General features: G+C 44.8%; 2 protein-coding genes across 8 annotated transcripts; one reads left to right on the forward strand and one right to left on the reverse strand.

Annotated features, from left to right (window-relative positions):
• Window positions 1–2173: 2173 nt before the first annotated feature.
• HSF2BP (heat shock transcription factor 2 binding protein) lies at window positions 2174–83934 on the reverse strand. Of its 2 annotated transcripts, none has more exons than XM_059686653.1 (8): window positions 83662–83934; window positions 80913–81063; window positions 66753–66856; window positions 60178–60327; window positions 58643–58775; window positions 54369–54486; window positions 40136–40239; window positions 2174–3015 (listed from the first exon to the last, which is right to left on the reverse strand). In XM_059686653.1, exons 2-8 carry the CDS (start codon window positions 81058–81060, stop codon window positions 2807–2809), a joined length of 966 nt encoding a protein of 321 aa, XP_059542636.1. In that variant the 5' UTR covers window positions 81061–81063; window positions 83662–83934; the 3' UTR covers window positions 2174–2806. The 2 variants fall into 2 exon arrangements, with proteins under 2 accessions (XP_059542636.1, XP_059542635.1); XM_059686652.1 differs by lacking the exon at window positions 83662–83934 and adding an exon at window positions 83028–83138.
• RRP1B (ribosomal RNA processing 1B) lies at window positions 83184–112718 on the forward strand. Of its 6 annotated transcripts, none has more exons than XM_059686625.1 (16): window positions 83184–83434; window positions 92486–92568; window positions 94292–94349; window positions 95549–95634; window positions 96001–96062; window positions 96427–96556; window positions 97460–97524; window positions 98006–98187; window positions 100016–100110; window positions 101037–101134; window positions 102621–102640; window positions 103370–103501; window positions 104061–104806; window positions 107564–107713; window positions 109207–109270; window positions 110097–112718. In XM_059686625.1, the coding sequence occupies exons 1-16, from the start codon at window positions 83317–83319 to the stop codon at window positions 110288–110290; spliced, it is 2283 nt and encodes a 760-aa protein (XP_059542608.1). In that variant the 5' UTR covers window positions 83184–83316; the 3' UTR covers window positions 110291–112718. The 6 variants fall into 6 exon arrangements, with proteins under 6 accessions (XP_059542608.1, XP_059542609.1, XP_059542611.1 ...); XM_059686626.1 differs by having other exon boundaries at window positions 103373–103501; XM_059686631.1 differs by lacking the exon at window positions 92486–92568 and having other exon boundaries at window positions 83375–83434.
• The last annotated feature ends 1742 nt before the right edge of the window (window positions 112719–114460 follow it).

Raw genomic sequence — 114460 nt, forward strand, 5'->3', positions numbered from 1 at the left:
TGGGCGGTTTTCTGGCAACACTCCCAACAGGAGATTGGATCTGCCCTGAAGTCCCAGTAGCCCAGCCCTGCTAAGCTCAGTTCTCTCCTCTGTTGCCTAGAGATGCTTTTTTGTCATGCCCAGGTACCAGCTTGAAAGGGTTGTCAGTTACAAAACTGAAGTTTGGTCCAACAACAGAGACATTTTTTTCTGTGAACAACTTGAAAAGAACTGAATTGTTTGAGATGGGAAACATTCGAGGAACAAGGTTTGACGGTATGACCCAAAGAGAGAACAAGAGAAATCCCCAGAAAAAGAATTAAATGAAATGGAAGCAACCAAGATACCAGATGCAGTGTTTAAAACAATGGTTATAAGAATGCCCAAGGGCCTTAGGAAGAGAACTGATGATCTTGTACTGAACCCTTCCTTAACCATGATCTGACTTCCAGCCTCGGGCGCCAATTTCCTCAGGTCCCAGACTTGTGGTGCTTGGTTGGTACTCCAATTTCAAAGTGCCAAGTGAAATAAGTGAAAACACAGGGCTATATAAATATCTGGATGAGAACTCCTTACAACATTAGGCTTCTCCCAATTCATGCCATGAGCAGACAGAACCAGAGCCATCCACGAGGGTCCACTCCTTCCAGACCCCACAGGTAACAACTTCGATTGGGAACAAGAGGCCTGCTCAGACCACCTGTGAGGGGCAGGGCATGGGAGGAGTCGTCTCACTGCAGGCCTGGCAGGTTTCACACCTTTGTACAAAAGCTGACCGCACCACAGAGAGAAGAGTTCCTTAACTTAAATATAAGAGCAATTTTAAAAAAATTAAATTTTAAAAATACATGTACCATTGTACTGCTTTTGTTTATGGTTTTAAAATTCATCAGAGACCTCAAACACTGTCAAGCACCTGCACATACTTTTTAAACTGCATTTCTTTAAATCTCTGGATGCAAAAAAATTTAAAGAACCCATGTTTTCTCCTTGACCCTCACACGAAAACAGAATTATTAGAAAGGCTAGTGCCCTGACTGGTTTGGCTCAGTGGATAGAGCGTCAGCCTGCAGACCAAAGGGTCTGGGGTTTGATCCCGGTCAAGGGCATGTACCTTGATTGCAGGAACCTCCCCAGTAAGGGGTGTGCAGGAGGCAGCTGATCGATGTTTCTCGCTCATCGATGTTTCTAACTCTCTATTTCTCTCTGTAAAAAATCAATAAAATATATTTTAAAAAAAAAGAAAGAAAAGAAAGGCTAGTCACTCTTTGAAACTGACCTTAAGTACTTTTCTTGAGATATACATTCAAAATATGTATTTGTCATGTTCCTTCATGTAGGAGTTTTCAGTAAGAACTCTTGCTATCCTTAGCACTTCCTTCTTAATCTCATCTATCTATTAACTAGCTAAACTACAAACATTCACAGGTTGGGCCCAGTATCATTTCTCTCCATACGCCACTGACCCCACTTCAGCAAGAAAAAATCCTGTGTCTAGAGGCAGCACAAACTAATTACATTAGTTAGCTCCCATTACCTTATCAAACAACCAAAAAAGAAATGATACCATGCTAGAAAACATACAAAAACAAATCCTCAATTTTATTCACCAATAATCAGGCCCATGCAGCACAGATGGACCAATTTCTGCCTCCATGAATTTTAAATTGCTTTTTACAACTTTTCTCTGGCTCTGATGAGCTAATGTTTCACAATATGCTGGCTCGTGAAATTCAAGCAACTGTGCCTTCCCTTAAGCTCCTTCATTCAGCCTCAGCCATAAACCACACATTGCCTACAAAAGTCTACTTAAAAGAAAAATGAAATTATCCTAAAATGCCACACAGTAGAAACTGCTTATAAACGTATCTGAGGCTGCCACGGTAAGGGACACCTGCATGGGTTTTTGCTCACACAGGACACCCGGAGCCCACAGCCGCAGCGTCATGCTGAAGGCAGCAGCACCACAAGAGAGGTGTGAACGCGTTCCCTGACGTGACCTTAAGGAGTGATACAGATGCACTCCCACTCTCACACGTGGTGGTGTCTATGGGAAGTGAAGTGCATCCTCCTTTGTTCTTGCCAGTGGCCTAGATGCAGACAAGAAGGAAACCTGTGGTGCGGGGACTCTGGTACACACTAGTGTACATCATTACACGGCATGCGTTTCAATCCAGGAGGCCCTTTTCATGGTATTTGTTATATGAAACAGTGGACTCTATTCTGAGTTTATAAAGGACCCAGAACAATGTAAGGAGAGTTCTCCTACCAATCATTGTCAGATACAGCTTCCCAATTCAAGTTTGTAATATTTCAAAAAACAATAGTTGGAGCACATCAATGATTCTTCTGACTTTCTTTATTCAAAAATAAAAGAGGCACAAAAATATAGAACTAAAATGTCCAATGGCATGTGAACTAGCAAGTCACCAAAAGTTTAAAGGTAAACTTGCATTTGGGGCATTAGTTATAATTACTAGAGAAAGAATGAACTGTTTTTCAATTAAATGTATCTCAGGGCTGGTGGTTACTTCATCTCCCATTTTGGGGGGACTCACAGGTCTCAGAAAGTCCCCTGAGCAGCAGGAGCCCTCTAAGAAGCCAGCACAGCTGACATGGCTGCTGCGACAGGATGGGTTCTTTCTCGGGCTCCCCTTGGCAAGGTTAACTCACCACCCACAAGTACCTTCACTTCCAGGGGGAGGTGTGTGGATACATATTCATTCACGTCCATCTCTAGTCAAGAACATCTGGCCATCTCTAACACATGGCCCTCAGTGATGGTTCAGAACACCAAGTTGGGACCTGGGAAGGAGGAGGGACATGCCTACGCATCACACTCCAGAGCTCGGAGGTCGTCCAGGAGCTCCTGGGCCACGGCCTGCAGGCGGGGGTTGCGGCTCTTGGACATGGCCAGGATGCGCTGCAGGGGCAGGGAGCTCCGGAGCTCAGAGGCTAACTTGGAGAAGACTTCCGGCTCCAGAACCACTGACTGGACAAGTCGCAAAACATGAAGACACACCTCTGCGTCTGGATCTAGGGGCAAGAGGTAACACTCTGGTTAGAATGAAACTCCTAATCTTGAGGTAGAATCTAACCCTCAAGGGTTCTTGAATTCTCTGAATGACAGATTTGACAGTTTTGAAAATTATGAGCTGAACTAGAAATTGCATCAATTCTTGATGTAAAAACTTAGCTCATAAGAGCAGCATGAAAAACCTCGATCGTCATCTATTTAGTAATATCCCGTCTTCAAATATTACAACCACATAACTTTAAAATGCTGAAAAATATGAGGGCTTTTCATGTTGTTGACGGTAATTCTATCCACTTGCAACACTGTTTTCAAAGGTATTATTACACTTTCACTGCAACAAATCCCTCAGAAACCACATATGGATGTGGCGTCTGTGCAGGACACTGAGTTCCAGAGTCACAGGCCACAGCACTCACATTGTATTCCACTTTTCCCACATGAAGTACAGAACCGAGCAGCCCTGCATATATTGTAGCAACCATTTAAAAAGCTAGACTGAAACAACAGTCCAACACAAAGTTTTACCCTTAGCCAGGTGGGCCCAGCTCTCCTTATCATTTCTCCCTACCTGGAGTCTTTACTCTTGATTGGATACTGTAACTGGAACCGGGCTCAAAATCAGTACCTCTTTCTTAGCACTGTTCTTAAAAAGCCTTTTAAGTATGTGAATGGAAAGAGTGGACTGAGCAAACCTTCACTGGGACCTGCCACAATACCAAGTCCCACCCAGAGCTTTCCCTATTGAATCAGAGCCCTTGGGGCATCGTAAGGACTGCTGGGCTAGGGCAGGAGAAAAGAGAGCCCTACTGCACCCTGGGCAGGGCAGGGATGTCCAGTTTCAACTCCAATAGGTAAAGAGCTTGGAAACTGTCACCCCACCCATATAACAAGAAAAGAGGAATAAACTGAGAATCAAAGGCTTTTCTTGAAATGAGGTTGCAGGGTAATGACAGCCAACATCAGTTTTCCTAGAACAGAAACCACTGGAGCCTAAACGGATAGGAACATGTAAATGATCATTTTGACAAACTGCTGGAAGCTGGGTGTGGAATACCACGATAGTAAGAAACTTCTGGGGGTGTGGCAATCTTAGGGGGGCCTCCACATTCTTGTGGGTTTGATCTCCAAGAACCCCAAAAGGTTCTCACATGGTCTGGCAGAGGGCAATGAGGAGTAATCGTTCTGAAATACATCTAGGTTGCTTCCCATGACAAACTTTTTTTTTTCCCAGAAGAGACTAAAGTCTCTTCACACAACAAGAACTACAGGAATTACAAAAACAAAGGATAATAGCTGGGAGACTGAAAGACACAGACTCTATCTAAGGAGGAATTCTTAGGGAAACCCAAAGGAAACAGGGGAAATGGTGAGAACAACTGGAATATGAAGCCCCTGGAGCCTCCATAGAACACAGCCCAACCCCTAGCCAGATTAACATAAAACCGCACACGGAAGTCCTATTTACCCAGTAAATAATGTCTATCCTTCAACCAAAAATTACAAGGCACACTCAAAGGAAAAAGCACAGTCTAAAGAGACAAACCAGGCATCAGAACCACACTCAGATAAGACAGAGATTTTGGAATAATCAGACAGGGAATTTAAAATAACTACTAGAGGCCCAGTGCACAAAATTCGTGTACTCAAGGGGGGGGGCAGGTTCCCTCAGCTCAGCCTGTGCCCTCTTGCAGTGCGGGAGCCCTTGGGGGCTGTCTGACTGCCACGGAGGCGGGAGAGGCTCCTGCCATCATCGCTGCGCTCGTCAACCATGAGCCCGGCTCAGGGCTTCTGGCTGAGCTGCACTCCCCCTGTGGGAGCACACTGACCACCAGGGGCAGCTCCTGCATTGAGTGTCTTCCCCCTGGTGGTCAGTGTGCATCATAGCGACCAGTCGTTCTGCCGTTCAGTCAATTTGCATATTAGCCTTTTATTATATAGGATGATTTGGCCTGGCCAGCGTGGCTCAGTGATTGGGAGTCAACCTATGAACCAGGAGGTCACAGTTCAATTCCTGGTCAGGGCATATCCTCAGATTGAGGGCTTGATCCCCAGTGTGGGGCATGCAGGAGGCAGCTGATCAATGATTCTCACTCATCACTGATGTTTCTGTCTCTCCCTCTCCCTCCCTCTCTAAAATCAATAAAAATATATTTAAAAATAAAATAAATATAATTAGGATGCTTAGGGCTCTGTATTAATCAGCTGCCAAAACAAAATAGTACAGACAAGGTGGCTTACACAATAGAAATATATTTTCTCACAATTCTGAAGGCTGATAGTTCAAGATCAAGGTGTCAGCAAGGTGGGTTTCCCTAAGGCCTTGTCCTACAGATGGCCTTTTCTCTGTCCTCACACATGCTTGGTGTCTCTCCTATGTCCTAATCTCTTCTCGTAAGAACACCTATCAGATTGGATTAGGATCCACTGTAAAGGCATCATTTTAACTTAATTGCTTTTTTAGAGGCCCTAGTTCCAAATACAATCAGAGATACTAGGTAGGTTAGGGCTTTAGCATATGAATTTTCAACCATTCAGCCCATAACAGGCTCTAATGCAAGAACAGAAGAACAACGTAAACAGAGAGATGGAAACTACAAAAAAAAGAATCAATTTCAGCTTAAATATTCTCTCTTCAGAGAGTCATTCCCTTACCACCAATGAAATTACCCTGTCACCCATCACCCTGTCTTAATTCTCTGAATACCAATTATTCTATGGAGTTATCTTCTCTCCTCCCCCCACTGAAAAGCTACAGGAAAGCAAAGACCTGTCTGTCTTGCCCATCACTCTATCTCCAATACAACAAATATCTGCTGAATGAATGAGATTGTATTTTATGTGGTCAAGGCTGATGTAATATAAATGAGAAGGAAATTTCTGAACAAATAAAATAATTAGGCAAGCTGCAGAGACAGCAGTGTAGCCCTTTAAAAAGGGCCAAGTAAAACAAGCCACTGGAGGTCATAAATGAGACACACGCAGTCAAGGGTGCAGCCCTACAGGAACAACTTCACGGTGACATCATCATAAGGAAACAGTTCAGTGACAGCACTGGAAGGAAACACAGACTAAAGGAAAGGGCAAATGGCTTATAATATAAGCACCCAAACTGTACAGGGGGAGAATAACATGGAACTCAGGTTCATTTGGGCCACGGACTAACAAATACTGAGTTATAATGATACAATTTCTCTTTTAAAACAGCCATGGAAAACCTAATTAATTGAGACTGAGAACATCCCCACAGATGGCTCAATTTTGGGTTTAGAAATGGGTAAAGCAACTTGACTGAGAAAGGCATTCACCAACACAGACATGACACAGATATCAGGATTACTTGACAGGAGTTTTCAGGAGCCTCCACAAAAATTCTTAACATGCTGGAAACAGATGAAAAAAAATAGAAAGTCTCAGCAAAGAAATAGAAGACATAAAGAACAAAATGGAAACATTATAACTTAAAAATACAATAACTGAAATTAAAAACTTGATGGAGACAGAATGGAGGAGCCCAGAGAAAAGAATCAGTGAACTGGAAGATGGGACAATAGAAATTACCCAATCTGAATGACAGGGAAAAACAGAGCCTCTGTGTCCAGTGAGACTATGACAAAAATCGAACACTCATGTCTTTGCAATTCTGGAAAGAGAGGGAAAGTCAGCAAGGCTGGAAAATACTCCAAGAAATAATGGCTGAGATTTTACTCTATTTGGCAACAGTTACAAACCTACAGATCCAATAAGCTGAGCAAACGCCAAACAGGATAGACCTTAAGAAATATGTGCCAAGACACATCACAGCCAAACTTCTGAAAACTAAAGACAAAGTCTTGAAAGCAGCAAGAGAGAAATGACACCTCATTTTAAAAAATATATTTTATTGATTTTTTACAAGGGGAAGGGGAGGGATAGAGAGTTAGAAACATCGATGAGAGAGAAACATCAATCAGCTGCCTCCTGCACATTCCCTACTGGGGACATGCCCGCAACCAAGGTACATGCCCTTGACTGGAATCAAACCTGGGACCCTTGAGTCCACAGGCCGACGTTCTATCCACAGAGCCAAACCAGTCAGGGCATGACACCTCATTTATGGGAGAAAAACAATTTAATGATACTAGGTTTCTCATCAGAAACCAAGGAGGTCAGAAGCAAGTGACTCAATATTTTCCAGGTGTTGAAGCAAAAGAATTGTCAACTCAGAATTCTTTACTTAGGGAAAATGTACTTCAGAAATGAAGGGGAATTCAAGACATTCTCTGTTGAAGAAAAATTAAGAGAAGCTGCTGCAGACCTACTGTAAAAGAATGGTGGGTCACACAGAAACTCATACAGGAATGTTCATAGACGCATTTATCAGTAACAGCCTGTTGAGAGTGTAGCTCAGCTATTCCGTGGTATTACTGCCTCACCTTCCCTTTTGTTTGGCCCAGCGGGGCCCTAAACTAACACTGGCCCTCATGCAAGGTATGTCCTAGATAACAGCTCAGAAAGTCACAAACGAACATATGTCCTGATACAATTTCTCCAGTATCTTAAGACCAACAGTCTCCCCTGCCTCCCAGCGGCTTCCCCTACGTGCCCCTTAGATAAGACCTTTGTGGGGCTTACCCAAACCCCACTCTTTTGGTTGGAATTGATGAATCCAGTCTTAGTCTAGGAACCTCAAAGCACTCCACCCTCAGGCCCTAATAAAGGCATGAATGAGCCCCAGGTCCTGCTCTGTGTGTGCACTCTGCCCTGACCTCCTGGTGTGGCCCCTCCAGGTGTGTAGGGTACCTCCTCCAGGACCTGTGACTAATAAACTCTTTTTCAATTCCCCTTGCGATCCATTGTTGAACCACAGCTCACCATCCAGCAACCTGCATTTACCAAGTTTTAACTTGACAATTTACCCAGTCTAAAAGTGGAAACAACACAAGTGTCTAAGTGATGAATGGATAAACAAAATGCGGTACATCTATACAATGGAATACTATTCAGTAATGAGAAGGAATGGATAATCCTTGAATACATGCTAAATGAAAGAAGCCAAACATAAAAAGCTACATATTATAAAATTCAATTTTATGAATTGCCCCAAATAGGTAAATCCATAGAGACAGAAAACAGATTAATGGTTTCTAAAGGCTGGGTGGAAAAAATAATGGGGAGTGATGGCTAAGGGGTATGGGGGTTTCCATGGTAGTGATGAAAACATTCTTAAATTAGATGACGGTGATGATGGTTGCACAACTCTGTGATTACCCTAAAAACTAATGAATCATGCACTGTAAGTGGTTGAATGTTATGGTATGTGCACAAATCTTATGTACAATTCAAAAAGTTCTGACAGATGTACACATCCATGAAAAAAACCATCCCAACAAGATCGAGAACACTTTGGCACCGCAAAGCTCCCTCACGGCCTTCCCTTCCAGCCAGTCCTTACCTACCAGCAACTGATGTCCTGATTTCTATCACCACCGCTTAGTTTTGCCTGTTCTTGAAAAACGTACATAGAACCACACATTTTTTCAAAAAGCACTATTTCATTATTAAAGCTCAGGCAAATCAAACCAAATAAAATAATGTTCTGCTTGTTGTTTTCCTCTATTTTTTATGAATTTAGTCCCCTCTTGACATTGGAGTATTCTCACAAAGCGTCCTACTAACATTCTGGCTGGACACGGAATCAATGCATCATGTACGTCTCTTCCCAACAGTGCGTGGACAGGTTTCTTTGTGAATGTCTGTATTAGATTTAGTCCTTTGGGAGTGGGGAGAAGAGGTGAGGGGAGGAGAAGCTATGCTAACAGGGCACCAACAATTATAAACCAGTAATGCAATTTTAACAAGCTGATCAAAGAACTCCTCTGGGTGACATCCTCCTCAGCTCTGCACTCTCAGTGACTGGTGGCTGTCCCAGACCCCCTCGCCCACCACCCCTCATGCCCCTTCCTATTCTCCAGACACACACTCATCACCACTGACTTAGCTCTATGGGTCCCAAACTGGGGTTTTAGACACGAGTTCCCTAGATGGTGACAGGTGCTTCCGTCTACCCCACACCACCCCCACTGGGGAGGAAAACATGGGACAGGAAAAAAGGCACTCTGGGAATTAAGCTGTGGCTAACTAAGGACTAGAAGACAAGGAGATGGCACTGTGATAGCTCTTGTCACAGGCACTGACTCCACATGCCACATTTCTCAAAAGGCACTCACTGACACAAAGAAAACCTGACCAAGCTCAGGATTTCCTGACAGCTGACCTGGCTCCCTAAGGCACAGCTCAGACACACTGTCACACATGCTCACAGGGCCTTTCTGTTCTCAATCATTCTTAAAATTAAAACAAACGGTCTACCTTTACTTATCAAGGTAACCATCCTTGTTTTCTAAATTACCGCATTAAATGCATAAACTGAAATATGAAGTGAGCTGCGAGTTCATCTCCATGACAAGGTATCTCACAGGGGTGAAGTATGTAACCTGACATCTCCCCACCGTCACTTAGCAAAGCCAGCCTTTGTTTTCTCATGTGTAGACTGAATGTTTAATCGTCTACATGGTTACTGTAGAGACTGAATAAGGAGACACATCAAAGTGTCTATCGAGACGCTGCGCACATAGCTGCATTCCATAAATAGCATTTCCAAACTACACAGAACAAACCTTCACCCCCGCTCTCCACCAGCAGCCCATTCTCATCACACAGGCCTCTGCTGCTCTTCCAACAGAGCAGCGCCACCCCCACCTCGGAACTCTCGCACTGCCCATCCCCCTGGGCAACATACTTTCCTAGAAACCCTGGAGCCAATGTCCCACTGCCTTCAGGTCTTTGTGTGGAAGTCAGCTGCTCAGTAGCCTTCAGTGAACACCTTAAAATAAAACCAAGAGCAAACAATGCCTCCTATTCCCCTTCCCTGCCTTTTTTTCTCAGTAGCATTAAAAATCATAAAACACACTGTATGTTTTCTAATTTATTTTCTCTACTGTCTCTCTTCACTCACCCGCTCCATGAAGACAAGGGCTTGAAACTGTTTGGCTCGCTGCTGTATCCCCAGTGCCAGGAACCGTGCCTGCACATAGTAGGGGCAAATCATAAAGATCTTTTGAGTGGATTAAGAGTGTCCAGTGTCAGAGAACAAAGGAATTACAGAATTCAAAAGAAGAAAACACTGCTGCTAGGAGAAAATCTAATGAAGATGACAGTCAAGATCTCTATGCAGAAAACAATATACTAGTGAGAGAAAGTTCTAATCAGTGAAGAGATATATCATGTCACGTACTAAAGTCTCAACACTGTAAAGATTTCAGTTTTTGAAACTAATCTACAGATGCAATTTCAATCAAAATCAAAACAGCTTCCTTTGTGGAGTTTTACATACAGATTCTAAAAATTACATGGAAAGGAGCCAACAATAGCAAAGGCATCCTTGAAGAAAATTAAGAGAAAGTGCCTGTATGTCTCTAAAAGAGATGATGTGATAATGCAAAGTGATGGGCTGGAATGGAGAGCCCAAGCACGTGAGGAATGCTATTAAAGGACAAAGGCCACTCTGAGGAGCCTGGGGAAAGGACAATCCTGCCCACAAATGAGCTAGCCTGCAGATATCCATATGGAAAGAAAATTAAACTTGACCCCTACCACACAGCAGACCACGTGTCAGGGAGATATGGCCACTAAATGCGAAAAGCAGAAAGAGAAGGCTACCGGATGACAGAGAACTTCTGACTTATCAAAAGTCACCACTAAGAGAAATAAAGCAAGACACGGAGTGGTAAAATATATGTGCAACTTTTACAAAACCAACTGAGACCCTATTCCAGAATGTAAAAATTAATAAGTCAGAAACCTAACAGAAAAGTAGTAGAAGAGTAGAACAGGACTTGACAAAAGAGGGTATCCAAAAGGCCAAGCATACACAGAACTCATCAGAAAAATAACGTTAAACCACAATGAGGGAACATCTACCCCCGCCGACTGGCTGAGGACGGAGGCCTACAACAGCAGGCATTCATGCTGCTGGTAAAATTGACACCTGGTACAACCACTCTGGGAACAGCCCAGCATAAGCTACTAGAGTTTGAAGACATACACTTCCATTGATCCTAAACTTCCATTTCTAATTGGTGCCCCCAAACAGGAAAATATGCATGTTTACCACAGGCAGGTTCCAGAATTTTGGAGCAGCATTTATTTGTAAGACAGAAGCAACCCAAATGTGCAATCAGAATGACAAGTGGCCCAGCTGATATAAAGGAATCCTGCACAGCAGTGAGTCTCAGCTGCGGGTGGGCACTGTACCCTCCAGGGGATATTCTGAATGTCAGTTTTGGTTGTCATAACTGGGAAGTGCTACTAGCAATAGTGAGTAGAGGCCAGGGCTGCTGCTTACCATCCTGCAATGCACGTTGACGGCCCCACCACAGAGAATGATGCTGCCTGTATGTCCACAGTGCTGAGACAGCCTGCAGTGCGACAATGACTGTGTCTCCAGGGACTGGCAGCCTGTGAGGAGCCTTGCAAACAAAATGTGAATGAAAAGCCAACACAAAAGCATGATTCCACTTAGATAACATTCAAAAATGGGAAACAGGCAGAAGAAAGAGTGACTAGGAGGGTGCAAAGGGTTTTCAGGGTGCTGGCAACTCATCATTTCTCAGTCTGGGTGGCGTTAAAAAATGTTCCTTTGTGATAATTCTCTCAGCTTCACTTTGATGTTTTATATATTTTTCTCTAAGTATTTGCACTTACTAATTTTGATAACAGAAGGACGGGCAAAAGGAAGAAAGGGGAGAAAGCAGGGAGGGGACAGAAAGAAAAATAACAATTTGCCAAAGTCCTTCCAGAGAAGCCCTTCCCACACCTCCGGGCCAACAGACCTCCTGCTGTCTCCCAAACCTGACAGACTGGCATGGGGGTCAGCCCTCCCAGCCCACCCACTGGGGTCCACACTAACATCTCTTCTCCTGGATCCCTCCCTTGCTCTATCAGGGCCCCATTGCCAGGTTCAGGGTCCAGCTCCACCACTTGATCCCTGGTGGCAAGAGTAGTGGCCTCACAGGGCTGGTGAAGGAATTATGTGAGTTAAACACATGTAACATGCTCAGGATAAGGCCCAGCACAGAGCAACACTGAGAAATGCTAGTTATCATCATCTCATAAAGTATTCTATACTGTCTCAAACTAGTTCGTTTAAGTACTGCCTTCTATGATGGTTGATTTCATGTGTCAACTGAACTGGGTTAAGTACAGAGCTGGAAAACATGGTTTCTGGGTGTGTCTGTGAAGGTGAATCCACAGACTGAGTAACGATCACTCTCACCAGTATGGATGACATCATCCAATCCTTAGAGCCCTGAACAGAACAAGAAGGCAGAGGAAGGGCAAATTCACTTTCTCTGCATGAGTGCAATGTCAGCTCCTGCCTCCAGACATCAGATCTCCTGGTCCCAGGCATTAGACTGAATGACACGCCTGGCTTTCCTGCCCCTCCATTTTGCAGAAGGCAGACCTGGGAACTTCTTGGCCTTCATAATCACATGAGCCAATTCCTGTTATATCTCCTCTTATGTATGGATGGATGGACGGACGGACAAACAGATAGACACACAGATCCTATTGGTTCTATTTCTCTGGAGAATCCTGATTAATATATCTTCTCTGCAAATTTCAAGTTCTTTAACACAGACTACAAGGCAGTAACTCTGAGACCCAGATCCAGCGCCGTGCACTCCTGATGCTCACGTCTTTGCAGACTGGCTGACCCTGCACCTGCGTCACAGGGAGTCCCACTGCACACAATGTGCATCTGCTTTCCAGGCAGGCAGGAGGGCTGCTGCTCACATCCGGCAGCAGGAACCTCTGCTCCGGGGGGTGTCGGCCTCAGCTGACTGTCTATTAGACTAAAGTCTGAGTGTGACCATGGACAAATTCTGGAAATAAATAACACCTAACATGCTTTTAAAATAAGCTACACATCACAGCAGCAGCTCACCCAGCCATGAAATGAATTATTTATTTGGTTTTTCCTTTGTTGCCTGCAGGTCTTTTTCTTTAGGTTAAAGAAATAGGTGCCTTGCCTTAGCCAGTTTGGCTCAGTGGATAGAGCGTCGGCCTGTGGACTAAAGGGTCCCGTGTTCGATTTCAGTCAAGGGTACATGCCCAGGTTGTGGGCTTGATCCCCAGTAGGGTGCGAGCAGGAGGCAAGTGATCAATGATTCTCTCTCATCCCTCTCCCTTCCTCTCTGAAATCAATAAAAATATATATTTTTTTAAAAAGGTGCCTCGAACATCAAACTGTAATGTAAAAATATCTCTAAAGCCACAGAGTGCCCTCAATTAAAATCTAAGTAATCCAACTCATGTCATGTACACTACTTGTTCCAAGTGACAATCAAGCATTTAGAAAATCTCTTACTCTGCCATGTTCTTTATGAATCTCTTTAGCTATCAATACATGTTTCCCAGGTGACAACTGTTCTTGCCCCTACAATGACATCTGATTATTTCAGGTAATTACCATACCAACCAGCCCCTATGTATAAATGAAGATGCATGTTACTCCCGACAGAAACAACACAAAGGATTTCTCTGCAATTACTTCTCTATGATGGAGGAAAAATTAATTGGATCCAAAAAATCCCATTAAAATAAGAACAAAATCCATTTTCACAAATCAACCAAAACTGTTGTTCTAAGTCTCTAACCAGAATACAGTTACTGAGCCGTAAGCATGAAGACAGATGAGATTCGCGGTGTTATATTGCCACAGGAGCCCCCTGTGAGAGCAGCAGTTTGAGTTAATTTAGCACTCTACTACGGGAACAGTGAGCAAATACTTCTGAGTGCTCCCTGCAGTGCTCTTGTTGTCACAGGCTGACACTAGCGGATGGGCTCTGTAGAGTCCAACACTGTGCCCTGTCCTCTCAGAGCGCATGTTCTCTCTGCCTCTCTCTGAATGTGGAACAGGGGTCTCAGACTTTACATTCACCAAAGCAAACTCCATCTCCCTACCGCTCCTCCCCAGTACTCCCAACAGCACCAACCGCTGACCCCAAAACCTAAGTGCCACCCTGGACTTCCCTCCACATGCCTCGCCCTTCAAAGTGTACCTTAAATCTGGTCACCTTGATCATCGTCGCTGCTACCATCCTGGTCACACTGCCACCACCTCCTCAGCTAACCTCTTACAACTGCCTTTAACTCCTTTTGGCCTTCCCAACAGCACCATAATGAGCTTAGTAAACAGTCCATCAGCCCATGGCCTGCCCTGCTCAAAGATCTGTCCAAAGTCTTCTCAGCTGTACACTGACCGTAAGGGATCCAGGCCCAACTCTGACTCCTCTCCTGCCATTGGCAGCGTCCTCTACAGCCACACTGGCTTTTCCCACTCCGATACTCTCACTGCCCATGGCTGCTGCAGGGCCCTCAGCTGCCTGTCCTTGGCCCATGATGCTCTGCTCCCAGATCTCTGCATGCTTGTCCTTCACTTAAGTCTCCACTCAAATACCTAAAGAGCAGACCCTAGAGCAGTGGTTCTCAACCTTCCTACTGCCGCAACCCTTTAATACAGTTCCTCATGTTGTGGTGACCCCCAATTTCATTGTTACAAATTGAACATAATTAAAGCATCGTGATTAATCACAAAAACAATATGTAATTATATATGTGTTTTCCGATGGTCTTAGGTGACCCCCGTGAAAGGGTCTTTCGACCCCCAAAGGGGTCTCGACCCACAGGTTGAGAACCGCTGCCCTAAAGCATGGTCACTCTTGAGTCCTCATGCTACTTCACAAATCTAACAAAACTGTGTTCTAAGTCTCTAACCAGGAGACAGTTACTAAGCCGTAAGCATAAAGATAGATCAGATCTTTATTTGTATTATGTGATACACACCATTCTACCTGTTCATTGTCAAGTCTCTCCACCCGAATAAAAGTTCCACAAGGGAAGGACTCTGTCTTGTTCACTTTCGAACCTAGTTCCTAGAACAGGGCTTAGTGCTCAACAAATACTTGTGATAAATGAGTTGCCGAGTGGACTCCAAGCCACAGCACACCCTAACCAATGCACCAGCTGCCTGAGGGACAGGTGAAGCCCCCACAACTACAAAGTCAGGTAGGGTCTCCTACCACCAAGGGGCGGGGGTCAGATAGAACCCACCACTGCAATGAGGGCAGGTAGAGCCCTCAGCTCAGCAACAGAATCTGTGCAGGGGATGTTGAGCCCCTGCAAGCGTATTTTGTGGGCATCAAAAGAAATACAACATCTAGTCTCTAGTCTCTTACCTAGAGATTAAAAAAAAAAAAAAAAAAAAAAAAAAAAAGCTCCAGGCCATTAACAAGCAACAGATCAGAAAGTGCAAATATGAGTTTGTTTGGAACATTCACCATGGGGCTCTGAAAAAGGAATGATCAGACTTGGGGACAGGATGTCTAGAAAGGCTCCTAGAGAGTGGTTTCAAGTTGGATTCTGAAGGTCTGGGAATAGAATGCATCTTTCCTTAGATGACTGGGAGATGGACTAGAGAAACTTTACAGAGCAGTCTATTTTCTGTTTCTAATTTTTTCTTTCCAAAATCAAAAGAGAAGTTATTACTCCAACTATTACAAATTGAAACTCCCTCATCTTGGCTTCTTGGATTAGCTCGTCTGTTTCTGAATTACACTCTAGCAACAGATTCCTCACTTGCCTTCTTCCAAAATCACTTCTCAACTTTTCAACACGATACTTTAGACAACAGATCACACACAGAGGGAAATGGAAAAGGTGTTATTTAGCCCAATGAGGAATTTACTCCTTTTCTAAAATACACTCGTGTGGCAGATGGGTCAGCTCTGATATATATGCAGAGCCTGAATCACAACCAAATTAGTCCCACTTCAACACATGTCAAAATACATTAAAATAAGCAGATGTCAGTAACCGTAACAGAAATACCACTGGCAAACACAGAATCCTCAGGAGGGTGTATCATGTATTAAATGGAAGCAACAAAGAACTTTTACATTTCAAATTAAATGTAGTTTAATTTATAAATTTAGCACGGCCTAGGAGAAAACACACAAGCTCAGGTGGAGGGCCACGATATGAACACCAAATACAGTGCTTCTAATGAACTGGCCTTAACAAGTATGGTGTCCATGTTCTCTGAGGCTGTTTCCTCATCATAAGCGGCAAGTACATCCATCTCAGAGACTCATAGCACACTAGGTGACACATGTAAGCTTGTGCCAGGTAGAGCTGATACTCAGTAAGTATAGCTATTAGGACTCTGGCTGTTGTGCCTCCTTCAGCCACAAGGATTATCACATACCTATAACCTGACAATTTAGGCATCTTATCTGGAAGATCTTTCTAAGAATTACCTTTTGGTTTGGGTTTCCAGTATGAGAGCTTGTGCCAGCAAACATGTTTTTATTTTCTGTGATGGGACAATGTAGGGAGAGGCAGGGGAAGGGTGTGAAGAAGGTGATGAGCACATACAGCCTGCTCCTAAATGCTTTCTGAGGAGGAGGAGGGCCAGAACCCCAAGGAACGCATGAAACTATCAAGTCAACCCATTCCACAATTTTCTTCACTGGACTTTTGCCCTCACATGAACAGGAAAAAAGACTGAAAGAAAAGCAAAAAGCACCAGTAACCTGTAGGATAATATCAAGCATATCAATGGAGTCCCAGAAGGAGAGGGGAGAAAACATAAATTCTGAAGAAGAAATGGGCATAAATGAGTGAATCCATTATTGAGTGAATGGAAGAGAAAAAATGCCCACCAGAAGTCACCTGTCCCATCCTTGCATGACTGAGCAAAGCAGGGTTTGATCCCAGCTCCCCCGTTTTTTAGCACGACTCCAGAAAAACCATTTTCTGAGAGTCGCTGCCCAACATAACGGATGGCATGAACGCAGCAAACTTCAGCATGTGCTGGAAGGATGAGCCCCACATATGTGCAGTGGCCCAGGACAGTGTGCAGTCCAGGGGTTGGGTTCCCCCGGGAACTTGTAAATAACACCCCTTCTCTGAGTGAGATAAAGAAAACCCCATACTTAGAATGATAAATTAGGAACCTGAAAATATGAGCCGAGTGTTGTAGACCAGCTGCAATCTCCAGAGACCAGATCAAAGTTCTTTCATTCATCAGATGAATGCTGATGGAACAGATAAGCCTCAAACCCCAGGTCTCAGCTGAGTTTAACAGGACTCGGTGTCTGCCCTTATAGGGCACGGACAGTGTGACTGTAATGGTGAGCACCCTGGTGGGCAGATCATGCAAAAATGGAGAAGCTGGTCAGGCTCAAGCATGGTATAAGGTCGCACGCAGAGAGGCAGTGCTGGGGAGGCTGCTGAGGACTGTGCAGAACATGGCCCAGGGGTGGGCAAACTTTCTGACTCGAGGGCCACAATGGGTTCTTAAACTGGACCGGAGGGCCGGAACAAAAGCATGGATGGAGTGTTTGTGTGAACTAATATAAATTCAAAGTAAACATCATTACATAAAAGGGTACGGTCTTTTTTTTCAATAGTTTTATTCATTTCAAACGGGCCGGATCTGGCCCGCGGGCCATATTTTGCCCACGGCTGACATGGCCTGTCACTGGAGCCAAGCTCCACGCTAAGAGTCTGGGGTGACTCCCAGGCTTCCGGGCTCACCTGCCTCCATGCTCTGCACATCCTTCCCATGCTCTGGGGGCAACTCTGTGACAGGTAGTTTGGCTCGCTAAGGAGTCAGAAACTAGGAAGAAGGTGCTCTGGATAGGGATGAGAGCAATCACCAGCAATGACCTTTCCGGGGTCCACTACTCCATTAGCGTCTTGCTCTATAAGCCTCAGTTTCTCTGAGTGAGCGTGACGTGAAGCAGCTTTTCATTATCCAGATCATTCTGGGGTCCTGAACGAGGAAAAAGGCCCTGACCATGATCCCTCAGGTCTCTTGGCAGACTGCCACAATCAAGCCTTCCACTGGAAATCATCAGTCACTTTATCATGCCCTTTCGAACTACAGATGATTCTATTTGGCACTTAAATTTGACAAAAACAATCCACTGACCTCTTATCAGTCGGTTGCCACACACTGGCTGGCACCTCTGAAAATACCCAGCGAATCTATGAGCTGGGTGTTTACCTTGGGAGCAATGGTTCGCCCACCTTTTTTGGGCTAAAAAATGTATATATTAAAATTCTGATAAAAGCTACACCCAACCCCCTCGAAGTTGCCAGAGTTGCATTCTGGCTGGGAGGGTAATGCAGCCTCGAGGAGGAAGCCTGCACCTGCTGGGTTAATCTTGGTCTCCCCCTGGGAAATGCCTTCCTGGCTTCCCACAGCCCTCCAGGCACTGCTGGAACATGGCTAAATGGAGCAGCTTTCCTGCTGAGGGTGGCTAAGGAGGGCCAGCAAGACCAGCCAGCAACTGTAGCCCAGACTGACAGAGCCCTGGGCAGGAGGCCTTCCCTCCCCTTCTCACTGCTAATGGACTTCCCACTATGCTTTCAAAATACCCTGTTCATATTTCCTTTCTGATTTAAGAACTGGAACTAAAAATCTTTGGACCTCTAGGGTTTGGTATTTTTCAAAGATTATAATGTATTCGTATCATAATCCTGGTAACTGGCAGTTGGTCAGCTACAAAGGTCAGAGCCTCGTTCAGATTCATGAGCACCTAGTCGTTCTAGAACAGGGGTGGGCAAACTTTTTGACTCGAGGGCCACAATGGGTTCTTAAACTGGACCGGAGGGCCGGAACAAAAGCATGGATGGAGTGTTTGTGTGAACTAATATGAATTCAAAGTCAACATCATTACATAAAAGGGTACGGTCTTTTTTTTTTTAGTTTTATTCATTTCAAACGGGCCGGATCCGGCCCGCGAGCCGTAGTTTGCCCACGGCTGTTCTAGAACCTAGAATCTAGGTGCTGCAGTACCATCTCTTCACACTAAAAATAAAAGCAACTTATTTCAAAGACTTCACATTTCCACAGAGAAGTCATAAACCTGCTTTGAGAGCTATACCCTTCACCTGGTCCTCAGACTCCCCCCTCCACCTGGTCCTCAGACTCCCCTCTACCTGGTCCTCAGACTCCCCTCCACCTGGTCCTCACTCCCCTCCACCTGGTCCTCAGACTCCCCTCCACCTGGTCCTCAGACTCCCCCCTCCAACTGGTCCTCAGACCCCCCTCCACCTGGTCCTCAGACTCCCCTCCACCTGGTCCTCAGACTCCCCCCTCCACCTGGTCCTCAGACTCCCCCCTCCACCTGGTCCTCACTCCCCTCCACCTGGTCCTCAGACCCCCCCCCCTCTACCTACCTGGTCCTCAGACTCCCCCCTCCACCTGGTCCTCAGACTCCCCCCTCCACCTGGTCGTCAGACTCCCCCCTCCACCTGGTCCTCAGACCCCCCTCCACCTGGTCCTCAGACTCCCCTCCACCTGGTCCTCAGAATTCCCCCTCCACCTGGTCCTCACTCCCCTCCACCTGGTCCTCAGACCCCCCCCCTCTACCTACGTGGTCCTCAGACTCCCCCCTCCACCTGGTCCTCAGACCCCCCTCCACCTGGTCCTCAGACTCCCCTCCACCTGGTCCTCAGACTCCCCCCTCCACCTGGTCCTCAGACCCCCCTCCACCTGGTCCTCAGACTCCCCTCCACCTGGTCCTCAGACTCCCCCCTCCACCTGGTCCTCAGACTCCCCCCTCTACCTGGTCCTCACTCCCCTCCACCTGGTCCTCAGAATCCCCCCCCCCCTCTACCTACCTGGTCCTCAGACTCCCCCCTCCACCTGGTCCTCAGACTCCCCCCTCCACCTGGTCCTCAGACTCCCCCCTCCACCTGGTCCTCACTCCCCTCTACCTGGTCCTCAGACCCCCCCCCCTCTATCTACCTGGTCCTCAGACTCCCCCCTCCACCTGGTCCTCAGACTCCCCCCTCCACCTGGTCCTCAGACTCCCCCCTCTACCTGGTCCTCAGACTCCCCCCTCTACCTGGTCCTCAGAATCCCCCCTCCACCTGGTCCTCAGACTCCCCCCTCCACCTGGTCCTCAGACTCCCCCCTCTACCTGGTCCTCAGAATCCCCCCTCCACCTGGTCCTCAGACCCCCCTCTACCTGGTCCTCAGACTCCCCCCTCTACCTGGTCCTCAGACTCCCCCCTCCACCTGGTCCTCAGACTCCCCCCTCCACCTGGTCCTCAGACTCCCCCCTCTACCTGGTCCTCAGACTCCCCTCCACCGGGCACACAGACTCCCTTTAGGAACTCTAAGAAAATATATCTTTCCCGCTGCAAGACTGGGGAGCTGATGTCCAACTACTGAAAGACAAACTGCAGTACTGGCTACCCTTTGACAGCCTGATTCTTTCCAGAAGGAAATGATGGTAAAAATACCTTACATTTGACTAGCAAGTTGCCACTTAAAAAGTACTTTCACACACAGCACTGCGTTTCTACTTTGGGGGAAAATCTCTTCAGGCCAAAAGGAATGTAAATACTCTGCTGTGGAGTGACCCTGTTCCCTCACTGACTCAGGAGGATGGGGCGGACTGTTAGGATCCTGCCATGGAATAAGAAAATCCCTAAAGACACCTCTCCTCCTATCCGTAAAGCCACGAGTAGGACAAACTGGAGACAGTGGTAGGTCTTAAGGATATTTAAATCATAACTTGGAAGACATTTTCACATTCCCATGTCCAACGATGTGTAATGATATCAACATATGAAGTGGGACAATCCTAGGCATGGACCTCAGTGGCCTCAATATCTAGGCAGAAAAGAAGTTGGAGTTGGCCATCTGTTCAACGCCTTCTTGATTGTTCAAAGCATTAAATTAGCCTACAACCGTATATTTAAATCAGGCTTCTAAAGCACCGCACTGCCTAGTCGTGTGGCCTTGAAGAACTCTAGTATCTTCATGGTTTTATACATACCAGCTGTAAAGACTAAACACAATGCAGTAAATAAAGGCTTTAGTCCAGTCATCACACACTCAGTGCAGAGTACATGTGCTATATTCTCATTCGCTCCTGTAGTTCAGTACAGAAATGTGACATGGTCACTAGGGGTTAAAAATAAGCCAATCATGTCTCTTCCACAAAATATTACGTTGAAGTTAACCCCCTACTATCACATCGCATGGATGAAAGCCTTGCCTTGGTGATACGAAACCTTTTAAAAAATAACACAATTATTATCTGTATTCCTAAGAATTAAGCATCTGTGCATAGTCTTAAAAATTAAACGTGTACATTATGTTTAACTGAGGTTTTAAATCATACAAAGTGAAAGATGTCTAATTCTGTTTAAAAAACAAACTTTCACTGAACATTATATGAAGCCAAAACAATGCTTTTAATTATCCTGATCATATTCCTAGTACCCAATTTTCACTTATTGATATGAACAGCTACTATTAGAGAAATTGTACAGCTATACCATGTGAAATTGTCATTTTTATAGATCTAAAATGGACAAATAGTGGCAATTTCATGTGGCTCAACCTAGCCCTATGCCCAGGCACTGTGCTGGGAGCCTGTGTCGATGGACTAATTAGATTCTGTACCCGCTCTGCAGCATATGTCACTGACACCATTTACAGATGAAGAGTGGGAGCTGGTCAACAAACTTCTCAAGACCAACAACTAACATGTAAGATCTGCACTCCTTTTGTGCCCCTCCACATCTTAACCACCGGCAAAGGGTTCTGTTAGCTTCTCTATTTGCATTTGTACCTTCATATTTTTTTAAAAAAATATATTTTATTGATTTTTTACAGAGAGGAAGGGAGAGAGACAGAGAGCCAGAAACATCGATGAGAGAGAAACATCGATCAGCCGCCTCCTGCACATCCCCCACTGGGGATATGCCCGCAACCCAGGTACATGCCCCTGACCGGAACCGAACCTGGGACCCTTCAGTCCGCAGGCCGACGCTCCATCCACTGAGCCAAACCGGTTTCGGCTGTACCTTCATATTTTGTCAAGAAGACCACATCAGGTAAGTTGATGCTGGAAGGATGTGTTTTCAGCAAATGCAGATGTTACCTCCAACTACTGTACTTTATAACCCTTCATTCTGCATATCAAGAAACTTGAAACTGATTTCGGAGATTTTGTTGTATTTACTATAGAAACAGTGAATCAGAATACCTCAACTAAAAGTACAAAACTCCAAGTCAAACTGGCTTAAGCAGTAATAACATGTATCACTCATATCAAGTCCAGAAACAGGGCTTCATTCAATGGCTTATGCCATCAAAGAACTGGGTCCATTCTCTCCGCTGCCCTCCACAGCATCACCTGTGAAGCTGACTCAACTCACTCACAGTGAGATGCAACCAGCATTCGGGGCTGCGCACATCCTCGTTCACATCCAACAAGGGAGAAGCCTCCCCACCATCTGTGGAGTTTGGATGAACCCACTCAGCTCAGGTGTCCACCTCCAGACCATGACTGTGGGCAGAAGAATGCCATGCACTGACTGGCTTAAGCCTTGACCCCAAGACTAGCCACTGGCAGAATGATAGGATTGTCATGACTGCCTCGACCCTGTTTTATACATGAGAGTCACCTGTAGAGGTGTGACAACCCTGATGCCTCGGTCCCACTCCCAATCAATTAGATTACAAGCTCTAGAGATGGGGGCCCACGCTGGACTATCCGGGCACGGGTGTGTGTGTGTGTGTGTGTGTGTGTGTGTGTGTGTGTGTGTGTGTGTGTTTTCTTTCTTTTTGCTTTTTTTTCCTTCACAAAAGTCCCCATTGGATTAGGATCTCTTTCCCAAAGGCATATAGTCCATTAAAGGGAACGTGAACCCCTGAATAGTTAGATACAAGGAAGAGATACAGGGGCACCACAGTATCCAATATACACAGATACAACCAAGGAAGTCATGGAGGAAAGGCAGTGTGGTTCCTAATTCAAGCTGCAACAGGCTTAGGAACTGTATTACCCTCAGCACTGTCTCTAGTGCACAGTTTTGTGTCGTGTAAAACAGAGATAGCAATGGTAGAGTGCTGTGATCTGATACCACTGTAACATGACTTTGAAAAATCCTGTACACCGCACATAACTAAGCAAAACTCTAATGCGCACCTTCCCAGATTAAATGGGGTGGGAAGGAGACACTCCCTGGCCTTCTGCGCTGCTTCTGGATTGAAGTCATTGTGGCCACCTGGTACTTTGGCAATGTCTCTACTCTGCATAAATCTCTGTGGCTGGGGGTGGTGGGGGCATTCTGGCTGGGAGGGTGATGCAGGCAGGATCAGAAGGGGCTTGGCTGTGTACCTTCTAGTTCCAGCCAGGACCTCTTCTAGAACCATATGACCTTGGGACATTGAAAGTTTTTCTTTACAATTTTAGCACTTAAAATACTATATTTGTGTCCAAGAAATATAACAACAAATATTTAATAAATGCTAACTTCCCAATTTTCACCTTCTAATGAGTTTCTTTTGACTTCTGAATAAAATGGCTTCGAAGATGTTGCATAACTAATGTCATCAGTAGAATGTGTTCACAGCTGGAAGGCTTACAAATCACATGGGAAATTTCATTAGCTGAGGTTAAATAACTGTATAAAGAACAATAATCTTGATATTGGGGGAGAACCAAGATGGCGGCATAGGTTAACGCCGGAGTTTGCTGCTTTGAACAACTACTTCAAAGGTGAAACCAAAAAACGGAAGGGACATCACCCAGAACCACAGGAACGCTGGCTGAGTGGAAGTCCTACAACTAGGAGGAAAGAGAAACGCATACGGACACTCAGAGGAGGCGCAGTGCTGAAGTCAAATTCTGAGGTGCGGAGTGCGCGGAGCGGGCTGGCGGTGGAGGGCACGGTTGTTGTTTTCAATCGGGAGGGAGTCGCAGACTCTGAGCTCCAGATCCGGGCGAGTCTCTAGGGACCCAGACTCAAACGGGAGAAGCGGGACTGTCTGGCTTCGGTCAGAGCGAGGGCAGCTTTCTCTCCGAGCTTTGCAGCGGGTGCTGGGACTCAGAGAGGCAGAGCCCCTTGGGACAGGACTGAGAGCCGCCATAACTGCTCTCTCCGGCCCACCCTGTTGATCCTGTGCGACCCGCCCCGCCCAAGCCCTGCACAGAGGCATTTGCCAGATAGCCTCAGGCAAAGGCTAGATTAGCACCTCCCTAGAGGACAGAAGTTCTCTCACTGCTGACACAGCTGATTCTCATAGCCACTTGGCCTGGAGGTCAAACCCTCCCTGGAATTAGCTACAACAATCAAGATTTATCTATAAGACTGCGAACAAAGACCACTAGGGGGTGCACCAAGGAAGCATAACAAAATGCGGAGACAAAGAAACAGGACAAAATTGTCAATGGAAGAAATAGAGTTCAGAACCACACTTTTAAGGTCTCTCAAGAACTGTTTAGAAGCTGCCGATAAACTTAATGAGATCTACACGAAAACTAATAAGACCCTCGATCTTATATTGGGGAACCAACTAGAAATTAAGCACACACGGACTGAAATAACGAATATTATACAGACGCCCGACAGCAGACCAGAGGAGCGCAAGAATCAAGTCAATGATTTGAAATGCGAGGAAGCAAAAAACATCCAACCGGAAAAGCAAAATGAAAAAAGAATCCAAAAATGCGAGGATAGTGTAAGGAGCCTCTGGGACAGCTTCAAGCGTACCAACATCAGAATTATAGGGGTGCCAGAAGATGAGAGAGAGCAAGATATTGAAAACCTATTTGAAGAAATAATGACAGAAAACTTCCCCCACCTGGTGAAAGAAATGGACTTACAGGTCCAAGAAGCGCGGAGAACCCCAAACAAAAGGAATCCAAAGAGGACCACACCAAGACACATCATAATTAAAATGCCAAGAGCAAAAGATAAAGAGAGAATCTTAAAAACAGCAAGAGAAAGAAACTCAGTTACCTACAAGGGAATACCCATACGACTGTCAGCTGATTTCTCAACAGAAACTTTGCAGGCCAGAAGGGAGTGGCAAGAAATATTCAAAGTGATGAATACCAAGAACCTACAACCAAGATTACTTTATCCAGCAAAGCTATCATTCAGAATTGAAGGTCAGATAAAGAGCTTCACAGATAAGGAAAAGCTAAAGGAGTTCATCACCACCAAACCAGGATTATATGAAATGCTGAAAGGTATCCTTTAAGAAGAGGAAGAGGAAGAAAAAGGTAAAGATACAAATTATGAACAACAAATATGCATCTATCAACAAGTGAATCTAAGAATCAAGTGAATAAATAATCTGATGAACAGAATGAACTGTTGATTATAATAGAATCAGGGACATAGAAAGGGAATGGACTGACTATTCTTGGGGGGGAAAGGGGTGTGGGAGATGTGGGAAGAGACTGGACAAAAATCGTGCACCTATGGATGAGGACAGTGGGTGGGGAGTGAGGGCGGAGGGTGGGGCGGGAACTGGGAGGAGGGGAGTTATGGGGGGGAGGGGGGAAGGAACAAATGTAATAATCTGAACAATAAAGATTTAATTAAAAAAAAAAAAAAGAACAATAATCTTAAACCCTGCATCTTCCATTAGTGAGTTAATGAAAAACACTATCCTTTAAAAAAAAATAATGCAGAATTTGTAGAATTATTATAACAATTATTTTAATATTAGTGGCCTATATTTAAACAAATCACCAAAAATAAAGCAAATATCACATTTTAGTAACTTACTTTTAAGCCAGAAAAGAAGTCACCATTTAAAGATGAACTAGAGGAGAAAATAACTCCTAGTCCAAAAAAAATGTTAAGGTCCCAGTGTATTTTGAAGTAAGATATATTCTTATTTTTAATTATCTCATTTTTACCTGAAATTGAAAACCTTAAAATTAGAATCTCATTAGTTTTAAATACACACAAAACGTTCACTAAAACCCCATCCAGGCAGCACTACCCTCACTACCACTCCTCTCCCATTCCCTCCTGAAACCCCTCTTGTTAATTCTGTACTTCCCCCAAAGTCTTCTCAAAGATCACTGATGATTCTGTCAAAGCCTCTTCTCCATTCCTGTTTTCTGATCAAGTTCTATCTGACGCTTAGACTCTCTTCTTCTCAAAGAACTATTTTTTCTCGTGGTTTTTTTTCTTTTAATTTATAAAGCACTTCCATTTACCGCTCTATTCAATTCTCACGGCCTTCATGGTATTTCTATTTCTATTGAGAAACAGTATTTGTATTTCTATTTCGTGGATGACAAGCCCAAGAATCACAGAATTTAAGGGACTCAGACAGAGCCACAAACTAGGAAACTGCAGGAGATGGACCTGCCTCTTGAACTCTGAGCTTCCAGAGACCCCTCCTCCTCTGCTCAGGCCTCTGCCTCTGGCCCCAGGCAAGCTAGCCTCAGCTGAGCTGCCATTCTCCACGTTTCCATATTCCGATGTTCCATTAGTCACTCAGCTTTGTCACTTCTTTAAGAATGAGTCCCAGCCCTGACCGGTTTGGCTCAGTGGATAGAGCGTCGGCCTGCAAACTCAAGGGTCCCGGGTTCGATTCCAGTCAAGGGCATGTACCTTGGTTGCGGGCACATCCCCAGTGGGGAGTGTGCAGGAGGCAGCTGATCAATGTTTCTCTCATTGATGTTTCTAACTCCCTATCCCTCTCCCTTCCTCTCTGTAAAAAATCAGTAAAATATATTAAAAAAAAAAAAAAAAAAGAATGAGTCCCAAACGCATGCCTCTGGACTGTCATGTGAACTCCAAGTTTCCCATCTCCAATGGGCTTTTTGGATAGTTCTGTGTGTGTGTGTGTGTGTGTGTGTGTGTGTATTTTTTTTTTTAATCTTACAAACACTGACCATGTCCCACATCAAACTTGTGACTATGAGTTAATTATACCTGGATTATACCTGGATCAGACTACAGTAAATTTTAGATTGTTGGGTTTGACATACGTAAACCAAATGTTTCCTGACATCTTTTAAGATATAATTGGTTGTCTGACCACTCAATTATATCAACAGCTTTAAGAACTTCCTTTCCTGTAAAGAAGGCCTGCTAGCAATAACATCTCTAAGTCTTTGTTTATCCAGGAATATATTTCGCCTACATTGTTGAAGAACAGTGTAACTGGACATAGAATTCTTGGTAGGCAGCTTCTTTCAGAACTTCGAAAACATCATCCCTCTGCTTTATGACCACGGTTTCTTTATGAGCACCGAGCTGTTAATCTTGTGGTTCCAGCACACACTTTTCTCTTGCTGATTTCAAGATATTCTCTTTGTCTTAAGTTTTAACAGTTTAACTATAATATGTCTAAATGTAAATCTCTTTGGGTTTATCTTACTAAGAGAACACTATTTTTTAAATGCATAGACTGTTTCCCACTAAAATTAGGAGTTTTAGGACATTTTAATCAAACATTTTTCTGTTCCTTTCTCGTATTTTCTTTATAGGCTCTTATTATGCATATATTGGTATGCTAGATAATATCCCACAGGTCTCTGAGCACTCATCATTTTTCTTCATTCTTTGCTTCTGTCCTTGAGACTGGGCAATCCTATCTAGCTTTAAATTTGCTGAATCTCCCTACTGATGGCTCAAATCTGCTCCTAAACCTGTCTAGTGAAATCTATTTATTTATACTTTTTTCTTTATTATTTTCTTCCTTAAACTTTCTTTGGATTTTTTCACTTTTTTTAAAGTTCTTATAGTAAATCTTTGTTTTCTGCTTTCTTCTTTTTTTAATATACACATTTAAACTAATAAACTTTCCACTAAATATTGATTTAGATGTATTTCACTATTTTATTTGTAACACTTTTATTATTCTGTTCGAAATATCTGATTTTGTTAGGGGCAAAAATAGAATACTGGGGACTAGTTATGGTTAAGGGAAATATTAATCATGCTCTGTTAACCATGCTTGCCTTGTTCTGGTTAAAGAAAGGACATTCCAACCTGGCTGGGGGCTGAAGTCAAAGAATCCGCCAAAAGGAATATGCATTGTTCTTTAAGTGGGGACCACCCAGGTGGTCTAAATTAAGGCTTCAAAGCTGCATGAAAACCAGTCTACAGGATTGGTTCTCAGAGATTTTTCCTACACCCTGCTCAGGTCAAAACAGGCGATTTTCCTGCAGCTGCCAAGGGATGGTAAATACCTTTCAAAGCCCCCTACTAGGCTATTCAGCTGGGGTGGATCCTGGGCTTTGCTTCCTGTCCCCAACACCTGCAAGGCCATGGAAACTGAAGGTCAAGTCTGACAAATGCCCTCAAAGCAGGGATTAGCTCAATCCATTGTTGTCCTCTCTGGCATCCCATTTTCACTTAGCTTTTGTCATTAGGCTACTTTTTTCCTAACTCAGAGGAACATTTCTTTAGATCTCACCCAGCATGTGCAATGGAGTAGAAACTCTGTTGCTTCAACAAGATCCTTTTTATCCTTCCACTCCTTTCCTTAATCACTAAGCCCTAAGGATTTCAGATTCAGGTCAGCATCAAACTGTCCAAGCCTCAGGCCTGCTGACCACAGAAACAAAGTTTAGGTCAAACTGAAGATAGCATCTTGACCTTAATTGTGTTTCAGCCCCAGGCCTATGAAAGCAGAATAACCCTACAGACCACATTCTCATGAAATTAGACAGAATGATGCCACAGTTGACATTAGGACCTGAAATACTGATCAACTACTCCAGTGATGGCAAACCTTTTGAGCTCAGCTGCCGGGAGCCGGTCAATCCTTGCTGTTTCAAGGGACCTGGCATATATGGCATACGGTTCCTAATATGTTTGCTCACCTTCTTGGCGCTGTGTTTTAACCAAGGTCACCTCTCCGAGAAAGGTTGAATCCCCAGGTAGGGATTTTCCCCTGAAGTTAGGGAGGGAATAAAACCCCTCAACTAAGTGCCAGGCAGGTAATTAATCACTTTAACTATGAACAATCATGCTTAAGCTACATAATCTTTACTCCCTGGAATGGAGATAAGAAACGCCCTAACCTTTGGAATAGAGATTGATAGGATTGGATCAACTGGTATAAATACAGATGTAACAAGACAGCAAGACACAGAAGTTAGAAGTCAGAACTCAGAATACAGAACCTACACAGAACCTACAGACAGAAGAACTTCGCTGGAGAGAACATGGCAAAAGATCCTGGACTGAACCTGACTACAGAAATTGGCAAGAGAACCTGACTAGAACCTGGTGACTGAACCTGGCTGGAGAACCTGGACAGAACCTGGCTGGAGAACCTAGCGAGGGAACATGGCCACAGAACCTGGCTGGAGATCCGAACCAGAACCTCTCTGGAGATTCAGACCAGAACTTGGCTGGAGATCCTGGCTGGAGATCCTGGCTAGGCTGCTGATCAACTGAACACTGTCTCCGTGTCCTTCCTTCTTCGCCGACTCCGTCCACACCTTTGGGGACCCCTGGACCTGCTGGGGCTGGACCCTGGCACTCAGTGTGTCAGCATTTTGAAAAACCCTAACTTAACTCTGGTGCCGTGTCACATATAGAAATTTTTTGATATTTGCAACCATAGTAAAACAAAGATTTATATTTTTTATATTTATTTTATATATTTAAATGCCATTTAACAAAGGAAAATCAACCAAAAAAATGAGTTCGTGAGTCACCTCTGACACGCATGTCATAGGTTCGCCATCACTGAACTACTCCCTACCCTGGCCTCAACTAATCAATAGAGCCCACAACTCCATCTTCCTTAATCACCATGATTAATAATTTTTCCTGTATATACTCTGTCCCTGTTCAGGCCCTTCAGGAAGCCAGGTTTTAAATTCTAGTTCACCTGTGCCTCCAGTTTAGTGTCATTTCCTTTGCTACAAACTTCTGTTCTGTGTTATTGAGCTTTGATGTGTGCAGGGAAATGGACCCAGAGTCCAGTAACACATGTTGGCTGTTTTCAGTAAGGAGAGCTGGTCTGGGATCTATCCCATCATACCCCTGACTCTCAATTCCTGGCCTGCAAGGGTGGACTATGGCTGAGCTGTGAAGGCTCTAAAGTTCTCTGAAAAAAAAAAGATAATGGATGGCTCAAAACCAGGCAGTAATGGTCGATGATTGTCAGATTCTGGATATAACTTACAATAGAACTGTCAGGATTTTCCAACAGGTTGGATGTGAGTGTGAGAGAAAAAGGAGACAAGAATCACTCCAATGTTTTTAAAGGCCTGAAAAATTAGAAAAAATAGAGTTAATGCCGGAGGCCAAAGCATAACAAGCATTTGCATGAAAGTGCAAAAGGGACATTGGAAGGTCAATGGATCTTGAATCCAGCAGGGCTGACATCAACACAAGATTGCTCCTGCTGTGACTGTGATGGCTTGAGGCGATTTCCTGACCTGATAGTCCTTAAAATTTTAGCAAACTTTTACCTTTGATCTGCCTGTATGCATTGCTAAAGGGCAAATGCGTATTCAAAGTGAATAAAAAGTGGTCAGGACCTGGACTTGATGTTCCTCTTCATGCAGGAGGCTTCCACCTGGCCCCCCAATGCCTTCAAAATTCATATCGCTTGTATAGTGTACTCATTGTGTGTCTCAGCCCTCCTGCCAGTCATCCTGAACCCGCCATGCAGGTCGCAGCAAATGGCGCCTGAACAGGGGCTTGAGGAGAAGGTTTGCCTGAGGGAAAATGAAGTGGAAGTGGAAGTCGGCCGAACGCACAAGCCCGTGCCAGCTGTGGAGTTGTGACGGTAAGTGGACGGGGACTTTTCTGAAATCAGCCAGGTTATAATGGGGCAGAATTTGAGTAAAAGGCAAAAACATTACTACAGACTTTTGGCTTGCATGTTCAAGGATAAAAAAGTACTCTCCTACAGTTTTTGCTTATTATCACAGAATATAATCCTTGGTTCCCTGATTATAGAACATTAGACCTTGATCTCTGGGAACAAGTAGGTAGGAATTTAAGGAGAAATCAGGCTCAAGGAAAATGAGTGCCTTTGTCATCTTTAACTATGTGGGCTCTTGTTCAAGCTGCACTATGCCCACTTTATATTGAGGGTCAAAATAATACAGAATGCCATGAGGATTTGCCACTGCCCCCTCTTCCTGAGGTAGAGCCTGTAAAGCCTGTAATACCTCAGGGCCCCATCCTCTGCCTCCAGTCTGGGAAGGCTCATCAACTAGAGAAAATGGGGCTGACAGTCCGTTTACAAAAGGACTCCTTAATGCTTTGTCTGAAAATTACCATATGACACCCTGGGACTGGCAGTTTTTAGCTAAAATGACTTTATACACCAGTCAATGCTATGGGGAGAATATGATAAGACCTGTAAACAACAGGCTGTTTGTGGGTGTTCACTGGGACCCCACCTGGGAACCCTCTGGGCGGCATTCTGGCTGTAAGTCCCAGGCACTTTAAAACATCTGAAAGAACCATGAACAGAACTCTGATTTATTAAGTCTTGTCTATGTGTTATACGTGGTTATAAATATAGTATATATGAGTGTCTGTTGATTATTGTTTTATCTGTCTTTGTTGTTTGGTTTGTTTATTGTTAGTCTATTCAAAAAAATGTATTCCAGCCGAAACCGGTTTGGCTCAGTGGATAGAGCGTCGGCCTGTGGACTCAAGGGTCCCGGGTTCGATTCCGGTCAAGGGCCTGTACCTGGGTTGCGGGCAAATCCCCAGTGGGAGATGTGCAGGAGGCGGCTGATCGATGTTTCTCTCTCATCGATGTTTCTAACTTTCTCTCTCCCTTCCTCTCTGTGAAAAATCAATAAAATATATTTTTTAAAAAAAATGTATTCCAAAAAAGATGGAAATTACTAAGAAATTTTAGAGACTGTCTCAGAACTATTCTAAAGCTAATATATGCCTACACTCCATTCCACACACCTCCTCCCCCTCCCCCGCTCCCTGTAGGAAGCATACCTCTGATTTATCTTCATAGAAAAGTGCCGGGAGCCGGTCCATCCTTGCTGTTTCAAGGGACCTGGCATATATGGCATACAGTTCTTTTTTTTTTTTTTTTTTTTAAATATATTTTATTGATTTTTTACAGAGAGGAAGGGAGAGGGATAGAGAGTTAGAAACATCGATCAGCTGCCTCTTGCACACTTCCCACTGGGGATGTGCCCGCAACCAAGGTACATGCCCTTGGCTGGAATCAAACCTGGGACCTTTCAGTTCGCAGGCTGACGCTTTATCCACTGAGCCAAACCGGTTAGGGCGGCATACAGTTCTTAATGTTTGCTCACCTTCTTGGCGCTGTGTTTTAACCAAGGTCACCTCTCCGAGAAAGGTTGAATCCCCAGGTAGGGATTTTCCCCTGAAGTTAGGGAGGGAATAAAACCCCTCAACTAAGTGCCAGGCAGGTAATTAATCACTTTAACTATGAACAATCATGCTTAAGCTACATAATCTTTACTCCCTGGAATGGAGATAAGAAACGCCCTAACCTTTGGAATAGAGATTGATAGGATTGGATCAACTGGTATAAATACAGATGTAACAAGACAGCAAGACACAGAAGTTAGAAGTCAGAACTCAGAATACAGAACCTACACAGAACCTACAGACAGAAGAACTTCGCTGGAGAGAACATGGCAAAAGATCCTGGACTGAACCTGACTACAGAAATTGGCAAGAGAACCTGACTAGAACCTGGTGACTGAACCTGGCTGGAGAACCTGGACAGAACCTGGCTGGAGAACCTAGCGAGGGAACATGGCCACAGAACCTGGCTGGAGATCCGAACCAGAACTTCTCTGGAGATCCAGACCAGAACTTGGCTGGAGATCCTGGCTAGAGATCCTGGCTAGGCTGCTGATCAATTGAACGCTGTCTCCGTGTCATTCCTTCTTCGCCGACTCCGTCCACACCTTTGGGGACCCCTGGACCTGCTGGGGCTGGACCCCGGCAGAAAAGAAATAGTAGGTGGCCAGGCCATTACTGAATTTTCCCAGAGCAAACAGGATGTGGGGGTGGGGAGAGAAAATATGAGCGGTACACGTGGCTGATAACACAAGTCCTAGGAAGATTCCCCTAGACCAGTGGTTGGCAAATTGCGGCTCGCGAGCGACATGCGGCTCTTTGGCCCCTTGAGTGTGGCTCTTCCACAAAATACCACAAGCGGGCACACACGTACTCTGCGATTGAAACTTTGTGGCCCATGCGCAGAAGTCGGTTTTCGGCCTGGGCAAGTCTATTTTGAAGAAGTACTGTTGATATTTGGTTCTGTTGACTAATGAGTTTGCCGACCACTGAGATAGACGAAACAAGTATACAAGACGAGTGTGGATGGGAGAGTTGGAGGGGTCGACCTCAGCGAACATACCTCAATCAGATTGAGGACATTTTTAGCAAAGGCCAGCTTAGGAGTACCCTAATTAAGATAGTAACAATGTACCTACCTATATAGTTTAAGTTTAAAAAATTTGGCTCTCAAAAGAAATTTCAATCGTTGTACTGTTGATATTTGGCTCTGCTGACTAATGAGTTTGCTGACCACTGACCTAGACCAGTGGTTCTCAACCTTCCTAATGCTACGACCCTTTAATACAGTTCCTCATGTTGTGGTGACCCGCAATTTCATTGTTACAAATTGAACACAACTAAAGCATAGTGATTAATCACAAAAACAATATGTAATTATATATGTGTTTTCTGATGGTCTTAGGTGACCCCTGTGAAAGGGTCATTCGACCCCCAAAGGGGTCGTGACCCACAGGTTGAGAACCGCTGCCCTAGACAAAGGGAGGTAGAGGTAACTAAAAAAGGCCCCAGCCCATTAATTACTAGGTCTCTTGCCTATTGCCTTTATTGGGATCCTGTAAAATGGGCGCCTGCTCTCAGGAGTGTTATTAAAAGTCTCGTTTTCGCTTCCTAGTCTATCATTTGAAATTTGTACAAGTGAGCCATTTCTCACAATTTGGGGATGCGTCCGTAACTTCTATACCCATGAAGAGAGAAAGGCTAGTTTAAGGGGAGGCGCGTCCCACCCGATTTTGGGTGGCCTCTTGGCCTAAGCCCCATCTCTTCATAGACGCTACAGAATAGGCCCAAGACTATTTTGGAAGATGGTGAAAATGACACAAGGAAAATATACAGGCTGGGTTTGGGCAACAAGGTTAATATTTCCATGATAATGGGCAGTTCTTGAATAATAATGGACCAGATTCCAAGGTTGACTCCCAGGTCCCAGGGGCACTCATGTTTTTTTATAAAGAAAAATAAAATAGTACTTTAACATTAAAGCCACTGAAAGCCAGTGAGTTATCTCTGTTACAGAACTTGCCAAGGAAAATGCCTTGGGTAATAATAATTGGCTTTAAAATCTCAAATTTGTTAAGGCAAAATATATATAACTAAAATGAAGGGTATATGGTAAATCTTTTTCAGTGGTAATTATATATGCCTAAGCATAGTTTTCCAAAGTCTTTGGTAACTTAAAACTTTGGAGTTTGCTGAATTAAATAGTAAAGATTATTAAACATCTAAATATTTTGAAATAACAGGATACTGAAATATTAATCTGAGTTTGCCTCATATGAAGAATCTAGGGAATAAATTTAATTCTATTAATTGAATGTTTTGTATTTTATTTGAAATATATCCTTAAAAATGTGATTACTATCTGAAAATGCTAAGTATTTAACTTGCCACCAAAAATTTGAGGCTTCTAAAAGTTCAAAGTTCAAACTAAGTTGGGACAAATTATATGGTTGTGATAACAGAATGCATGAAGTATGGAAATTCATTTTTGAGGAAAATAATTCTTGTGTTTTCTCTGGAAAAATTGGTAGTTCAAAATATGTTATAGTCTTTATGTGTATGTGTGTCTGTGTACTACGTGTGGTAAAATTTCAACCTAGGATATAGTATTTTATTGGCCTGATTGAAAAAGAGAATTAATTCTATGGTCTGAACCAAATTTTTAATATTAAAACTGGTTTAAATTTAATTGATGTCTTTTAGAATAATTACAAAAAGTGCATAATACAATCTTTGGGTTATGTATATTTGATAGTCTTTCCAAGTTAAATTTCAAGACTTTAACCAAGAGATAGCTTTGGAACATTTCAAGGGCCCTGGAATGACTTAAGAATTTATTCTCTCTTCTGAAAAGAAATTAGTTCTAAGACTAACTATTTACAAAAGTTGTAAAAGAGTCATAAAAGTCCCACGGAAATTTAAACAAAGGCATGACCACTAGCTAATTTATAGCCTACCTGTAACTAAAAATCCCTTATCTCCCCCCTCCTCACCCCTCGCCAAGGACAGAGCAAATGGTTAATACAGAAAGGGAGGGGGAGACGGGGAAAGAAAAGAGAGAAAAAGGAGGGCCGTTTTACTCTGAGCAAGAAAGCCCGAGGTTTCAGCCTCTAAGCTTGGGAGGCAGCAGCGGAATTTTAAGACAGGAGCATACATAATGCCTCAGACCCCCACCAAGCCAGCTCTTCAGATTGGCTGGGGGGGAGGGGGGGACGCATCGGGGAGGGGAGCATCTGTACTTCAATGGATCAAATGTATAAATTTGCTTACTTTGCTTTTTCAATAAAGGTGCATACTTTAATTACTTAATAAGCTAGTTTTTCACAATATAATCAAGGTCTCATGTAAACTCATTTATATGAGAAGCCAACATTTTATGAGCGACTAGTTCTAATAAAGTCCAAAGTAAAATTTGCTTATATATGCAAATAAGCACTAGCCAAAAAGAATGCTGTTTAGAAGTAAATTTAAGCTTAAAAAGGAGAAATTTAAAAATCTCTTCCACTACTGTTTACAAAGTAAACTAAAAGTTATTATTCAAGCATTAAATCTCACCATTAATGAGACATTACTTTTACTTGAGATATACTCATTGCAGCATTGGCCAGCAGCAATGGTCAATGGTGGTCAGATTCTGGATATAGCTTACAATAGAACTGTCAGGATTTCCCAACAGATTAGATGTGAGTGAGAGAAAAAGAAGAATTACTCCAAGGTTTTTAAAGGCCTGAAAAATTAGAAAAAATAGAGTTACTATCAACTGAGGGTGGGAAAGCCATAGGTAGTTTAGTGTGGGGGAAGATTAGGAATTTAGTCTAAACACATTGAGTTTGAAGGCCCATTAGACCCCCATGTGGAGAGTCAAGTAGATAGTTGAATATTAGTCTGGAGCTCAGGAGAGATGTAAATTTGGCAGAACTGATCAGTGTTTCATATTACTTAGACAAGCCAAATAAATGTAAGATGGGATGCAAATGCCTCTAAGCCTAGTCAACACTGTAAATGTGGGTAGGAAATGCATCACTACTGTTACAAGAGTCATCATAACACTGGTTTGCATTAACAGTTACACAACATGTGGTCGTCAGCCCAATACACTCTGTCTTCATCAGTTATTTGCTAGAATTCTTTGCCAGACCTGTGGCTTAAAAGGAATGTGAAGAATTTGGAGAACGCCTGGAAAAGAGCCAGCCACCTAGCTGAATAAAGAGAAGGAAAATGATATCCAGTAAAAGTAAAAAGAAATGAGACCATTTAGTAAAAAAATTAGTAATAGCAAAGAAGTCCGGATGCTTCATTGAAAGCAACTTGCCACCTTTAAATAAAATAAAAGGAAATGAGCATTTATTTTGGCATAAAAGACTCAGATTGGAAATAAAAAGGGAAACTAAGACCTATTTAACAACTACTATATGAGGTGTTGGCCCAGGCACTATTGCACTTTAATCAACATGAAGACCCTTGAGATAGAAATCCCCACTTACTTACAGATCAAAAAAGAGGGGACCCTAAGTGGTTAGGTAAGTCTCAAGTAGAAGAGCTGCAGTTTCAGTCTGGGTCTAATAAATCCAAAGTCCAAGCTCTTTAAAATACATCAAATTTCCAAACAGGAAAACTGATAAAAGTAGAAGCTGATTACTGAGAGAATAAAATAGTTTTTCCTAGATCTTTTTAAATGAGAAGAGAATCTTATTTGTCTAGAATAAATCAGTTTTCAAATTCTCTCCTCGTCCTAAACAATTATTAGAATCTAGAATCTGAAGAAATCACACCACCAGCAGCAAGCAGCACATAATATTATCAGGGAACTAGTCTAATCCTATTTTTCTCTTCTATAGTAAAATACATATTCATCTTCCTAAAACATACACCAAATTCTATAACAAATTTCAAATTTTAAGTTAAGGTAATTCCATACACAATTAAGGGGTCAAACATCCTGGGCTTGATAGACCTTGTTTTGTTTGACTGTGATAATAAGTAACTCTAAAGATATCAAGTAAGATATAGAAAAAGACTTATGAGGGTTTGAGCTGTGCCCATTATGTAAAACACACACACACACACACACACACACACACACACACACACACAGTAATTGTCTTCATGGACAAGAAAGCCTGATGCCCCAGTTGCAATAGCAGTACCACCCCCTACTGCACATGACCAAGGTTTAAGCAGAAACAATCCAGCTGGTCAAAGAGCACCAGATTCTGTGTGAGCAACACTCTTGTGAGCTTGCTCCTTAGGAAGCTGCACATATTACACGGAAACTCCTAAGAATTTTCACTTAGCCCAGGAAAATTTCTAGAGTACAAGAACTAGAAGGAGCCCTAGAGAACATTTAGCCTAAAGCTTTGTTTTTTATTTTATTTTTTTTACTTTATTTTTATTGTTGACATTATTACATTTCCCTCAGTTTGCCCACCTCCACCCAGCCTCAGTCCCAGTCCCAGTCCCAGTCCCAGCCCCAGCCCCAGCCCCAGCCCCCACTTCCCTCTAGCCATTACCGCACTGTTGTCTGTGTCTATGGATTATGAATATATGTTTTTTGGCTAAGGTCCTCCTTTTATGAGAAAGTAAACAATGTGCAAAAGGTGCTGAGGATTACTGGCTGCAAGCTAGCTGAAACAGAGTGGGGGATATGTGTGTGTGTATACACACATATATATATTTTTTAAATACGTTTTTATTGATTTCAGAGAGAAAGGGAGAGGGAGAGAGAGGTAGAAACATCAATGATGAGACAGAATCATTGATCGGCTATGTCCTGCACGTCCCACACTGGGGATCAAGCCCGCAACCCAGACATATGCCCTGACTGGGAATCAAACCATTACCTCCTGGTTCATATGTCGATGCTCAACCACTGAACCACATTGGCCAGGCTAAAATTATTAAAAAAAAAAAAAAAAAAAAAAAAGAATAAATCTCATTTTAAAAAATTTTATCTAATTAGAAAAAAAATGAGCCAATTAATTTGCACACTTGAGTGAAATATGTACTTACTAAATACATAGTGCTAAAAATTATGATGAACAGATTGGTACAAAAAATTAGGTTAATTAGTGGTAAAGGAGAAGAGGAAGAGAGAGGCAGCAGGAATAGCTTTTATTTTTAAGGAAACAAAAAGAACACATATACATTATATATAATTATATATATTACTAGAGGCCCAATGCACGAAATTCATGCAACGGGCTCGGCCCTCGCAGCCCCAAATTTGTCCAGAAGGTCGTCCAGAAGGTAGTTTAGCTGTCCAGTCTAATTAGCATATTACGCTTTTATTATTATAGATACTATATACACTGAGTGGCCAGATTATTATGACCACCTGACATTTGTAGGCAAATTAGCTATAATTTCGTGCTGAAGTTGCTAGAGGGCCAGACCATTATAAATAGGGAAGCAGGTTGTTTACCATGACAATAGAAGTGATTTTTTTCTGAAGATATGGTAAACAACGTGATTTAACAGCCTTTGAACTTGGGATATATTTGAACATGAGTGGCCAGATTATATGACCACCTGATGTTTGTAGGCAAATTAGCCATACACTGCATTGTATGGGATATGGAAGCCGAAGGCCAGTTCGAACACCTTTTCTGTCTGCAATTACCAAGATAGAACATCTCCAATTTGCACAGGAACACAAGGATTGGACAGGTGAGCATTGGAAAAAAGTCATGCGGTCCGATGAATCACGTTTCCAGTTGCACCATGCAGATGGCAGAGTGAGAATTTGGCAGAAACAGCATGAAAGCATGCACCCCACATGCATGAGTACAACCCTTCAAGCTAGTGGGGGCAGTGTTATGGTTTGGGGCATTTTTCCTGGCATGATTTGGGCCCTTTAATTTGTGTGGAACAACGTCTGAATAGCAAAACATACCTAAGTATCGTTGCTGATCAAGTTCATCCTATCATGTTGATGGCATATCCCAATGGAGATGGCTTCTTCCAACAAGACAATGCACCATGCCACAGTGCTAGTACTGTGCAGGAGTGGTTTCAAGAACATGAGAGAGACTTTACCTTGCTTAGGTGGCCCCCACAATCACCAGATCTCAATCCAATTGAGCATTTGTGGGATGAAGTTAAAAGAGCCATCAAGCAGCTGGTTCCACAACCATCAAATCTCACAGAACTGGACAGTGCTATTCATCAGGCATGGTGTCAGTTCCTCACATCACCTTTCAACATCTCGTGGAGTCAATGACAAGAAGAATCGCCACAGTATTGAAGGCAAAAGGTGGCCCAACAAAGTATTGATGGGGTGGTCATAATAATCTGGCCACTCAGTGTGTGTGTGTGTGTGTATCCCACGTTCAAAGGCTGTTAAATCACATTGTTTACCCATATCTTCAGAAAAAAATCACTTCTATTGTCATGGTAAACAACCTGCTTCCTTATTTATAATGGTCTGGCCCTCTAGCAACTTCAGCAAGAAATTATAGCTAATTTGCCTACAAACGTCAGATGGTCATAATAATCTGGCCACTCAGTGTGTGTGTGTGTGTGTGTGTGTGTGTGTGTGTGTGTGTGTGTGTGTGTAGAACACCTTCAGAGTTGTAGTATCTCTCAGATTTCCTCTTCCTCACATTCCTTTTCACACTAGGACTTCTCCTTTACTTCATATTCAGAGCCACAGACACCTATAGTGCTGGACTGTTCTCAGAGGAAGGAACAGGTCAATGACATCTACCAACTGCTTCATAATTTTTCTTTGTGTCACAGAATCATAACTAAATTGAAAGCAATACTTCAGAAACAGAACTAAAAATAGCTTGGCACACCACTGAGTTTTCCATCATTTGAAATCTTCTTTTCAAGAAATGATAACACCTTGGGACAGTCGATCCTAATTTCTAATATGTGACAACCTCCCTCAGCTACAGAGGAAAAGTATGTAAGCTGTATGGGAAGACATCCAGGTCACCCCCTCCTTACCACTCAGAAGCCACCACAGCAAAGGGATGAACCCTGGGCTCTCACTGATGTACTTCAAGCCTTTCAAATTGATGCTCACGTTGTACAGGGACATCAGCATTAGCCTGAAATGCAAACAGAAGGTGGTGAAGTACTGGCCCCTCCACACTGCACTTCACCATAAATCCAGCTGCTGGTTAAGAGGACCTGAGCATACTTACACATCAGATGTCCAATTCTAAAATCTGGATGATAGCAAGAGTAAGGAGAAGGTATGTGAGATAATATTTGTCTCTATGAGGCTACAGGAAAATAGGAAATTTTAGCAACAGCACCATAATATCAGCTCTTACAGGCTCACAGAATCAAGAGACACAAATGCAGAGAGGATCTCGTTACCAATACTGCATTTACATACAGGTAACCTTCAGATTAACCAAAGATCTTACCTATGGACACAGACAGTAGGGTGGCGAGGCCTGGGGAGGGGCGGGAACCAGGTGGAAGGAGGTAATGGGGGGCCGGGGGGGAGCACATCTGTAATACTCTCAACAATAAATATTTTTAAAATACATATATATATAATATATAATATATGTTACATATATAATATATATAATAAATATCCCTCAATTCATAAATACACTGTACTCTGAAAGTTCAATTTAACTGTTTAAAATTTAGTCCTATCTTTCCATCCAGTAAACGCTATCCATGACGTCTGGGCAGCTAGGTCAGGCCATACACGCCTGTTTAATCCACAGCCTGAGGGATGAAAAACACCATAACCCCAACCATTCCAACCAACCAACCAAGCAGCATGCGGAGTTAAATAGGATTTTATAAGCGGTCTTGGGAACTGACCTCAACTGGTAATATAGAGTCTAATGCAAATTGGAAAACTACAGGACTGGTTTCTGACACTACTGCAAAATACAGACATCCCCAAAACTTCACACTGCAAATCCGTAATAAAGGCTACACAAATGTTTCACAAACCCTTAAAAGAATGGATGAGATTTCAAGAAATGAAGAGGGAAAACCTCTCTGATCAGGAACTACGTAAGTGAAAACACAAATTCAGGGAGGTAAGTGCTAAAGATGATAGATTTCAGAATTGCAGAGCTTAAGTATTAGTGGCTTCATGCAGACAGGCAGCCTCAGACCAACACAAGACAGATTCAGATCACAGGCCCCTGCAGAAAGCCAGGAGAAAGTTAACTTTCAAGCGTGACCTATGGCCATACTTTTGTACGGTCTGAAAATCCACAGCCAATAACTTTAACACAAAGAGACCAGGGATAGGAGCTCCTTCGACTGCCTGGCCAAAGTAAACAAACATTCTCTTAAAGGGCCCTCAACCTGGTCTTCAAATAATTCCCCAAAAAACAATACTAACAAATGTGAGTTCGAAATAAAAATAAAAACATCCCCTGGCCAGCTTGGCTCAGTTGGTTGAGCATCATCCCATGCAACAACAACAAAAGGGTGCTGGTTAGATTCCGGGTCAGGACATGTGCCTGGTTTGAGGCCTCCATCCCCAGTAGGGAACATGCAGGAGGCAGCTGATGGATGTTTCTCTCTCACATCAATGTTTCTCTCTCTCCTCTCCCTTCCTCTTTCTCTAAAAATCAATAAAAACATTTTTAAAAAATAAAAATAAAATAATGAAAAATGATATTATAAGTAACAGCACAAAGAACCAATGAGAGCCAGAATTTTTATTTTCACTTCTAGTAAAAGGTCATATATTAGAGGTATCAAGTGCAGTATAGAAAAAACGATTATGTTTAATAGGTATAAATAATTTTTTTAAAAAAATTAAAGCCCTAACCGGTTTGGCTCAGTGGATAGAGCATCGGCCTGCGGACTGAAGGGTCCCAAGTTCGATTCCGGTCAAGGGCATGTATCTTGGCTGCAGGCACATCCCCAGTGGTGGGTGTGCAGGAGGTGGCTGATCGATGTTTCTCGCTCATCGATGTTCCTAACTATTGCTCTCCCTTCCTCTCTGCAAAAAAAATCAGTAAAATATATTTTTTAAAAAAATTAAAAACATGATCAAAGATATACTAAGTATTAGAAATGACCAGTTGTAAATAAAGTCAGAATTGGGTGAGAAAAAAAAAAAAGAAATGACCAGGCACTTCAAAAAAGAATCCAGTAGAACTTACAAAAATGCAAACTATAATAATCAAACTGTAAAACTCCAGAGCAACTGACACATGGGAAAAGAGAAATACTACACAGAAAATAGAGCTAAAGAAATGGCAGCAAATAGCGAAGCTAGGAAGGAGGAAGCCCCGCAAGGCCAATCCCAGAACAAGGGAAGCACAAAACACAAAACCGGCCCAGGTCATGGCTAACTTCGAACTGCACCAGTAGGAGACTAACACCAGGCGCCAGGGGAGAGGACAGCTGGCACCCCACAATGAGGTGTGGGGTTTGGTTGGTGACCACCTCAGGAGAGCCAGAGTTGAGTCAGGTAAAGCTAACTACCTGCGATGACAAACATCAATTCTTTTCAGGAAAAGACACCAGAGTCCAGAGTCCACAATGTATCTTCTGCAATGTCCAACGTACAATCGAATATTTAACTAGCAAGGCCACATGAGGTGAGCAGAGTAAGGCACTTGTTTGGGGCGCAAATTTAAGGAGTGCCAAAATGCTCAGTAATCAAGATTTGCAAATAATACTGCAATGCAAAAAAAAAAATTTTTTAACCCTCATTCGAGGATATTTTTCCACTGATATTTACATAGAGAAAAAGGAGGAGGAGAGACACAGAAAGAGAAACATCAATTTGAGAGAGACACATTGATTGGCTGTCTCCTGCATGCAACTGAGGTAAATGCCCTTGACCGGGAATCGAACCTGGGATCCTTCAGTCTGTAGGCCAACACTCTATCCACTGAGCCAAACTGCTAGTGCTACAATGCAAAATTTTAAAAAATCAAATCTACTGCAAGGAACTCCAAATTAGCAATATATCAACATTTTAGATAAAGATGGGACAGTCACAGTGCCATGCCATGACATAATGCTGCCCTCAGCAAAAGGAAAATCAGTAATTGTGACTGAATCCATTAAAATGGGACGGACAATAAACGACAGGGCATGCATATACACGTGCCAGGAAACATGCTTTCCAGTTTTCTGTTGAAACAACTGTTTCCCCCTAAACTTTGTTTATCAAAAGCCAGCCCCATGGCTTGTTCATCTTTACAGCCATATGGGCTGGCACCAACTGGGGACACAGTGAGTGCTCAGTGTAAACGTGGAAAGTGAGTGATTCCCAAAGGCCTGGAGCTGCAGCAGGCAAACACATAGCAATCGCTCCCCTTGTGCTCCCATGGCATTTTCAAAGTGCAGGCAGGGCTGACATCCAGGCAGACACCACCACCAGCACCTCGAGGGAATAGCGCCCAGTTCTCATTATGATCCTCACTCTCCTCATAGGCCACAACATGAGCCAAAATGGCAATCCTTTCAAGTTTTCCTGACAATTTTTACACATAAGCAAAATCTATTCACTACTAATCTAGTTATTAAGGGCTATTCAAATGTCATATTCATGAGGAAAATTCAGCACCTCCACTAAAATTTTCTGAGGTCTCTAATCCAATATCCCAAGAGAAAAGTTCCTACTTTAGATCACCAACACATGGCTGGAATTCTTTAAAATTAAGTGTATTGTCTATGCTGCTTTCACACCACAAGAGCAGGAATGAGTCATCACAACAGAGATCCTTTGGCCCACAGAGCCTAAAATATTCTCTATCTGGCTCTCTTCCGAAAAAGTTTGCGAACCCCTGCTTTAGAACATGAAAATACCACAAGACAGTCTTCTCTAAATCTTAACTGGCAAAGTTAACATCTGAGTGATAACATCTGGAGCAAACTCCAGAAAATGTGTCCACTTGAAAGTCTCCAATGACTCGATTTAATTTTAAGATGTTAAAAATGACCCACACCCTAGCTGGCTGGCTCAGTGGATAGAGGGTCGGCCGAAGGGTCCCAGATTCGATTCCGGTCAAGGGCATGTACTTTGGTTGCAGTCTTCTCCCCAGCCCGGGCCCTGGTTGGGGCACATGCAGGAGGCAACCAATCAATGTGCTTCTCTCACATCAATATTTCTCTCCATCTTTCCCTCTTTCTTCCACTCTCTCTAAAAATCAGTGGAAAAATACCCTCAGGTGAGGATTTAAAATAATAATCCTATATAATAAAAGGCAAATAGACCAAATGGTGGAACCGAACAATGGCCGCTATGACATGCGCTGACCACCAGGGAGAGCACGCGGAACATGGCAGGCATCGGCCACGGCAGGATGGTGGAGCAGGTAAGCAGGGGCGCCAGGCCAAGGCAGAGTGCCGGATGCTGTCATAAGGGCGAGTCTCTGGTGCTTACTGAAAATTCTTTGCTCCCGCGCGCGCCATGGTCCCACCCAGCATGCGCACCCGCTGCCGGCGCAGGAGCTGCCGCTTGCACCCGCTGCTGGCGCTGGGCGCAGGCCCCAATCGCCCCTGAAGGCTCCTCCACCTCCCAATGCTCCTGAGGGGCGATCAGGGCAGCAGCCACCGCTCGCACCCGCTGAGGCACTGGCCCCACTCACACCGGCTGCTGGTGCTGGCCCCAATGGCTCCGCGCCATCAGTGAGTGGGAGCAGTGGCAGTGGGAGCAGGGCTGCTGGCTTACAGAGAACCAGAGGGGCTGCGCCGGGAGGGGCTGGGCGAGGGTGCGGAGGATGGGCCAAGACCCACCCCTGTGCCCACTGCAGCCTCGCAGCCCACAGTTCCTTTCAAGGTGCATGAATTTGTGCACTGGGCCCCTAGTAAAAAAATAAAAATTACTCACAAATTGAATATCTTTAAAATTTCGCATTTGGTCAAAGTCAGCCCTCCTTAAGGAGTCAAGATGGAGCAAATGTAATTGTGATGACCATGGTGCCATGTGAGACCCCACGTCACTGCGAGGCTGTATCTCACAGAAGACCAGAGACTTCTCCAAGGTCACATAAGACTTAGTAAACAACAAATCCAGAATGAGTTTTCCTTGCATGTGCTTCTCTTCCAACATTTCTATTCCAACCAAAAGTATTTTATAAATATCAAGTGTCCAATTGCCAAGTCAAAAGAGACTGGCCACTCAATTCCCTCTTCTAGCACTGAGATACTAAAGGCAAATGTCATTTCCAAAGTACTAGGAGTCAGATTTCCCTTCCAGTGACAGAAAAGACAGGCAAACCCTGCTTCCTTCCTACCACAAGCCTATACGCAGATCAACGGGTTCCAAATGAACAACTTCCCAGGCTCTGCAGTCTTGAGAATTTTAGAGACACCTGACATTGATTATAAAATAACTGAAAACAAGGCTAAAATAAAGCCGGGAACTGCAGCAGGGCAAACACACGGAGACAGACTCCCATCATGTGCCCGAGGCATTTTCAAAGTGCAGGCAGGGCTAGAGCCCAAAATCAAAATAAAGAAATTGGCAAACCTAAAATGCTACAGAAGCATCACAAGTAACTCTCCTTCAGTAAAAGGACACTCCCTTCCCCTGGATACACCAGGCCTGGGACAGAACAGGTTCTCCCAGCAAGAAACCAGAAAGCCCTGCTGACAGTCTGACTACAAGGCTGAGTCACTAAAAGTAAAAGTGACTCAACTGAACTGCCTAATTCTTCTTAAAAGAAATTAAAACAAAGAATAAACACATCCAGTACTTCAAAACACACCAGCAATAAACAAAAGGGCACGATTGTGCTGCCCCCTCCACCAGAAACAAAAACTACACATCAGAGCCAAATTAGCACCATCAAGTAATTCTAAGGAACAACAAGCAATAAAATCCTTACAGAAAACTGCAGATGTTATGAGATAGAGAAGCAACTGGCAGAGCAATCAGACACTTCAGACCACATGACAGACAGAAATCTGCAGCTGGAGGCCTACCGATTTTGAAAGAGCAGCACAGTTATTAACTATTTACCATGTTGTTTTAGATTCTGTGCCCCTGCCCCAACCAAATTAGAACCTAAAAATCTATGATGTCAATGCCATATGTAATTCTAAACAAATACCCATAGATTTTTTTCTACTATGTAACACTGAAGGCACACAGGTATAAAGAACAACACATACTTACCTCCCTGGTTAAGAAAAAAATATCTTATCACCATAGTCAAATCCCCTTTGTGAACTCTGAACACCTACTTCAGGGATGTGGGTACCACTATCACCATTTGATATGGAAAACAGTCATGCATTTCCATGAACTTTCACAAAACATGTACAGAACCTGACATGTATCAGCAGCAGCATACTGAACGTAATTTCCCATACCACAGTGAGATGTTTTCCACGTTCATTTGTACAGTTCTAACGTATTTTCACTGATGTGTCCTACCATATTAACTGTTCACAATCTATCTATTCTCCAGCTGGTAGAGGTATAGATAAGTTCCCGGTGAGAACTATCACCAGCACGGCTGCTGCCATGGTCCTGCACAAGCATCCTGGTGTTTGTGGGTAAAACCGGTTTGGCTCAGTGGATAGAGCATCAGCCTGCGGACTCAAGGGTCCTGGGTTCGATTCCGGTCAAGGGCATGTACCTTGGTTGCGGGCACATCCCCAGTGGGGAGTGTGCAGGAGGCAGCTGATCGATGTTTCTCTCTCATTGATGTTTCTGGCTCTCTATCTCTCTCCCTTCCTCTCTGTAAAAAATCAATAAAGTATATTTAAAAAAAAAAAAACTTCCACTAGAATGCACACACGGATGTGGATCACCTGTCCCAAACATGGGTGTGTTCAACTGCAACAGATGCTGCTCACCTGCCTCCATCTCCCTCCCACCAGCAAGCGGACAGGATAAGCTCTACCTAGCCTCACACCCTCTCCAAAGCTCAAAACTGTCACATCTGATTTTTTGTCAGTGAGATGGAATAAAAAGGTATCTGATTATGGTTATAATCTGCATTACAACTGAGGCTGAGATTCTTTTCTGTATTTATGAAGTTCCAGTGTTTCTTTTGTGAATTGCCTGATTAACTCTTCCGCCCATATTTATATTAGGTTATTTGCCATTTTCTTGTTGAAAAAGTTAAATATAGACTTTTGTGGGGTTTTTAAAAATGAACATAGAATGATCAAACTAGTTAGGTTGAAACCCTAAAGATGCCTTTCAGAAGAATTGAGGTTACATTCACAGCACCAATTACCAATTTATAACTCAGTACTAGACCAATTCAGTGGATGTTAAACATTTTGTGGATAAAAGCTCTACTGCCTGGAAAGTAATATGTATTAGTTCCCAGATGCCAAGTGTTACAAACGTTTTAGAAGGTTGGTTGACCATTTTTAATATCTGGAAATGCTGACAACTCTAAATTAAGGAATTTCAACATTATCTAAGATTTGTCTTTAAAATGTACTTCCCTCACCTGGCTGGTGCAGCTCAATGGTTGAGTATCAGCCTACAAACCAGGAGGTCACAAATCGATTCCCAGTCTGGGCATGCACCGGTTGTGTGTTCAGTACCTGGTCAGGGTGCCTATGGGAGGCAAACAATCAATGTTTCTCTCTAACATAGATGTTTCTCTCTCTCTCTCTCTCTCTCTCTCTCTCTCAAAAAAAAAAAATCAATAAAAATATATTTTTTTAGAAACCATATCCTCCAGTGAGGATTTAAAAAAAAAAAAAAAAGATACCACTACACACCTATTAGAATAGCCACAATCCAGAACACTGACACCACCAAATGCTGGTAGGGATGTGAAGCAACAGGAACGCCCATTCACTGCTGGTGGGAATGCAAAATAATACAGCCATTTGGAAGACAGTTTGACAGTTTCTCACAAAACCAAACATACTCTTGCCATACAATCAAGCAGTCATGCTTCTCGGTATTTCCCCAAAGGAATTGAAATCTTATTTCCACATAAAAACCTATATACAATGTTATAGCAGCTTTATGCATAATTGCCCAATCTTGGAAGCAACCAAGATGTCCTTCAGTGGGTGAGTGAGTAAACTATGGTGCTTCCAGACAATGGAATGTTATTCAGTGCTAAAAAGAAATGATCTATATCAAGCCATGAAAAAATATGAAGGAACCTTAAATGCATATTACTAAGTGAAAGAAGCCAATCTAAGAAGACTACAGACTCTGTGATTCCAACTATATGATGTTCTGGAAAAGGCAAAATTATGGCCTGTATGGGGTATGGGTACAGGGGAAATCTCTATCTTCCTCTCAATTTTGTTGTCAAACTAAAACCGCTCCAAAAAAAAAAAAATGAAACAGCTAAGTCTTTTTTTAATTTTAATTTTATTTTTTTAGTATATTTTTACTGATTTCAGAGAAGAAAGGAAAAGGAGAGATAGAAACACCAATGATGAGAGAAAATCATTGACTGGCTGCCTCCTGCACACCCCACACTGGGGATCGAACCCACAACCCAGGCATGTGTCCTGACCTACTGGTTCATAGGTTGACCGACACTCAGGCACTGAGCCACACCAGCCAGGCTAAGTCTTTTTTTTTTTAAGCCCATCTCTGGGTCTGAGGCACCCAAGCTACTGAAATGAGTAGCCTTTGATTATGGAGGCGGCAAAAAAAGCAAAATCCCCAGGAAAGAGGCAAGTTACAGCCAAGGAATAAAGAGGCCAAAAAAAAAGAACATTTTACTTATAGTACAAGAAAGGTCCTGGTTCCAGGGAACTTAAGGTTAGGAGTGAACAGTGAAGAAGAAAGCGAACAAATGGCATGCCTATTAGAAGGCAGCCAAAGATTGTAAAGTGAGTAGACCCGCTTCAGTCTGGTGCACACTGAGATCCCAAGTGGGTTTGAGGCTAACATCTGGGCATGGGCTCTGCTCAGTGGTCAGGTGGAAGACTGCCAAGAAGTAAGCAAATCTCTCTGAGGGCAATTCTCCTCATCTCCCAATGCAATGGACAAGAGCTCATTAGGACACAAAGACACAGAGCTCCATACAGTGGAACAGAGAGGCCAGAAGAAACCAGCCTTCACACAGCTTCGCTTGGAAGTTGGAGGAGGAGGTTAGCTGGACCCATAACACTGACCTTGTACAGACCACAGAAGCAAAAGAGACAATGGTTTAGTATCCAGAAGACATAAGGAACAACAGCATATCACAAAGAAAACTATAACCCATTAGCAAATGATCAACAGACATGAACAGATAAATCACAGAAAAAAACCCTGAAATGTTTGAACATGAGAAAAGAGTCTCGACATCACTGGTAATCTAAAGACACACAGACAGACAGATATCGATAGGAGGTTGTACGAAGTACAGAACACTAAACATGTACCATATGCTTCGGTGAGCAACTTGCCAGTATCTCATAAAACTGAAAATGTGCATGTCCGACTTCTCAAATACAGGCAGTCCACATCGTTTTGTGGTTACGTCACCATCTCCCATTTATTTATTAAAAAAAAAAAGTTCCATCATTTTGATGTATGCACATATGTGCTTTATGTTTTTTATTATTTATTTACCACAAGTAAAGGTCAGGAATTGTTACCTTTCTTTTAAATTTTTTTTACTGTTTCACTTCATTACTGCTGTGTATGTGCTCCATGTGAGTGATGTAGGTGCTTACGTAGGTGGGTTCTGACTTACAGCGAAAATCGCGTTACGTGGCGCCATAGGAACAAATCTCCAATGTAACCCAAGGACCTACTGTATTCCCCTTCTGGGAAAACTAGGGGAAATCTTACCCAGGCTAGCAGGAGATGTTTGTCAAAGATGTTTACTGCAGCCTTATTTTCACAGACTCAAATCTGAAAACAACCTGAATGTCCACCAGTCAGGGGTAAAAGGTAACCCAGGTCCCATCTTCTTTAGCCCAAGATATTTAAAAATAATTAACTACATCCATAAACAACTTGTAAAGTCTATATAAAACTATATACTCATGTTACACTGTGTTATATGTATTGCTCGTGGACACATATTTGTTAGTACAAACTCCAAAATGGACTAGAAAGTCTGGTTCCAGATAAGATGTAGTGAACACACCCACTCTCTGGCTTCCACCGAACATAGCTTGAAACACTGAAAAGAGTACATGGAGCTGCCATGAGAGGCCCCCGAAAGTAACAGCAGCAGGCAGACTGGGAAGAAGGCCAGAAGTGTGAGAACCACCGACCAGCAGTGAGTCTGCAACTCAGCACCCCCAAACCCAGGAGTGGCACCGATCCGCACAGAGAAGAGTACCCAAAGACTGTAGTTCAGACTCACAGAGTAGAAAAGGGGTCTCCTTGCAATGACCATGCTGGCAGTGGGGGCCCTCAGGCAACTCAAACTCCCTGGGAAGAAAATCATCCTCACCACTGGGAGGACTGTGATCCTCTGAACTCCTGCTGCTTGGCCCTGGACGTGCACAGCAAGACATACAAAACCCCAGCATGCCAGCTGGATGAAAAGGTGAGCCCTGAGGAACCAACAAGTACCAGGGATATGTGAAGAGTTAAAGCTCAGGAAAGTGACCCCACAGGGTTATTAATTCCTGGCCTCACCCCAAGCTATGCATGCATTCATCTGATCATAAACAGTATATCCAACATTCTGAGAAGTAAAATATCAACTATTATCCAGGTCTCACACTGGCCACAGGTGGTACATAAGAGGGCCAGACGCAATAGCATTGTAAAAGCTTTTGAAAATGGAACTGACATTGAAAACACAACACAGAGAAGGCTAGTCAGAACTTACAACCAGAACCCAACCAGGTTGACTGCCTGGTAAAACAAAACATCAACATTTCCCATAGGATTTATTTATTTTTAATATATTTTAATTAATTTCAGAGAGGAAGGAAGAGGAAGAGAGAGACGGAAACATCAATGATGAGAGAGAGTCACTGATTAGCTGTCTTCTGCACACCCTACACTGGGGATCGAGCTCACAACCCAGGCATATGCCCTGACCAGGAATCAAACCATGACTTCCTGGTTCATAGGTCAACGCTCAACCACTGAGCCATGCTGGCTGGGCAACATTTTTCATAGGATTTAAATTTTAAAACTCCAGTTCTTTTTTTTTTTTTTAATATTTTATTGAATTTTTACAGAGAGGAAGAGAGAGAGATAGACAGTTAGAAACATCGATGAGAGAGAAACATCGATCAGCCGCCTCCTGCACATCCCCTACCGGGGATGTGCCCACAACCCAGGCACATGCCCTTGACCGGAATCGAACCTGGGACCCTTCAGTCTGCAAGCCGACGCTCTATCCACCGAGCCAAACCGGTTTCGGCAAAACCCCAGTTCTTAAAACATAATATTCAAATATCCAGGAGGCAACCCAAAATTACTCAGCATATTAAGAAAAGGAAAAATACCAACTCATGCTGCAAAAAACAACCAAGAGACATCAAGTCCAAACAAATAGAATAATATACCATGCTCATGGATTGGTAGAATCAACATCATTAAAATGTCCATACTACCCAAAGCAATCTATAGATTCAATGCAATCCCCATTAAGATACCAACATCATGCCGAAACCGGTTTGGCTCAGTGGATAGAGCGTCGGCCTGCGGACTGAAAGGTCCCGGGTTCGATTCCGGTCAGGGGCATGTACCTGGGTTGCGGGCACGTCCCCAGTGGGAGATGTGCAGGAGGCAGCTGATCGATGTTTCTCTCTCATCGATGTTTCTAACTCTCTATCTCTCTCCCTTCCTCTCTGTAAAAAATCAATAAAATATCTTTAAAAAAAAAAAAGATACCAACATCATATTTCACAGACCTAGAACAAACTCACCAAAAATTCATATGGAATAAAAAAAAAGACCCCAAATAGCCGCAGCAATCCTAAGAAAGAAGAACAAAGTTGGTGGGATCACAATACCAAATATCAAGCTATATTACAAAGAAACTGTTCTCAAAACTGCCTGGTACTGGCACAAAAACAGACATATAGACCAATGGAACAGAACAGAGAACCCAAAAATCAACCCAAGCCATTATGCTCAAAGGAGTCAAGACAGTCTCTTCAGTAAATGGTGTTGGGAAAATTGTACAGATACATGCAAAAAAAAAAAAATGAAACTAGACCACCAACTTACACCATACACAAAAATATACTCAAAATGGATAAAGGACTTAAACATAAGACAGGAAACCATAAAAGTCTTAGAAGAACCCACAGGCAGCAAAATATCAGATATTTGTCATAGCAATACCTTTACCGATACAGCTCCTAGGACAATGGAAACTAAGGAGAAAATAAACAAATGGAACTACATCAAAATAAAAAGCTTCTGCACAGCAAAAGAAACCATCAACAAAACCAGAGAGCCCACTGCGTGGAAGAACATATTTGCCAATGTTATATCCGATAAGGGTTTAACCTCCAAAATTTATAGGGAACTCATACAACTTAACAAAAGGAAGATAAACAATCCAATCGTAAAAGGGCCTATATAGACACTTTTCGAAAGAGGACATACAAAAGGCCAAGAGACATATGAAAACATGCTCAAAGTTACTAATCATCCGAGAGATGCAAATCAAAACGACAATGAAGTACCATCTCACACCTGTCATCAACAAATCAACAAACGACAAGTGCTGGAGAGGATGCTGAGAAAAAGGAACCCTCCTGCACTGCTGGTAGGAATGCAGACTGGTGCAGCCACAGGGGAAAACAATATGGAGTTTCCTCCAAAAAGTAAAAATGGAACTCCCATTTGACCCAGTAATCCCACTTCTAGATATATCACAAGAAATCAGAAATACCAATCAGAAAGCATATATGCACCCCTATGTTCATAGCAGCACAATTTACAATAACTAAGATCTGGAAACAGCCTAAGTGCCCATCAGCAGATGAGTGGATTAAAAAACAGTGGTACATCTACACAATGGAATACTACGCTGCTGTAAAAAAGAAGGAACTCTTACCATTTGCAACAGCATGGATGGACCTGGAGAGCATTATGCTAAGTGGAATAAGCCAGTTGGAGAAAGATAAATATCATATGATCTCACGCCTTTGTGGAATATAATGAACAACATAAACTGATGAACAAAAATAGATCCAGAATTATCGAACAGACCGTCCAACCTCAGAGGGAAGGCAGGGGGTGAGAGATCAACCAAAAGACTTGTATACACGCATATAAGCATAACCCATGGACACAGACAGTAGGAGAGGGGGTGAGGGCATGTGCTGGGGGGTGGGAATGGCTGGGGAGAGGTCAATGGGGGAAAAAGGAAACATATGTAATACTTTAAACAATAAATAACTTAAATTTTAAAAAAAGATAGAGACATCAAGGCTAAGATGACACAGATGTTGGAAATCATTGACAAAGACTTTAAAGAAGCTATCATAAAAAATGCTCCAAGAAGAAAAGCAACACTAGAAATGAATGGTGTGAACAGCAGTCCACAATTTCCTGCCCTAATTGCAGGGACTATGCACAGAATATCACACCTTGGTAAGTTACAGGGCAGAGAGAGACTGCAGATATAATTAAATTACTAACCAGCAGACTCTGAATTAATCAAAGGGAGTCTACCCAGTTATGCCTAATCTAAACCCATCAAAATCTAAGAGGGATTCAGTGAGCTACTGCAACTTGAAGGTAGGGTGGGGTCATGTGATAAGGAAATCTGCCAGCCCTGAAAGCTGAAAGTGACCCCCAAGGACCTCAGTTCTACAAAGGCAAGGAACTGGATTCCGCCAGCAATCTGAATGCACCTGGAAGCATCTTGCCCTGAGCCTCTAGAAAAAAGCCCGGCCCAGACAATGCCTTTACTTTGGCCCTGTGAGGCCCTAGCTGGAGAACCAGTCAAGCCCACTCAGACTTCTGATTTACAGAACTGTGAAGGAGATATTGTTTTAGCCCCTAAGTTGGTGGTATTTTGTTACACAACAGTAGTAAATAAAGACTGATTTTGGTAGTTGGAAGTGAAATGCTGCCATAACAAACACTTATTTAAGTTCATTTTGAGGTCATTAATATAACCCTCAAGTATCACATGATTGCATTTGGGACTCACTGATTGCTCTAAAGTGAGAACATTCCTTTTGTTTATATTATTTTTCTAAAATAGTATTGAATAGACTGCATCCCTGAATTCTGCAGGCATTTGTTCCTTCTATTTTTTCTAGAGCCACTGTCAAATTAATTGTGTTTATATGAAAAGGAGGGCCAAACAGCAAATTCTGACTAATCTGTAAACAAGCATTAACTCTTTAATACTGTCCACCGTACACTTTGAGTTTGGTGCACTGTCCTGGCTTCAAGTCTCCCAGAAGTTGCAGTATGGTGTCCAAGAGCACCCGGCTGGAGTTAACCAGGAATTCACGACCACACGCTATGGCAGCAACATCTGCAACAGAAAGACAAAGCCAAGTTCAAAATCTCTGTAACTTCAGACTCTAGAAAAGTTTCTCAATGACAGAGTATTCCTTGCTGTCTTTCTCCTAACAAAATAGCCAGTGAGGCATAAAAAAATGGTGTTGTCCACAGAGTGACAACCCAGAAAGAACTGACAACCACAACAGTTACTCAGTGAGTAATGCGCTTTGTGAATAGCAAACACCTTGATAGTGGAACAGAGCACTGGAATCTAAATATGACTGCAGCCAACCACAGGACAGCAAGTGGATGCCATGCTCCAGAACCCTGATTGACAGCTGTGGGCAGTCAGGGTCCAAACAGAAGATGGGGCAATGGAGAACCAAGTTGGTGGCGTAGATAAATGCTGGTACTCACTGCCTCCAACAAACACATCAAAATTCCAACTAAAATACAGAACAACTATCATTCAGAACCGCCTGAAATCTGGCTGAATAGAAGTCCTACAACTAGAGAAGTAAAGAAGAAAGTACATTGAGACTAGTAGGGGGGGGCGAAGGCACAGAACCGGTTGGTGTGGTGTGTTTTTTTTTTTTTTCAATCTGGAGGGATATCTGGCTGTAGAGGCCTCCTGTGAGGAGCAAGGGGTCCCAGCCCCACACCAGACCCCACCAGCCCAGAACTGGGAAGAGAATTCCACATAACTTTGGCTGTAAAAACCAGAGGGGATTGTGGCTGAGTAACAGGGAGATTGCTACAGTCCCAGGCAGTTCCTCTTAAAGGGCCAGCACAAGAACTTACACAGTCCTGCTTCCTCTGAGCTCCAGCACTGGGTGGTGGCTTTGAGGGATTCAGGGACATACAGGGAGGAAGTGGATTGTCTGGCATTGGGGCAGGAACTTGGGCCGACTTTCTCCAAGATGGGGGTGCTCACATGGGTCACTGTTCCTGTGCTGGGACCTTCCCCATTGCAAAACTGAGATTCCATCAACGTGGCCCACACTGTTTACTCCATCCTGCCCCATCAATTTTCAGCCCAACCCAAGCTGTTTGCAGGGGCTTTTCCATATGCATGGCCTGTTCCAGCTCAGGCTTCAGACCTTTATAAAATCTCTCAAACAAGCAACTGGCATCAGTGTGGCACAAACATATCAATAAGAAGCCCAAGACCCAGCACCAGCACCAGCCCACCTTGCTTCACAACTGGGCCTTGCCTGGGCACTTCCAAGCCTAATACAAGTAGCAGGAATCTGCAGATCACTCTTTAGCTGCTATGGTTGGCCCAGACAGTGGCTGACTTTGCACTTTCCAGGGAGCCCCAGAGCCAATGCACACAGTGGACAGCGTCAGACCACACCAGATTACAACTCTACACATCCACGAGCAACACACTCAAGGGGCAGACTCGGTGAGCACCAAAGCCCCACTGAAGCAAGTCTTGCTCCACAGGGGTGTCTTGCACCACAGCTATTCCACTGTAGTTGCAAATGTTCCTCACAGGAATGATGATCATTGACATGAGGGTACTCTATTGACTTTGTGGAACAATTATATCCATGAAAGATAAGCTGGATCTTACTCATGCCCATAAATTATCAACAGTCAAAAAATAATTTGTATTCTGAAATCACTATCTAATATTGTTTGAATGAATAAACCCAGAAAAAAAGGCAAGGAGTGTAATTATAACTTGCAAGTAAACAAAAAGCAAAAGAAACAATTAGAAAAATAAGTTTTCTGCCAGCTGGTGTGACTCAGTGGTTGAGTGTCAACCCATGAACAAGGAGGTCACAGTTCAATTCCTGGTCAGGGCATATGCCTACATTGCGAGCTCAATCCCCAGTAGGGGGCTTGCATGAGGCAGTCAATCAAAAATTCTTTCTCATCCTTGATGTTTCTATCTCTCTCTCCCTCTGCCTCTCCCTTCCTCTCTCTGAAATAAATTTAAATTTTTTTTTAAATATAACTTTTCCACTTGCATGGTAAGCAAGTTAATCTTTGCAGGACTCTGACAATTTACCATCTTCTTTTACATTCTTCATTTGTCCCCTTACACAAGTTATTGAAAAGAATCACATGCTTATGTTGAAGAGCAGCTTGGTTTACAATGTGCTATCACCTCCATGTGATAGCATGTAAGGTCATTAGAGCAGGTACTACTATTGCACATCAGATGAGGAACAGAAAACCAGAGCATTGATAACCTGGGAAGTGGACTAGCTGTGCCTGAAAATCCAGACCCTTCACTATACTAACCTATTACTAAGGACAGTGACTGTGGATGAGTAAGAAATCTAACAACTTCAATAAATCCTTGACTTCCAGTTTTTGCTTTAGGATACATTAAATTGGGAAGAGCTACACCTTGATTCTTTAAAAGGCAGGGGCAGTCATTTGCAAAATCACAACTTTTCTTGAATACATCAGAGCTAAGGTCAGAGATCAACCAACTAACATGAGAAATAGGAAAAGGCAGGGGCTCATGAAGGGATATGAGGCAGACACTTGCTTACCTGGGGCAGATGCTGGACACCAGACAAACCAGGAAGAAAAATCCAGCTAAAAGTTTTAACAAAGTGCCAGATCAGCAGTTGCCTGTGGCTGATGTAGACAGAGTGGTTGACTACAAAAGGAAAATGTGGGGAGATATTGAGGAGATATGTTGGAAGTTATAGAACTATTCCACATCTCACCTGTGGTGGTCACATGACTATATACATTTGTCAAAACTTAGGAACTGCAAAAAGGTGAGGGGAAAAGTGTAAAGGTAAGTTTATTGCATGTAAGTTTTTAAAAAGAATCCTTGTTTTAGAAGGCAGAGGATCTGTGTGACAGCTAACCAAGGTCTCTGCTGTACTGCCTACTCCCCAAGAAGAGGGGATGTTGGAGCTGCATAAGCCACCAAAACGCACTTTAATAAAACCACCATAGTATGTAATACTCGAGTAAAATTCATCAGTGAGGAAGCAAAAAAACATACGTGTCCACTTTCCAACTCTTTATGACAGCTCCTGTGAGTCACTCCAAGCAGGGAGAAACAAAGCCAAATTGAACTCGTATGCTGGGCAACAGGCTGGCTCTGCCCACTGGCCAACTGTCTCACCACTACACACCAGCTGCAGTTCAAGCCGCTCAAATTCACAACTCAGCAGAATGACAAATCACATATGTCATAGACCTTTGGCGTTACTTGCAAATAGCAAAAACTCTAGTCATCAAATTTACAAATGCCTTCTGTTAAAAAAAACAACAAAAAACAGAAACAAAAAACCTTAAAAGACTTTGAAAAAGGTACAGCAATGCAAGCCTCATCCAGCAGAAGATGTGAGGATGAGAGTGCACGATGCCTGCTGTCCTGCAGAGAAGATGCTGGATAAACCAGGGCTGGCCTGAAGACCACAAGTCTCAACATCTCCCCAGAAGAAGGATCATAAGGAATTATGAAGGGACAATGACTACACAGGACCTGCCTCATTAGTATTTAGTAGGTGAAGGATATTGCCATGAAGAAAAGTAAAATGTCCTCTCTCTCTTTAATGGCAAAGAATTACCCTAAGATACACAGCAGAGATGAAAGAGCAACACAAAAAAATAAATCGTAGCATCTATTTAACTATTTCACTGACTTTGGAGCAAAAAACCTTGGTCCTCACTAGTACATACTACTCCTACTATATACTAAGAGATCAGTGATTGTTTGGCTTTATCTGTACAGCAGTTTTGCCACAGAATTCTATCATAACTGTATAATTTTGGGGAGAAATTTACTAAAGAGACAGTTTAGGTTTTGGAATTCCTTAATTATTGTACCACAACAACTGCAATAGTTTAGGCTTTTACTTGACTAGACATTAATAAAGCGGCAATGACTCCAAATAATAAGCAGCTCAACATAGTTTTGTTCTGACTTCAGTAAAGGCACAGACTGAACATGTAAACTCGTCCCATGCTTCCTAAGACCAGTCATGCTTACTCAACAATACCGTACTTACCAGAATGACCTGCATGATATGCAACAATCACACAACCTGGTACCTATCCCAGATCTACAGAACCAGAGTCTCCAAGGTGAGAACCACATGGCATTTGAAAAAGTTCCTGAGAGAGGTTTATGCTCAGACACCTGACTGTAATCGCTGCTCTAGGACACACTTAAAACTGCCACTATGCTTAAAAGAATTACTTACTTGTCACAATTCCAGCCAAAGCAAAAACAAACTGATTTTCATCAGAATCGAGCTCCTTGACATCCCCATCCAGTGACTTCACAAAACTCTCCATTGTCTGACCAGTGATGTTGAAAAACTTCAAAGCTTTATCCTGCAAGTTTGGAAATGAGAGCATCACGCCCTTTCACAAATACCAGAGTGAAACATGTTAAAAGTACAGGATACACAAGAAAAGACCCTGGTGGTACTTACAAAGGCAATATTTTAAAATCTATTCCTCATTAAAAGTTTCTATTGAAAAGATGAAAGGAAAAGGTTTTACTTTACTAGATACAAATATAAGTATTAGAAAAATTACCTAAAGACTAACCCAAAGAGTAAAATAAAAGTACATATGGGAAACAGCTCAAAATTTACACAATGATGGAAGCACCGGGATCAATTCACCCAACAATATACTAAAAAGGCATGTATGCGTTTTCAAACCTTCAGCAAACTGCTTTTCAAATAAAGTCTTAACTGAAATCTCAACATGTAAGATAGATAAAGAAGCAGGCTGGAAGAGGTTAATGGGGGGGGACCTATGTAATACTTTCAACAATAAAGATTTAAAAAGAAAAATAACAATATTTCCAAGTTTACAGAGCCTTTGCAGCACTTCTCTGAGGACCTGTTTGAAAACCAGGGCACAAGGGAGCTTCAAGGGTGACACAAATGCTCTAAGACTGGGTTGTGGTGATGTTGTGCTACTATGGAAGTCAGCTAAACACCACTGAGTTGTACATTTACAGACGGGTGAACTTTATGGTATATAAATTACACCTCAATAAAGCTCAATAAACTTTAAAAAATAAAGTCTTTCCCCTGAAAGGCAAATACAATTTTGATTTTTAGAATGAAGAGTAGTTTATTACCGGCCTTCCACCAAACATCCCCTTGTGACTTTTATTTCCATTCATGACATCCCATTTCCCAGAGTCACTCAGTCTTCCTTGGTTCCTTTCATTCTGTCAGCTGTGGAGTCCATGCTGTCACCACACTGGCCTTAGTCACAGGCTCTCCTTCCCTTCCATCCCCCCTACGGAGAGCCAGCTCACTCCAGCCTGAGCCACTGGAACTCTAATTCGTCTTCATGTCCAGTCTGTAGACCCCAACCTGCCCCCTCAAATCCACACTCACTCTGTGTCAGGTTAACCTTCCCCAAACTCTCCCCTTATCCCATCTTCTTTTAGTCAACGCTTAGGAATCCAGTCCTCCCACCTGGACTGCATCACAACCTGCATTGACGGTCTTCCAAAATTACACTCCACCCAACCTTATAAACCTTCTCTCCCCACAACTTTACCACACAATCCTCCACTCTGTGTCAACTAACCTACTCACTGTCCCTAAACAAACTTACTACATTAATTTCACATACCCCCACAGCACCAGGTTACAGAGGACCCCACACCACAATTCCAAAATTATTTGATGAAAGAAATGGATGTAAGCCATGCTGCACCCTCCCAGCCCATAAGCATTAATCAACAAGGTCCAATAGCCATGCTTACTCCTCCCAGAATGGCTTTGACGACCTCCTCACTGCTGGAGACGCCCCAGAGCAGAGTGCAGGCTGCTGCCCCCATCTCTGTGCAATACTCTGCCTGCTGCAGGAGTTGCTGCTTCGCTTCATTCAGCTGCTGGCGAAGAGCCAGTTTCTCCTGAAATCAAAACAAAATCAGAAAAATGAATAGCATTGAACTTTAAAATATCTCATGTTTTCTCTTTCAAAGATATTTTAAAGAAAATAAATGCATACAGAATCATAGAAAACAGTTGGCAAATGAAAACTAGTCCTTAGAGAGCCATAATCCATATTTTTAAAATAAAATTTAGAGGCAAAATTAACACTCTTAGAAAAGAACATCCTATTACATTAGAGTTTATAAATACCATCAAAGTCGAGAAGCTTTCCATCTAGGGGAGAAAAGGGAGCAGTGGAGCCACAAATTCATCTTCTTTAAATCAAATGAACTCATTAGGCATCTCAGGTCCAAAGTGTCTATACCCAGGACCAGCACCAACTAGGACATCTGAGCAAAGTGACAACCTCAAACAGCAGTCCACATATAGAGCAACACTTTTAAAAACATTTTTTAAATATATTTTTATTGATTTCAGAGAGGTGAAGATACCACCTCACACCTGTTAGCGTGGCCATTATCAACAAGGCAAGTAATGTGTTGGAGAGGTTTTGGAGAAAAGGGAACCCTCATTCACTGCTGATACAACTGCTATGGAAAAAAATTAAGAATAGAGCCCCAGCTGGTTTGGCTCAATGGATAGAGCATCGGCCTGTGGACTGAAGGGTCCCAGGTTTGATCCCAGCAAAGGGCACATACCTGGGTTGCAGGCTCAATCCCCAGTGGGGGTGTGCAGGAGGCAGCCAGTCAGTGATTCTCACTCATCATTGATGTTTCTCTTTCTCCCTCTCCCTTCCTCTCTGAAATAAAAATATATTTTAAAAAAAGAATAGAGCTACCATACGACCCAGCAATCCCTCTCATGAATGTATACCTGAAAAACTCGAAAACATGTATTCAAAAAGATATATGCACCCCATGTTCACTGTAGCATTACTCACGGTGGCCAAGACATGGAAACAACCAAAGTGCCCTACGATAGAGGACTAGATAAAGAAGATGTTGTCCATATATATAATGAAATACTATTCAGCCATAAGAAAGGGTGAAATACTACCATTTGCAACAACATGGATGAACCGAGAGAATATTATGCTAAGTGAAATAAGTCAATCAGAAAAAGCTAAGAACCATATGATTTCAATCATACGTGGGATATAAAACTGAAACTCATGGACACAACAGCAGTGTGGTGGTTGCCAGAGGGAAGGAATGTGGGGGTAAAAGGGACCCTAATATATGGTGACAGGAGAAGATTTGACTTTGAGGGGTGGGCACACAGTGCAATATACAGATCTTGTAACATAGGAACCCATACCTGAAACCTATATGATATTAACCAATGTCACCCCAATAAATTTAATTAAAATAATAATAAAAGGAAATCCTAGGGCCCTTAAGAATATGCTCAATTGACTCTGCCAGTGCTTTATAAATGGAACAACAAAGGATGGATGACAGCACATCTATTTACAGTATGGTTTACTGAATATTTTAAGGTCACTGTTGAGACCTACTGCTTAGAAAAAAGATTCCTTTCAAAATATCACTGCTCAATGACAGTGCTTCAAGTCACTCATGAGCTCTAATGGGTATGTGCAATGAGATAAATGTTGTTTTCATGTCTGCTAGCACAACATCCATTCTATAGCCCATGGGTCCAGGAGTAATTTAGGCTTTCAAGCCTTATGTTTTAAGAAACGTTCCGTAAGGCTCTAGCGACTATCGATAGAGGAGATTCCTCTGACGGATCTGGGCAAAGTAAATTGAAAACCTTTTGGAAAGGACTCACCATTCTAGATGCCATTAAGGACATGTGTGATTCATTGGAAGAGATCAAAATATCAATATGAATGGGAATTTGGAAATTGATTCCAACCCTCATTGATGACTTTGGGGGGTTCAAGGCTTCAATGGAGGAAGTAATTGCAGATATGGTGGAAATAGCAAGAGGACTAGAATTAGATCCTGAGGATATGACTGAAATGCTGCAATGTGATGATAAACCTTTAACAAATGAGGATTTGCTTCTTATGGAAGAGAAAAGAAAATGGTTTCTTGAGATGGAATCCACTTCTGGTGAAGATGTTGTGAAGACTGTAGAAATGTCAACAAAGGATTTTAATAGTTGATAAGGCAGTAGCAGGGTTTGAGAGGATTGACTTCAATTTTGAGAGAAGTTCTACTGTGGGTAAAATGCTATCAAACACCACCACATACTATAGAGAAATCATTTGTGAAAGGAAGAGTCAATCGACGCAGCAAATTTCATTGCTGTCTCATTTTAAGAAATAGTCACAAACACCCTGATCAGTCAGAAGCTGAGTTAAAAAGACCCTCCACCAGCAAAAAGATTACAACTTAGCCGAAGGCTTAGATGGATGATAGTTACATTTTTTAGCAATGAAGTATTTTTAGTTAAGGTACATAGATATTTTATATGCAATGCTACTTAGTGCACACTTTAATAGACTATAGTATGGTGTCAACTTTTATATGCACTGGGAAACCAAAATATTTGTGTGCCTGGCTTTTTGCAGTGGTCTGGAATGAAACCCAAAATATCTCCAAGGTAACTTGTAAATGTAAAGATATACCATTTTCATGGACTGGAAGACTTGAGATTGGTAAACTAGTAATTCTCCCCAAAATTGATGTACAGATTCAACACAATCCCTATCAAAATTTCAGAAGGTGGTTTGTTTTTTTTACAAGTTGATAATCTGAGTCCAAAACTGATATGGAAGTGCAAAAAAAAAAGTTTGAAAAAGAAAAACTGTTAGAAGACTAGCACTGATTTCAAAAACAAAAACTTATCATAAAGCTATAAAAATAAAACCAGTGTTGGATTGGCATAAGAATGAACACAGAGATCAGTGAAACACTGATATTTATGGCAATCAACTTTAACAAAGATGCCAAGGCAATTCAATGGAAAAATTATTGCCTTTTCAAAAAATGGTGCTAAAACAACTAGATATTCATTTGTAAAAAAAAAAAAAATTATGTGATAAAACTGCCTAGAACTATGGGCGTACACACAAATGAGTGCATACAAAATTGGGGAAATACAAACAAATCCAGTTAATGCTGATGAAACCTACATAAACTCTGGGGATTATATCAATGTCAATCTCCTGGCTTTCAGTTTGTCCTGTAGTTATGCAAGATGTTACCACTGGGGGAAACTGTGTGAAGGTATAGGGAACTTCCCTGGACTTTTTGCAACTTCCTATGAATCTGTAATTATTTCAAAATAATTTTTTACCAAAAAAACTGGATTAGGGTGATAGTTTTACAACTGCATAAATTTACTAACAATCATCAAACTATACTTGTATAACAGATGAATTTTGTGGTATATAAAATTCATCTCAATAAAGCTGTTTTAAAATAAACATTAATCAAACCCTGATATATTTGCTTACTTAAAGTGAATATTGATACATAACAGGGTATCAAGTACAATACTTTCCAGGTTCCTTCAAACTCTGAAGTTATTTTTTATTTTAATTGAACTATACTATTAGTTTTTCTTTTAAAAGTTTTCTGAAATAATGTACAAAGTTTGCAGCAACTTTCCTTTTATTACCATAAAAGTAGTAACTCTTTCCTACCAAATTAAAAATGTCAATAACAAAATTTGGCAGTCCATACTTGTTCGTGTACTGATTGTGAAAGGTGCATGCCAGAACAAAGCAACACACAGAGAGGACGAAACCACAGGCAAACCACTGAAAGGCCTGCTCCTCAGGAACACAGGGAACTGTACATTGTCTGCGATCACTTCACACAGAAAAGCCAGCCAGGCACTAAAAAAGGGCCGCCAGCAGGTGGAAAGCCTCCTCTAACCTTACAGTGACAGCACAGTCCTTCAAAAAGTCACCCAGCTACCCTCTGACAGTTCCACCTGCACCATAAACGCTGGGCTCTTTCTCGTGTAGAGTTCAAAGGCTGCTTTGCCAGGACTCTGGGCCAGTCTCATAGATCACATCAAGGCCCAGCTGGCTTCCTCCACTGATCTGACTCAATCACACTAAGGAAACATCTCAACTGAGGTCAGGAACCAAGTTTTCCTTGTTCCAGTCACCAGTCTAAGGCACTTGGGCGCTACTGCTTTATGAATTTGAGTCCATTCTTTATCTGATCTCTTCTTTCATACTGGAATCAGTACCTTCCACCTTTCCCTAACGACTTTCATCCACGCTGGAGTACTTACTAGCAATACTCTAACTTAGGATCTAGCCCAGGGGTGGGCAAACTTTTTGACTCGAGGGCCACAATGGGTTCTTAAACTGGACCGGAGGGCCGGAACAAAAGCATGGATGGAGTGTTTGTGTGAACTAATATAAATTCAAAGTAAACATCATTACATAAAAGGGTATGGTCTTTTTTTTTTTTTAGTTTTATTCATTTCAAACGGGCCGGATCCGGCCCGCGGGCCGTAGTTTGCCCACGTCTGACTAGCCTCTGGATTCTTTCCTGGTTCCTCAACTCTAAAATAAACTTCCAGAGTCTGGCACATGATCTGTGTAGACCTGGACAGAGACCACAGAAAAGGCAGCTGCCAGTTCTCCACAGCAAGGAGACATGGCCTTGTTACACAAACTTGTATTACACTGGGGGGCCTACTAAACAGCAAACTTCACTGGAAACAGCTTAACCTAATATCCCCACTTCTGCCCTGGCCAATGTTTCTCGGTGGTTAGAGTGTCAGCCCAAATGAGCACCTCAGAGTCACATGTTTGAATCTGAGTCAAGGGCACATACTTGGGTTGCAGATTCGATCCCCGGTCCTGGTTGGGGCGTGTGCAGGGTGCATATGGGAGGCAACCAATGTGTCTCTCATATTAATGTTTCTCTCTCTTTCTTTCCTTCTCTCCTTCTCTTCCTCCCTTCCACTCTCTCTAAAAAAACAATCAATGGAAAAAAGGATTAACAAATAAATAAATAATAAAATAAAATATTCCCACTTCAACTAAGATCATTGTGAAGGCAACAACACGCTGGTGATGTGAAGCTGCTTTACCAAGGCCCTTTCATCCTCATACTGGCACTAGTAGAATGGTTTATTTTTAAGCATTACAGCTAACATGCCAGCAAAACATGCATTGTCCCTATGCTTTCAACTTAAAAAAAAAAACAACAGGAAATCTAAGATTCTGTTCCAATGTAAGCTTCAACAAGGATGTCTCAGCAATTTAAGAAGGAACTGAACCAATGAATTGCATTGTTAATATTGGTCAAATTCCTTCTTGCCTATTGGTCAACTTCTTTCTGACCATGATACTTTAGGCCCAGACACTGCCATTTTAGTTTATCATGATCTACGCAGAATACAGCAAAGCTAAAATTTAACCTTTCACTATGTGATGTTCTACCTAACCCAGTTTTAAGACTAAACCGTTTTCCCTTACCTTTTCTACTTGCTCAATATTAAAGTCTATAAAAATTCCCCTCGTTTTGGAAAACCTCTTTACAGCCACATTCAGAATTCCTTCACATGAGAAGACAGTATGAAATAAAACTTTGTACACAGGGAGGGGTCATTCCTGTAAGTTAGTAGTACCTGCTGCCCTAGCTGTGCTAGGAGGAGCAAGTGAGATGCATGGACAGCCACTGACCACCTGCCAGCATGCAGTAAACAATACACACTAGCTAGTTATTACTAGTACAATTATTGTTTTACTATTCAAAAATAAAAATACATTCAAGCCCAGCCGACATGGCTCAGTGGTTGAGCATCAACCTATGAACCAGGAGAGGTCACGGTAGATTCCTGGTCAGGGCACATGCCCAGGTTTCAGGCTCAATCCCCAGTGTAGGGCGTGCAGGAGGCAGCCAAACAATGCTTCTCTCTCTTCATTGATGTTTCCATCTTTCTCTCCTCTCCTCTCCTCTCTGAAATCAGTAAAAATATGTATGTTTAAAAAATGCATATTCAAGCTCCAAATTTTACCAGGAGGGGTAGAATAGTTCATTTTACAGAAGAAGAAATTTCTTCCATTCCAAAAGTAAAAATTAATGTGTAATTTTCAAGAAATATTGTTAGTCTCCCCTAATATTAAATAAAATTGGTTAATTTTAAATATCAGTAAATGATCCCTAAATTAATTACAAATATTTTATTTAATACATCACCTCTGATTATAAATTATGTGTACAATATTTTTCTTCAATACTTTTATTATGAATTTTTATGTTTAGGAATGGCCTTTTAAACATAAAAATTAACAGTGACTATTAAAAAGCACCAAGTAAATAATCTCCACAATAAACAGTTATAAAATCCAAATGTTCAACTATTTTCCAACCCATTCAAAATACATACATACATACATTTAAAAATACAATCTCCTGATGCTTAAAGGCTAGAAAGACAAGTCGCCAACACCGCTGAGTAGACACAGCCACAATGCTGGTGTTTTAAGCAGCGATCATACCTCCTTCTCTTTCATGCTGTCGGCTTGCACAGTCTCCAGGCGTGCTTTAAAGTGCTCACAATCCATTCTCAGTTGCTCTAATTCTTGCTCCTTCCTTTCTAGATCTACAAGAAATAGACATAAATACCTAGTATTTCCAATCACTAATCTCTCTTAAGCATCCATTTTACCTGATCTATTAGGAAAATCTATACTCACTTCTTAGGTAGTATTTGCATAACCAGTCTTTGAATAACCAATATTCTAAAAGTCCTGCTTTTTACATTTGCCAGTTTTTAGCCCATAGTAAAAAGCACTTTTTTTGTTTTCTGTTTATAAGACCTCACTTTACTGCCAAACTTGTACTCAGGATCTAAGGAAGTGTATATTTAAAGGACTGAAGGCAGGGCTGAGAAGCCCGACTGTCTCATGGCACAAACTTGTATCTGTTCCAGAAAAAGCAGAAGGCAGCTCAGTGGTAGACAGTGCCAGCCGGGGCTGATTCACAAAACTGGTCTCACCAATGGGCAGAGTGACTCAGTGAGACAGCTGCAGTGGTAGTCAATGGAGGAGTGAGAAATGGTGATAGGGACGAGAAAAGGCCATAGTGAAAGGTGGCGACTATGGAATACTTCCTCTACACCATATTCATTCGATGATTCAAACGGGCAACAAAAGTCCCAAAAGACATCCACGTTAATAAATTTGAAGTCAAAAGTATTATCACTTTAAATACAAAGTATTATGAGGCAGAAATACTGGCGTTCAAAAATCAAAAAAATACGTAATTTAAATTTTTAACTGCCTGGATTTCAAGGGCTGAGAAATCATCAGTTTTTATGATGACATGTACCAAAATTGGGAGAGCAACTGTGCTCAGAGCTAACGGTGTTACTTCTCTGATTAAAGTAGCGATAGCTAAGGGCAGTGATTCTCAGACTTTGAGAGGACTCCTTCAAACAGGCTGCTGATTCAGTAGGATCGAATTGGGCCTGAGACACTGCATTTCTTACAAGTTACCAGGTGAGGCTGATGCTGCTGGTCTGGGAACAGACTTTGAGGACAACTGCTTTGGGACAAGAGCCTGGTCTCTCATCACTAACTAAATGAAATCCACACAACCAATGACAGCAATCAAGGGAAGGAAGCCGTCGGAATACTAAAGGGTGGAAAAACAGAGGGTGGTGCCAGAGTCCCAGGAGCAGACCCCTGGAAAATGGAACATTATTCCACCAAAGAGGAGAAATGTGGCCTCCAGACACTTCCTCCAATGATGAGCAGATGAAAGAGACCTTGGGGTCTCAGGGAGAAGCCCAAACAAGAAGCTCAGGGGTCCTGCCAAGAATAACACGGGCATCCCAAAAGCTCTGGAGAGTCTACATTTCGGAGACCCTTTACCCTGGAAGGAAGGTAAAACCTAAAGTTCAATGTTCAGACAGAGATTATGAAATTGGCTGGCAAACCTTTTTTTAAAACACGTTTCTTATAAACTAAGATGAAGTAACATGCGACTATTTCTTCTCACTTAAATCAGTTTCTTTTCTGCCCTTCTATGATGTACGGTAATATGCCACAATATGACTTTCACTGGAATTCTTTCTTTTGTCCCATAATCCTGGCCACAGAAGAAAACAACTATCAATCAAGTGCTATGCTTGGAAAACTGCATGGTTGACTTTTGTAACAATGCTAAATGAAAATATATATGTGTATATATTACTTATAATTATGTATGAAATACAAACTGGTCACAAGGAAACAAAATGAAAGGAAGATAAAATTATTGATAGCGTAAATTCTTTGCAGTTAACTTTTAAATGTTTCTTCTATTATTAAACTGTATATTACTCAAACATGGTAATGAAAGTAGGAAATTGCAACTCTACAAGCCATGTTATCACGTGTAAAAATCTGTAGAAATTAATTTAACCACCCAAAAGACTTTCATTGTGGTAATTTCATAATCTCTCACTCTGTATAGCTGTACACCACTCACTGTAAGTTAACATGACCACGGGACAGGGTTAAATACAGCCCGTTCTACCACAGGCCACCTCACAGAACTCAGTGTCAGGGATGCCGCCCACACTGCAGGCTCTCCAGGGGAAGCAGTGCCTTTCCGCGGTGTGAGGCCGCTGCCTTGTGGCCAGATGGGAGCACTGCCGCTGCCACGCCTCCTGACAAAACTCCCACCTTGCACTTCCTTTTTTTATTTTATTTATTTATTTGACTTAAACAAGAAATTTTTTCTCCCACAGTTCTAGAGGTTACAATTCTGAGATCAAGGTGTCAGTAGAGTTGGTTACTACTGAGAGCTGCAAAGACCTCTATCCTTAGTTTATCTTCTTTTGGCCTATTCACATCGTCTTCCCTCTATACATATTCCCGTGTCCAAAATCCCTGTTTTTATAAAAAAGATACATCATATGTTGAATTAGAATTGATCCTAATTACCTCACTTTAACTCTATTATCTCTATAAAGACCCTGCCTCCAAATAAGGTCACATTCTGAGATACTGGAGGTTAGAACTCAACTTAAGAATTTGGACCACCTTGCATTTTCAACTTGGCCCACAGCACGCCTGCCATCTAAAACACCTCAAGTGCCGGGAGCCGGTCCATGCTTGCTGTTTCAAGGGACCTGGCATATATGGCATACTGTTCTTAATATGTTTGCTCACCTTCTTGGCGCTGTGTTTTAACCAAGGTCACCTCTCTGAGAAAGGTTGAATCCCCAGGTAGGGATTTTCCCCTGAAGTTAGGGAGGGAATAAAACCCCTCAACTAAGTGCCAGGCGGGTAATTAATCCCTTTAACTACGAACAATCATGCTTAAACTACATAATCTTTTCTCCCTGGAATGGAGATAAGAAACGCCCTAACCTTTGTAATAGAGATTGATAGGATTGAATCAACTGGTATAAATACAGTTGTAACAAGACAGAAACAGACAGAACTCAGAACTCATGACACAGAACTCAGAAGACAGAACTGAGAACACAGGGCTTGGAAGACACAACTCAGGAGACAGAATTCAGAACACAGAACCTACACAGAACGTTCTCTAGAGACAGAAGAACTTTGCTGGAGAGAACATGCCGGAGGATCCTGGAGAGGGACTGGCCTCGGAGCCTAGAGACAGAGCCTAGCGGGAGAACATGGCAAGGGATCCTGGACTGAACCTGACTACAGAGATTGGCAGGAGAACCTGACTGGAACCTGGACACTGAACCTGACTGGAGAGCCTGGACAGAACCTGGCTGGAGAACCTAGCGAGGGAACATGGCTACAGAACCTCGCTGGAGATCCGAAGCAGAGCCTCTCTGGAGATCAAGACCAGAACTTGGCTGGAGATCCTGGCTAGGCTGCTGATCAACTGAACGCTGTCTCCGTGTCATTCCTTCTTCGCCGACTCCGTCCACACCTTTGGGGACCCCTGGACCTGCTGGGGTTGGACCCCGGCACTCAAGGGCACAGATGTTCATGTTTTGTTTTCTAATACATCCCAAACGCCTACAACAGTATGTGCCACATAGTAGGCACTTTACAAATATTTGTCACAAAAATAAATTTCACTTCTTTATGCATTCCTTCTGCTAATCCTTCAATAAAAAACACAATTACTTTAATTATATGTCTCATTCTTCTGTTATAAGAATATGCTATTTCTTTAAAATCACAGAAATAATATGAACAGTAAATGATATACTAGTGGAGACATTATCTATCCAGCCTCACTATTAGAACAGGAAAGGGGCTGCCACTAAGCCTATACTGTACTTCAACAGTTAACCTTTAGCATTCAAAATGAAGGAGAAATCTCCATTTAACTGTTAACCGAATGAAGGGTGGCCTAAACAGACTACAACAATGTTTATATAGAAACAATCTAAATCACAGGCCATTTCAACACCTATATATCTTCTGAATTTTATAATTCTTTTTGATAGTTTTAATAACATGAGAATGACTGTATCTCTTAATGCTCACAGGAAAGGTATCTACACTAATAAAAGAGAAAAATGGTAATTGGCGTACGACGTTACCCTTTTCACTGGCTAATCAGGGCTATATGCAAATTAACTGCCAACTAAGATTGGCAGTTAAGTGCCAACTAAGATTGGCAGTTAACTGCCAACAAGATGGCGGTTAATTTGCATATGTAGGCACAATGCAGGGAGGTGAAAGGGAAAGCAGGAAGAAGCCCCTGCCACTGACAGTGATTGGAAACCCAGGGGGGGGAGCTAAGAGCTGGGGGGCAGGGCAAAGGCGGCCCTGGGGTCGCCTTTGCCCTGCCCCCCAGCCATGATCGGAGAATCAGGTGCCTTTTCCGCCCTGGCCAGTGATAGCAGGAAGTAGGGGTGGAGCCAGCGATGGGAGCTGGGCACGGTCGAAGCTGGCAGTCCCAGGAGCTAGGGGTCCTTTGCCTGGGCCTAAAGCGAAGCCCACGATCGTGGGGCCGCTGCAGCTGCGGGTCCCCGCTGCCCGGGCCGGACGCCTCAGCCAGAGGCGTCCTGCAGGGGCAGGGGCGGAGCCCGCGCAATCGCAGCAGCCCCCGCTGCCACTGCAGGTCCCCGCTGCCCGGGCCGGACGCCTAGGCCAGAGGCGTTAGGCCTGGGCAGGGGCGGAGCCTGCAACCGCGGGGAGCTGGGGGTCCCCTGCCCAGGCCTGACACCTCTGCCGGAGGCCTCAGGCCAGGTCAAGGGGCCAATCCTGTGATTGGTGATCGGAGGGTGATGAGGGTCAACTCCCCTGGCCGAGGCATCAGGCCTGGGCGGGGGGCTGAGCTGGGGATTGGGGGGATATGATGGTCCCCTTGCCCAGGCCTGAAGCCTGGGTCAGAGGCGCCAGGCTTGGGCGGGGGATGGAGCAAGCGATCAGAGGGAGATGGGGGTCCCCTGCCCAGGCATGATTCCTGGGCCAGAGGCCTCAGGCCTGGGCGGGGGCCAGAGCCAGTGATCGGGGGGAGATGGGGGTCCCCTGTCCAAGCCTGACACCTCTGGCGGAGGCGTCAGGCCTGGGCAAGGGGCCGATCAGGCGATCGGAGGGTGATGGGGGTCTACGCCTCTGGCCGAGGCATCAGGCCTGGGCAAGGGGCAGAGCCAGCAATCGGAGGGGCCTGGGGGTCCCCTGCCCAGGCCTGATGCCTGGGCCAGAGGCATCAGGCCTGGGCTGGGGGCAGAACCAGTGATGGGGGGAAATGAGGGTCCCCTGCTCAGGCCTGATGTCTCTGTCAGAGGCGTCAGGCCTGGGCAAGGGGCCGATCCTGCGATTGGAGGGTGATGGGGGTCAACGCCTGAGGGCTCCCAGTATGTGAGAGGGGGCAGGCTGGGCTGAGGGACACTCCCCACACACACACACCCAGTGCACGAATTTCATGCACCGGGCCCCTAGTAGATAACTATAAATGAAAACATTAATCAAAGAAATTTAAACTATACAAAAAGGATCAATTTCTTCTACCCCTTTTTTTTTATCATCTGGCATAGTTATAAATTTACCAGTTGTTCATATTATGAAAATTTGTTCCCATCAAAATAACTATGGAAAGAGTCTCCAATCCAAAATAAAGGCTTTTTAACACCCATTAACTTTTACCTTCTTATCACGTTCTAATAGGTTTAGAAAAGAATTTAGAATTAGCTACTGATGGATTTCATCTTTAGTTGAGCTGAGATTTGGAGGGTGTTGTTTGTTTCCAGCACAAAGGTATGGGCTTCCCCCCAATCCAAAAGTAGAGCTATTCCTATGAAACCATCATAAGCCAAAATGGCATAAAGTGAACAAACAATTACCTGAGGACACATCTTGCATATAGATGCACAAAATAAATGGTTATAAAGCCTAGATGCTAACAGATACAGTTGAAAGTTCTGGCAGCTTGATGCTGAAATGCTGAGTGTGGTTCCCAGCAATGGAAAAAAAAAAAAAAATGAGGGACATCTGTAATACTCTCAACAATATTTTTAAAATTTTTAATTAAAAAACAACAACAGGATTCTCCAGTTTAAAATAAATTATCGAGCCCTAATCGGTTTGGCTCAGTGGATAGAGCAGACTGAAGGGTCCCAGGTTCGATTCCGGTCAAGGGCATGTACCTTGGTTGCGGGCACATCCCCAGTAGGGAGTGTGCAGAGGCAGCTGATCGATGTTTCTCTCTCATCAATATTTCTAACTCTCTATCCCTCTCTTCTCCTCTCTGTAAAAAAATCAATAAAATATAAATAAATAAATAAGTTATTGACACCCACTGAGGCAGGAATAACTCCCTCACTGCTGAATGAATACGCCCAAGAAGGAGAAAATGGGGGGTGGGCTAACTTTCATGCCTCAGAACTGCAATTCACACCCAGGTCAGACCTATTGCAAACCTCGCTACACCTTTTCCAAATTCATGGGCGTCAGTGTTTGAGCCATAATGGAAGTGCTGGGCCAGGAACAGAGCGCTTTCTTCAGGACACCAAGTATTTAGCAATCCCTCCACCTGAGGAGGTCTTCTTTATCGCGGGCACCCAAGCTGTGCACTGTCCCAAAGAGGGTCCCACTTTAAGACTTACACTTCCTGTGAGGTAAGCCTAACTGTCCTCGTTTCATAGACAGGGTAATACCAGGCACTTGAGTTAGACGCAGGATACGGATTACTCCCACATCTCTATATTTCCATTGCTGAGCTCTGCCCTTACTTCCTTACCAAGACGAATCACTTCTTCCTATCTCCCTCCAACTCCATCCATGTGGTCATAGTCCCAAACCTTCCTCAGTGAGCACACTCTCATTAATACTCCATCTTCCATCCAATCCCTCAAGCCTATCCTACACTCAGATACAAAAATCATTCCCCTGAAAACATAATTTTAATGACTATTCTATGTCATTTTCATGTGATTATTTCCAGTTGCTTCTCGTCTCAAATTAAAAACAATAACTCAGGATTATTTTATCTTCTATAAGCTTCTCACACTTACTGACCTCAACTATACTTGACTCTACTATACCTCAACCCTTGCTTCATATGTCCAGCAGAAAAAATAGCTCATTAACCCACAATCAATCCTGCTTACTCCTTTTTGTGACTTTCATACACGACATCATGCTAGTCTAAAAGTTTCCGCTTTTCTAATAAATCATGCCTCTCATTCCCTATAGATTCTCTGGCCGCACCCTCGTCAGTGTTATTCCAAAATCCACCACTTACCTGCCCAGTTTCCCAAAGGGAGTTACTATGCTAGAGTCACAATGAAGTCCAGTATCTACTTGATACTTATCAATGTAAGTCCTTTGGCTGACTTTTAAACAAGTGATCCGTTTTTACTCCGTGGGATCCATTCTCTGTACCATGGCTCACATGATTAGTCTAGGAAGACAGGCCCCTGGGAAGGCCCAAAAGGGCCAACAAACCTAATCCTTATTTTAAAAGGGGGAGGGGTATTTTGTTTTCTTTCATATTGCCCAAGTGGTAAGAATTTAAGAGCCCAAATTAGGTAAGACACTTTAGGTCAGGCTTAGGCCAGAGAAGTAGATGTCTCCAAGGGTCAGCTGAAGTTCAAGTTCACAGTAAAGCCTCCTACAACCACCCCAATCCACTCTGATCTTCTCTCTCTCTCTCTCTCTCTCTCTCTCTCTCTCTCTCTCTCTCTCTCTCTCTGTTAATTCTCACCCAAGGATATTTTTCCCCACTGATTTTCAGAGAGAGTGGAAGGGAGACACACTGATTGGCTGCCTCCTGCACAAACCCCAACCAGGGCTGGGATCAAACCTGAAACCCAGGTACATGTCCTTAACTGAGAATTAAACCCATTCCTGGGTCAATACTCTATCCACTAAGCCATACCAGCCAGGGCAATCTTTTCTTTCTCTTAACACCCAGTTTCCTGTAGTACATATACTACTAGCTTCATGAGATACTGCTACAAATTAGGAGGGTAGGCAGGGCAATTTCTCAGGACCAAGTAGTCAGCCAGGCACAGAACATATAAACAGGGGCTCTGTATTCCCACCAACTTGTACCTTAAGATGGGAATAAAACCATTTTGTCTGAAGGAAAAGTACAGAATGCTCTGACAACATCTAAAAAGTGATGCATCCTAACTAGGCAGACAGATAAGGAAGTGAGACTGTACCTGAGGCTGAGTAAAGCAATATCCAGCCTTTCCAACTTTGGCACAGTATGGGTCAGGTTTTTGGGTGAGAGTGGATTTTGGTGGGTTCTCTGCTTAGTTTTTGGTCTTTATCCTAAGAGCAAAGAGAAGCCATTGAAGACTTAAGCAGGGGAATGAAACAGTAAGACAACTGTTAAAAATACTCAATGTCACTAATCATCAGAGTGATGCAAATTAAATCCACAATGAGGTATCATCTCCCACCTGCCAGAATGGCTACAGTCAATAAATCAACAAGTGCTGGTGAGGATGTGGAGAAAAGGGAACCCTAGTACACTGCTGGTGGAAATGCAGACTGGTGCAGCCACTGTGGAAAACACTATGGGGTTTCCTCAAATAAGTAAAACTGGAACTGTCTTTTGATCCAACCATCCCACTTCTGGGAATATATCCTAAGAATACCGAAATACCAATCAGAAAGAATATATGCACAGCAACGCAATTTATAATAGCTAAGATCCGGAAACAGCCCAAGTGCCCATCAGTAGACAAGTGGATAAAAAAGCTGTGGTATCCTATATAATAAAAGCCAAATATGCACATCAACCAAACAGCAAAACAACTGGTTGTTATGATGCTCACTGACCACCAGGTGCAGGAGCTGCCCTCTGGTGGTCAGTGTGCTCCAACAGGGGGAGCACCGCCCAGGCAGAAGCCAGGCTTATGGCTGGCAAGTGCAGCGGCAGTTGGGGGGCCAAACGGTAAGGAGCAAGGAGTCCCAGACTGCAAGAGGGATGTCCGGAAGCAGGCCTAAGCCGGCAGTCAGACATCCCCCAAGGGGTCCCGGACTGGGAGAAGGCGCATGCAGGGCTGAGGGACCTCGGCCCCTGTGCACGAATTTCATGCACCTATATAATAAAAGCCCAGCAACCGAACGGTGGAACAACCAGAACAACCGGTCGACCAGTCACTATGACACGCACTGACCACCAGGGGGCAGACGCTCAATGCAAGAGCTGTCCCCTGGTGGTCAGTGCACTACCACAGTGGGAGCGCTTCTTGGCTGACCAGGATGAGCGGCTGCTCCTGCTGTGAACACCGGGCTGACAGGCAGGAACCCGATCCTCAGCTCCTCGCCCCAGGCTCCTCCTCCGCGTTCCCTGCCACCTCCTCCGGATGCCCACAGGCTGCGCAGCGCAGCCACTGGGCTTGCAGAGCTGACCCTGGAGGCTGGGAGACAAGTTCATGGCCACCACGGGATTGAGGCCTACTCCGCCGCCTCTCAGTGCTATTGTCCCTGAATGGGTCCCCTGGAGAGGTGAATGCTGGAACAGGGAACAGCCGCTCAGAGGGCAGATTCACAGCCACTCGGCTGACCAGGATGAATGGTGATCCCACAGCAGGTGATCCCCACAGGCTACTCCGCCTACCAGTGCACGAATCCCATGCTCCAGGCCTCTAGTATTTATATAATGGAATACTATGCAGCTGTAACAAAAAAATCTCTTACCCTTTGAGACGGCATGGATGGACCTGGAGATTATTACACTAAGTAAAATGAGCCAGTCAGAGAAAGACAAGTATCACATGATCTCACTTATGTGTGGAATCTAATGAACAAATAGGTCCAGAGACATAGAAGCATGGAACAGACTGACAAATCTCAGAGGGAAAGGGAGAGGAGGAGGTGGGAAGACATTAACCAAAGAACTTATATGCATATCTGCATAGCCCATGGACACAGACAATAGTAAAGTGAAGGCCTGGGGTGGGGCAGGAGCCAAGTGGAGGAAAGTAAAGGGGTTGGGCGGAAGAGGGACATCTGTAATATTCTCAACAAAAATAAATTTTAAAAAATATAACCTCAGGTGAGGGTTAAAAAAAGGCTGAATTGTTAAAAATTACTTGGGCTTCCCTGGCCAGGTCACTCAGTTGGTTGGAGTTTCATCCTGAAGATCCAAAGATTTTGAGTTCAATCCCCAGCCATGGTGCGTATGGGAGGCAACCGATTGATGTTTCTCTCTCTTTCTCTCCCCCTTCCTCTCTCTAAACATATCCTCGGGTATTTTTGTTGTTGTTGCTATTAATTCTCATCTGAGGATATTTTTTCCATTGATTTTTAGAGAGAGAAGAAGGTAGGGAGGGGAGAAGAGGGGGAGGGAGAGAGGGAAGGAGCAAGGAAGGGAGGGGATATACAGCAGTGTGAAACACACTGATTGGTTGCTTCCTGCATACTCCCTGACTAGGGCTGGGGGTCAAACCTGCAAACCAGGCACATGCCCTAGACTGGGAATCAAACCCGAGACCCTTTGGTGCACGGGCTGATGCTCTAACCCAGTGGTTCTCAACCTTCTGGCCCTTTAAATACAGTTCCTCATGTTGTGACCCAACCATAAAATTATTTTCGTTGCTACTTCATAACTGTAATGTTGCTACTGTTATGAATCGTAATGTAAACATCTGATATGCAGGATGGTCTTAGGTGACTCCTGTGAAAGGGTAGTTCGACCGCCAAAGGGGTCGCGACCCACAGGTTGAGAACCGCTGCTCTAACCAATGAGAACACTGGCCAGGGCTGGGGTGAGGATTTCTTTTTAACCTTTTTTTTTTTTTTCCCAAACATATTTTATTGATTTTAGAGAGGAAGGGAGAGGGAGAGACAGAAACATCAGTGATGAGAGAGAATCATTGATTGGCTGCCTCCTGCATGCCACCTACTGGGGATCCAGCCTGCAGTCCAGGCATGTGCCCTTGGCCAGAATCGAACCTGGGACCCTTCAGTTTTCAGGCCAACCCTCTATCCATTGAGCCAAACCAGCTAGGACAAGGATTTTTTTTTTTTAATTACTTAGGCTACAGTGCATAGAACAGACTGGAGAGTGGCAATGAGTGAATGCTGCCAGGAGGCAGAGATTCAGGCAAAATGATAGGGGCCTGGACTCAGGCAGTGGCGGTGACAATGGAGGTAAGCTGACAAACTCAGGTTGTACCCGTGAGGGAAAATGTGTAGGACTTACTGGCAGACCAGTGAGGGTTGAATAGTGAGCAGGAGAAGTGGGCAACAAGGAGGATCCTCGATTGGTCTGCATGTGGATGGTCTAGGGAGAGTCAGGCAGCACAGTTTTAGGTGAGGAGGGAGGATGGATATCATGAGGGGGGCTAATATAATGAGTCCGACGTAGAAAGTAAAAATGAGCTTGCTCTGAGACAGTGAAACTCTATCCTGCAATTGTCAGGCTGGGACAAGACACACAGTAAGCTAGCTGCCACCTTAACAGGAAACAATACTCCCCTCATGGACACACTGCAACTGTGAAAGAGTCATAATGACCCCTTCTTTCAGTGACTGATAGTTTCTTATTCAGAGAAAGCTTATTCTGTAAAATCCCACACTACCAGAAATTTTACTTATACCAGTAAGAAGGAAACAGCCCTCTCTCACCTACAGAGTCAAAATCACTGGGACCCAGCAGCAGCCTTGATTTCCAGCTAGCTGCAGGGTTTCAAATAAGGATTTCTAGACACTAGTGCTCATTGATGTACGTTTTGTAGTTTTCAAGGAAACGGGCCCTGGGTCCACTGCAGTGAGACCTGATGCTGACCCTTTGGCACACAGCCCTACTTTGCTTAGAGCCCATCAAAACATGACTTCATTTGCACTTCACCTACTCCACCCTGCCCAAGTGCTACAGCAGCTCTGTCCTTTCGTTTTTTGGCACGATGCCCCGGCTCCTCTGGGGTGTGGTCTCCCTGACTACAATGAGCCCATAAACCCGACCTTGGGAGACTCCCAGGTCCTTTCTGATGGCCATAGACTGATTAGGCTGGGACAAACATTTAGAATTTTAAGTGATTGCCAAACACGTGAGAAAAAATACCGCACAGCAGTTAGGGCCTGAGCCTGGAGGAGGTCTGAGCTAGAGATAAATGCAGGGGCCACTGGCACCAAGACGGTAACTGAAGCTGTGGGCAGAGACTGCCCAGAGAGGCCATGGAGTGAGGAGAGAGTGGGCCTAGGCCTGAGCCTCAAGAAACTCCATTGGCTGACAAAGAAGGATGAGTCAGCAGAGGAAAGTGAGAAGAAATGGCTGAGAGATCAGTGAGGAAAGAGGTAACCACATGGCATGGGAAAGGACAAGATCTCCTGAAGCAGTGATGGCGAACCTTTTGAGCTCGGCGTGTCAGCATTTTGAAAAACCCTAACTTAACTCTGGTGCCGTGTCACATATAGAATTTTTTTGATATTTGCAACCATAGTAAAACAAAGAATTATATTTTTGATATTTATTTTATATATTTAAATGCCATTTAACAAAGAAAAATCAACCAAAAAAATGAGTTCGCATGTCAGCTCTGACACGCGTCATAGGTTCGCCATCCCTGTCCTAAAATCTAACGTTGATCATGTCACTAGACTCATGGGTGGCCCTAGCTTTTGTGAGCACAATTTGATTTTGGTAGAGGACTGATCTCCAAAGACTGACCCATGCTCATCTGTTCATGAGACCCTGGTACACTTCCCAGAATGCCAGTTTTACTAATTTGCAGATTGCCACTCTCTGCTACCAGTTACCACTTTCCTTCCTTTAAGATAAATGCACTTGGGATGACTGACTGTTCTCAGAAGGTTGCTGGATGAGCAATGCATCAGAACTGGGAAGTTTAAGAAGCCAATGATCTGAAGCCATGGTAACCAGTGACATGGACATATCCAGCAGGATCCTGATGGGAAACAAATCAACCCAGATGTTAAGACTTTATGGGATCGCAAAGGTAAGAGACCCAACGGGGACAGTGAAGCACCCAGGGACTAGCAATGCCCCTCAGCTGAAGGAATGAGGGGAGGAAACGGTGTTACTGGAGCCCAGTGAGAGCTGAGACTGTGGAGGCTCTGCTGCCTTCCATTGGGGAGCCCTGCTGGCAGCGAGGGAGCCAGAGGCAAGCATTCTGCAGGAACCTACAGCACCTGGCAGAGGAGAGTGGATCTGAGGATTCCAGAGAGACAATAAACGAGGCAGGGAGTTATGGCGACCATGAGCATTCTCCTGGCGAACGGAATGTGCCCGCCCCCTGACCAAACACATCTGCACAAACCAGAAACTTGTACTGTTAAGATAACTTCTTGCCTGGACTAGTGCTAGAAACACAACCTACACCCCCTCAATGCACCTTTTCTACAGGTGATGGCAAATAGACGCCTTGTGGTGAGTCAACCTTAACCACTGAAAGTTGATTGATTATAATTCAGCTTCAATTAGGCAAGTGCTGAATCAATCCTAGAATATCTCCAGGAACGTCAATAGGCTCCTGGATTGATATCTTATGTGACAGCTCAGCTCAACTCTCATCGTCTAAATGGACAAGGGCTAGAAACTGACCAACCCATCAACCTAGAGACAAGCAAGCACACATTCAGCCATCTCTACAGATGCATTTAACTGCATGGCAAGATCCTTAACTTCCATCGGTAAGGACTTAATTTTTGGAGCAGAGCTTTTAAATTATAAAAAATAGCCCTGGCTGGTTTGGCTCAGTGGATAGAGAGTTGGCCTGTGGACTGAAGGGCCCCAGGTTCGTTTCCGGTCAAGGGCATGTACCTTGGTTGTGGGCACAACCCCAGTAGGGGGTGTGCAGGAGGCAGCTGATCAATGTTTCTCTCTCACTGATGTTTCTAACTCTCTATCCCTCTCCCTTCTTCTCTATAAAAATATCAAATATATATATATATATATATATGTATATGTATGTATATATATATATGTATGTATATGTATGTATGTATGTATATATATATAATTCTTCTGCCAAGGAAGGAGGTGGAGAGAAAGAGAAACTGGTAATACATACTTCAGAGAGCTAGCAACCCTTCCTCCAACACAAACAACACAGGTCCCAGTCACTCATTCCAGCCCCTCCTTTTCTAACTTTGTCATATCTGACTCTCCCAAATGTAATGAAGAACTAGAACGGTACCTTGAGGTTTATTTACAATTATTTTACCGTTATCTATGTCAGTAAGGCAAACATGCTGGACCAGACTGCTGTCACCAACAACGCCTGCTAGAGAGGAAGCAAGACTCACTTTTTTCTACAATCTTTAATTTCTGGAAGCTTTCCAGTACTTCCCCATTTAGTATCCTGGGTAGGAAGTCCCGTATTTGCATCACTTCAGTCGTCAGCCGTTCCAGATCCTTCTTCCGGACTTTAACAAACTCTTCTTTAGTTCCCATAAGCTGGAAGAACAAACAGGTCTTCAGATTATTACATTTCTCTTCGGGTGACTAGAACCAGCGGCCCCTCGGCGTGCTTCCCTTTTCACGCCTTTCACCTTCATAGCTTCAAACGCACGTCTGTACCTACAGCGCCCTCTGCTGTACAGATCACACCTTAGAGCCCACGCCCCAGCCTACACAACGGGAGCTACTTCTTCACGTGCATACCAGGCCCCGTGCCTGAACGTCCAAGAAAACCAGGCCCCGTGCCTGAACGTCCAAGAAAACGCCAGCAACTTCTCCCTAACGTTTCAGCGCCCAGCTCATCGGGAGGAAAGGGAGTTTCCTAGATTCCTACCGGGTGCCCAAGCCCTCGGCTGGCCCCCTCATTCAGTGTCCACCGTAACCCTTCCAGGTTGCCCGGGTCAGAAACAGGAAGTGGGGTGACTCAAAGCACCGCCATTAACAGGGGACAGAACCAAGATCCTCCTCCATCGCGTGTGGTGGAAGCGACATCGGGGCGACTGGGAATCTACACTAAGCCCCGACACAGCCTCACAGCCTCGCGGGGAGGGTCGGCTCTGGGTGTCCGAGGGGCACCACCGCCATCTCGTGCTCCCGCCCACCGCGCAGCCTCCTGGACCGGCCTCCAGTATCAGAGGCAGGGTCGCTCGGCCTGCACCCCAGGCCACGCCAGAGGCTCAGGGCCGTTTTCAGGCGCCCTGGACGAGGCCGACAGAGTCGGCAAAGCGAGGTTACGTAAGCAAAGGGTGGCCGCTCAGACACGCGGGCGGCGGCCCAGGCCTCCCCACTGACCCCGCAGGCCTCCTCAGCGCCGCCCGCCTCGCCCATGGCCGCCGCGGCCCTGGCTCCCGGTGCCTGCGCTGCGCTGCGAGGCGCCCTCTGACCCCTCACACCAGAATGCGCGGGAACTAGCGCGAGAACGTGAGCACCACGGTCGGGTATGGAGAGCGGCAAGGCTCAAACCTCGTGGAGTTTGCGCAGCCTTCTCTGCCCCGCGGACCGGGGGTGGGCACGGCCAGGTCTCGCGTCGGATCTTCGGGCTTAGCTGGGGTTTTAAACTTGGTCACTGCCAAGTGGAAAAACAGTAAGACCCGGGTGTAAGCATTGAGTGAAATACTGTTTGCGGAGAGATGCTAAACTAAGGGGCCATGCGTTCAAGGGCACTGCCCGCCCGCGCTCGGTCCGAGCTCCTCTAGCGAGGGTGGACGGCGTCTAACAATAGGTTCTTGGGGGAAGTCTGCGGGTTAGGGAGTGTCGGTGCAGCCCGCTAGCCCTGACTGAAATAACCAGCATAAACTTGGAGACGTCTCCTAGTCCACTCGCTTGTCCCAGATAGGCCCCCTGGGTTCTCAAAATACGGTGCAGCTTAGGGTTGAAATACACCCGAGTTACTTTACGACTAAGTCTTGGTCACTAAGTCACTAAGACTTCGTTTGTCTCTGAAACTCGCAGGAAGTGTACTCTGCCGAATCCCAGAGTGTGTGCTCTCCATGCCTGAGGGCGGTCTCACGAGGACACTCCAGATCCCTGTCCCCGCCTGGAAGCTGCCTGCACTTCCCTTTCCCTGCCCCAGGCCCAACCTCCGCACAGGGACCTGCCATGCCCTGCCCTGGACCCTGCCCTGCTGGCATTCAGGCACCTGCGCCCGCACTGGGACCTGCGCCTGCACCAGGACCAAGACACGGGGAGACGCGGGAAGGGCGCTCCCTACGCCTGGCCATGGAGGCCTCTCCATGGGGCTGTCCCCAACATCCCACTAAGAAAGCGAAGAACGGCCCTTCTTCCCAGGCTCCACCGGCCGAGGCGGTACCAGAAGTCTAATACAGTTAAAAACTCGGTGCCGTGTATTTTGCAGGACAGCTGCCAACCAAATGGGTATTTTTGTGAGTGGACTTAGAGATTCTAGGCCTTTTACAACTGGCCATCCGACTCTTCCTGGCCAAGACCCAGCCCTGGCTAACCTCGCCGTCAACGGCCTGGCGCCCTATCGACCGAACAACAGCGAAGGAGCGACGCCAACCACCACTGGCTTGTGCCGCGGCCGGCGGCGCTCGCTCCCAGAACGCGCTGCGAGGGCCGGCGGCGCCTTTGTGACGTCATCACCCCGCGCCCCGCCGCCGTCGCCGTCGCCGCCGCGTTCTGCGCAGTTGCGGCCGAAGCGGCGCGGCGGCGGTCGCTTGGCAGCGGCGGAAGGCTGAGGGACGGCGGGTTGTGGCCGGGGATGCTCCGGCGGGTTGGAGGGCCCCCGCCATGCAGCCGGCCGAGATCCAGTTCGCCCAGCGGCTGGCGTCCCACGAGAAGGGCATCCGGGACCGGGCGGTGAAGAAGCTGCGCCAGTACATCAGCGTGAAGACGCAGCGGGAGACAGGTGGGCGCCCGGCGGTCAGCCGCGCCACATGGCGGCAGGACGGGCCGCGCTCCGCCCCGACTCCGGCCGCGTGCTCCTGTGTGTGTGTGCGCCCCGGGGGTCTAGTCTCGTTTTACATTTGGGGGAGAGAGGCTGCCGGGGGTTAGGGAGTCTGATGGAAGTCCCAGCGAGTGAGGACACTGAGAGTAGACCCGGTCTGTCCGACACCGAGCCGATGCTTTACGTACCAGGCTCAGCCTGATCCATCCTGCTGGGCGCCTCACGCAATCGTGCCATCTTCAGACCCGTGCTTTCAGGAGCTGGGGTGACGGGGGAGAAGACAGCCCTGCCCTAGAGGAACTTGTGCTCGTAAAGCCGGGGCGGGGAGGTCAGGCGAGCAGAGCCTTCGTAGTGTAAGTAACGGAAATGGAGATCGTAGGCGGTGGTCCAGGGAGGCCGCTCTGGGGCGAGGTTGCTCGGAGCCGAGCAGAGGCGGGAGGAAGAGCGGAGCAGGCCCAAGAAATGCTGGGGGAGACCAGGAAGTCAGGGCGGGTGAGGCCGGGTCACTTTGGGGGTTGGAGTTGGATTGTAACCGCAGCGGGTGCTGTTGAAGGATTTCGTTTACGCGATGCAGTATGTGTCCTGTAGATCCTTGTGCTCCCTGAGGTGTGAACTGCCATAGGAAAGGGAGGCTTTCTATTGCACTGAGATCAAGTTGGCTTTATTTACTAGTCCACTGAGGGTCTACTTGAAACAATACGTGTTACCTCCCCCTATGCTGACATTGTCAGTTTATTTACTTAGGAAAGGACACCCAGAAAAAAAGGAAATATAATAATATGGGAAGTCTGCTAGAAAGAGGAATGAAGACCAAAATTCTCGATTTCAATTGTGTTGGGATCTCCCTTGACAGACTTAATTTACTCTCCTGGTTTTAGGTATCCCAGATATATTGAAGGCGCTTCAATCTAAACGTCTAGCCCTAACCGGTTTGGCTCAGTGTATAGAGCGTCGGCCTGCGGACTCAAGGGTCCCAGGTTCGATTCCGGTCAAGGGCATGTACCTTGGTTGCGGGCACATCCCCAGCAGGGGGTGTGCAGGAGGCAGCAGACCGATGTTTCTCTCTGTCCGACTCCATTGCTCTCTGTAAAAAATCGATAAAATATATTTTTTTTTTAAATCTTAACGTGTAGCCAAGACCTTCGCTACTTTCAGCTCAGCTGTGCCCCACTAACTGGGCCTCTCCACCTGGATGTCCCACAGGCACCTCGGACTCAGAATGCCTGAAAGGGACTCATTTTCTTCCCCCCAAAACCTGTTCTTTTCTGCTGCCCATCTGCCACCTGTTCTTAGTTTGTTCCCACCGTCCACTCAGACTGGAGCTGGATTCATGGCATTGTCCTGGACTTCTCTCTTCCTCACCCTCTCCAACCCCCACCCCCACATCCAGTATCCTTCAGTCATACCTCTTTCATCTCCTGAATTACTCTTTTCTGGCCCCTATCTTCTTTATCTCATCAGGGCTTCTGTACTGGCTTATTTCCTAACTGATTTCCTTGACTCCTCTTGTGCCCCCCTTGAACCCATCCTCCATAAACCAGCTCAGTCATCTTCCTAAAACAGCTCCGATCTCCTCACCACCTTCCTGGAATTCCAGGCCTGCGAATCACCTCTCCTCCCCTTTTCTTTCCGCCTAATCCCCTACATGGCTGCCTCCTGCGCTAACAGCAAACCATTCCTGGGTGCTGGTGTACCTGCCCTATGTCTCATCTCCGCCTTTGCTTCTCTTGTGCACGCAAAAAAGATTTCGTTTACGCGATGCAGTGTGTGTCCTGTAGATCCTTGATCCACTCCCGGTATTCAGTGTCACTCTTCTTATCATCTCACCCCCTCTCTAGGATTCTGAAATACCCAGTTTGTCTCTATTGTAGTACTTGGCTACATTGCTTCTTAATTATCTGTTAATGTGTCGCTCCTACCTCAAAACACTGTAAGCGTCCATCTGTTTTCTTAGCTGGAGTGGGAGCACATCCAGGCGTATAAGGGCCTGGCTGTATACAAAAACAGAAGAAAGGCCAGATGCAATGCATATGGGCTGAGACAGCCAGAAAGAACCTGTTCCTCAAACCCCTTTGATGAGCAGGTTCAGGATGTGAGATGCTGAGGCAGGGGCATGAGGCCAGTGGTTTTACACCAACCAGTGCCCCAGGGTGTTTTCTGGTTAGCACCCATCAGACCTAAAGTTACTTGTCTGGTACCTCTTGTTCATTGCTGTACCCACATTGCAAGAGAATAGTGGCCCTTCAGAAAACTAACTGCAGAGTGAATGTCATAGAGGTGGTGATGGGACAGAATAAGAATAAGCATGGTCTCTGCCACAGCTGTGCTCCATCAAAATAGAAACACAAGTTTGGAAATAACTGGGCCTGACATTTGAATCTCATTGACAGGCTGAAATTTTTTTGTGTCTTGTCTTGGGCACAGTAAAAAAAATCCGATATTTTACTTTTTTTTTTAATACAAATATTTTTTGAATTCTCAGATATGTTTATTATATTTTTATTTCAGAGAGGAAGGGAGAGGTAGAGAGAGATAGAAACATCAATGATAAGAGAGAATCATTGATTGGCTGCCTCCTGCATGCCCCACACTGGGGATTGAGCCCGCAACCCAGGCATATGCCCTGACCCGGAATCGAACCATGACCTCCTGGTTCATAGGTCGATGCTCAACCACTGAGCCATGCCAGCCAGGCACATAGCTTTGTGATTTTAAAAACAAATAAGAAGTTCTGTATCACTTAAAGCAACTAAATGTTGCCTGAGTGCTCTATCAGTTCTTCAACTTTAATTTGCATTCTTTTTTATTTTTATTTTTGTGGCACATAAGGTAGCAGTACATGTTACAGTTGGTGGGTGTTAGATTTGTGGCAGTACTGGGTGAAATAATTGTTTTTTCATACTTATAATGTTGGGGGTGGGGGTCTCTCAACCCAATATGGTACTGATTAGGAGCAGTGCCTGTTCTGACAGGTGTGGGTTCGAGTATAACACTTCACCCCCACCTGAAACGGCTTCTGTGCTCACTCGTGGTGAGAGAGGCTGTTGGATTTTCTCATTTCAAAGCTTGGTATTTCCTACATCCACCTCTCATTTTCACTTCCCCTCAGTTGATTGGAACGAACTAAGCCTATACTGTCAGAAACTTAGTTGTATTAAGTTTAAGAGACTCAACCCCTGGAAGAAAACGCAGGTCAAGAAGCAGTTGTGGAAGGAAACTGCTTTGAATATGCACTTCACCTTCAGAGTTTTGAAAGAAATTAAATAATGAATATGTCTCTGTTTTGCTTTAAATGCTTCAAACATTGGTACCTTGTTTTTATCAGCTAAATTCTTGGGTGAAAACAAGTGGTCTTTATACTTATATTGAAAATAGATATTTTAAACAGGAGAAGAGCTTCAACAGCCTATGGGTAGAGAATGTGAGACAATCATAATACCCACAAATTGAACAGTGCTTTGCTCTTACACAATGCTTCTGGTACTTGCTCTTAATTTCGGCCTGAATCATAAACATTACATATATTATAGGCAAGGAAACAGGCATTAGCAACAGTTCTCTAACATTGCACTGCTGGTATAAATAGCAAGCTGAGACCTGGCCAAGGGTTTGTTTCTACTGTACTTTGTTTCTTCATCTAGGATGAAACAGTCAAAATTCGCTTTCTTGTCCAGCTCCCTTTCCTGCCCACTGTCTAGGACAGGGGTGGGCAAACTTTTTGACTCGAGGGCCACAGTGGGTTCTTAAACTGGACCGAGGGCCGGAACAAAAGCATGGATGGAGTGTTTGTGTGAACTAATATAAATTCAAAGTAAACATCATTACATAAAAGGGTACGGTCTTTTTTTTTTTTTTTTTTTTTTTAGTTTTATTCATTTCAAACGGGCCGGATCCGGCCCGCAGGCCGTAGTTTGCCCACGGCTGGTCTAGGATCTGCTAATCACAGTTACTTGGTCAGAATCTGTTTTCAATTACAGAAGCATCTGGCATATCATCTTTTATCTTCACCCATTACAGGTATGGGTTGTCCACTGAGACAGATTATCACTTAAAGAGTTAGACATTTTGTTGCACTTGAAGAACTGTCTGGAGATATACACTGCTATTTTTAAATGAAAGGGGCCAGAATACAGAATATGTAGAACACGTGATGCTATTTAGGTCACACACAACTGCATTTCTGTATCACACGTAAGTAAATGCATAGGAAAGATACATATCAGCAGATAACAATAATCCCCTGGGAGGAGACTGGGGTTTGGGTCACAGTGATCAAAGCACTTTTGATTGTCTAACTTGATATAGTATATGAAATTTTTGCCATGAAAATGTGTTCTTATTGGTTAGGACTCTCTCAATTGCAATTGGAGAAAACATCCAAGCCTCCCTAGTTTTAAGGGCAAACTGAAACACAGCTTCATGCAGAGCTCAACTAAAGACACCAGAACCCAGTTTTTCTCTGTTGCAAATTCTGCCTACCCCCAGATTGGTTTCCTTCTCAGACATACTCCACAACATGTGTCAAGCTGGCAGAGCGCAGGTCCAAACTGTGTCTTCTCTTCAAGTCTACTGAGAGAGAACTGGAGATTTTCCTAAAGCCTGAGCGAGGGCCTGTCTATCTGTGGGGGGTCCATTCTTGAACAAGCCCTGTGGCCAAGGGAATTCATGCTGATTTGGCTGGCATAAGCTCAACTCACTGATTTGCCTCCATATGGATAAGTCCAACCCAGACCACTGCCTCCTTCCACAGGCCCTGCTTTAATAGTAAACAGCCCTGGAGGGGGAAAGGGTGTAAGTGCTCAGCAAAAATGCCCAGTACCAAGCCTCATGCAGAAATCAGTGTCATTTAAGTCATGTTCGTCAGTGTTTATGCATTTCTGATTGCATTATGAAGAGTTTTCTAAACAAGAAGAAAGAACAAGAGCCCTCAATAACACTTTGGTAATATCCTGTAGCTTGGGGTTTTTTATTAAGGAATAGTTCAGGCATTTATCGGTACCTGGCCAGTTTGATCTGCCCACTTCCTCCTTCCCCACTAAATCCTTAAAGCAATTCCCAGACTTCTCATTTCATTTCCAGATACTCAGTATATATCTCTAAAAGATAGGGACTCTTTGTAACATAACCACAGAACCATTATCACACCCTTCTGAAAAAAATTAATATGAAATCAAGCTGCTGAGTTCTTCCCATCAGTTCATAAGAATTTTTATGACATCATATTTCAAACAAGACTCACCCATTGCATTTGGTTGATATGTCTGCTAAGACTTAAATTCTAACAGTTTTTATCCATCTTGTTTTTCTTTGCAATTTATTTTGTTGGAGAAACTGGGTCATTTGTCCTGAGGATTTCCCACATTTAGGGTTTTGCTGTCTCCATCCCATGGTCTCATTTGGCATGTTTCTCTGCCTGTGCATTTCTTGCAAACTGGCATTAATAGTTAGACCTGATGAGGTGTAGGTTAATGAGCAGGAGGAAGAAACTCCTTTCAGTGTTCTTCCCGCTGGTCTAATAGTTAAGTCTACATGAGACAGGTAAGAAAGTAACCAAATTTTATTACATATGTACATATGGGAACCCCATATATCAGAGAGTCAGACCCCACATACAGGAGAGGGACAGAGACAGAGTTAAAATGAGGGATATGTGACCTGAGCTAAGGATGAGGTAAGGCACCTGGGGCTACAGAGGGGAGGAGGGACATTGCAGGATGACCAGAGCAGATGTCCAGTAATTAGTAGCTGCCCAGCCCTATACACAGGTCAAAAAAGCAACTTCTAGTGAAACTCTTATTATGGGCAAGGCCCCTAATTTAAATTCCCTAAGGGAGAGAGAAGCGTTGCCCGGGAGCCTGCAGGGTCTCGGTTGCCTTCAGCTCATGACAATCCACATACAACAGAGGCGGGTCTTTGGTGACTCATTCTGAACTACCATAGCAGCTTTTTTGTTTTTGTGAGATTGTTTAGCAGGTGGTGCTGTGTTCTTGCTGCATCACATCTGGCATCGAATGAATAGTTGCTGATGTTTGCAATTTGCTAGTAGAGATGGACCAGTGGGTTTGTGTTTGTGTGGTGTGGTTCTGATTTATCCATTTTAAAGTTGCTCAGTAATTTTTAATCTAATGTTTTAGCAGCCATTGGTGATCTTTGCCCACGTCCACTCGTTCGTTAGTTTTAACATGGATGACTATAAGCACGGGTCCCTATCACAAAGTTACTACAGCCAGGACTGCAGTTGACTCAGTTCTGTGGAATTTGTCAGTCACACAATCATGTTGTATTCTCTATAGGCAGATCCCCAGATGTGGCTTGTTTGTAACAGGAGGAGAGGAAAACCAATTGGCTGGTCATTGCCCAACCTCAAAGGAAATGCACTTCAATAAACTAATTTTACTATGGTTTCTGGTATAATTTAAGTGAGAACATAAGGAATCAAAATAGACCATAGTAAAATCAACACTAATAAAAGAGAAAAATGGTAATTGGCGTACGACGATACCCTTTTCATTGGCTAATCAGGGCTATATGCATTTAACTGCCAACAAGATGGCGGTTAATTTGCATATGTAGGCACAATGCAGGGAGGCGAAAGGGAAAGCAGGAAGAAGCCCCCTGCCACTGACAGTGATCGGAAACCCAGGGGGGAGCTAAGAGCTGGGGGGCAGGGCAAAGGCGGCCCTGGGGCCGCCTTTGCCCTGCCCCCCAGCCATGATCGGAGAATCAGGTGCCTTTTCCGCCCTGGCCAGTGATAGCAGGAAGTAGGGGTGGAGCCAGCGATGGGAGCTGGGCACGGTCGAAGCTGGCAGTCCCAGGAGCTAGGGGTCCCTTGCCTGGGCCTAAAGCGGAGCCCACGATCGCGGGGCCGCTGCAGCTGTGGGTCCCCGCTGCCCGGGCCGGACGCCTAGGCCAGAGGCATTAGGCCTGGGCAGGGGCGGAGCCTGCAACCGCGGGGAGCTGGGGGTCCCCTGCCCAGGCCTGACACCTCTGCCGGAGGCCTCAGGCCTGGTCAAGGGGCCGATCCAGTGATTGGTGATCGGAGGGTGATGAGGGTCAACTCCTCTGGCTGAGGCGTCAGGCTTGGGTGGGGGGTGGAGCAAGCGATCAGAGGGAGATGGGGGTCCCCTGCCCAGGCATGATTCCTGGGCCAGAGGCCTCAGGCCTGGGTGGAGGCCAGAGCCAGTGATCGGGGGGGAGATGGGGGTCCCCTGTCCAAGCCTGAAACCTCTGGCGGAGGCGTCAGGCCTGGGCAAGGGGCTGATCAGGCGATCGGAGGGTGATGGGGGTCTACGCCTCTGGCCAAGGCATCAGGCCTGGGCAAGGGGCAGAGCCAGCAATCGGAGGGGTCTGGGGGTCCCCTGCCCAGGCCTGACGCCTCTGTCAGAGGCGTCAGGCCTGGGCAAGGGGCCGATCCTGCGATTGGAGGGTGATGGAGGTCAATGCCTGAGGGCTCCCAGTATGTGAGAGGGGGCAGGCTGGGTTGAGGGACACCCCCCCCCCCCACCCAGTGCACGAATTTCGTGCACCGGGCCCCTAGTTACTAATATAAGAGAAGTCTTTAGTAACTTGGAAATCAATACCCATAAAGGTATAAAGCTCACTTTGTATGGACTAGTTAAACTTCAGTCCATCAGAAGGATGTTTGTCACTTTGTAATTATCTTTTGGAATATTGAGGTCACATTGATTCCAAATATATACTTGTTTACATTTACCTGGTTGATCTTAGTTTGCTCCTCCAAAAGACTTCCTAGTACCTCCTAATACAGTGGTTCTCAACCTTGGCTGCACAGTAGAATCACCTGGGAATCTTTTTAAAATCCTGATTTCTGGGCCTCATCCTCCGGAAATTCTGTTTCTTTGTTACTCATGTTGTGGCCCCACCCCATAACAAAGAAACAGAATTTCCGAAGGATGAGGCCCAGAAATCAGGATTTTAAAAAGATTCCCAGGTGATTCTACTGGGCAGCCAAGGTTGAGAACCACTGTCCTAGTGGAACATTAGTAAAGACCATTTGTAAGATGCATAAAAGACTAGAGGGTTTGGTTTGTTCTCCACAGGCTTGGACACTCCTCATTTTATAATTTTCTAATTCCTTACGTCACGCAGCAATTATCCCATGGCCCAGACAGTGGTGGCGAACCTATGACACGCGTCAGAGGTGACACGCAAACTCATTTTTTTGGTTGATTTTTCTTTGTTAAGTGGCATTTAAATATATAAAATAAATATAAAAAATATAAATCTTTGTTTTACTATGGTTGCAAATATCAAAAAATTGCTATATGTGACACGGCACCAGAGTTAAGTTAGGGTTTTTCAAAATGCTGACACGCCGAGCTCAAAAGGTTCGCCATCACTGGCCCAGCAGATAGAAGGCTGTGCGTGTCTTGTGGCTTGGTCATAGGTGGTACAGGCGGAGGTACAGGACTTACATAATGAGAACAAGGCTAACCACAGTGCCACTTAAAACAAGACTAAAATTGCCCAGTAAATGAAAACCGTAACTGGGAGGGGGTTATGTCGGGGTACAGCAAGTGTGATCTTAAAAGGATCATCTTAGCAAAAATATCCCTAAGCTTTGCCAGTGTCCCTGGGCCAGTTGTGTGGGACTTGAGCAAATCCTTGCATCTCTTATAGGATTTGCATTTTTACTTTGAAAGACCAATGAAAATGATGGAGTGCAGGGGAGATGCTAGTTTCAGCAGAGGGGCATTGAGGGGAGCTCATTTTATAAATAAGTACCCCATTAGTTAATTTTTTGTTGTGATTCCTCACATTACTCAGGCAATAAGGACACACGATCACTACCACCCTACCCCATAGCTGATAAAACTGCCAACTTTAAATGTGCTTGTTTTATAACAATGAGGAAGTATGTGCTTCAATGAGAAAAGCCCTTTGCAGATTAAATGTATGTGGTTATTCTCACTGCTCATGTGGCAGTTCTGAACTTGAGGAAAAGAAATGCAAGGACTCTGAAATACGATTTTGTGTTGTTTTGCCCTCTAGGAGGTTTCAGTCAAGAAGAACTTCTAAAAATATGGAAAGGGCTCTTCTATTGCATGTGGGTGCAGGACGAACCCCTTCTGCAGGTAACATGAACTTCCCTTTGTCACATTACTGGATCTTTGACCTAGAACCGTGGTCGGCAAACTGCGGCTCTTTGGCCCCTTGAGTGTGGCTCTTCCACAAAATACCACGTGTGGGCGCGCACATACAGTGTGATTGAAACGTCGTGGCCCATGCGCAGAAGTCGGTATTTTGTGGAAGAGCCACGCTCAAGGGGCCAAAGAGCTGCATGTGACTCGTGAGCCGCAGTTTGCCGACCACTGGCCTAAAGGGATAAGAGAGACTTGTTGTATCAGTCCCCTAATGTGCCAAACAAACGGAGAAGCATTGCTTACGGATTCCCTGGCGCCTCTTGTCATATGGAAGAGGATGCAGTGTCCAAGCGCTGAGGTTAATTACCTTTTCAGATAATAAAGAATTCACATAAATTAAAGGTTTGTCATTTCTCTGCCGGTTTCATAGTCCCATGGTAGGGTTTACCTTAAAGTGTTTGTTTGTTTTCTCTTATTTGTGGTAAAAAATGTCCTGGCACTGGTCTCTGAACCTGCGAGCAGCCTGGCCCCATGCCGACCTCTGCACAGTTTTAAGTGGTGCAGAGGACGGGGCAGCCGCCTCCCTGGGGTCAGGGTCTTCGTAGAGCCACTCGCGGCCCCTTCTGATGCCCACACTTACAGTCGGCGGAGACTGGTCACAGGTGTGTGTGTGCATGGGGACCCGTCTGCCGAGCACAGTGGGCACTCTCACCACAACTGTTTAGAAAAACAATTTCACTGCTTAAAGAGTTCAGTTGTGATGTGTAAAAGCAAAGTGAAGAGATAAGCCTTGAAATGCCATTCAAAACCCTCTAAACATCATGGGTGGATTTTACTTCTCTAGGTTTTTAAGGCACAACTCTGCCTTTTCCTCCAAGCCATGTGGTAACTCACTCTGATTATGGCTTTTACTAACCTGAACATATTTTGAGTAGGATAGCAAGGCAAAATATTTTTAAATTACATTCAAAAGTAACAGCTAGCAGCTTTAGTGGAGGAAGGAAATGGAATAAGAAATTCGCTTTCAGGGAATTCATTAGAAATGGGTGAGGGAGACCTGAGGCGGGGGAAGTGCAGATAATATTTATGAGAATCTATATTTTACGTAACTCATAAAAATTCTTTTGTTGACAGTCCCCTTAGACCCAAACCACCAAATTCTCTACAAGCAAGCTTGCCGTCTCTGAGTAGGACTTGTGTTTCCAAAGGCACTTTTGCGCTGGTCAGAGCCTAAGGTGCTATTCCCTGTGCTTGCTTCCACCCTGCCGCTGCCGCCTGTCTGAGCCAGCCAGGGAGAGGGGATTCTAATTCCACTCACTGAGTTTCCTAGAGTGAGAGACCTGGGCGTCTGTGTTTCCATTACTGGGGGATTAGGATAGACATCTCAATTTAAGTTTTAATGTATCTTTTAAGCCAGGAATTGACAGCTAATTTATTTCTTCTGTAGGTCATTTGAACAGATAACAGGAGATACCTTTTTAAGCAGACAGCTTAAACAAATCTCAGAGGCATATGAAATTGGCACAGTAGTCCATTGAAATTGGAGATTTTGCATAGATACCCACATGCACACTTCTTAGTGGAAGTGACATTGAAAACAGAGGTACAGATTCTCACCCACCCACCTACCCAAGCAGGTATGGGCCGTGGTGCTGTCATCTCACAATGTTTCCACATAATAACCCCAATGTTTCTCCCCAACCCGCCTTTGCAGGAGGAGCTAGCGAACACGATTTCCCAGCTCATCCATGCTGTTAACAACTCTGAGGCTCGTAAGTCCTGATGTTTTCATGCCTCTCAAAACGTCCTTGCTTTTCGCATTTGGTAACTTGCCTATGATACCTAATTCATATTGTTCCTTCTCCTACCTTCCGTTTCCCAGTGGTCTAATTTAATGTGAACCTGGCGTATCAGTGTGTATATGTCAATTGACAAACTCCTCCCATGGGAAGAAACTATGATAAACTTAGATACTGACTCTGAAAGAGGGTGAAGGAGTACCTTGTAGAATATCATATTGGATATCTCAAAGATTTCAAAAAAAATAGACCTTAAATAATCCTCCAGAATCTCCAAATTGTGAGTTACTTTAACACTCCTAGAAGCTATCCGTGCATATGTCAGTGTGTGCAGTACCCTCTGGATGCCAGGTTTATCCCCAAAACTAGAGCCATTAAGGTTGTCGCTGGTAATAAACTGTAAAGTAACCCCCCTTTACCAAAAAGGATAAACAGGGGAGAGACATTACTTCTGGGACACTCAGGCTCTGATTACTTCCAGGGGACAAACAAGACTGCAGAATGAGTTTTTCCTGCTCACCCTCCCTGTGAACAAAGCCATCCATAGCCTTCATAGCCCTCAGAGGTTGTCTGAACTTGAGCAGAGCCCCAACTGACATGTAATGAACAAAATTCTACACATGGAATATGATATAGGCCTTCATGTATCAAGAAAGATTTGTACAAAAAGAAGTGAATAAAAAGATTTTTTTGACAAAATGCTGGTTTTGTGGCTCAGAAGAGAAAAATCGAATGTTTTGTTATAGCTCACCCAGCTGACACTGAGCATGAAACAGAAAGCTGAGTTTCTACAAGAGTCATTCAAATGTCCATCAAAATTACTGGCTTTGGATTCTCAGGTGTAGGTGGGTTGAAAAGACCAGTAGATGTGGTTCAGAAAATCTTCTGATTTAGAAACTTGGCTTTTAGGAGATAAAGAAAAATGCTCCAAAGAGCATTCTAGTTAAGCATTAAGATATTACCAGGTTTCCTGTTACTATAATGTGCTTTTGCTTAAGTGTAAAAGAAATTATTGAGCATATTTAATGATTGACCAAATTTTCTAGCAGCCCAAGAATTCTTGAGAAAAGTAAAACATGAATAATCCTAGTTTGTTTCTTTTCATTACTTTTGTGCTTTATGGTAATGTGTTAACCTGAAACCAAGCATTCAGAGCCTTCTGTTCACTGCAGAGCACCTGTTCATTCAAACCTTTTGGCAAACCATTAACCGAGAGTGGAAAGGGATCGACAGGCTGCGCCTGGACAAGTACTACATGGTGAGATCAGCAGGTCTTCATCCCAGTTCCTGCAGAGGCTCATGAGAGGGAGGGAACATTCAGCATCTTAAAAACAGTGGGAAGGTTTGATTGTGAAGCAGAGTTAGTTCTGGGACTGCTGAGATGACAGGCAAAGTGAACATTAGACAGCCTTTGAACCTGTACTCAGAGACCTCTCTCTTGTCTCTTTCAAATGTTAGGGACCAGTTTGGGGACCTTTAGTTAGCATTTTATGATCTAAAGTTCAACGTGATTATTGTGGATTTTTTTCTCATTTGGGGATCCAGGCTACACCCGTGTCATTGTCTCATTCTACAAAGCTGATCAATCCTCCTTCCTTTTGTAACACAAGTTATCTGTCTTTAGCTGATCCGTCTGGTCCTGAGGGAGTCCTTTGAAGTCCTGAAGCAGAATGGCTGGGAGGAAAGGTTGGTAAACTATTTGGGTTAGCATTTGGTGGCCTGAAAACTTTTAAGGTAATAGTTTGTTTTTCAAGCCTTTCAGTTAATCACCAAGTATGAATTGCCACATCTGTGCTATGAGAGGCAAAACCCCCTTTCGCATAAAGAACTTAAACCCAGCGGAGGAATATGAAAGAGTTGAGTACATAAGACAGTCAGCTTTTTATACTGATTTCTGTAGTTACTTTTTTCCTTGTAAAACTTTCTCAGTCTCGCATGGCTTGTGGTGCAGTGTAGCATGAGACTAAATGTTACATATTCCCAGGGGGAAGGGGGGGGCGGGGGGTTGGCACACTACAGTTAATAGACCCATATGTGTTGTTTTCTTCAGCCGAATCAAGCTTTTCCTCGATGTCTTGATGAAGGAAGTCTTACACCCTGAGAGTCAGTCTCCAAATGGGGTGAAATTCCACTTCATTGATATTTATCTGGATGAACTATCCAAAGTGGGAGGGAAAGAGGTAAGAAACAGTCCGATGTCTGCCAGCAGTGTGATGAGACCACAGCTAACCTGAACAGGGCTTCGCTCGTCAGGTCCTCCTGTGAGCTGGAATGCAATGCTGTTGGTGGCCCTCTGCACTGCCAGTGACAGAGCGTGAATCAGTTCAACCTGGCTTTTTTTTTTTTTTTTCAACCTGGCTTTTGACACATTCCTTCCCCATCTAAGAATGTGTCCTAAGCAACTAATGAGACATGTGGGCATGATTGATGCACTAAGGATGTGTATGGAATCTAACTTAGGAAACGTTTGAAAGCACCTACATGGTCCAGTAAAGAATTTGAGAACATGAGGAAATGCTCAGAATACTGAGTTTTTAAAAAGCAGTAGGAAAGAAAGGCAGTAGGCCAAGCTGTGCAAAGGTGTCTGACTTGAGTGAGTGTGCATTCATCCAGGAATAGGCAAAGGACTGGAGGGGAACACTCTTTAGCGTGTCAGTGACTATCTGAATTAAAAATGGTGAGCAAGTTTTACTTTTTTTCACAAGTGTTCTGCAGTGGACAAGTATTTTTTTAAATTAAAGAAAGTATAAATGTTGTATTAAAAAAATACTCCCTCATCTCATTCTCTGACCGTCCATACAGAGCTGCTCCACAGAGGAGGAAGTGTGGAGCAGTGCTGGAGGGTCACTGTGCTAAGATGCCCGAACGGCTGGAGGGCAGCTGTGGCTTTGGCCTGACTCTGGGCACCTGGGTGATTCATGCACAGTGCGTTTGGCATTGTGAGATAAGTGTTGCTCAGTCTGATTCAATCTGTGTGAAAAAAACAAGTGGTACCTTTTTCAAGGACTTGTCAGAAAGGGGAAAAGGCTCTTTTTTCCCCTATTTTTATTTTTATTTTTTCCTATTTGATTTCTGAATTACAGCTTTTAGCAGATCAGAATCTCAAGTTTATTGATCCATTCTGCAAAATTGCTGCCAAGACTAAGGAGTAAGTGATTCACATGTTTGTTTTTGTTGCTTCAATTAGTGTTAATTGGGAGAGGTGGGTTGCTTTGTGTTGTTCAGCATGATACAAGGTACCTGGGATGGTTGTCCAGAGCTAATAACAGCCAAATGCTTAATTCCCATTGGCAAGACGTTTGAAGCTTTGAGTCATAATTCGGCTTTGCTGTTTGATCCCAGTCATTCCAAGAATCACACACTCCCCCACCCAGAGTTCAGTCTGTTGCTGGTCCCACTGCTTCTGGCACAGATCCCTGGACTGGCTCCTTACAGCCACCACTGCTTAGCACAGAAGTGTAGTTGGGAATACGTGTGCTTGCTGAGCAGCTGGGTGGTCACACCGGGTCCTGGGTAGGCTGAAATGGGAGGTTCAGTGACCCCTACTTTTCATCCCTCTGCTCTCTTCAGACAATGAGTTCCAGACCATTGGTTTTAATCACATCCTCTTTGCTGTGCTTCCCCCTCAGCCATACACTGGTGCAGACTATAGCTCGGGGTGTTTTTGAAGTCATTGTAGATCAGTCTCCTTTTGTACCTGAAGAGACGATGGAAGAACAGAAAACTACAGTGGGTGAAAGCAACCTCCCTGAAGAAGAGATAGCTGAAAATGAGGTGACATGGAGAAAAACATTCAGTAAAAAGAAGACAGGTAAGAGAGTGTCCTTAAGCACTCTTTAATACATTTGTTGGGATCTCAATGACTACAGTCTAGAATTTATCGAAGATGGCTTTGGCTTGAACACCTGAGAAAGGAAGCAGATGCTTATTCCCAACCCCTGTTTTGTTCAGGGGTCCTCTGGGGAAGACCCTGTGCCACCCACCTGATTCTTTTTAATTTTTTTAATATGTTTTATTGATTTTTTTACAGAGAGGAAGGGAGAGGGATAGAGAGTTAGAAACATCGATCAGCTGCCTCCTGCACACCCCCTACTGGGGATGTGCCCGCAACCACGGTACATGCCCTTGACTGGAATCGAACCTGGGACCCTTCAGTCCGCAGGGTGATGCTCTATCCACTGAGCCAAACCAGTTAGGGCCCACCTAATTCTTATCTCCCAGGATGGCGGGACATTCCCCTAGGGTTAATCATTGTTGGTGTTGCATTGGGTTTTGTTTGTTTTTGTTATTTTGGCTTTTCAGTTGTATTTCAACATCCTCATGTGGACTGGGATCTATAGAGGGTCCTCGACAGGAGGCCTGATGTGCATGTGTGTTGTGAGCGCACACTTGTTTCTGTAGCCTTCTGATCTCGGAGTTCCTTCGGGGTTCTTTTTCTTGTGAGTTTAAATGCCCACTGTGGGCTGACGCTGTTCTTACCACTGTTTTATATCCGTGCAGTCATGTAGAGAATATGCATTAAAGTTGTGACCCATCAGAACTCGGTGGTGCACGGCTGTAGTGCATGGTGAGGGCATCCCTGAAGCCATTTGGAAATGCAGAGTTTTCTAAACCAGTGACCAGACAAACATGTTTTTGAAAGCAAGACATAATACTCTATGTGGGAAGAGCCTGATTTGTTTTACATTTACATGTGCCTTACATAATCAGAGAGGATATATATCAAAATGTTAATATTAATAGCCCCATGTGGCAGAATTGTAAGTGACTTCTGTTTGTTTTATACTTTTGTCTGATTTTCTACATTTATCATGTATTATTTTTTTAACAAAAAACAAGGAAAAGAAGAAACATTTTAATTTTAAATTCCACATAGGTGGTGGGTTAATTTAAAAGCCTGAATAGATTCTATGTGGTCATGGCAGCTGCCTCTGGGTCCCCCTGCTCCCCACGTTTCTATCTAAACTAGAGAGGTCTCTCTCCAGGAGCACCAGCACCTGCTCTGTCTTCTCTGGCTGTACCCTGAGGTCACACCACTAATGAGCTCCTAGGAATCCAGAAACAGTTCAAGTTTGAAAAGTGGAGTTTTCATTAGTAATTTTTATCTGCTTTCTCATGGGCTTTAGTGGTTTTTGAATTATTTATTAAATGTTAAAATTTGCATTTATATATTAACTTGTGCCTCCAGTAGCAGCCCCATGAAGTTAGTATACTACTATGCAGATTTTTTTTATTACAGCCCAAACCTATCTGAAATTAGGAATAGACAGGCTCCTGAATCCACATTCCTTCCACAGCCAGAGTCACACGGTGCCTGAACCCCTGACCAGCAGCTTTCCGTCCCCTGCGCTGTCTGGAGGGGGCGACCATGTGTGCTGAACAGTATTGAAGGCCAGGGAGGCTTGTCTGTAATCAGTTTAAAAGACAGAATTTATGATTGCTCCTGGATATTTTTTCATGTCCAGGGCCTGAAAACCCAAAACATCTTTGGGAAATTATACTAGTAAATGTATTGCAGGGTTTTTCTCTTTAAGGAAATTTTCTTTTTTAGTAAGAGACACCTAATTAGACAGTAGCTCCTTCGGGAGTCGTCACTGCTGTGTAATTGAAGAATTTTGTCTTTGGCTGTGTTTCGATAGCACCGGGCAAATATCACTCCAGAAGGGAAGGAATCGGTGATGAAGGTGAGACAGATGGTAGTGGAAGCATGGAAGACACTGGGCCACTTCTCCAGGTTGGTGGCAGTTGTTGCTTTTTTTAGAAGATAGATTTACTGTGGAGTGGCCTGGCTAATTGGGAATTAGGGTCAGAGCTAATTAAACTCTAAGGCTAATGTGTGAAGTCCTTTCCATCCCTTCAGTCACTAATGTCACCTTCCTTATAATGAGCTTATTGCAGACAAATCCAAATATGATGGAATTTTGCTAAGATATATTCCATACAGCAAAGTCAGCTCAGCGATACTTCTTATTTTTATTTTTGGTTAATCCTCACCCAAGAATATTTTTCCATTGATTTTTAGAGAGAGTGAAATGGAAGGGGAGAGACAGAGAGGTACATGGTACATGCCCTTGACCGGACTCCAATCTGGGACCCTCCAGTCTGCAAGTCAACACTCTAGCCACTGAGCCAAACTGGCTAGGGCTTAGTAATACTTTTTAAATAAAGGTTATTATGTTACCAAGTGCTAATTGGACATCTTTGTAAATTACATTACAAAGAAGCACACCCAAGTGAATTGTATGTGGTATATTTCACCCCAGAGATCTTGCTCAAGTCTTTGGTTGCCCAGTCTTAGTGGTGCTTGTTCTGACGGCCCCTGTGAGTGCTTCCAGAGTCCCAGCTGGGGGTGCTCTGACCCTAGGACAGTGACGGCGAAGGTTTTGAGCTTGGTGTGTCAGCATTTTGAAAAACCCTAACTTAACTCTGGTGCCGTGTCACATATAGAAATTTTTTGATACTTGCAACCATAGTAAAACCAAGACTTATATTTTTGATATTTATTTTATATATTTAAATGCCATTTAACAAAGAAAAATCAACCAAAAAAATGAGTTCGAGTGTCACCTCTGACACGCGTGTCATGGGTTCGCCACCACTGCCCTAGGAGGTGCATTTCCAGGTTACTGCAGGTTTATGTTCCTTTTTCTTCTCACGTAGTTTGACTATAAGGCTGTTGCGGACCGACTCCTGGAAATAACCAACAGGAAAAACATCCCTCCCTTCAACAGGAAACGTCTCTGCAAGCTAATCAAGAAGTAAGTGATTGCTTGAGAAGGTGTCCCTTGATTCTCATTCATGTTCAAGTCCAGCCCTCCCATTTATCTCATGGTATATAGGACATGCTATTACTATGCTTACATTTTTTATTTTTAGCATATATATGCACTTATAAACTGCAGTGTTTAATGATGACAGTCACCTGCCTACCACTCCACCCCACCTCCACCCCTCATGTCCCATTCTGCAAATGCAGCCACACTCAGTGGTTTCATAATGATGTAAAAAGAAGTCTGCCCTGACTGGTTAGAGCATTGGCTCATGCACCGAAGGTTTCAATTCCCTGTCAAGGGCATGTTCCTGGGTTGCAGGTTTGATCCCAGCCTGACTGGGGCTGTGTGCTGGAGACAACCCATCTATGTGTGTCTCTCTCATATCTGTCTTTCTCTAGCTTACTCTCCCCTCTCCCTCCCTCTACCCCTCCCTTCCACTTCCTCTAAAAAAAAATCAATGGGGAAAATACCCTGGGTGTGTATTAAAAAATAATTACAAAAGTAAATCTATTGATAATATCTAAAATTAGGTTGAGAAATTGCAGTGTGAGCCCTAACTGGTTTGGCTCAGTGGATAGAGCGTCGGCCTATGGACTCAAGGGTCCCAGGTTCGATTCCGGTCAGGGGTGTGTGCCTTGGTTACGGGCACATCCCCAGTAGGGAGTGTGCAGGAGGCAGCTGATCGATGTTTCTAACTCTCTATCCCCCTCCCTTCCTCTCTGTAAAAAATCAATAAAATATGTTTAAAAAATTTAAAAAAAAAAAATTGCAATGTGAGTGTACTGCTGAGGTGTTACCTGTTGGTGCGGTACTGAGCTGGGTAGGGGTGTAGCTTTTTACCCCTTCCCCCACCCCTGGTGTGGTTATGCTGCAGTCGTCGTTGATATCGTTATGACTGTACCAGTATTCACTGCAGAGCCCTGTGGCCTGTTATGATTGATGATATACAGTAGCTGAGTTTGATCACACTCCATGTAAGCAGGCACTGTTCTGAGCACTTAAATCGCTTCACGTTATGTGGTAAAGCCTCATAAGCTGCCTTCTGTAATTCCCTCTGACGCATGGCTGACTCGGGCACAGGGAAGTCACCGCCCGCCCAGAGTTGTAGCTGCCAGACACAGAGCTGGATTCAGTCCTCCTGCCACTCCCCCCCTCTGCCCGCTTCCTTTGTAATCTAATGCACCAAGTCTTATAGACTAAGCACTGCTTTCATTTCTCCATGTGGTAAACAGGGGAGCTGAGTAGAGGCAGAGAATCTAGCTGTCAGCCTTTGAAGACAAGAAACAAAGTTCACTGAGGGTGATCTTGTCCTCATTTTTGGCCTTTGGGTCACACCGCCTTTTCCCCTCCCCTTCTAGAGAAAAAAGAATGTGAATTCTAAATATCACGTGTTTCTTAAAGTTTGTGCGTATGTTTATAGAAGACAGAAAGAGGGGATTTCTTTATGAACTTTTGTTGTTTTCCTTTTCAGATTCCAAGATCTCTCTGAAGGTGAGGAAGGCAGAGCATTAGAACTGATGTTCTTACCTAAATGTGGACCTCACTGAGCACGTTTAGGCCAAATAGTACAAAAAGCAAGATTAAAAGCATAAGAAAGAGTAGTAGCCTTTATCTTTGAAAGATCGTCAGTTACGCCACTTGCTGCTCAGCTGAGAGAAGCCCGAAGAACCACCGTGTGGGGCTTTTTCTTTTTTTATCTCACCACCCACTCTCCCATCCCAGGAACCACACTGAGCCAGACACGAGGCTGTATCTGTGGGGGGAGAGGGCATTTGAACAAGAAGGGTTTTTATTGGTCCATGTAGTTTTCAGTTTGGCCTTTTTTAAGAACAGTCGATTTCTCAGGGTCCCTTTTGTGACTGTAAGATCCATTGTCCCCTGGGGGAACTGCTGTCTATAAACGTGGTGACATCTGAGCAAATCAGTGGCTCACTGCCCCCATCCTTTGGGCCCCTGAGGTGCTTAGAACTAGGGTGCCCAGACCTGGTTGGCCTATCTGGAGATGATGTCGCCCAAGATTTACAGTCCCTTGCCTTGAGTGAGAAAGCCACAAAGTTGAGAGCCTAAAGTCCCTGTGTTAGCAGCTTTGAGGTTTGGAGGGAGAAGTAGTGAGGAACAGTGACCAGGAGGCAAATGAGGTGGGGAGGAGGCTGCTCTCAGGCCCCTGGGGACAGCTGTGAGGGCCTCAGCAAACTGACTGCATGTGACTTTGGTGTCCAGCAGGCAGCATGTCTCAACTCGGTTTTGCTGAGGACATTTCTGCTGATGAAGATGACCAGACCCTCAGTCAAGGGAGGCATAAGAAAAAAGGAAATAAGCTTCTAGAGAAGACCGACATGGACAAAGGTGAAGGTGAGGCATAAGGCTTGGGACTAGCAAGGCCTGAGAAGGAGGGGTGGGCTGCCCTCGGCGACCTTGGGCCCCTCTGTGGTCCTGAGAGCCTCTGAGCCACTGTCTTGATAAATTGTTACAGAGCAAACGCTTTTGCTCTTATGGCTGAAAAGTAAAGATTGTTTCTGAGTATTTGATTTTTCTGGGACACCCGCATTCCCACTTCCAGTAGCATCTGAGAAGGAGATACACACTGCCCTGTGACTCGTTTGTCTTATTACCACCTGGATCTGTGGCTTTACCTTTGGCCTGAAAATTAGTAGAAATCTGAATATATTTCAGGTCCATTTATATTGAAAAGGCATTAGCAAGGTTTCTAATCACAGATGGGAAAGGGAGGAAATGGGACCAAAGCAGAGAGCTCAGGGAGTTCACATGCGCTGAGGATCAGAGCCTTTCTGGGAGTAAGACAGCCCCACAGGCGTTCTGTCGGCCACTCACTCTGCCCCAGAAGCCCCTGTGAGACCTGCTGTCTGCTTGGCGTGGGGGCACCTGCTCATTGGTTTATGTGTCTTTCTAGGAAACAGGTTCTTTCTTGCTGAGGAAGAGGAGAGTAAAGCTGGTGTTCACAAGAGGAAAAGGAAAAAGAAGAAGAACCACCTTCAGCCTGAACACTTAGGGTCAGGGGTCAAAGCTGTTCCCCCAGAACAGAATGGGGACCCAGAACAGAATGGGGACCATGAGCCAGAGGCAGGTCCAGGAAAAGCCCAGAAGCTGGGTGGGATTGAGCTAGGGCCAGGGGTTTCGCCCAGCCCCCAGGGGCAGAGCAGCTCGGAGCACCCCCTCGTGCATCCTCCCATGCACAGCAGGAGGAAACGACCAAGGAAGAGGAGCCCGCGTCTCCAGGAACTGGTTGCCGAGTCCACAGTGTCACCTCTGGAGGACCTGTGTCAAGGTGGCCCTGACAGTGGTTATGCTGTGGTGCCCGTCCCGCAGGCTTCCCCAGCCAGTGGAGCCCCAGCCCTGAAGAGGAAGCGGAAACTCAGGGCTCCCCTGGCCAACGGCAGCCCGCCCACGCTGGCTTGGCCCCCGCCCCAGGAGGAAGGCCCTGCCACCAGCCCAGCAGACGGAGGGGATTGCCCAGCCACACTGCCCCCGGGTGGGAGACTGAAGAAAAAGAAGGGGGAGCCCAGCCGTCTTGACCTCTACAACCCGTCCACTCAAAAAACTGCCATCTTCAAAAAGAGGAAGAAAATGAGAGAGATGCTGAACTTGGTTGAACACAGCAGAGGACTGGAATCTGAACTCAAGCTCGTCCAGGCTCTGGTAAGGCAACTGGGTTCCAGGCAGGGTGGCCACGGCTTCCTGCTGAAAGAAAGATCAGGGGCCCTGCCTCGGGCTTCCGTTTGCAGTGGAGGGAGGAGGGGGAGACAGGTCAGGCCTCTGAACTAAGCAGCTGTCATGGTTCATAGTTCCCTTTACCAGCAGTAAAGAAACGTGACCCGTTTCCGTGTCTGAGACAGTCACCACCCTCCTCCTCATTCCACTCCCACCCTCCCCTGCCCCCACCACATTGCTCGCTTTAATGAAAAGACTTTCTTCTTTCCGCTTGGCTCTCTAGACCAGGGGTGGGCAAACTTTTTGACTCGAGGGCCACAGTGGGTTCTTAAACTGGACCGGAGGGCCAGAACAAAAGCATGGATGGAGTGTTTGTGTGAACTAATATAAATTCAAAGTAAACATCATTACATAAAAGGGTATGGTCTTTTTTTTTTTTTTTAGTTTTATTCATTTCAAACGGGCCGGATCCGGCCCGCGGGCTGTAGTTTGCCCACGGCTGCTCTAGACCCATATATGAATGAAAACCAGGCTCTGGTTCCACTATTCACACCCTCACTCCGGACATACCATGCATTCAGTGGTCGGCAAACATAACTTCATTGGCGCACAGCCACGCCTGATCGTGCACACTCCCTGCTGCTTTCACTCCTCAGCTGCAGAGAGGAGTAGTTGTGGCAGACACCTTGTGGCCCTCAGAGCCAAAAACATTTACCCCCGGCCCTTCAGGAACAGGCTTGCTGATCCCTGTTCAGTACTTGTGTTTGCACTCACTACTGTGCAGCAGTGTGAATGTTAGGGGAGTTTCTGGTCAGTAAGGAGCCTTAGCTGGGGAAAGCAGAACATTCACCTGGACTTCGCTCTAATCCTAGGTCTTCCCCTGACAAGCCATGTCACCTTCCCTTGGCTCTGCAGCCCCTCCCTGCACTCACTATTCATTTGATGCTCTTTCTTCACTAAGAATATCAGAAAATTACTTCTTCGCATCATTTTCACGGGCCTGCACCCTCTCTTCAAGAGGATTAGAACTGTTGCTAAATAAACCACAGGGTTATCGGGGGTTTTCCTCCAAAAAGGGCAATGTGTCTACATCTCTGCCAGCAGGGGTGGGAAGGCGCATGGGAGAGGACTCCTGGGTCTGCCCCTCATGGGTGCTCAGGGAAGGCAGACAGCTTCCAAGCCAGGACCAAGGACTTGCCAAAACCACCCGTGTGACATTGGCCACGTTGGGTTTCCCAGACCCCTGCAGTCCCAGAACTAGTGCCCAGTCTTTGCTGTGGGTGGTGATCAGCTGTAAAGCACCCAGTGAATGTTCTTCATCTGCCTTAAGTGGACCTACAGTAAGCTAAGGTTCGTTTATGGAAGAAGAAAGATACGTTTTATAAATCTAGTGTTGCCTGAATGTACTGTGTTACAAAGTCTCCAGTGTGTGCAGTAATGTCCTGGCCTCCACATCACCACCACTCCCTCACTGCCGGCCCAGAGCACCTTCCAAGCCGGCCAGCTCCATTCATGGACAGGGCCCTCTGTACAGAGCCCTGTATCGTTTACACTGGACGTTTTCTATGTTTAGATACACAAATGCTTACCTCTGCTATCGTTGCCTGTAGTATTTAGTGTAGTAACATGCTGCACAGGCTTGTCGCCCAGGAGCAAAGGCTATGCCGCAGAAAGACAGAAATCTTCAAAACATGAGCCTTGAGTTTGAAAAAAATAAAAATAGTTCTTGTTGCTGAAAAGATAGGAAACTTCTGTATAAGTTTTTCTCTCTCCTGGGCAGCGACCAGCATGGCTAGAGAGCGGACGAGTCCTGAGTAGGGGCGGCCGGGGATTGAGAAAAGGAAAGAGACAGACATAGCGATAGTAGGGAAAGCTGGGACCAGGTGGGACACTGCCCTCTGATGGAGGGACAGTGACCCAGAGCTGGTGCAGCAAGTTTATTATATACAGCATGATACCAGTAGTTTTACTAGAGTTTAAGACAAAGGAAATTATGTGAAATCATGGTTAAGGATCAAGCTGCAATTCTTCATTCTTGTGGCTTCTTTGTAATTGTCACTCCTGTCTGAGCCCAGATAATTGAGTCTGTTCCTGGCGCCTGGCTAAACTTAGATAATGAAACCCACCCCCTGGCGTCTGAGCTAAAGGTCAGGCCAACAACATACCTGCCTCTGGCAAGGTATGTTTCTAGGACATGGCTCTGCTGAAGCCACTGGACTCAGCCAACAATCAGTTCATGCACCTTCCCAGGCGCGCTCTACATTTCCAGGCCCGGCCAGTGTGGCTTAGTTGGTTGAGCCTCAACTCATGTACCAAAAGGTCACTTGTTTGATTCCTGGTCAGGGAACATGCCCAGGTTGCAGGCTTGATCACTGGTAGGGGGTGTGTGGGAGGCAACTGATTTATGTTTCTCTTTGGTGTTTCCATCTATCCCTCTCTAAAAAATTATTTAAAAACACATTTTTTTGAAAAAGTAGGAAACCTCTGGCCCTACCATGGTGAAGTGGCAATTCTGTTCATGAAGTGTGTGTCCTGCTGAGCCAGAAAAGGTGTTTGCAAGTCTGGTTCCGGAAATGGTGGGGGATGGGGCATCGGAACTGGTAAATAGCTCTCACTGAGATCCCCTTCGACCTGTGGCCTCGCTCCCCATGGTGTCTGCCCCCGTCCTGCTTTCACTTCCTGCGTGTAGGTGTGGCGCAGGTGGCCCTGGGCGTGACCTCCCCTCTCTTCTCATCCCTCACACAGGGGAGCAGCGGAGCTTTCAGCCCTTTGAAGAAGAAGAAGCTGAGGACTGAGAATGACTTTGTGAAGTTTGACACCCCCTTCTTACCAAAGCCCCTGTTCTTCAGAAAAGCGAAAAGCAGCACCGCCACCCCTGGGGCCCCTGCTATGCAGGTAAGCGCACCGCGACCGAACCAGAGGGGCTGTGCTCAGCAGATGCTTGGCCTCTGCTCCTGTCCACGGTGCACGGGCTCCTGTTCCGGGAGCCCAGGTCTGCGGTGCGGGCTGTGCTGGGACTTCTGGGGCCGACCCTCGGGACTGACCAGAGGTGCCTGCTCTGAGAACTCATGGGAATAGGGGAGATCTAGAGAGACCAGTACTGAGGGGGGCCCCCGAGGGCCCTGGATTTACAGATCAGATGGAGGAAGACCAGAGGGGCCTGCCACGGACACTGGCAGGGGCTCAGACTAGAAGAAGGAACGAGTGCTGTCCCCAGTTGGGCGAGGTGAGCACTGTTCTGGGAAACCAGGTGGGAGGCCATGAAGGATGGGTCGCCTCTGCCAAGATGCAGACTAGTGTATGTGGGAGGCTCATCTGGGGTTGCCTGCAGGAGATGGAGGTCTTGGTGGAGCTGTGGAGACAGGGGTCTGGGCTGGCCCTGCTGGGGAGACCCACAATAGGTGGACTTTTTGAGAAAGCAGTAGGTGCTGTATAAATAGCCTCCAACCGGCAGAGTGACCACTGCCTATGGGAGTGTTTATGCCTAAGATACTTTCAGGATATTTGTAAATGACTCTGGGCTTATAGAAGCCAGGTTCCTCTGATGAAATGATAATGTTAAAGCAAAACGGTCTGAGGTAGAACTGGGGATTCACACAAAAATACGGGGTTCTTGCCGGAACTGGTTTGGCTCAGTGGATAGAGCGTCGGCCTGCGGACTGAAAGGTCCCAGGTTCGATTCCGGTCAAGGGCATGTACCTGGGTTGCGGGCACATCCCCAGTAGGAGATGTGCAGGAGGCAGCTGATCGATGTTTCTCTCTCATCGATGTTTCTAACTCTCTATCTCTCTCCCTTCCTCTCTGTAAAAAATCAATAAAATATATTAAAAAAAAAAAAAATACGGGGTTCTAGGAATAAATTTGAGAAAATGCTCCAAATCAGTTTGGAGTTCTGTGCACAAAAGGCCGGGGATGTGGGTACATTGCTCACCAAAGTTCAGTCCCATTGTAGATATAATCTAATCAATTTGCTTCCAAGTTAAGGCTTAATTAAATTCTAGGATGCAGTGAGTGGGAACTCCTTATAATTTTTCAATGTTGAACTTTTCCTATAACTTGGAGGTTTCGGACATGGTCATTTTGCTCTGCTTTCTTCCCCGGAAGGCAGAGGCGGAGTCGGCAGTGAGGCAGTTTACTGCAGAGGGGTGCTGGCACTGCCCACCTCCCAGATCTATGAATGTGCCTGCCAAAGTGTTTCATGCAACCCAGACCTGGGGCGTGTGCAGCATGGTCCTGATGAGGCCACGGAGGCGGACACAGGCCCTGGGGCCCCCAGGCTGAGTGCTCCTGTGGGCTGGTGGGCACCTGTGAGTGCTCGGGGACGCAGACACACAGGGCGCCTCAGCTCTTTGTGCTCCTCTCACTCCCATTATGCTTTTCTTCTGCAGCTCAACAAAACACCGTCCAGCTCCAAGAAGGTCACCTTCGGGTTGAACAGAAACATGACTGCGGGTGAGTGCGGGGTTTGCTTGCAGTCACCGTCTGCTGCTGGGGAGGAGGACCCTGACCCCTCCCGAGGCAGAGTTGGTCCCCACCTCCCCAGTGGGGCAGCCAGGGGAGGTGGGGGTTGGGGGTCAGGAAGGAGCTGACCTGGTAGGAGGTGATGTGGATGGGTGGGTGGCCTACCTGCCTAGAATATGTAAGTCGTTTTGACTTGAGATTTAATGGTCTGTAAGCTATAGCCGCCTCTACCTAAATTCAGAACCACTCTACCCAAGAGGCGGGAAAAGTGGGACATCTCGTCTTTCAGCTTTTAACATGGGTGTGATTCATTTGTGTTGGTTTTTTCCCAGAGGAAACCAATGTTTTTTAAAGTATATGAATGTAAGACCTGACTCTCTGTAGGCACAAGTATCTGTGCGCGTGCGCATCTGTATGTATGTACGTACAAATGCGCGCACACGCGCACAGGGGAGCAGCTATCAGGAGGGACCTGGGCAGCCCCGTTTCCCTCCATCTCTCCAGGTTGGGTCTGTAGATGGGGAGGCAGTGTGGGAGGAATAAATGCCAGAAAGAGGGCTCCTCCTGGGGCTCTTTATTGAACCCAAGTATCACAAGGGGGCCCTCAGGGCATTTTTCTTTGGGGAGTAAATTCATTCTTGCTGGTGACTTTCATTTCCTCAGAAAGCCCTGGAGGCCAGTTCTCTGCGGGGCTGCCCTGCACTGAGCGCCCTGGCTCCATCGGGGTCTCCTGGGCAGCACGGAGGCAGGACGCGGGGTGGGTTGGCAGGACAGAGAAATCATACCCACTAAAGTGTGGCTCACTCTCATTGGGCAGAATTCAAGAAGACAGACAAGAGCATCTTAGTCAGCCCCACCGGCCCCTCCCGAGTGGCCTTCAACCCTGAGCAGAGGCCCCTCCACGGAGTGCTGAAGACCCCCACCAACTCCCCTGCCAGCACCCCCCCGGGGACCAAGAAGCCGCTGGCTGCCACCCCAAAGAGAAGGCCAACAGCTATGGACTTCTTCTAATAGCAGCAGAGTCCCTTTGTAAAAACCGCTTTTGTACAGAATACTCTATAAATTATAACTTTTAAAAGGTGGGGTGTTTTTTATTTCTTTATAAATTGTATATATGAGGGTCAGAGTGTGAGCCATGACGCTGCTGTGGGCATCTTGGTTGAAGTTTCACTACGAACACGGTTTGTGCTGGCGCTCACCGGGATTTCCACACTCGTGGGAACCTCGGTGACTCCCCTAGCGTGGGAGCCGAGAGCATGTGACCTTCACCACGGAGAGATGCTGCTGGCACATGTCAGCCTGGGGTCAGACTCCATCGGCTGTCGCCTGTGCACAGCTTGGGTACTCGTGTCTGCCTGCTTGGCTGATTTCTGGTGGTTTTTTTCATGTAAGTCTCCATTTAAAAAGCACCTAGGCTTTGTTCCCAGGCTCTGTGGGTAGTGGGCCGTTTTTGATCGGATGACTCTTTGACTGAATCCGAAATACAGCTGGGGATGAGCCTTCTAGTGGGGGCAGGAGAGCAGAGCCCGTGGCCTGTGGCCTTCCCTGTGTTGCTACCTCTCAGACAGCCCAAAGTGTCCTCATCGGAGAGCAGCGGCCCCCGGCGCACCCCCGTCCAGTCGTCGTGCTCTGGCTGCTCTGTATACGTAAATGTCTGTGCCAGCGGCCTATCGCCGGGCGTCCACATGAGCAGCTCTCCCATCTTAAGTGAAAACAGTGCTCCGAGGCCTGGCCATAGCACCCGGAGACCGAGCTCCTGCTGGGAGGCAGGCCCGTTTGTGTATATTTACTTGTTCATAGTTACCTAATATCTGAAATGCTGAATCATGCACTTGCAGGTTTTTATAAAGTCCTCATTTTAATTAGAAAAGGTGGGAGGCACACAGACTTACAGTTGGAGAAACAAATGCAACTTGGAGCAGCGCTGCTTAATCCTTGATCTGATCCCAGAGCCTGAATGACGGGTGAGATGCAGACTCGGGAGTCAGGGGTCGCGTCAGGAAAGACCCTGGCCCGGCTCACTCTCGAGTTTGCACAGTAACAAATTGCAGATGTAACTGGGGACACACGGTTTTGCCTCAGGTGCCCAGTGCTTCCCCAGCCTGCTCTCCACTCAGGGATCTCAGGCCTCCTAGAGTGAAAGCCTCCCTCCCCCCAAGCAGGAGCCCCAGTTTCTCACCAAAACCAGGGCCAGCTCACATTGCTACTTGCAAGCTGAGGGCCCGGGGGTGACCCCTCCCTGGTCAGGGCTGTGGCTTCGGAAGAAAGGCCTTCTGGGATGACATGGTCCAGTTGAATGGTTTCCTTAATCACATGACCAGGGGGCAGACTTACCCAGGAAGGCCCTGCTGCCAAGGAAGGGGAACTGCTCTTTGCCTGCTCTGTAACCAAGTGTTGTCACAGGTCAGGAAGAAAGAAACAGCGAACATTGTGCTGCTGTTAGCTCTTGTAGTGAGACGTCTTCATACAAGATGACCTTGTGGCTGCATGGTTTTAGTGAGCTACATTCGCCATCATACGTAAAGTCATTCAAAACCAGAACTGATGTGTGAAAAGATTAGATTTGAGTTGTCACATATTTTTAACTTCATTTTTTTTACAAAAGTATCATTATTGGTCAAATTATTTTTCTAACAACTTTTATTTCAGCTTTAAAGATAGGTCTTATAGTCAAATGGGCCATGTAATCCAGCCGTGTTAAGATGTCTTAGCAAGACGTTCTAGGGCAAAAAATGGTACATTTATTGTCGTGATGTGTGCAGGACCTTCTCTTCATAGCGCTGTATGTCACCTGTCTCTTCTGGGCTGCCAGCGAGTGCCCTGTGCGTGCTCCGGCACGTGCCTGTCTGCGGACTGGGTCCTGAAGGAACAGTGTGTCTTGGGTTCCATCTGTCCTCTGACTCTGTCCTGACTTACTCCATTTTGTGGGTAAGTCCAGTAGGTTTACTGTGGCTTATTTTTAATGCCTAAATTTTGGCTACAAAAGAAAAAAAACAGTTTTTTAAAATTCTCATTACGTATACATACAAGAATGTCAGATAAACTATTTAGAATACTGGTTTTCTACTTGATGCATGCTATTTTCCTAGGTAAAATCGCCAAGGGGACTTGGCAGTCCAAAATTGGAAATTATTTAATGCTGTCGATCTTACAGTATTTTGTAAAACAATCGTCTGTACGATTTGGTATCACACTTTACAGCGTATTGTCCTTTCTAACTTTTACTGAACTGAAAGCACAAAGGGGAGTATAAAGCAGTTGTTAGTGTTGGGAAAAAAATATGAAATTGAGTCCATATTTTGATTTTTGTGTGTTTTCTCTGAACTTACCTGACTGCTGGCAAGGACTGTTTGTTTACGACCACTTTGTGTTAGTGTCTGCAGGGTTTGTCAGTACTCATCAAAGCCAAGTTCAATAAAAAAGTTGTCTTTGCCTCAGACTTGTATTGGATATGACTGTCAGTGTGCATAAAAATACGCCTCTCGGGGAACTGCTCAGTGCAGCAGGGGTGGGAGGTGTTGCCGCCGTTGTGAGGGTTTGAAAACAGACTGTTCAGGCACCTATCCTTCTCATGTGTTCACTACACGGAGCCAGGGGGGGGTGGGGGGTAGGAGGGGGCTGCTGGGGCAGTCTCCGCGGGATGGGGGAGCAGGCACTGCCAGACCTACATAAAGCACGGGCCTCGGCCTGTGAGGACGATGCAGAGGTGCCACTGTCCTGGGTGCCTCCCCAGCTCACCCCAGACCGCCGCCAGGTGTTGAGGGCACTGTGGAACAGGAAGGCCCACCCCCCATTCATATGTCCTGACCCCCGGGTCTGCACTGGGACCACACAGCACTGCACCACCCGGATGCACCTGTGTTCGTCCGTCCCTCTAACAAGAGGCATTGAGCTTTCTGTCTCAAATGTAGCTCCAACGTATTGCTCTTAGAGAAACATCGATCTGTTGTCCAACTTATGTATGTGTTCATTGGTTGCTTCGTGTATGTGCCCTGACAGGATCGAACCTGCAACCTTGGTGAATCGAGACTAACCAACTGAGCTACCCGGCCAGGGCTCCTCTCTCTAGTTCTCTGTCTTTTCACCCCTCTTCACAGGGCCTCACCAGGGCCCCCTTCCTAAGATACTGTAGGGATCAGGGAGCAACCCTGTCTGGAAGGTTTGGAGGTTAGGGCAGAGGTTACTTCACCCTCCACAAGCCTAAAGATACACTCCAAAGGGCATTTTTCGGAGTGACCATCACTGGATTTCTCCCCATCTCTGCGCCTGCAGCTCTGAGCCTTTGACCATCAGCTGGCTCCCACTCTCCTGCTGCCACACTTCTCTCCCCAGATGCACTGCCTTTGGCTCCTTTGATCCCCCATGGCTGTCCCCCTCTTTCCACATGCACCCACATGGTGAGCTCATGACAGGAGCCACCCTCCTAAGAAGACTACTTCTCCCTGCGTACACGGACTGTGTCCTCTACACCAGCGGTCGCCGGTCTTTCGGACCTCACGGACCACCAGTGCTCCATGGACCACCGTTTGGCCACCGCTGCTCTACCCCACTCAGCAAAAGCTGCACCCTTGCTGTGCCAGGCCTCGTCCTCGACGAGGTACTGCAAATGCAGGGGTCAGCAGACACAAGCCGCGCCCTGACGTGGTGGGGACAATAAGCAGGTGACCGTGTGCTTGTCAGCAGGGGACAGGAGCAGTGGGCTCTCGCCCTGTCATACATGACACTGCCCCGCCCCGGGAGACCTGGGCAACTTTGTGCAGATGGCACTCAGACTTCGCAAACACGGTCTCCTTTCGAGTTCCTACTGAACTTCAAGCACAAGGAGTATAGAGACCATCGGGAAACGGTTGCTGGTTTTATTAAGTGTTGGAAAGAATATTAAATTGAATCCGTGTTGACTGGGGCAGGGAGGGGGAGGGCTTTAAAAAAAAAAAAAGATAAATTGAATCCATATTTTAATGTTTATGTTTTTTCTTAATTTACCTGCCTGCTGGCAAGACCTTTTTGTTTGCAGAAAGGCAGCATTTGAGCAGACACCAAAAGAGGTTGAAAAGTGACTTGGGTGTATCTGGAGAAAGCATTGCAAGCAGCAGGAACCACACATGCAAAGGCCCTGAGGCAGGGGCATGTGAAGAGCAGCAAGGAGAAGTGGGGCCTCCAGGTGGCAGTGCAGGGAGCTCA

Source organism: Myotis daubentonii, chromosome 3 (genome assembly GCF_963259705.1).
Source record: "Myotis daubentonii chromosome 3, mMyoDau2.1, whole genome shotgun sequence".
NCBI lineage: Eukaryota > Metazoa > Chordata > Mammalia > Chiroptera > Vespertilionidae > Myotis > Myotis daubentonii.

What these genes read in the sequence shown, in the direction of transcription:
- HSF2BP (XM_059686653.1), bottom strand. Translation starts at nt 81,060, where the DNA reads ATGGGAACTAAAGAAGAGTTTGTTAAAGTCCGGAAGAAGGATCTGGAA. An exon ending in ATTAAAGATTGTAGAAAAAA is followed by an intron (nt 66,857 to 80,912) that starts GTGAGTCTTGCT and finishes TATTTCTTGTAG; the next exon opens with ATCTAGAAAGGAAGGAGCAA. An exon ending in TTTGGCTGGAATTGTGACAA is followed by an intron (nt 54,487 to 58,642) that starts GTAAGTAATTCT and finishes TTTCTGTTGCAG; the next exon opens with ATGTTGCTGCCATAGCGTGT.
- RRP1B (XM_059686625.1), top strand. Translation starts at nt 83,317, where the DNA reads ATGCAGCCGGCCGAGATCCAGTTCGCCCAGCGGCTGGCGTCCCACGAG. An exon ending in ATTGCTGCCAAGACTAAGGA is followed by an intron (nt 97,525 to 98,005) that starts GTAAGTGATTCA and finishes CTTCCCCCTCAG; the next exon opens with CCATACACTGGTGCAGACTA. An exon ending in GAACAGAAACATGACTGCGG is followed by an intron (nt 109,271 to 110,096) that starts GTGAGTGCGGGG and finishes CTCATTGGGCAG; the next exon opens with AATTCAAGAAGACAGACAAG.